This window comes from Brachionichthys hirsutus, chromosome 10 (assembly GCF_040956055.1).
Source record: "Brachionichthys hirsutus isolate HB-005 chromosome 10, CSIRO-AGI_Bhir_v1, whole genome shotgun sequence".
Classification (NCBI taxonomy): domain Eukaryota; kingdom Metazoa; phylum Chordata; class Actinopteri; order Lophiiformes; family Brachionichthyidae; genus Brachionichthys; species Brachionichthys hirsutus.
The window spans coordinates 1,629,522-1,756,349 of record NC_090906.1 but is presented as its reverse complement, the minus strand read 5'-3'; the positions used below and the strand labels follow the sequence as shown (position 1 = coordinate 1,756,349).

The 126,828-nt window shown below is 45.8% G+C and overlaps 17 protein-coding genes across 18 annotated transcripts; 10 read left to right on the top strand and 7 right to left on the bottom strand.

Moving 5' to 3' along the window:
- The first annotated feature begins 1,607 nt into the window (after window positions 1-1,607).
- Window positions 1,608-14,733, top strand: nup98 (nucleoporin 98 and 96 precursor). Its single transcript, XM_068744068.1, has 34 exons — window positions 1,608-1,686; window positions 2,395-2,490; window positions 2,771-2,956; window positions 3,300-3,439; window positions 3,646-3,753; window positions 4,150-4,333; window positions 4,432-4,595; window positions 4,917-5,054; window positions 5,273-5,405; window positions 5,510-5,602; window positions 6,286-6,420; window positions 6,501-6,631; window positions 6,703-6,890; window positions 6,972-7,098; window positions 7,236-7,415; window positions 7,508-7,607; window positions 7,686-7,799; window positions 7,878-8,016; window positions 8,102-8,279; window positions 8,371-8,532; window positions 9,401-9,628; window positions 9,714-9,843; window positions 9,923-10,137; window positions 10,220-10,404; window positions 10,529-10,797; window positions 10,866-11,141; window positions 11,708-11,865; window positions 11,958-12,098; window positions 12,180-12,316; window positions 12,430-12,651; window positions 12,736-12,977; window positions 13,053-13,207; window positions 13,286-13,397; window positions 13,476-14,733. The coding sequence occupies exons 1-34, from the start codon at window positions 1,608-1,610 to the stop codon at window positions 13,673-13,675; spliced, it is 5,445 nt and encodes a 1,814-aa protein (XP_068600169.1). The 3' UTR covers window positions 13,676-14,733.
- Window positions 14,734-14,836: 103 nt separating this feature from the next.
- On the bottom strand, window positions 14,837-16,211 carry rnasekb (ribonuclease, RNase K b). The gene is made up of 3 exons (XM_068744761.1): window positions 16,019-16,211; window positions 15,315-15,397; window positions 14,837-15,210 (listed from the first exon to the last, which is right to left on the bottom strand). The coding sequence occupies exons 1-3, from the start codon at window positions 16,094-16,096 to the stop codon at window positions 15,066-15,068; spliced, it is 306 nt and encodes a 101-aa protein (XP_068600862.1). The 5' UTR covers window positions 16,097-16,211; the 3' UTR covers window positions 14,837-15,065.
- A 126-nt stretch (window positions 16,212-16,337) lies between these two features.
- On the top strand, window positions 16,338-19,390 carry bacc1 (BPTF associated chromatin complex component 1). The gene is made up of 6 exons (XM_068744463.1): window positions 16,338-16,609; window positions 17,038-17,132; window positions 17,434-17,535; window positions 18,432-18,661; window positions 18,750-18,848; window positions 18,934-19,390. The coding sequence occupies exons 1-6, from the start codon at window positions 16,589-16,591 to the stop codon at window positions 18,996-18,998; spliced, it is 612 nt and encodes a 203-aa protein (XP_068600564.1). The 5' UTR covers window positions 16,338-16,588; the 3' UTR covers window positions 18,999-19,390.
- Window positions 19,391-23,305: 3,915 nt separating this feature from the next.
- Window positions 23,306-26,392, bottom strand: LOC137900840 (P2R1A-PPP2R2A-interacting phosphatase regulator 1). Its single transcript, XM_068744984.1, has 9 exons — window positions 26,292-26,392; window positions 25,709-25,793; window positions 25,566-25,622; window positions 24,341-24,387; window positions 24,073-24,130; window positions 23,902-23,966; window positions 23,765-23,820; window positions 23,506-23,590; window positions 23,306-23,414 (listed from the first exon to the last, which is right to left on the bottom strand). The coding sequence occupies exons 1-9, from the start codon at window positions 26,390-26,392 to the stop codon at window positions 23,306-23,308; spliced, it is 663 nt and encodes a 220-aa protein (XP_068601085.1).
- Window positions 26,393-28,091: 1,699 nt separating this feature from the next.
- Window positions 28,092-35,778, top strand: LOC137900556 (uncharacterized). Of its 2 annotated transcripts, none has more exons than XM_068744663.1 (7): window positions 28,092-28,230; window positions 28,756-28,952; window positions 29,852-29,952; window positions 31,870-31,951; window positions 32,317-32,467; window positions 32,575-32,692; window positions 34,402-35,778. In XM_068744663.1, the coding sequence occupies exons 2-7, from the start codon at window positions 28,764-28,766 to the stop codon at window positions 34,517-34,519; spliced, it is 759 nt and encodes a 252-aa protein (XP_068600764.1). In that variant the 5' UTR covers window positions 28,092-28,230; window positions 28,756-28,763; the 3' UTR covers window positions 34,520-35,778. The 2 variants fall into 2 exon arrangements, with proteins under 2 accessions (XP_068600764.1, XP_068600763.1); XM_068744662.1 differs by having other exon boundaries at window positions 33,171-35,778.
- Window positions 35,779-38,787: 3,009 nt separating this feature from the next.
- LOC137900601 (P2Y purinoceptor 3-like) lies at window positions 38,788-41,801 on the top strand. The gene is made up of 2 exons (XM_068744717.1): window positions 38,788-39,242; window positions 39,681-41,801. The coding sequence occupies exons 1-2, from the start codon at window positions 38,788-38,790 to the stop codon at window positions 40,594-40,596; spliced, it is 1,371 nt and encodes a 456-aa protein (XP_068600818.1). The 3' UTR covers window positions 40,597-41,801.
- A 1,062-nt stretch (window positions 41,802-42,863) lies between these two features.
- LOC137900173 (uncharacterized) lies at window positions 42,864-45,535 on the bottom strand. The gene is made up of 8 exons (XM_068744234.1): window positions 45,333-45,535; window positions 45,119-45,257; window positions 44,874-45,016; window positions 44,549-44,601; window positions 44,167-44,291; window positions 43,761-43,868; window positions 43,432-43,641; window positions 42,864-43,178 (listed from the first exon to the last, which is right to left on the bottom strand). Exons 1-8 carry the CDS (start codon window positions 45,533-45,535, stop codon window positions 42,864-42,866), a joined length of 1,296 nt encoding a protein of 431 aa, XP_068600335.1.
- Window positions 45,536-47,717: 2,182 nt separating this feature from the next.
- On the bottom strand, window positions 47,718-51,552 carry med31 (mediator complex subunit 31). The gene is made up of 4 exons (XM_068744749.1): window positions 51,409-51,552; window positions 49,923-49,997; window positions 49,705-49,801; window positions 47,718-48,671 (listed from the first exon to the last, which is right to left on the bottom strand). The coding sequence occupies exons 1-4, from the start codon at window positions 51,416-51,418 to the stop codon at window positions 48,464-48,466; spliced, it is 390 nt and encodes a 129-aa protein (XP_068600850.1). The 5' UTR covers window positions 51,419-51,552; the 3' UTR covers window positions 47,718-48,463.
- Window positions 51,553-56,102: 4,550 nt separating this feature from the next.
- Window positions 56,103-65,151, bottom strand: LOC137899965 (Na(+)/citrate cotransporter-like). Its single transcript, XM_068744000.1, has 12 exons — window positions 65,044-65,151; window positions 63,270-63,398; window positions 62,830-62,966; window positions 62,130-62,353; window positions 61,468-61,609; window positions 59,998-60,120; window positions 59,599-59,805; window positions 57,163-57,266; window positions 56,952-57,073; window positions 56,630-56,791; window positions 56,302-56,439; window positions 56,103-56,231 (listed from the first exon to the last, which is right to left on the bottom strand). The coding sequence occupies exons 1-12, from the start codon at window positions 65,149-65,151 to the stop codon at window positions 56,103-56,105; spliced, it is 1,725 nt and encodes a 574-aa protein (XP_068600101.1).
- A 2,210-nt stretch (window positions 65,152-67,361) lies between these two features.
- serpinf2a (serpin peptidase inhibitor, clade F (alpha-2 antiplasmin, pigment epithelium derived factor), member 2a) lies at window positions 67,362-70,948 on the top strand. Its single transcript, XM_068744233.1, has 8 exons — window positions 67,362-67,418; window positions 67,489-67,717; window positions 67,983-68,126; window positions 68,222-68,264; window positions 68,917-69,062; window positions 69,762-69,904; window positions 70,003-70,201; window positions 70,512-70,948. The coding sequence occupies exons 1-8, from the start codon at window positions 67,365-67,367 to the stop codon at window positions 70,946-70,948; spliced, it is 1,395 nt and encodes a 464-aa protein (XP_068600334.1). The 5' UTR covers window positions 67,362-67,364.
- A 1,723-nt stretch (window positions 70,949-72,671) lies between these two features.
- Window positions 72,672-76,336, top strand: serpinf1 (serpin peptidase inhibitor, clade F (alpha-2 antiplasmin, pigment epithelium derived factor), member 1). Its single transcript, XM_068744862.1, has 8 exons — window positions 72,672-72,748; window positions 74,127-74,187; window positions 74,314-74,515; window positions 74,589-74,744; window positions 74,997-75,200; window positions 75,271-75,410; window positions 75,498-75,708; window positions 75,843-76,336. Exons 2-8 carry the CDS (start codon window positions 74,128-74,130, stop codon window positions 76,094-76,096), a joined length of 1,227 nt encoding a protein of 408 aa, XP_068600963.1. The 5' UTR covers window positions 72,672-72,748; window position 74,127; the 3' UTR covers window positions 76,097-76,336.
- A 2,534-nt stretch (window positions 76,337-78,870) lies between these two features.
- On the bottom strand, window positions 78,871-87,975 carry slco2b1 (solute carrier organic anion transporter family, member 2B1). Its single transcript, XM_068744232.1, has 14 exons — window positions 87,895-87,975; window positions 85,734-85,871; window positions 85,449-85,611; window positions 85,145-85,369; window positions 83,927-84,025; window positions 82,923-83,053; window positions 82,083-82,170; window positions 81,704-81,868; window positions 81,440-81,629; window positions 81,210-81,351; window positions 80,381-80,541; window positions 79,769-79,833; window positions 79,505-79,625; window positions 78,871-79,387 (listed from the first exon to the last, which is right to left on the bottom strand). The coding sequence occupies exons 1-14, from the start codon at window positions 87,973-87,975 to the stop codon at window positions 79,237-79,239; spliced, it is 1,920 nt and encodes a 639-aa protein (XP_068600333.1). The 3' UTR covers window positions 78,871-79,236.
- A 6,350-nt stretch (window positions 87,976-94,325) lies between these two features.
- On the top strand, window positions 94,326-96,383 carry LOC137900169 (olfactory receptor 2K2-like; the record flags this gene model as incomplete). The annotated part of the gene is made up of 3 exons (XM_068744231.1): window positions 94,326-94,729; window positions 95,005-95,231; window positions 95,995-96,383. Coding segments are annotated over 3 exons (1,020 nt in total), but the record flags the coding sequence as incomplete, so codon positions are not given.
- Window positions 96,384-102,844: 6,461 nt separating this feature from the next.
- Window positions 102,845-104,678, top strand: LOC137900168 (olfactory receptor 2K2-like; the record flags this gene model as incomplete). Its single annotated transcript, XM_068744230.1, has 3 exons — window positions 102,845-103,248; window positions 103,865-104,091; window positions 104,299-104,678. Coding segments are annotated over 3 exons (1,011 nt in total), but the record flags the coding sequence as incomplete, so codon positions are not given.
- Window positions 104,679-107,244: 2,566 nt separating this feature from the next.
- LOC137900167 (olfactory receptor 2K2-like) lies at window positions 107,245-108,911 on the top strand (the record flags this gene model as incomplete). Its single annotated transcript, XM_068744229.1, has 3 exons — window positions 107,245-107,648; window positions 108,116-108,342; window positions 108,544-108,911. Coding segments are annotated over 3 exons (999 nt in total), but the record flags the coding sequence as incomplete, so codon positions are not given.
- Window positions 108,912-113,360: 4,449 nt separating this feature from the next.
- Window positions 113,361-114,795, top strand: LOC137900166 (olfactory receptor 2K2-like; the record flags this gene model as incomplete). The annotated part of the gene is made up of 3 exons (XM_068744228.1): window positions 113,361-113,761; window positions 114,049-114,275; window positions 114,440-114,795. Coding segments are annotated over 3 exons (984 nt in total), but the record flags the coding sequence as incomplete, so codon positions are not given.
- Window positions 114,796-118,513: 3,718 nt separating this feature from the next.
- LOC137900093 (neuronal acetylcholine receptor subunit alpha-10-like) lies at window positions 118,514-122,758 on the bottom strand. Its single transcript, XM_068744146.1, has 6 exons — window positions 122,710-122,758; window positions 120,423-120,568; window positions 120,098-120,252; window positions 119,771-120,017; window positions 119,398-119,683; window positions 118,514-119,217 (listed from the first exon to the last, which is right to left on the bottom strand). The coding sequence occupies exons 1-6, from the start codon at window positions 122,756-122,758 to the stop codon at window positions 118,514-118,516; spliced, it is 1,587 nt and encodes a 528-aa protein (XP_068600247.1).
- Between the last annotated feature and the right edge of the window lie 4,070 nt (window positions 122,759-126,828).

Below are 126,828 nucleotides of genomic sequence, written 5' to 3'. Positions count from 1 at the left end.
CATCATCAACCATCTGTCTCTCCTGGTAGACAGTTTGACACGTGGATTGTTGCCACCATGCTGTTGATTTATGTTGTTTTTGTGTTTTGATGAGTGTTGCTAATCTTTTCAAAGAGAAACAGAATAGAAACTGACAATTTCATCTGTAGGGTTAGGGTGAGAAAGAAAGCTTTATTTATGTCATTGTTACACTGCAAGCACACAATTAGATATTTATTTACACCCTAATACAACGAGCCGCTTGAAACAAACAATAAGTGTTATACTTATTTGATCTGCATTACTTTAAGACTATCCTCATTTTTTAGAGTTTGTATTTTTACTGGTTCAATAAAAAAAGAAAATCGCCTCACTTCCGGTATTTCATTGTGACGTGTACAGACGTCGAGTAGCGGTAGCTTCTTTGATACAGTGACACAGGTTTAGGTAATATATATTTATATATATATAATATATATTTAAAAGAGAGAGAGAGAGAGATAAATTATAAATAAATTATTACAGCGTTTTTTTTAAAAAAAGATTTTTTTTTCCAAAAAGAAAGAAAATGGTTGGCTGATAAACCGTTTGAAACGTGACGTACGTGTTATTTTTACGTAAGCGGAGTTTACGTACTGCTGGTTCATTTTTCCCTCTTCGCTGACAAAGCTGCGCTCGTATTGAGACGAAGATACTTTCACCGGTTTTACATTTTGGGGTTCCGTAGCTTAAACGTTGTATGAGGACGGCCGCCACACAATCCGAACATCTATAACATTCTTGTTGAAGGTACATATTTATAGTTACAACTTTTTTTCGTGTCATGCATTTGTTTTGCTAACGGTGACTACGTAGCTAGCTACGTAGCTAGCTGAAGCTCTAACTAGCTAACATTAGCTTGACGCAGGTAACTGGCAACCTCGTAGCTAATAACCGCGTAACTCCCAATGAACGCTATTAATGTGCGTTTTTCTTGATGTAAAAGCTTGCGATGCCTTTTAGTCTCGAAGAGTCGACGTGCGTTGTCTTTATTTGTGTCTTTAACCATGGCGCTAACGACGGCGTGTTAGCTGACGCGGAAACTCATGCTGAACGCATGCTAAAGCTAGCTGTATCAAACTTACGCGTGTTTATTTGTGTTTCTAAATGGCGCGAAGTGGATATATTGCTTTCCTAACCTTTCTAACAATGATTAGCATTAACGACAACATTAGGACATGAGACGGCCCTGTTTACTGCACGTTAGTTTAGGTCATTTGACCACCATGCTAGTGTAGTTTTCTGCGGTATCGTTACACTAAAACGTCGTTACTTTATTTGGGAAGTGCTTTGCTGAAATGTCGACCTCGTTCGGGAAACGACACGTAGCTGTACCCTTCAGAGCTTCGTCATAGCTAAAGCAGTCGTGTTTGGCATGTGTAACTTTTTGTTAGTCACTAAAACCAAACAACCTCCTTTAAACTTATTTCTGAATTAGGGTGTAAATATCGGTGTCTGGAAGCTAAGCTTTAAATGCTCTGTTTTCTATTTTTTTCTAGTTTCACACAGTTTTGGAGTGCTGCTGCGGAAGATTCGCCGAGGAGAGGTTGCTTTTCACGAGTGCTATCCTGTCCTGCTAGCAGGGCAAGATGTTCAACAAGTCGTTCGGCACCCCCTTCGGTGGAGGGACCGGGGCCTTCGGCACGGCATCGACCTTCGGACAGCAGAGTGAGTTGTTTAACTCGAATAAACTCCAGGATTCACGCTGTTTTTGTAGATCAAACGAGCGATTTTCTCCTCCTCCGTCTGCTGGATATTGACAGGTTGTGAGTAAACAAACACTATTAGTGACAAAAACAATCGTTGCAGATACAACTAGAAAACGACAATCAGAGATTGCAGACCCTCGCCTCCAAAAGACTATTGGATCTTGTGAGACAGTAAACCGGATCAGAGGGGCCAAACCTGCTCTAGCTTGCAGCTCTGGAACGTACTACAAGACTCCTTCTGGACTCTTTTTCCCATCATGCCATTCGTTTCCCTCCCTCTTAAAGTGGCAGTTTACAGCAGAGGCACGATTCCAGATGTAAAAATAATTCGAGAATCTGGATCCAGATCCGGATCAACGCCATTCTCGGGGAGGACCGAGCCACGGACAGAACCTTGCTTGTGTAAATTTTTCAAGTCGATTGGGTTACTAGTTTTTGAGTTATGCGCTCGGACAGACAAACAAACGCACCCAATTGCAATACCCTCGCCTCCGCTTCGGCGAGGGTAAATACACAGAGGTGTATATCGGTGTGTTTGGAAAAGTATGTACAGTATGAGGGAAACTTCAAACAAACATCTGAAATTTCTACAATATAGAAACCTTTGGGTGGTAATCCTTGTTCTTGTTCTGACATGTCATTAACTTTATGTCATCTAATGCTGCAGATGCAGGTTTTGGGGCGACGGGGGCCTTTGGGACGTCTGCTTTCGGGACCACCACCAATGCCGGAGGCTTGTTTGGTACCGCACAGAATAAACCTGGTTTGTCAGCTTCGCTCTATTTCGATTTTTGCCTGATCATTTCGTTTCTATTTATTTGGGAGTTGAGCCATCCGGCCATTCTCACCAAGTTCAAACCTGCGGCGTTTTAGATTTGTTTTGTTTGTCCGTCCGTCTGTTAGCAACATAACTCAAATGTTGGTGTGAAATGTGTGATGATCCAGAAGAGATCCTGGATTTTGGCTCAGTTTGAAATTTTCAGTAACAATGCAGGCGACGGAGATTCAAAATGTTCTCATATCTGTCCCGTTCTTTCCTTCAGGCGGTCTGTTTGGAGCCAGCACATTCAGCCAGCCGGCGGCCTCCTCCACCACTACCGGCTTCGGTTTCGGTTCAACAACTGGCGCATCAACGAGCCTATTTGGCAACACTGGCGCCGGCACCACCGGAGGACTGTTCTCCCAGCCCAGCAATGCTTTTGCTGCCAACAAACCCACCAGTTTTGGGAGTAAGAGGCGTCCTCATGTCATTATTCTTACCGTACAGTTTGTACATTTATTAGGGTCTGAAAGGTGTTTGTATTCTGGAAAAACGACCGTCAAGACACTTGTCTCGGTCACGTGGAACTTTAGTGAAAACATGAAGCCCCCAAACTCCAGAAAATGAGTTTAAAAACAAGCTTCAGAAGAGGAGCCTACGACCTCCAAGAAGAATAAAGCTTCTAACGAACGATACCAGAGGGACTTTGTTCCCTCCGTACGCTAACTGAAATGTTCTTAATGTCATGCGTCATCTTCGTGCTCGACGTGTGTCTAGAGCTGCAATAACGCACACGCACGTTTCCCCTCCAGACTTCGGAACCAGTACCAGCAGCGGAGGCTTATTCGGGTCAACCAACACGGCCGCCAACCCTTTCGGTGGAACAACCTCCCTGTTCGGAGGCTCTGGGTTCTCGGCTGCACAGCAGCCCGGAACGACCGTCAAATTCAACGTGAGTCGAAACGAATGCAGGATGTGAGGTGCGGTGTCTCGCACTCCGTGCACAAGAGTAGGGATTTGAAAAATATAAAACGTTGGACAAGAAGTAGTGGACACGATGAGCCAAAGAAGCTTTTGGCTCTGTGTCAGACAGAAAGAATGATCTGAATGCTCGTAGTTTTTGCATTTTAAACATCGTTTTTTTTTTTACTCCTACAGCCTCCGACAGGAACTGACACGATGGTGAAAGCGGGCGTGACCACCAGCATCAACACCAAACACCAGTGCATCACGGCCATGAAGGAGTACGAAAACAAATCGTTAGAGGTGAGTTTGAAAGCTGAGCCTTCGCTTCTCGGGACCGGAAGGTTGGTGCACTTTCCCGCTTTGGGAAGAGAGTCCGTTCGCTCTGCATTTCAAAGAACCCGCAGCTTTGAAAAGCGATTTAGTTTAGCTTTTTGCTCGAGGACTGAGACGCTGTTCGTGTCCGGTAATCGTTGTGACATTAAGTCAAGTTTAAAAGGAGCGTAAATCTGCAGAACGAGAGGAAACGCACGAAAACCAAATCCTGTGGAAAATGCCTTGTTTCCATTTCTGTATTATTCATTCTTTGGCAGCTCATGAATGGATCAGCGAACGCCGTTCTGTAAGAGAACTGGACTCGTGTTAGATTGTGTACTTTGAGTTTAACTCTTTCCGTTGTTTCCGTGCCCCCCCCTGCAGGAACTGAGACTGGAGGACTACCAGGCGGGCAGGAAGGGCCCGGCCAACCCGATGGCCGCAGGGACGGGCAGCTTGTTTGGAGCGACTGCAGCCGCACCGAGCGCCCCCGCCGGCCTGTTTGGCGCCGCCGCTCCCAACGCCGGCTTTTCCTTTGGCCCGAACAAAAGCACTTTTGGAGCAGCGAGTAAGTTCTGACGACAGCAGCGGCTTCTCGTTCGTCCGAGTCGCACAGAGACCGTCGGACGCCGAGTTGTGATGTAAAAATGCTCGTCCTCTTCCCAGCCGCCGTCACCGGCGCTTTCGGCGCGACCACCGGCGGCCTGTTCGGTCAGCCGGCCCAACAGCCGAGCGGCAGCCTCTTCAAGCCCTTCGGCCAGCCGGCCACCACGCAGAGCGCCGGCTTCTCCTTCGGCAACACCAGCACCATGGCCAACACCAGCAGCATGGTGAGGGAGCGCTCGCATCCAGCGTCAGGGGAGGCGCGGACGCCATGTTTTATGTCGCTGTGCTGTTTGAAGTTACCGTTAGGAACATCAAAGGATACGCAAGAACGGAGGCAAACCAACGATGATTTTAAACGGCTTCGGGTCGATTCGGTCACACTGCAGATAGTGTGTGTGTGTGTGTGTGTGTGTTCTCGTCTAACCCGTCGGCTTCGTTGTTAACCCTTCGGGTGCTTAAGCGGAATGGATGCAACTGTTCCTCAAAGTTCCTGCTCCTGAGTTCTGAAGACGTTTATTTCCCGCCGGTCCTCTCCTCCGACGCAGGGATTGTTCGGGAGCACGGCGGCGGCTCAGCCCAGCGGCTTGTTCGGCCCGACTCAGACGAGCACCGCCACCGGCTTCGGAACAGGACCCGGACTTTTCGGTCAACCCAGCGCCGGGTTTGGAAATGTTGGCGCTCCGGTATGAACAGGAGGACAGAATTATTACCCAGATAAACCGTGTTTCCTGTTCATCGAACGCATTATTCTGCCTTTCTGAGCATGTCATCGTCCTGAAGGTCCGACTGAAGCGCTGTCTGTGTGTGTGTCTGTGTGTGTGTGTGTGTGTGTGTGTGTGTGTGTGTGTGTGTGTGTGTGTGTGTGTGTGTGTGTGTGTGTGTGTGTTGTCTGGCACCGCAGAATTTATTTTGTAACAAGACGACTGGCTTCGGCGCCGCCACCACCAGCGCCACGTCCTTCGGCGGCGGCACCGGGCTCTTTGGCAACAAGCCGGCCCTCACTCTGGGGGCTGGGACCAACACCTCCGCCTTCGGTAAGTCTCCCGGCGTTCCGGAACGAGCCCGGGAAAAGGAAATGGTTTTCCGAAAAACTCACTTCACAAAAACCTTTTTGCTTTTGTCTTTTTACCTGGGAAAGGTTTCGGTGCAGCTGCTGCCGGGGGGAGTCTGTTTGGAAACAAGCCCGTAACGGGGGGGCTGGGGGCCGGACTGGGAACCGCCTTCGGAGCAGGTAGCGGCCCGATTGGCACCGTGTTTAAACGTTAGCAGGCATCACTTTATGAACTAGAAAATGACAATCAGAGATTGCAGACCCTCGCCTCCAATAGACTATTGGATCTTGTGAGACAGTAAACAGGGCTTCCGGATCAGAGGGGCCAAACCTGCTCTAGCTTGCAGCTCTGGAACGTACTACAAGACTCCTTCTGGACTCTTTTTCCCATCATGCCATTCGTGTCCCTCCCTCTTAAAGTGGCAGTTTACAGCGCAGGCACGATTCCAGATATAAAAATAATTATAGAATCTGGATCCAGATCCGGATCAACGCCATTCTCGGGGAGGACCGAGCCACAGACAGAACCTTGCTTGTGTAAAATTTTCACATTGATTGGATTCCTAGTTTTTGAGTTATGCGCTCGGACAGACAGACAAACAAGCAAACAGACAGACAGACAAACAGACCCAATTGCAATAGCCTCGCCTCCGCTTCGGCGAGGGTAATTACAGGAGTGATCCGATGTATTTAGGATGATGACGGTTATTAGTACAGTGTCCCGGTTGGCGCACGATGGGAAGCCCAAAAGAATAAATCAGAACCAGTTTGTTTATTGCTCGTCGTGAAACGGGTCCGGGGTTCTCCGTCTTCGGCGCCGTTAGACCGAGACTAGATGAAGAGTCTCGCCCGTCTGTGTTCAGCAGTCGGCGCCGGGCAGCCATCGCTGTTTGGGAACAACCAGAGCAAACTGGGCGCCGCGCTGGGAACGTTCGGGACGCCGGCTTTCAGCAGCGGAACCAACGCCCTGGGCTTCGGAGCGGCGCAGCAACCTGTTGGTGAGTGGATCGATCGGAACCGCTCGGACCATTAGCGGTGAAGCAGACTCTGAATAACGGTTTCCTGCGCGTCCCCCCAGCCCTCACTGATCCCGGCGCCGCGGCCGCCCAGCAGGCCGTGCTCCAGCAGCAGCTCAGTATCTTGGCGTACTCTCCGTACGGCGATTCGCCGCTGTTCAGGAACCAGCTGTCCGACCCCAAGAAGGAGGAGGTGAGGAAAGCGGCGGCCGCCGTTTGGGCTTCATTTAAACTGTATTTATCGCCATTTATATGATCTGACAGCGTTTGAAGCCAACCAATCCAACGGCTCAGAAAGCTCTGACCACTCCCACTCACTACAAGCTGACGCCGCGCCCCGCGACCAGGCTCCGCCCCAAAGCGCTGTCGTCATCGGGGGCCTCCAAGTCGCAGCTTTTCGATGGCCTGGATGATGACGAGCCCTCCCTGACCAACGGCGCCTTCATACCCAGGTAACGGACCGGTCGCCATGGCAGCGAGGTCGTCTGCCGGCGCTTCAATAAAAAAAACAAAAACGTGTGCGTTGTCGACAGGAAGAGCATCAAGAAACTCGTTCTGAAGAACCTGAACAGCAGCCAGTACAGCAGTCCAATCAGCAAGGAGACGGACGACCTGGCCTCCCCCGCAGAGTACCCCCAGAACGGACACGGGTGTGTAGACGTGCTGCACGCCGTCCGTCCGTCCTCGGAGCCGATCCCAGCTCGGCATCAATCGCAGGATTCTTGTTTTGATTGACTCGCCGACATTGTTCCTGATCAATCGAACGCTCCGTTTTCAAATTCTGCAGTCACTTGGAGGAAGAGGAGGAGCTGAGGGAGGCCCCGCCCCCCTGCGGCCGGCCAGACGACGACCCCGAGATCACTCAGTTTTACGTCAACCCCATTGCCAAACCCGTCCCGCACGGCCGCGGCCAGGCCAACCTGCAGGACACCATCATCGACCTGAACATGCACAAAGCAGCCCGGAACGGCCTGGAGGTCGGTGGCCGCCGTTTCCTGATGAAAGGTCCGATGAAAACGAGCCGCCGCCGCGTGAACGCCGATTTGTTGCTTCTCTTGTGTTGCTGCAGCTGAGCAGCGAGGACGTGTCGGCGTCTCTCGGGGAGGAGTCTCTGCAGGAGGAAAGGGAGGAGCCGCAGCTGGAGGCCCGGCGGTCTCCTCACCCAGCAGGTCCGAAGCACTTACGGTTTTATTTTCATAGCGAGGCATCACTTCCTGTTTAACCCGACGCGCGTTTCTGCTCCTCAGGCGTCGTTCTGAACCGCGCGGGCTACTACACCATCCCCTCCATGGCGGATCTGGCTGGCATGGCGGAGGACGACGGCGTGTGTGTCGTGGAGAACTTCTCCGTGGGCAGGAAAGGTAGCTCCTCCTCCCTGATGATGATGATGATGATGATGCGTGAGAGCGACTCCAGCTTCCGACCGCCGCTCTGTTCAGGTTACGGCTCCATCTTCTTCCCCGGTGAGGTGAACGTGACGGGACTGAACCTGGACGATGTCGTCCACTTCAGGCGCAAAGAGGTCATTGTGTACCCGGACGACAAAAGCAAGCCGCCGGAGGGGGAGGGGCTTAACAGGTGAAGCCCCGGACGCGCGTTGTATTCGAGGGCACGGTGTCGCCCGGTTCTAAATCGCTCGTTGCGTTCCTGTCCCCGGTCGCAGGCAGGCGGAGGTGACCCTGGATGGCGTCTGGCCTTACGACAAGACGACCTGCGCTCAGGTCCGGAGCCCGGAGCGCCTCGCCGAGATGAACTACGAGGGCCGGCTGGAGCGGGCCTCCCGCAGACAAGGAGCCCGCTTCCTGGAGTACCGGCCCGAGACCGGGTCCTGGGTGTTCGAGGTCACTTCCTGTTTCTTGCTGCTTCGCCGTTCTCTTTGTTGTTGTTGTTGTTGTTGTTTTTACTACGACTGACTCCTCCTTCCTCCCTCAGGTGGCCCACTTCTCCAAATATGGCCTGCAGGACTCTGACGAGGAGGAGGAGGACGTCCCGCTGAAGACCGACCCCAAGAAGATCAAGACGATGTCCCTCCCTCCCGCCAGACCGCATCAGCAGCCCCCGCCCTCCCAGCAGCAGGTGGCGCCGCAGGCTCAGGTAGCGCAGCCTGCCACCAGCAACACTCCTCACCTTCCTCATCCTCACTGTCACGCCTGAGCTCACGAAGGTTTCTGTTTCTGCAGCTGATCTGCTTTTTAAAACCGTTAGACTCTATTTCCTCGTTTTCACACGCCGTGCAGCATTTTAAGCCTCGCTGACGTTACTGGGATCAATATGATCAGGAATATTTAGTGCTTCTATTTTCAGGGCCGAGAGGTTCCACGTTTGAGGACCAAATCCAGAAAGTTATTTGTGGTGCAAGAAGGGCGAACATGAAGGGTGGAAAGGTTAGGGGGCTCGATACGACACCGGGGGGAACCTTTAAGGTTCCACCTGAGGAGCAGGTCGTTCTTGGGTTCAGACGGGACGGCGTTCCCCGCATCCCGCCGGGCCTGAAGAGAGGCAGAACCCTCGCCTTAAGTTGTCCAAGCAGAATTTCACTTCTGCATGGATCTGAGATTGTTAGAAATGAAGGCAGCCGGGATTATTGATTATTGATTATTGAGGATCGTTCTATTGGTGGTTCTGTTGTGTTCTGACCCAAAACCTAGAAGGAGCGACCGGATTGATGTTTTCTGCTTGACGGGAGTTTAGTCTTTGATGTTTACATTTTTATTATTTACAACATTTCATAGACAAAGTTTTCCGCTTTGATTGAAAGGACTAATAAAGTTGCTGAAGGTCATTTTTTTTTTCCTGTTGTGTGAAGATCAGCAACAGAAAAGACGTTTTTAGTTTCACTTAAACATCAAAGAGCTCTTTAACTGGATCTCAGTTAAAATGGCGGCCGCCTGATTACCGCCAGGCGTGATCGAGTCCGCCGTTAAACCCGCTGATCGTCCCTCGCTCTCGTGTGCGTCTTCAGTCCGCCGTTGTCATGGAGCTTGCGGGCGGCGTGGAGGAGCTGGACAGCGACATGGCCGACATCACCCAGAGCTTCCCGGCAGAAAGCATGCAGACGGGAGAGGAGGGCGGCGACCTGCCGGCGCCGGAGGCCGACCCGCTCGGGGGCGTGGCCTCTGCGGAGCTCGACGGCGTCTCCGCCACCAGCCACATTCCGTCCTCGCTGGGGATCAACCCGCACACCCTGCAGGTAGAGCCGCCGTCCCCGCCCGGGCAGGGAGTCCTCGCCGCCGCCGCCGCCGCCGGCCTGACGATCCCTCAAACGTGTTTTACAGATCATGAAGGCGTCGTTGTTTGCCGACGAGGAGGAGGAGCGCGATGCGTTCAGGGACCACGCGGCGACGAAGGCTTCTGAAGCTCCGTCCCCCGGCTTCGTCCTGGCGGGCGGTCGTGGCCGGCGCTCCGGTAGGAAACGCGAGCCCCTTGTCGACTTCCTGTTTGCCGTCTGCGAGCAGACGTGAATCAAACGCACCTCCCTCTGCAGTGGGCGGTCTCCTCCAGGCCCGGTTCAGCTCCGCCCTCCTGCCGGATTCGCCCCGCCCTCCTCCTCCTCTGTATCGGACGTCTCCGGCGCCCGCCGAGCCTCCTCGCTCGGCCTTCCTGCTTCCCGCTCAGCCCCCCGAGCCGTCCATCAGGACGGTGGGCGTCCGGCGCCTGCTCGGGCCCGTCCCCCTCAAGCAGTCGGTCACTTTGGGGAAGGTCGGTCAGCCGCGGCGTCACGTTTGAGACTGAGGCTAAAACCCGCTTCCTTAAACTCCCCGCTCTCTGTCGTGTCCTTCAGGGGGGCTTGCTGATGGACGCCGGTCTGTTCGCCGGCCGCTCTTTTCGGGTGGGGTGGGGTCCCGGCTGGACGCTGGCGCACTGCGGCAGCCGTCTGAGCGTCCTGTCGGGCGCGCCGCCCGAGCGCCAGGAGCTAACGGCCAAAACTGACTTCAACTTCCTGCCCAAACCTGCCAGGAGCAAACCGTAAGTCGGACCCGGCCGCGGTTTGTGTCGGCGCCGCCTCCTTCCCGGCCTTCGTCACGCGGTTCTCAGACGAGCAAACGGGAACGCCGACGGCCTGCTAGCGTTGTGGCATGTTCTCCTGCAGGCTGCGAGAGACTCCCTATAAGGTGGTGCTGGAGCAGCTGGTGGGTCTGGAGCCCCCAGCTGTGGCGTCCAGCCAGGAGGAAGAGGAAGAGGAGGAGGAGAGCCAGGCAGTGCTTCAACGCCCCCTGGAGATCTGCTTGAAGCACAGCACCGTGGACACCCCCGACGGCGCCGCGTGCCCGCTCATCCGACCGCGGCCCGGCGTGGAGGCGCTGCACGAGTACGCCGTCTGGATCAGCCGACTGAGCGAGGGGCGGGGCCACGCGGAGCGTAAGAGGAATCCTCTTTGATCCTTTTAACAGAGAAAAGGCGTTTCACTGTTTGTTTATTTGCCGCAGCGCTCCTGCGCCACTGGGCCGAGGTCTGGACCCTGTGCGAGGCCTTGTGGGGCCGTTTGGGCCCCGCCCACCAGGAGCCGGACGGCGAGACTCCCAGTGAGTACGATCAGCAGCTGGAGAGGAGGCGGGCCTTCTCCGCCTGGTTGTCCCGCGGGGCCGCCTCCAGGGTGACGGAGGAGGTGGCGTTGGCCGGGAAGGCCGGCCACACGGACGCCGTCTTCAGCTGCCTGACGGGGAACCGGATCGGCGAAGCGTGTCGGCTGGCGCAGCAGGAAGGTGAGCTTCACGCCGCGGGTGACGTCACGGCCGAGACTAGATCCACTCAATGTTCATTTACCGCTTTGTCGTACGTCGAGTCATAAATTCTTTATCAAATTCCGTGGTCCCCAACTTTGGAACTCTTTAGACAAGTCGTTAAAACTATTATCTACGTACACAATGTTTAAGTCTAATTTGGTGAAGTATATTCTGTCCAGGCATGTATAGTACTTTGAAATGAATTTGTAGTTTGTATGATCTTTGTTCTCGTTGTTTTTTTGTTTGTTTTGATTTTGGGTTTTATTTTACTTTATTTTATTTTTTTGTTTGCTGGGTTTTTTCCGTGCATCTTTTTCTTTTTAGCTTTTACTTAACTTCCTTTTTTTTTGTTTTATATATATATTGATTGATTTTGTTTAGTTAATTTGAACTTGAGGGGAGGATTTTTATATAAGCCCTTTCGGCTTCTTTTCCTCTCCTGCACTGTTATTTGCCTTCGTAATGTTTTGTTTATGTTTATTGTTGTGCATATGAATAAAATGAAATGACGCGTCCGGCGCCGCTAACCTGCGCTCCGTCCCCAGGGGACCACCGTCTGTCCCTCCTGCTGTCTCAGGCTGCCGGGTCTCAGTACAGCCGGGACCTGCTGGCCCTTCAGCTCGCCGACTGGAACCAGATGCAGACCGACCGCTACCTGCCCGAGGAGCGGCTGCGCATCTTCGCCTTGCTCGCCGGGAAGCCCGTACGGTGGCGTCTGATTGGCTCGCCGACACATTCGCAGCGTTCGCTTGAGAACGGTAACGAAACGTTCGCTGTCACTTCCTGTCCCTGCAGGTGTGGCAGTCGTCCGACTCGGTGGTCAACGTTTGCGCCGGGCTGGACTGGAAGCGCTGCGTGGGCGTGCACCTCTGGTTCGTGTTGCCGCCGACCGCCTCGGTGGCCGACGCCCTCGCCAAATACGAGTCCGCCTTCCAGGTGAGCCTCGCGCCGCCGCCGCTACGGCCCGCGTTGCTTCTGGCGCCGCTGACGCCGTCTGTGATTCTGCCTGTTCCCCAGTGCTCGTCTGCGGGAGAGAAGTACGCCTGCGCTCCCCGTCCTCCGTACATGGAGGCGGAGCCGGAGGAGGACGAAGAGGCGTGTAAACGACCACTGCACGACCTTTGCTTCCACCTGCTGAAGCTGTACGGCGACAGGTAAACCAGCCGACCGGCCGGGTGTTGTTGATCGACCGGGTGTTGTCGGCGACGACGACCGACCGGGTGTTGATCCGCTGATCCCGTCTGACGGTCGCGTGGCGTTCCTGCAGACGCTACAGCCTGCAGCAGCTGCTGGAGCCTCTGACCGTCACCTGGCGGCGCCTGGACTACCGCCTGAGCTGGCACCTGTGGGGCGTCCTGCAGGCGCTGCACTACGCCCACCTGAGCGCCGCGCGGCAGGGACTCCTCCACGCCAGCTACGCCGCTCAGCTGGAGAGCGCCGGCCTGTGGCACATGGCCGTCTTCGTCCTGCTGCACATCGCCGACCACGCGTAATGTCAAAGCGAGGCGCGGGACGGACGCTGGGCGGTGCGTGAGCGTCGCTCCATCTTCCTCTTCTTCCTCTTCTTCTTCAGGCAGCGGGAGCGAGCCGTGAGGGAGCTGCTGGCCCTCCACTGCCCCCTGCAGGAGACGGACGAGTCGGCCCGGAGGGAACGCTTCCTCACCGAGCGGCTGCTCGTCCCGCAGGGATGGATCCACGAGGCCAAGGCCACCCGGGCCCGTCGTCACGGCGACAGGCACCAGGAGGCCCTGCACCTGTACCGGGCCGGCTACTGGAACCAGTGCCACCGACTGCTGATCCAGCATCTGGCCTCAGGTCGCGACTCGTTCTTAAGTATCGATTCCACCGGAAACGATACATGAAAGCAACTTTGTTGTTGTTTATCCGTAGACTGCGTCGTCAACGACAACCACGACTACCTCCTGGACTTCCTGGAGGGGCTGGCGCTCCCCGAACGCAGCGCCGCCATTCAGGACTGGGACACGGCGGGGCGGGTCTACCTGGACTACATCAGAGTCATAAAGACCCTGCAGGACATCCAGCAGGTGGCGCCGCCGCCGCTGTCTCGGAGACCACCGTCGGTGCGGTGGCTCCTGACCTCTGACCTCTGTCTTCACTCCCAGACGGAGAGCACGAGTTACAAGCTGGAGCGCCTCTACACCGACGTCACGTCGCTCTGCAGCCGAATCGAGCTGCTGCCCTGCAGCACCGCCAGAGACCGCCTCGCCCAATCAGGTGAGGGCGCCGCTTCCGTCATCGCCTCCGGCTGAACGCAGCCCGGTTTCGTCTTTTTATTTTACTCCTTCCTCGCAGAGATGGCCAAACGCGTGGCCAACATCCTGCGCGTGGTGATGAGTCTGCAGCAGGGCGACGCGGCGCCCGACGCCCTCGGCGTCCCGCTCGCCCGGCTGGCGCCGCACATCGCCCGCCTGCCCATGCCGGAGGATTACACGCTGGACGAGCTGCGAGGCCTGACGCAGTCGTATCTCCAGCAGCTCGTCGTCAGCCAATGAGAGCGCGGCGGGGGCAGTGTTTACATGTTGGGACCTCGTGGCGGCCTGGAGTTTGAAAGGACGCCGTTAAAGCGGCTTGCTGGCGGCCTCGGAGCGAGGCGAGGAGTTTGAGCTTCTTCAGCGCCGTCGGTTTGTAGGAAACGGACGCAGAGCTTCAGCGTGTGTGTGTGTGTGTGTGTGTGTGTGTGTGTGTGAAACGGCGCCATCAAGCCACCGGGACCAGTAAGCTTTACATTGGACATCAAATTTGGACATTTTGGTTTAACTTTTCGACGCATCAGGGTCAGAACCGCGATCGGACTCGTCGCTCGGGTGCAACTATGTGGTTTCACCAAATTTTAATTGTCCCAAAATCAAGGGAAGTAAAAGAAATAGACGCCGGTGGGTGGCGCCGCTGAGATGTGCCGATGGTTGGAGGTTTCTGGTTCCACAAAACGTTTCTGAAGCTTCACAGCGGACCCGGAGACCCGGGTCCCGATCCGGTTCTCCACGTTCTCGTTCCTCCCTGAAGCTGTGGAACCACACAAATGTTTCGTGGACTAAAAACCTCCACCAGGAGGCGGCCGAGGAACGACGTCAGCTCGGATGACATCAGGATTACCGAGCCCAGAGCAGCCGCAGCGTTCCATATAGAATCTGTGTGTACGATCCAGCGCATTGTCGGCCTATTTCATGTTTAAGAACCCGAGTCTGAGTTCTGTTCATTTAGAAACCGCTCGTTTCTGCTTCGTGTGAATCCAGTCGAGTAACTTTAACCCTACAAGAAGCTCTGGAAGATAATCGTCAGACGTGACGCGTTGTTTTGTTTCGTTTCTTCAGATTTTGATTTTATTGCGAGTTGAACAGCTCGCCGTCGTGTGACTAAAGACAATGTTCCTAAAGCGACGTCGCTCCAGCGGGTGCGCCGACGGCTCCGTTAAAAACATGCAAAGTGTAAAATGCTGAACGGTCTATTTTTGTAGGTTTCTTTGTCTGGTTGGTTTCGATGCGAATCAGACGCTGTGTTTCCTGACAATTTTGTTGATATTTTTAAAATAAAGATTAAGTAGTTTCAAAAATACGTTTTCATTTTTAATTTCAGAATTTAGTTCTGCGAGCCACGAAAGTGCGTGAAGCTGCGTCCTCGACGGTCGTCTGAGAAATGAGAAGCGGAACTTCTGAAACTGTCGACTTCAGATCAAACGTTTAATGTCGGAATCAAAGGAAATTCTTCTGACATGCAGGCGTTTCAACTGAACCGACATTTGGTCGCTTTAATGAGGAATGGTGCACGTTTCATCAAACATCACAGAGGAAGAACGTTTCAAACGGTAAAATAAATACTTCAGGCTCCGACGACGCCCAGCTCGCCCTGATCTGCCGGCTGATGGGTCGTCACGGCAACGGTCGCTTATGTCACCATGTACTCCTGCCGCTTGTTGAGCCGCACCTGGCAGAGCGACACGGCGCCCACCGCCACATAGATGGCGGCGGCGATGAAACAGTTGATGCCCACCTGGTTGTAGAGACCGTAGACGGTCTGAGGAGGGTTCTGACTGCAGGGGAGAGGAAGAAGACGCAGCAACGGTCAGTTCGCCCGCCGGGTGGTTCTGGATCACAGCCCCCCCCCCCCCACCATCCTCAAACGTCTCTGACTCACTCCTTACGAATGTCCTCTTCGGTGAACGGGACGTCCTCGATCAACACGGCTGACTTTGCGCTGAAGAAGATTCCCAACATTCCCTGGAAGAAAGCAACAGAGGGTCTGTAGCACGGAGGGTCAAAGGTCACGTTGAGCAGCTTGCAGTCAGGTGGGGGTCAAAACATTGAGTGAATAATCGTGAGGATCTTTCATCATTTAGACATCGTGGTCGGGAAGTTACCTTTAACATCTGTGACGTAATTGTTCTGATTTACGCAACCTATTTAAGGAAAACCTGACTTCCTGTTTTCAAACGTCACGTGACGGAGACAGAAATAAGGCACCTGACTCGAACGGTGATTTCTGTTCCTAAATTTAACCTCCTCGGATTGTTACCAGATAATGTTCACGCGTTGGCATTTGTCTCATTAAGCCGATGACTTAATTATGACGAATCCGATATTCCTTCCATTTCCCACGGCCCTGAACGCCGCGGCTTCACCAGCTGCTAAACCGTTCATTACACAAACCCGAATGTTCCAGATAATCAGCCAATCTAACGTAGTCTAACGTTGGGAGGGGCGATAAATAAAATAATATATATATATAACGTGGCCTGAATTCAACTATGTGAAACGCCAGTGTCCGCGAGAGGTTTGCTAGCTAACATAAAAATAATTCCAGGAAGTAGTCGGGTCCCCAATTCGAGCTCCACATCTTACCAGCATGATGACGCCCCAGATGCTAATCACTATCCCGCACGCGGCCACCTTCGGCCCGCAGAACAGAAGCGAAGCCATTTTTTGATCAATCAGGATTTTACTTTTGATTCAGAAAAATGTGACACAACCCATCGATGGAGGACGAGTCAGCTGATTCCCATCACTCGGCTTTACTCGGTGAAGGCCGGAAACGGTCGCGTTACGCAGAGCAGCGGCCAATTAAAACGATCCACGTCACAACCCCGCCTTTTCATTTGAGACTGACCAATGGCGGTCGTTTTTCAGAGTCGCTCAACATTTCCTTTATCCCGTCCACCATTGTTGTACTATATTAATAATATTTTCCTCTGAATATGTAGAAATGATCCCGAACTGATTCTTGCTATATTATTGATACGAATCTTCCATCGTGTTGTTTTTTAATCTTTCCGCCGGTTGTATGGAAGCCCGCTAATGCGAGAGAGCTAGCCAACCTCTCGGGAGCTAAGTTCAGCTAGCAGCTAGCTGCTCTTTTATTGTTTTGATTGAACAGCGGCTTTTAAAGTGAAGAACCTCGGCTTCCTCGAAGAGATGACGTCCGCCTCTGCGAAGGTTCGTTATCTGCCTCGTTATACTGCTGCGGACTCGTCCGAGCTGGGACTGTGCGCATTAAAGCGAGTCTGAACTAGATGAGGTGACGCAGCCGTAGACAGAATTCCCTTCAGAAATCTAATGATTTAATACATTTATTTGTGGCATTAACACATATTAAGATGAAAAGTGCTTGTCTTTTCCCCCTTTAATGAATGCAATCTAACGGTGAATTCGGCATGCACTTAAGGCCTTGAATATGTGACCTTAAGATAGAAATCCAAACTTATCTGGTCGTTTTCAACAGTCATAAGTGTTGAAGATGGTTGATTAGCAAGGCAGCAGTAGATGAATCCTGCAGACTTCCGATATTTAAGTTGTTTAATATTCTTCTTATTTATCTATCCATTTTTATTGACTGAAACAATGCTAAATCGTCTTCACTGCAGGTGGGGGAGATCTTCTCAGCAGCAGGAGCTGCCTTCAGCAAGTTGGGGGAGTTGACCATGCAGCTGCACCCGGTATCGGACTCCAGCCCTGCGGGGTGAGCAAAACACACATGCATTGTGTGATATTAGCATACACGAACTAACTGGGATTATTTTTATATAAGGTTAAAAGTCACATCACTTTGTCAGTAAAATATATACTATAAAAACTACGATTAAGCTTTGATAGGAAGCAGGAGATGTTCTCCAGATGAGTCATGGTGGCCACTGTTTAAAGTAGGATCCAGATATGAATCCTAATCTGGGTCTCAGAGGCAGTCATTGATCTTTAAGTGCAGTCAGAGACTCAAATAGATGCAGACAGCGTCTCTATGTGATGCGTGTCTCTGTCCTCAGAGCCAAATGGACGGAGACCGAGATCGAGATGTTGCGTTTGGCAGTGCGGCGATTTGGAGACGACCTGAACAACATTAGCACTGTGATCAAAGAGCGAACTGTGTAAGTACGCCTTTCATCAATTCAATTCAGTTTTATTCCTCTAGATAACAGAAAGTCACCTCGAGGCACTTTACAGGAGGGAGAGAGAGGGACAAACAGAGGGAGAGCGAGCACAAGACTACAGGGAAGAGAGAGAGAGAGAGAGAGATTACTGATATATATTTATAACATGAATAATCAGAGTGAGAGGGAGGAGCTCAGTGTGTCATGATGTTAAGCCACCAGTGCTGGCCTATGAGAGCATATTGATTATTGTATTGATTAACTATAAGCTTTGTTAAAAAGAAAAGTCTTTAGTCTACTCTGGAACATAGAGATGGTGTCTGTCTCATGAACCAATCAGGGAGCTGATTCCACAATAAATCTGCTTTTGGAAATATTTTGATATATATATACACACACACAGTAATACCTTGACGTACGAGTATAATTCGTTCCTGGACTGAGCTCGTAACTCTAATCGCTCGCATGTCAAATACATTTTTCACTTAGAAAATAACAGAATTTCTTTTTATCTGTTCCGGCTGTCTAAAAGCTACGGTGGCCCAGAAGGGCAAAACACAACAACAAATGGAAGTGTTCAGAGTCTGGATGCTGACAGCCGCCAGCTGGAACTTTCTCTGTTTATTAAGCGTCTATGAACCGTTATCGATGCTTCTGTTCAGGAAGAGCAGCGCATGGACTTCATTTATAAGTCAAGACAAGACGATATCGTTTGTTTTTAATTACATCTGCTTTTTTTGTGTGAAGAATGCTGACGTTAGATTGTTAATATAACCGGTTAACTGCTGAAAAACAAATCTGACTGTGATGAAGTCGGTGCCATGAACCTCACCGCACGTCGCCGGGGACAACCTGCTTTCGATCGACCAGATTGACTCGTTCTTCCCCTGCAGGGCTCAGATCAAGAGCACGGTGAAGAGAAAGTTGTACGAGGACAGCAGAGTCCCCATTTCCTCTGAATCCCCAAAGAAGCCTGTCAAGAAAGCCCCCGTTGCCATGACGCCGACGCCTGCCCCTGCTGCCCCTCCGATGATCGCCGTACCGACCTCTCAGGTCGGCGTGCCAATGAGGATGCAGAGCAGCCCCTCTCTGGCCCCTCCCATCAAGAAGCAGAAGGCCGCAGGTGAGAACGGACGGGAGGCGACTTCCGGGCGGATCAAATGGCAACGTGATGCAGAAAACACTCACCCTCCTCTTCCTCCTCCCCGTAGACGTGACGCTCAGCGCGTTGAACGACTCGGACGTGAACAGCGACCTGGTGGACATCGAAGGTCTCAGCGACGCCTCCAAGAAACTCAACTTTGACCAAGGTGAATGTCTCAGAGAGACTTTAAACGCGCATCACACCGTTGCACTTCATCCAGAGACGCCGTTTCCTGTTTCCTGTTTCCTCAGAGAGCCTGAACCTGGACTCCAGCCTCATCATGAACGCCACTGACCTCCCCCTGCTCTCCCGCTGACCCTTGACCTTCCATCTGTTAGCATTCTGACATTTTTCTGCATTGGTGTGTTCATTCCTGAGCTCAAAGGAAGAAAAGCAAAATAGTTAGTTTGAAATTCATAACAGTTTTTTTTTTTTTTTAAGTGTAGTTTGGAATGATGAACGGCAGGAAGAGCTTTTTAGTCCTCGGGTTCATCTTTGCTAGAAATAGAAATCAGACGGAAAGAGTCCAAAAAGGACTGAAGGAACATTTCAGGAAAAAAAAGAAATCAGGAATAATAACAATAAACTTCAAACCTGTCATCAGGAGGAAAACACTTTTTTGTTCATCTGATCTGCAGACCAGTGATGGAACCCGTCTCTGGTCATGTGACCTGAGGAATAATAAACAGACAGTGATGTTAGAACGAACTTCCTGCTTCTCATTCAGAGTGACAAAAAAAAAAAACATTCTATGGAGCTCAAATCGGCATTTCTGGTTTCATCTGTAGCTCCTGGAGGGTTGTACCATTAAGCGGGGGGGGGGTTAGTCAATCAGGTTATTAAATAGAACAGTTTGCGTCTCGCCATTTCCTTTTTTCTGCCCTTTTAACACGTCTTTGCTTCGCCTCCCATCGTTTACACTTTAACCTTCATTTTTTAATTGATCCTTGACTGTTTTGACAAGTCGGTCTAAAATTACACGAATATGCTTCTACTACGTGAATACATAGACACAAATATATAATTATTTCCCATAAACTGTTAAAATCCATTTTGTTTGGGGTCAGCAAATGTTGTTTACGTCGCAAGGCATTCTGGGTGTGACGTCAAACGCGAAATAGGTTCGTAAATTGATGGGAAAATTAAGAAAACCACAGAGATAGGACCAATGTGTGAAAAAACCGAAGCATGTAGGCGTTTAAAAGACAGTATTTTGAATAAAAACGACATTTTCTGATACTCTTATTGATAGTTTTCATACACAATATATATATATATATATAGTTGGTAGACTAATTGTCCTCAGAAGTCCTTTTACCAGATCAGGAGGGAACGAACGCTTGAATATAGACTTTTATTTTACAGTTGCATAAAAATACATCAACTCTTTTGTCATATGTAGAGAATCTGTCCAAAAAGAAAAGAAAAGAGGAAAACAATATTTACAGTTTGAAAATACCTGTGAATGTTTCTCGAAAGGTGACTTTACTTCCCTTTAATAATCACCAATAAAACTCTTTAGCAGCCCTTTCAATATCTCGTTCAGGCAGCTTCTAACCTTTCCCGAAATCAATAAACACAATGTTCTCCAACAGAGTTTCACTGTCACAGGGAAAACACACACAAAAGAAAATTTGGATTTTTGCTTCCCTAATCTATAAAGTGCTTAAAGTTTTCAAACTGATGCAGCTTGAAAACAGGAAATAAACAGGACAATTCTACGATTTTAGACATTTGGGGTAAAAAGGTTCAGGAAAACCTTCCAGGATGTTTTTAGCACAAAGTAACTTTTACCTCATTCTGGAGAGTAATTATTACCTTTTAAAGTTTTTATGCTCATTAAAAGTCTGCATAGAAATAATAGTTTTGGTAAGTAACAAATACAAAACGAATATTTCCCAACGGACATTTTAATCTCCTGTTCCTGAACTGAATATTCTGACGCAGTAATCCATGCGATCGATCACATGACTTCAGGTGGCGCCGCGCAGACTCCACCCACTGATGACGTCAGATGCAAGCAGGTGGAAGAACTGGAAATGGCCTCCAACAGGAATTTATCATTTTGTTTAAGTCTGATCTCCTGTAGCGAATAGAGCTGTTGGATGCGGCGAACTACGGGTCACAGGAAGGGTCGAAATCGGAGACCGTTTGTTCTGAAATAATCGCTTCAGTGCTGGAAATGTCGATTGATCACGCATCGACCAATTGCTGACGGGACAAACAGAAGAAAACCAAATCCCCCCTCAGCGTCGGGTCGACATCCTTTTCCAGAAGGAATGGATAATAAATGTTTCAAGGGGAAAAAGACGGAAGGAAATAACCCAGAGCGGACGCGCTAATCAATACTTGAGAACTCGGAACCCGGTCCCGAAACAGAAAACCAGATTCTGCCGCCGTTCTTGTGGCAGATTGTGCAAAGACAAAACACGACAAACAGGAAATGAAGCTGCAGCACTTGTCTGTGGCGGCGGGTTGTTCACACCCGAGACGCCCGTCCTGCTCGGAACCGTCTAAAGGCTTCAAAGTTTCCGTAATCGTGGAACAAACACTGGAATGGAATAAAACTACCCGACAGCGTGCTTAAACCCGAAGCATGACCTTGACCTTTGGCTTCTTTTGGGTTCTCTGCTGAATCGAGGGTTATCTTTCAGCAACCTTTATATCGTTTTCGGGGGTGCGTTCACACCCAACACACAAACACACACACACACACACACCTCTAAAGTCAGCGTCACAGAAGCCGCGACGAGCCCAGAAACAGAGCAGATCAAAGCATCAAAGTGTTCCACAAAGGACGAGCTTCCAATAATCGCGTCAAAGAAAAAGAAATTAAAGAGTTGACCCGAAACTGTGCAAAGTACAGGGGGGGGGGCATAAAGACGCCTGGATAAAAGGGTCTCATGGAGACTCTGTACAAACATCTCACAGGCGGAAGGTCAGGCGATTGGAAAACATGGCACTTCAAAATATTCTTGTCTGTGGAAAACGAACTCGAGCGCCGCTCCTCCGGCGACGACGCGCTCAGGCACGACGATACGAAACCGTACAATACTGTGCAAAAGTGGGACGCAGAACTGCAGCTACTTTCTGCAAACCCCAAGACTATCATGACCTTTGACCCCCGCCCCCGATGACACGCCGCTCTGAAGTCAGTTCATGGCCGATTACTGTAAAACGTGTGACTGTCGGAAATCCGCTCGGCTGCTTTAACGGCGATGTGCAACCCTGGTGATGAAGAGGATGGTGTCTAATGGAGCCCCCCCCCCCCCTCTAGTGTCGCGTGAGCAGCCGACGAGCGCGCATTTAAACATTAACCCATTCAATGCCATTGACGTCTAAAGACGTCCGTTAGGTTGGAAGTTGAATTCTGCCTCTCTTCAACGGTCCAAGTCCAGAACGAAAGACGGTCGGAACGCAACTGATGAAAGACGAGAGTTTAATCTTTCATCCGGTCGGGTCGCAGTTTGCATAGTCGTAGTAAAGAATCTTCAAAATGAGCTGAAGCCGGCATTGAATGAGTTAATTAATGCCCAACTCCAAGATCACTGTAAAAAAAAAAAAAGATTGAAAAACACACGTTTTTGGCCTGATCTGAGAAACCCTGTCTCGTTTTTAAACCGGACGTACGTCGACATGGAGGGAAGGTTGGGCGGGGCCTCTTTTAACCCTAACCCGCCCTCTGAGAGGCCGGCGAGCGCTCGCCGTCCCGCGGCGGCGGGCCGAGCAACCATGATGCTAAAGCAGAACGACCACCCAGAATATGTGACGCCACCTGAGGGAAAATGGCGTGCTTTTAAAATCTCGAGGGAATAATCAGGGAATTCTTAAAGAAAAAAAAAAAGTTAAAACCGATTGGTCCTGGTCGCCCCAAAAATAAAATCAATCCGACGCAGCTGGTTTCAAGTAGAAAGAGTGAAGTCGGTCGGACAGGAAGCTGGCGGCTCCTTCGGGAGCGTCGCCGTCGCTTCGTACAATCACACACGATCGCTATTTACAGATAGATACACTATTAACAAGCAGCTCTTTGGCCGTCTGCTCAACGGGTCGGCCCGGAACGCCGTCGCCCTCCGGTGGAACCTCCGAAACCTCCAGCGTCAAACGTTCGGAGCGTTCGCCTCCGTGGGTTCGTTTCCATCACGCATCACCGGATACTCGAGTTGAATCATTTCTCTGATGGCGGGCGCCGTCTGACGCACGCCGAGCGTGGAACCCCGGCGCCTCCAGAACCGTTGATCCGATGCCTCACATGGAGACAGGGGGGGGGGATCCGTAACTCGACACCTCCAGCTTTAGAGGTGGCTGATGTCCCGACGACGACTCCGGGAGCTGATGGGAGGAGACGTGAAGGACAGACGGCGATTCGGGAGGCGTCCCACGTCCACAGGCCCGAAACGCACGCAGACGTTCCATTCCAGATTTAAGCCCCGCCTGCTCGTCAGTCACTTCCTGTCATTCTTCATCCAATCCGAGAGGAGGAAGAGGCGGGACGTTGATTGACACCGGCAGACGATTGGAACAGAAATAAGGTGCACATTTGGGTGGAGCTGCTGCTGGTGGGCGGCGCCCACAGTAGGGGGGGGTCGTGTCTGCGGGTGAGGACGCGGGGGGGGGGGGGGGGTTCTAGTGTCCTGGGTGTGGATGGGCGGTGAATGGAGGGGAGAGAGACAGAGCGCTGGACTGGGGAATGACGCCTCCTGCTGGGGGGGAGTCTGTCGTTGCCTGAGAGACACTGAGGGGGGGGGGGCATAAAAAATGAGATTATTCATCCTTACTACAATTTCATTCGACTGTGACTGATGTGTCTTCCAGGTGATCTTCACCTGACTGGACAGCCGCTGTGGTTGGCTGGGTCGGTTACCCCGGCAACAAACAGCTTCTTTGGGGGTCCGTCAGACTCCACCCCTCCTGATAGAACAAACAGGTTCACGATGCAGTTCTGACCGAGGCTCGCTGTGTGTGTGAAGCAGCAGCAGCTGAATCCAGCCAGCGATGCGTTCAGGGCTCACTTTTGAAAATCAGACACCGCAGCTTTAAGTCTGGACCGACCTGAGGCCGGACGCGGCCCGCCTCCATGCTCACCTTTCCTCTTGAGGGCAGTCAGCGCGGGCCATCTCACCGTGGCGCTGACCAGCGGTCTGTCGGGTGATGAGCACACATGAGAGAACAGAAGGTTCCACACGCAGAACAGAAAGCTGGAACCGCGTCCCGTTCGGTACCTGAACCTCCTGGTGGGACTCGGGGAGGAGTTGGGCGTGGCGCCGCTGTCCTGCGGTGGACACCACTGAAGGGGGGAGGAGTGAACAGACAGTCAGGCGGAGCCTCTGAGGAACCTGAAACTGGTGCAATCTGTGATCTGAACACTTCATTACCCATGAGCCTTTGCTCACCAGTGACGCGTGGTCGTGCCACTGGCTCGCAGAGGGAGCTGGGGTCAGACTGGAAGCACTGGGAGAGACACGGGAACAGTGGGATTCAGCTCAGGCCTCCGTTCGGGACAGTTTCCTGCTCTCTGCTCTGGCTGCCATTAGCGGTCTCCTAGCGCTAATGGGCTAGCTTACTGAAAGAGAGTCTGCCGCCGCGCGACGGCGTTCGCATCTTTCACTTAGCGAAGCATCTTCATCCAATCACACGGCCTCATTTACACCTGTGCTGTACCTTAGTCTCTGCAGACTCCCTCTGAGCGCCGTTTCCATGCTCTCGTCCTGCGCGGAGCACAAACAGCCGTCGTTACAGACACGTTTAATCCCATTTACTGACTGACTGAGACAGTGGTTCTCAAATGGTGGGGCGCGACCCCCTAAGGGTTCGCGGTGCGATATCAGGGGGGGCGCCTGTGAGCGCGGAGAACATGCTTTTTTTGCCGTACTAGATTAAAGTGTAATTGCACATCCACACCAGTAGTTGGCAGTGGCGCCCTGATTGTCAGAGTGCGCGCAGGGAGTATTATCTCTATGGTGTTTTTGCAGAAGAAGAGAAGTTATAAACAAACCCTCAAGAGACAGAACAGAGAGAGACGGAGATGATAAAACAAAGGAAGGTCAGTCGAAAGCCAAGACGAGGAAATATGACGTAGCGTACGTAGCGCTTAGCTTCACCGTGACTCCGGTGCTAAAAGAAAATCAGCACAATTGGTTTTTCATTTTGGTTTTGTAGGTTAAAGTGTTTTATATTTTGTGTTCCTGAGTTAGTGTTGCTGGTCGATTTTAATTTATTATTATTTATTGATGTTATTTAATTTAATTTATTATTTAATTATAAAAATTGTAGTTTAAGGATAAAAAAATTATTTCAGGCAAACTGATGCACTTCAAATATTTTCTGTTGCAGACAAAAAAAAAATGGTAATAAAGTTATTCTTTGTTGTAAGTTGATCTATATTTCTTTCTTTTTCATATCTTTATGGATAATAAGGATACAAGAGTGTTTTTTTGGGGGGGGGGGGGGGGGGTCGCAAAATGTTTTTCCTTCCTCGGGGGGTCGTAACAGAAAATAATTGAGAAGCACTGGACCAAGACAACAAACATCTAAACATCACCCCGACGACAGACCCAAGAATCTCTGAGCATCATCTGAACAGCGGGATCTGGAGTCAGTCTGAAAGTCTAACCTGGATTAAGTCTGAGATAGATTCACATTTAAAGCTTTGATCATGACTAAATTAAATCGAATCTGTATTCCGTCTGATTCTGATCCAATTTTACAAGTTTGATCAAGAATAATCTGCTCTAATCTGCTTCCTGATCTGATCAAACCTTACAACACGAGCCAATCTGGATTTACTCTAAACACATCTCGCTTCATTTTCTTCCTCTCCAAACACAAACAAGCCCGTTGCCTAGGCGATGACTGGTCGAGGAGAGCGATCTATTTCTGTTCTCACCTGCCTCTTCTGGTCGAGTCTGTCTCCAGTCAGGGAGAAAGGAGAGAGAGAAACAAGCTGAAGGAGGAGAAGAAAAAAGAGAGAGTCGACGTGAGACTCCCCCCCAAACAGCCAATCAGGGCGACCGTTGTTCACACACCAACCTGTGAGGGGCAGCTGGGGTTGATGGACACGCTGCTGCGTCTGTAGCGAGCCGAGGAGGCGGGACTGAAGACCGTCATTCCGTCACTGAGAAAGACATCAACAGGTTTATAGAGATAAAGTACGAGAGACACCTGGAAGACACAGTGAGACGTTATTTGGACGATGAAAGTTGTTTCCTTTCAGATTCGTGACTGAATCACGTGAATCAGGTGAAAAGACAAACTATTGGAACAGATTGCAGAGCAGTTACACAACAGATCTCTGCTTGATTTACAATATCAATCGATACGATACTGAAATCTTGATAGTGAATTAAAATCACCTCAAGCACCGACTTGATTTATACCACCGTTTCCTGATATGTGATTTCAGAATAAGAATTAATTAGAATGTATGTTATGTATTATAACAGGCAAAATAAATGTATTATCACATGCCGTATTAATTAGTGGTCATCTTTGCATTATGTAATGACCTTTAATATTTAATAAACTGCGTTTATGGCGATAAGCAAGGCAAACGCAAATTTAAGATTTAAAAAAAAGCGTTTTGTTCAGCGCATTTGGATGTAGTACCACTGACCTGACACTCGTAATCATGGGGGCGCTGTTTGATCTACGGAGCGCGCCGCCTCCTGCAACACCAGCTGCGCATGCGCACTGGTCCACTTCCATCCTTTCCATAACTTAGTCCGCAGTCCCGGTGAAGGCAGCGCCGACAGCCGGCTTCCGACGTCCGGATGGCGGCGTATGGTTCCACTCAAGCCCGGTGGAAGCCCGACCCGCAGGCCTCACGAGGAGCAAAACCCAAAGCCGCCAGTTCAGAGGGCTGAACAGCAAAGATGTCTCCTCTACCGCATGTTCCTCACAAAAACACAGAATCCCTGAATGACTGCAGCTCGATCCGGCATTTATGACCCGCCGCTTCCCGCTCGGGTCCAACGCAAATCGAATGGCTTCGTAAAGGCGAGATAATAAAAAAAAAAAAAGCGAATTACGCATAAAAACACTGCAGAGAAAGTTTCGTCGGTGGCGATCGATCGAAGTTACTCGCCTGTTCCGGCTTCACGGCGAAACTTAATTCGAGTCCGCGCAGGTGACGCGACTTTTCGGATTAGCTGTTGAGCTAACTTGGTTTGCAGCGAAAAAGCCCGATCGGAGATCGGAGATCCGCTATGCAGCCGGACGGAGGGGTCGAGCCCGGCCTGGCCGCACAGCCGTCGGGGACAGTCGGACACTAAGTGTCCGCAGACGCCGGCCGGACCTCCAGAAGAGCCGAAAACCCGCTGAAAATTAACAGTTTGAAAGATTTTTTAGAACATAGCCATTCACCAAATAAAGGTAGTTCGCTGCCTGTGAAAACGGCGCCGCTGTCTGGCCGTCTGGGGAACTGCAGCCTCGTGACGCGAGGAGCGAGAAGGTGAAGCAGCAGCGTGGAAAGTTCAGGCTTATTATCCTGCGCGTTTCTCGTGCCGTTAATTGTTTTAAATGTCTTAAATTAGTTGAGTCACATTTTGTAAGTTATTATTTTTAATATCTCAAGGTAATGCCAAATTAATCCCACTTCATTTATACATTTGAATGTGCATTGAATTAAAAACATACTTTAAACCAGCTGATGAAACCAAAGAAGTTAAAATGGATATAGAAACAAAAAAGACATATAACAAAAGCAAAATCTAATAAGAGCAAAATAGGAATCTGCGCGTTATTAATTTCACTCTACAATAATAAAATAAATGTGAATAGTTGATTTTGTTTTAAACGGACTGATTTAAGTACAACAAATATAATTTAGTAATTTGACGTGGACATATAATGTTCCGTGTAAACAAGGTCAGAAACTCAGCAGGAAGATCACAACGTCTAACAGAAGCGTAAACAAGTAAACAAGCTGATGTGTGTTGTTGTTGTGACGCTAAACTGCGCCGTTCCATCGGAATGACAAACGCGCTCCATCTGCTTTGAGTCGTCATCGCCGAAAAATGGTGAAACATGACACCGGGAGCTTCGGCTTTTAACCCCTTCACTGCCCCCGTGATCGTCCATCCATCCAACCAATAATTGACTATCAATCCGCAATAAAGGGAAATGGGTGAAAACTTGACTGCACATAAATGTAATTAATTCCTTTTTAGGTAATCCAGTAATCCATCTGACAATCCAACGCACCAACTACACCTTTATAGATTAAGCTGTGGAATAACTTCTCAAATGATGGACAACATACATGTCGAGTCAGTTTTATAAAAGTATAAAACATGAAAATGATAAAGTGGGGGAAGCTCTTTGACTCCCTCCCTCTTTGAGGGGGGAGGAACGGGGAGGAAGGAGGAGACGCGGAGGGCCTGCCCTCCTTCAGACGGAGTCAAAGTGCTGTGGAGTCACTTTTTTTTTTTTTTTGGACCAACTTTCCTTCGTGTTAGAATAAACCGCGCGTCGCTTCTCGGCGCGGCTGCAGCGACCCGCCGGGTGACGCGGCGCGGCATGCCGCGGGGATCCGCGCCGCGTGGACGTGACTGGTACGTGGGCCGAACCCTCCGAGGTCTCCCCGCTGCGGGTAAACAAGCTCCACGGACCGGAGAGAGAGAGAGAGAGAGAGCTTCATTCCAGCTCTGACTTTATTCCGCAGGACACGCTCCCCGCAAACGATGAGAGCCGAACCATAAACTAAAACGCGTCGTTTATAACAAGTGTAATAACAACAGGGTACGGGTTGATGTTGATGTTTGAACAATAATAATACTGTAACGTCGGTGCTTTTAAAAGAGTCGTTATTATAATGTAAACGAAGCTTACTGCATAATCATCTAAACTTTATACGTACCAGAGCCGGTGCTAGCGATAAAGTGGCCCTGGGGCACCCCAAACTAGTTATTATTATCATTATTATTATAATTATTATTACACTTTCCTCATCAAAACAAATCGATAGCTACGATTGATTTTCCTGAGTTCACCATACTTTTTTTTCATTTAATCCACAGTAACAAAGTTGTTTTTGTTGCTCTGGATGAACGTGTGACTTTAAGGGTTTGGTTTTGTAGAGCGGAGGATGGAGGACGAGAAAGAGACCGCCGAGGAGAAGGAGGAGGAGGAGGAGGAAGAGAAGGAGCCTCGTCACATCGCCGTGGCAGAGACCTCTGCGGAATACCCAAACCTTCCCATCATGCACTGGGAGGATTTAAGCCAATGGATATCAGAGTTGGAGAAGCAGGAACAGGAGAGGAGGGAGAGGTCAAAGGTCAGCCATGAAGCATATAGTGGTGGTTTTTACTGGAGCGTTAGCAATGAAGGGCTACTAGTTCTCATAAGACTACATTTCCCATGAGGCTGTGTTCTCGACCCGCTGCTTATTTCTCGCCTCAGATTTGGGCTTTCTCTTCTTACATTTTACAATAAGTAAAATAGGGTGGCGCAGCGGGAAGCACGGAGGTACCGGGTTCGAATCCTATCTGTGAGGAGCTTGCATGTTCTGCCCGTCTCTGCGTGGGTTCTCTCAAGGTTCTCAAGGTTCTCCGGTTTATTTGTCGGGCTTGACTCAAACTTGTTGCCAGGCAACCTTAACATGCTTCATTCTTTCCAACGTGAGCCATTCAGGCCGTCCGGGGAAAATACACTAGCATTTTTGTCACGTTGCAGTATATTTAGAAGGGAAGGAAAATACTGCAGCGTCTTCTTTAAATACTGTGCAGTAACCAGTTTAAAGAAGTATTTGGAGAAGGGGGCAAAAAGGGGGGGGGAAACACACATCAGGAGTATTCGTGATATCGAGTTGTATCTTGGCTCCAGTGCTCTTTTGGTCACGTTTGCCCCAGTCTGATAGCACGAAGGGACGAGAACACATCTGTGGTGGTTTTAAATCCAAACAACGGGTAAATCCCGCTGTGGGCGGAGCTAAGCCGACCTCACGTTACACAAACGCTCTGTGAAATGCATCTTCTCTTCTGCGGCTCCGGCTGGGGATGAATCTAACTGCTGCTCAAGGGAACTTCTGGCAGAGCTCAAGCATTTTTCTTATTCCTTCAGACGACAAACATTTTAGTCGCACAAAAACACAGAATTCCCTGCAGAAGCTGTCAAAAGTCCAAACAGCTGTTGTCTCACGATGGGGTCTGCGCATGTCTTCCTGTTTTCTTTCAGAGGGTCACAGCGGTGAGGCTGGAGGAGGGTCAGGGGGGCGTGTGGAGAGGCGTGTGGGAGGAAGAGGAGGAAGACTACAGGCGGTGTCGAATGACACAGAGGTAAAGCCGAGCCGTAGATTCATTAAGTTCAGCTCCAGAATGTCTTCGTTTGAGGTCAAACACTCAAAGTTCTGTCAGAACATTTGAGCGTTTGACCTCAAACGATCTCGAGCTGCGTGGCTACTAGTCTACTGACAGCTTGTCCCCTGAGGGGTCGCCACAGCAACCCAACCTTCTCCACTTCACCCTGTCCTTTGCATCGTCCTCCCCAACACCAGCCACTCTCATGTCCTCCCTCACTACGTCCATGTATCTTCTCCTGGGTCGTCCTCTAGTCCTGTTCCCTGCAGTTCCATCCTCAGCATCCTTCTACCGACATAGTCCCCGTCTCTCCTCTGGACATGTCCAAACCATCAAAGTCTGGTCTCTCTGACCTTGTCTCCAAAACGTCTAACCTTCACTGTCCCTCTTATTGTCTCATTTCTAATCCTGTCCAACCTGGTCACTCCCAAGGAGAACCTCAGCATCTTCATCTCCTCCACTTCTAGCTCCGCCTCCTGTCTTTTCCTCAGAGCCACTGTCTCTAAGCCGTCCATCATGGCCATCCTCACCACTGTCTCTAAGCCGTCCATCATGACTGTCCTCACCACTGTCTCTAAGCCGTCCATCATGGCTGTCCTCACCACTGTCTCTAAGCCGTCCATCATGGCTGTCCTCACCACTGTCTTGTAGACCTTTCCCTTCCTCCTCTCTGACTCTCTCCTATCACAGAGCACACCTGATACTTTCCTCCCCCCGTTCCAGCCTGCCTGCACACCATTCTTCACCTCCTTTCCACATTCTCTCCATCACTCTGCTCTGTTGACCCGAGCTACCTGAAGTCCTCGACCTTCTTTACGTCTATTCCTTGTAGCTTCACTGTCCCCCCTGGGACCTTCTTTTTTACACACATGTACTCTCTTTTACTCATGCTCACATTCATTCCTCTCTTTTCTAGAGCAGACCTTCACTTCTCTAGATTCTCCTCTACCTGCTCCCTGCTCTCACTGCAGATCACAATGTCATCTGCAAACATCATGTTCCAAAGAGCTTCCTGTCTCACCTCATCTGTTAGTCTATCCATCACTGTGGCAAACAAAAAGGGGCTCAGATCTGATCCCTGCTGCACACTTCACTGCTGTCGTACAACTGTCATACATGTCCTGAACTACTCTGACATACTTCACTCCAGACCTCCTCATGCAGTACCGCAGTACCTCTCTGGGCACCCTGTCATAGGCTTTCTCTCGATCTACAAAGACACAATGCAGCTCCTTCTGACCTTCCCTGTACTTCTCCATTGCTAGCCTCAATGCTAACATTGCGTCTGTGGTACCGGTACTCATCCTCAGCATAAAGCCATGTTGCTGCTCACAAATACTTACTTCTGTCTTTAGTCTAGCCTCAACCACCTTTTCCCATAACTTAATCGTATGACTTATTCTCTTTATCCCCCTATAGTTTCCACAACTCTCTATGTCTCCCTTCTAAACAAGTTAAAAAGCTCGAAGAAGCAGAATCAGCTTTATGGACCAAAGAATCTCACTGGGGTTTTGGATCGCAGTAAAAAGTACTCACGAGACATTACACTTAAAATGTCCTAAAAATGAGAGAAAGCATTTCGTTAGATGCAAAATCAGTCTTCAGCATGTTTCAAGAAGACCAACTGTGAAGCACCTTTAAGATGAGGTTCAGAAGAACGTTTTATGTCACTGTAGTTTCGGATGCTCACGTATGTAAACGTGTATTTTTAATTCAAGGGATGTTGAACCCATGTCCTCTGGATTCCCGCGGACATCGTCCCATTGGACGTCTTCATGACCCGGAGCTTTCTATAAAGCAACAGCTCCCATTCTGCATCGTAGCTTCGTGCATCCCAGTGAAAACAGCACAACGTCAGAACAATCGCACACAATCAGGATGTTTGTCTGTTTACAGGTTTCACCACCGCAGAAACCTGCAGCTGTGCTTCATCAACAACAGCGACAGCGATGAGGAAGAGGAAGGGAGCAAGAAAAAGGTCGTTTTCAGTCGTCAGTGCGTCGTTGATTATTGCTGCCTGAGATAACAATGTGAAAAACACTAATAATCCAGTCCAAATTACAATCCCAGGCTTGGGCGTCTTGTGTCGTTCCACCAGTACGTGCAACTGGATCTGCATCAGGATCCAGATCAGATTAGGTTCGGTTCCAGAGCTGTATGAACAGAAAGAAGTTGTGTCCAGATAAAAACAGATTTGATTTTCATGGATCACCGCAGAACATACAACAGAAGATTGACAGAAGTGACGCTATTTTGTTTCACATTAGGCGAATCCAAGTGAAGTGACATCACTGGTGATGATCAGTCGATTTCAAACACTGAACACTGACCTCGCATTACCAGGTTGCCATGGCAATGGGTAGAAACGGCGGCCACGGGCTGAAACAAGAAGTGGCCAGCGCTCTGAGGACGCTGAGAGACAAACTGCTGGCCGAACAGAAGGAGAAGGAGGTGAACGGAAAGAAGGAGGGATGGGAAGGAATCGCTGTTAGAGGTGAAGATCCAGTGTTTAGAAAAAGAAGAAAGAAATGTTGTCAACAAAAAGTGTGTGTCTGTGTGTGTCTGTGTGTGTGTGTGTGTGTGTCTGTGTGTGTTGGATAGCAACTGGCCGGCAGCAGTGCCGTTGCCAAGCGGAAACATCTGGAGCGGTGGGAGCTGCAGGAGTTTCCAGTGCAGCAGCTCAGCAGCTTGAGAGCATCACTTCAAAAGGACGTGCACGGTACACACACACACACACACACTCACACACACACACACACACGCTCTAAAGATGATCTTTTCCCAGAGGATGACCACCGCTGCAATAACCCGTGACTCAAACCGTACCGATAATTCAGTTCACATTTTATTTTACCTTATTCTTTGTCCTCGAGCCGACTGCGCAGACCTCTGCTCCATCTACTCTGATATTCATTCAACCTTACTCCAAAGGAAATCATGTCTTTCTTAATTGAGCTGCTGTCCGGCTTTGGGTTCTGATCCCGCCACATACAGATGTGGGCGTGTTTTGATTGGCCTATTGCTGTTAGGGTTAGAAAATGTAGACGTATTCCACTGAGCACCTTGTTTTTTGCCTTAAACCACACAAGCGGATCAGGAAGTGAGTCAGAACCCGTTTCTTCATGATCTCATTTGGTACCAAAGTGGCTCCTTTGCTTCGTCTCCTACCTCATTCTGCCTCTCGCCTTTGGTTCCAGCGCTGAGCTCCGAGCTGGTGGCCCAGCTGCTGGTACGAGACCAGCTGAGGACGAGGCAGGACGCCATGCTGCTGGACGTCCAGGACCTGACCTAATGGTGTGCGGTCCACTCCGGGACCAGGTCGGGCTGCTCCCTTAAAGGAGCCTTCGGATCGGCTCGTTTGTGGCACGTGACAAATCCCCAGCATTCATGAGAGCGAAGAAGAAGTTCAACCGTTTCACTGAAAACGGATTCAAGCAGAAACCCGAACAGTTCTACGGCACGGCTCCGCCCATGAGAAACTAACTTCAGCCAGCTTTTTGAGTTCAGTTTTCCTTAGGAAATGAGAAGCGCTAACCTGTAAACCGCAGATCCACCCAGGAACAAAGACGCCGGCGGGTTTCTGGAAGCCAAACCCAGACCCGGGGAAGCTTCGGACCAGCCGGACGACGGAGCCTGTAAAACTACAAAAAGAAAAAACAAACTACACGACCCTTGTTCCTTTTATTTTTTTTATTTCTTCAGTGTATTCGACCTTCCAGCTGTCAACCTGTCGATCCGCTCGGGGTCTGTGTCGGAAAGTTTGGGTCCAGTTTCCAGGGTCCAAGACGAGGGATTGGGTCGTGATTGGACGGGGAACAGAACAGAAACCAAAGCGTCCTTCTCTGGGGACGCCATCAAACACACAAAGGATTAGCATCGGCTCAGCTATCGGTGGTTGGACCAGTCTGCCCCCAGAGGCAGGAAGTCGATGAGTCTTACTGGGGCATTTGAGATCCAGCCTGGCCGTGAGTCCAACGCTTCTGATCGGATCGTTGCCTTGGTCGCGATGGAGTTGATGCTGCGGGTGAAGCAGCTGGACTTTTGACTGGGGGGGGCGCGTAAAGTTGGAGACACGGCGGATATGAAGGGGACAAAAAGTCAGCGAATCGGCAGCGGCGTGGGAAGAATTCCCACTGCGTTGCTACAGAGAGGGATGCTGGGAAAACGTCAGCCTGGATAAGGAAAGGAAACTGGATGAATGGAAAATGGTTCCAAAAAGCACACGGACCCCAAAGGAAATCGGGATTCGTCCCGTCCGCTGACGTAGTGAATGAGAGAGGAGACAATCACCGAGCAACAATCAGGGTTTACTGGGACAAGGTGGAATTTTAAAGACCCTTAAAACGTATTTCTCTCCAGCGAGTTTCTCACTGTGAACGACAGGATGTGGGCGCAGCCAAATTGATCAGCGTAGTTCTGTGTTTGCAGGATTGTGTGGATCAGACCCGATGAGGCTCCTTCTCTGTTACGCTTCCTAATCAATGACGGAACGTTCCTGTCTCAGACGTCACGCTTTGATCTTCTTAACGCCAGAGATAGAAGGTAAAACAGGGCAGCAGGTTGACTCAGCACTTTTGCCACCACATACGTTCATTTGGGGAGAAACCTAAACTGAATCCAACCTTTTGTGGAGTCTGATTTTATATCGATGACTCATTTAGAGGTCGTTGGTGTCTTTCTGTTCGACTCGCCGCAGAGGGTTCGGGTTACTTCCTCCATCTCAGTGGGAAATAATAAGCAAATGAAGTTTCCTGTCGATGTAGACGTTTAACGCATTTACACATGAGCGATCCTAACTTATTTAAGTGTGTTTACTTTTATATGTGTCACTAAAATAAGGGAACATTACCAGAACATGTTCCCAGACAGTCCTCTGAGCACTAAAGAGAGCTAGAAGAAGGACACTCAGTAGAACGGCTAGCTCGGCCAAGGGGCGAAGCAGCGCTACACTATTAGCCCCGCCTCTCCACAAGGTGTCAATAATATAAGGGAATACTCCCTTAATGTCGGGAAATGTATGTGATGGTGCAAAGGAAACTGCAGATATGTGTATTGGTGTATTTTGCCACCTAGAGTGCTTTCTGTTGTCTAAATGTCCAACTTTTTTTTCAGGATGTGAAGTTTTACTGTAGTTTGTCTTTGGTCTCCACAGTAACTGATGATATTAGACGATTTAAACTATGGTTTTATAGTTGTAATAAATATATTTCTATAAAGCAACAGCATCCAGTGCCTTACAAATATAGGTTTTAGTATTATTAATAATATGTTTTTTTCAATAGCCTTTCACATTGATCTGTGATGTTATTGATGGAAGGTAATGTACTGCAAAGTACGTCTTTGTTACCCTTTGGGTAACAGTGTATATATTTAAAGTCACACTGAAATGTCATTTTAAGAATGTCAAAGTAACAAAACTTATACTTCGCGAATAACCGTTGAGGATGATGCGTAAAATATTGTGGCTCATTTACTGTCCTGAATTTGTGAACAAATTGTTTGTTTTTTTAATTTCAGTGTGATTTTACAGTATTCAGAGATGTATTTTAAAATGTAAGTAAAATGAATTACAAAATGTATTTTTGTAAGCGTAAACATGAATTCTTCATTCTATGTCTTGTCTGTAACAGGTTCCGGCAGCCGCTTTATTTCCTCGGTGACGCGCTGTGAAAATATTCTACGACAATTAAAGGTCTTTAAAAAAAGCATTTAAAACTACCGGTACACAAAAAAAACATGAAATAGTACTGAGTACAGTACATGACGACAAGTGGTCGCTCTGTGGTGAAATAAATAACTGCATTTTTGTGCTGCTGCATTGCTTCGCCGTTGTAACATTTCTGCAGCGGGGTCGTTGCAATGCGACATTTGACAGCTGCGTGTCACACACAGCGTGTTGGTAGGGCGGGATGCGACCTCATAACCACACGTTGCATGAGCTCAGCTCGGAGACGCCGACTGTTAACAGCTCAACGAAGAGTCGCTTTAAAGAGTTCAGTGTGCTCAAGAAGTTGGGGAATGTTCTCGACAAATCCCGAAGTCGTTGGCAACCGTTCGAGGGCAACACGTGCCCGACATGCATGCAAAGTAGAAATACAAGAATCAAGTACAAGTACCTTGAATTTGCACTTTGCATCGGTACGAGGTGTGAACACAATGAGGCGTTAATAATAGAAACCAGTATCATCTGCAAATGCTTGCTAGCAAAGTTTGTTATGCTGAGTCAGCAAGCTAAAGAAAAGCTTTTAGATGATACGAGTCGGTGGGTTTAGCCCGAATCCGCTAGCATTGTAGCTACCAGAGCTCCGACTGCGATTAAAACGCATCAAATCTGCTGTCTTAGTCGTACAACGAGAAGGTTCTGTTTATTTGTAGCAGCTGTCTGATTTCTCATAATGCCAGCGTGATTTGATGCCGTAAACCTTCCCTGTATTTATTCATGCCGCTGCTGCCTGCCTGCTGCTTGGCCGATGGCTGCGTTGCCACGTTTTACAACAGTCACACATCGTCACATGATGAAACACACTCTCCGGCTGTGTGTTCACTGTCAAGGGGACAAACGCAGTATTTACCCAGAGAATCAGAGCTGAGGATGATGATGATGAGGAGGATGGAGGGAACCGAGCCGAGGAGGAGGAGGAGGAGGAGCTGATGTGTTCTCTGTCTCTGTCCTCTAATTAAAGCCTCAGATAATAAAGTGGTCGAGGGAAGACGAGACAACCAAAGCTTCGGCAGCTCCTCTGGAGGAAAAGGTCAGTGGTTGATTACCTTTAACATGCAGCTTTAGTTTCACACTGAAGATACAAATATCGGTGATTCAAAAAAGTCAGTGATAGAATCATGGTAAATCCAACATTACTGTAGCACAAGATCATTCACAAATCGACCGATTTCTTTTGTGCCGGGGGGGAGGTCACAAGGACTAAAACATTTCTGGCTTTTCGTTGGAAATTATTTGAAAACGGAGCTACAATTGGAGGTTTAGCCTCTTGTTGTAGAAAAACCTTCATTTCCTCATGTGCTTTTTGAATATTTCATTTTCATTTGCTAAAAGCCGGTGTGTCCTACCAAACAGCTTGGAGCTGTTCTGTGAGCACCTCCTCCTCCTCCTCCTCTGCAGTCCCTGTATTGGGTTTCATTCCTGCAGTTCTGACTGAATGAATGCTGATCAATTATTTACAGGGAAGCTGAAGGTCAGCGAAGGAACCCCCCCACCCCCCCCGGAGAGAGCCTTCATCCCCTAAACGGATCCGGACGAGGAGGAAGGTAGGAGCAATCTCCCTCTGATCCAGACCGCGCTGAAATACTGGCCTCTTATTGGCTGAAAGCAGCAACTAAAAGTCAGATTTTATTTAAGCTTTACCGGTAAAATGTTTCCAATTGGTTTGACATAACGGAGGTGAAACAATCGGCACAAATCAAACTAACGTCGTTCTTTGATCCCAGACAATAGAAGCACAGAAATGACTGATTGATTATGCCATCGGTCATTAATTGACTATTTTACTTACCAAGTAGTCTGAGTCATTTTTACTGCGGAACTGTCAGTCGTCTTATCTTTGGTTGTTGCGTTCCAGATTGCAAGTCCTGCAAGTCCAAAAAGAATCTCTTCAAATCTCGATTGATCATTTATCCGCTGCCTAATCGATCAACCTCTGAAAGAATGAGGCACGCGTGCCGGTATTAAATGATCAGGTCCTCTATTGATCATGTTCAAAATGAAGCTAACATTTAGCTAATGGGACATCAAATATGCAATTAAATCTTTACGTCTCTGTCACTCAGACTTGTAAAAACAGATTGTCCTTTCGGTTGGGAAGCAGCAAATAGAAACGATCGTCAGATTCCCTACTTGCAGGATTTTTTTTATTTGAGTCTCTTTCAGAGTGAAAGCAGAGGAGTTCGGCTGCCGTGTGAATGCAGTCTGTACCTTATTTTTTCAGAGAGGTTTTCTCTACCAGTATCAGTTTTAAGATCCCTTTTCTCTTCCTTGCTGGAGGAAATTCTCATCGATGAATAAGCATCTCAACAGCAGCTTGGAGGAAGGCGATCACACGGGATGTGATGTCACATCCGTTGGACGTCAGGTAGCTCGATCCTCCTGCAGGGGTGAACAAGAATGATTTCACTGCAATGGATGATTTGGTTTTACAAATCAACGGCCATGCTAGCATGCTAGCAGCTCAGTGAGCCACACAATAACGGTTTAAGGAGTGCCTGTAATTTCCGTCATAGTACAGAAGGAGTGTATCATGTAATGTATATAACATGCTGTTGCTTGAGGATTGACTCTGCGTATAAATAAAGGTCATTTGAAACAGTTTCTCCTCCGTCGTAACAGTAACAGGTAGCGTGACGCCGCTGCTGCGTTGACGCCCCGAACGCGCGACGGCTCAGACACCGGCAGTCACCGTTGTTCCCAAACCTGAGCTTGAATTTAAACCCTGACCCAAACGGCTCAATAACTTGCACAGGCCCGCTCACCCATCGTGCGGAGAGGCCAAATGAACGGAGAGAGTTTTTCCGGAAAGTTTAGTTAATAATTGAGGGGCTAATTGAGCGAAACGTGGTCTTCATCAGCAAAACAGGGGCGGCACATTCTGAACAAGCTTTTCCGAAGTAATGACTGCATGTTTTCTTCCTCATTTGTCACAGAAACTCCGTGTTCAGGCCCGAGACAAGGATCAGTCAGTTGTTGAGAGACAGACAGACACAGACACAGACAGACAGACAGATAGACAGACAGATAGATGGATGGATGATGACTCCAGAGGAACCTCAACCAACCCAGCTCTGCCTGAAATAGCCTTCATCATGGGATTGAGTCAAGCCTCCAACCACGTCGTTTTGGTGGCTGCTCCGGTAACGCGGAATCATTCGAACACATCTGGCACCTTTCCAACGTCGCTTCTCCCTCCGCCGTCCTGCAGCATCGATGAATCCTACAAGTACGTCTTCCTGCCAGTCTGCTACTCCCTGACCTTCCTCTTCAGCCTCGCGCTCAACTCGGTGGTGTTGCTCCGCTCCTGCCGGCGCCGGGGCGGCTGCTGTGTCGGCGGCAGCCGCCGCTGCAACACCTCCCTGATATACATGGTGAACCTCGCCACGACCGACCTGATGTACGGCCTGTCGCTGCCCTTCCTGGTGGCGAGCTACGTGCTGAGGGACCGCTGGGTGTTCGGGGACTTCATGTGCCGCCTCGTCCGGTTCCTCTTTTACTTCAACCTTTACTGCTCCATCTTCTTCCTCACCTGCATCTCTGTGCACAGGTAGGGTGCTCCGAAACACACTATCCCAAATGAATAGTCACCAAGGAATGCTTTTTTGCCTGCTTGTATGAAGTATGTAGCTTAAAACAGTCAAGTTTCCTTTCAAAGGTCATAAAAACCTCCCCGAATGTGTAGAAAATCTACCAAACAATGAAAATGATGCATCCATTCAGCTCCTACTGTTTGTTTATTAGCAGGATTGCACATAAACTATTTGATTTGATTAAACTTCATTGGTGGACGTGGATCACCATTTTGAATTGATCCAGATTACGCACTTGATAAACTACGTGACAGTTTTTCGCTAACCCTTAGTGTCACTACTTGATGTACGAACCTCCTGCGTTCCATCCTGGGTTTTTTTCTTATTTTTATTTCTCAAATAAAAACAAGGACAAGGTTCGGGATTCAAACTCACCCCTAGTTGTCCATCTACAGGTACCTGGGGATCTGCCATCCAATGAGGACCATCACGCTGGAGAGCAAACGACTGGTGAAGGGAACCTGTGCGTTGGTGTGGGTGGTAGTCTTTGCGCTCACCTGCCCCATCTTCAGGTTCGCACAGACAGGATATGTCAGACGAGGAGGCGGGGGGGTTGTCGAGCCTGAAGGAGGAAGGGAAAGCCTGAACAGTACCGGATCTCTGCTGGAGGACCACCAGGGATACACAAATTGCTGGGATGATGCCATCGATAAGGAATTTGCTGACTATGTCCCATATGGGATAGTCCTCCACCTGTTGGGCTTCTTTGTGCCCTTTGTGATTATCGCCTGGTGCTACTCTCAGGTAGTCAGGACGATATTTCAGAGCCTCCGTTCTCCTCCCAGGTCCATAGAAGATGGCGAGGATGGTTCAGTGGGAGACGGCGCAACAGAAGGAACCAGGGACAGAGAGAGAACCTCGGTCTCCATCTCTGGATCACAGTACTCGCACTATATCCGGCGGCGAAGGAAATCAATCAAAACCATCATAACCATTACGCTGTTGTTTGCGCTGTGTTTCCTGCCTTTCCACGTGACCCGGACACTGTTTCTGCTCCTGAGGCGGGGGCAGCTCGGCGGCTGCAATGTCATGAAGGCCGTCTCCATCTGCTATAAGGTCACCCGGCCCCTGGCATCCTGCAATGCCTGGCTCAACGCCCTCCTCTACTTCCTGACCGGGGATAAGGGCGCCCCTTGCTGCTGGCCAGCAGAAAACACCGTCCGCAGAGATCGCAGGAACAGTTCCCTCTGGTGGCCGCTGAAAATACTGCAAAAAGATGGCCTGGGCGAGGAAGGCCAAGAGGTGGCCGAGAAGGTCCAAAGGATTGTGCACGCGGAAAATGAGTCCAAGTCTTCACGGGTCATCGTCTAGAAGGTTTTAGTTCTAGAAGAATGACGCAGCGATGCAGGTTCCAGAAAATCTACAACAATAAATGTGAGGTAATACACGTATCCATCCGCGACGGCTCTGATTAGTCGTTGGTCGATGGTTTCATTAATACAAAGGAGGTAAAGGAGGAGGCAAGACGTCATGTTCTAAAGCGAGGAAAGCACATCGCTTTATTATTCATCTTGAGGAGTAATCCTCAAATAATCTCATTATCATTACGAAATAATATATACAGTACATTAATCCCAAACCCCTTGTTTTTAATTTTGTTTGAATTTACCGGTATATTATTGCATATATTTTTTTATTCTTGTTTTTTTATTTCCCCTTCTCATTCTTTCCTTCCTTTTGAACGTATATATTTGTGTTAGTGATATTATATCCCTCACTGTTAGATTTCCCTCTATTTTATTCTCTGAAGATGTGAATTTGTTGTGTAATGATGAAGGGTGAGATCTGTACTGTGAGTTTGTCTTTGATCATGTTATGTTAATAAAGTAATAATTTAAAAAAAGGATGCAGTTCACATGAAGACCAAAGAGTGTTGGGGGACAAGTTGAGATGTCTGGAGGAACAAGGATTAGAGTTAAAAGAAATCCTTAGTGAGGTTGTTGCAGCAACAGTGACTGACGTTAAAAATAAATTGTCCCATTGAATTAATGCCTTGAAATTAAAAGAGATTTCATTCTCCCAAGAAACACTGTTTAATTTGCTGCTTAATTCAACGTCCGTGTTGGATGTAGATACTCGAAATATTTGAGAGCATCCTGTGGTGGACTGTCCTCCCACAATGCGAAGGAAACTGCAGACTGAAATAAACATTCACGTCTTTCCACAGGAGGCGCAAGAATCTTAAAGGAAAATTACACCAATTTTATAAAGAGTCCAAGTCGAGATGGAACCAGTGTGCCCAGTTACGCATCAACAGCATACTAATCGTGCCATTTACCCCGTGCTGGAAAAAAGTAACATTCACTGAATCAGCTATTAAAATGTGATGCTTTAAAAAAAGAAGCCTTGCATTTTCAATGTCAGTGGATTTGTACAACCGTACAATCAATCTGCATATTCCTGCTCCAAGTGGACTATTACAGTTTTAGAGCTCAGGGCAGTCCGTCTGTCAGACATAACGTTTTTGACCTGCCTGTTTTTGACCTTCCGTGTCGCAATATGTGAATTAAAGTCTGTCGAGATCAGCTCTCTTTGTCTTCGGCTTCGTTCATGGTTAACTTGTGAATCCGGTCTGTACCAGAAGCGATTAGTCAGCTGAAGGAACACAGTTGGGCCTCTGACACTGCTGATCAGGGGCTATGAAACACAGAAAGAGGCAACTGATCCAACCTAATCTGGTGATGAACTCTTTAAATCATCACATTAAATACTGTCAATATTTCTATAGTGTTCGGGAGAGGGTTTTTTTAAGGTTCTACATTTGAGTGTAATTCAAAATTTCAAGTTATATAATAATACATTTTATTTAATCTCATTTTTTCTGCACTAAAACTGATCAAATGCATGCCTTTGAAGATCACTATAAGCCTACGTCCATGCTAGCAGCTGTGAGTCTGCACATAGCCACACTGGTGCTAAATGCTAACATATGGAACACATACATAGCTAACAATTAGCAGCTAATAATCAGTCATGTATATGATTACATAAAATACACTTCATTGCTAAGATTCCATTGGTATCCTTATTTTAATTTTGATTTATTCTTCTGATTTCTATTTCTATTCCCAACTTGACGCTCCACGATGCTGCTGGAGCCGAGCAGCTCTCTACCATGTTAGCAATGGCGTTAAGATTCTGACGTTTAGCAGGTATTATCTTTACCCTGCTCATTGCCTTGGGTTTAGCATGTAAACACGCTAATATTTGCTCATTTGCATTAAGCATGATGCTTATTAAATTCAAACCAGCCGACATCGTTAGCAAAATTAAGAATGCTAATCATTACCGTTATGCTGAGTCACAGTAAAACTTTAGTACGCTAGCATCTAGCATATTAATTAGTACACGATTAATTTCAGGCTCATTGGCATAATAATAGTTTCACAGGCATCTGAACTTGAACTTTGACCCGCTCTTGCTGCTCGCTGGAGAGCAGGACGATCACAGGGTCTATCATGAGGGGAACATGAATGCGTCAATCACGCATGGTCCCGGTCGGTGCTAGCGCTTCAGAGGTAGAGACATTTGAAGTTGAAGCAGCGCTCCAGGGAGGCGCATCAAAAACTTTCACGGATCTATTTGTTGATCGCCTCCCACTGTGTGTCGCTGGTCAGCTTGTAGTTGGTCATTCGGTAGCGCTGGGGGTGGATCCTCCGCTGCCGCCACACCTCCGTGTATAGACTCTGAACGACGGGCGGCAGCAGCGGGAAGCCTGCGGCGCGAGCTAGCATCTGGCAGTAGCCCCACTGATCCCGTTGGATGTTCAGCAGGTGGCTCTGCTTTACTCCCGAATCCAACTTCTCCTGCAGCTCTCGCCGCACCTCCTCCTCCATCTGGGCCGCCGACGGTAGAGGGACCGACCCGTCCAACACAGCCAGGGCGAACTGGACCTGCAGAGAGGAAGGAGGGCGTCATTGACTACTGATTGATGTTAGCGTATCAATAACAGAAAAAACTTGCTGTTGCTGTTTCTTTTTCTTGATGCTCTTATTTTGACACCAGTGATGGATGATAGTTATTATTAGTTATGCTTCACCTTACGACCTCTTTAGCTCCGCCCATGTTTTTAACCCACTCTGATTACTGGTCTGAATGAGGAAAAAAAAAATGGAATGCTTATAATTTAAAGACATTTCATCTGACCTGACAGTGGAAGTGGGGGAAGGGGCAGATTAGCTTGGTGATGCCGATGAAGAAGAGCGAGGGGAAGGCTGGAGGGACCATGTAGCGGTACAGCGGGGACATCCAATGGTTCCGGATCTCCAGACCCAACTGGGCCGCATCCAGGAATGGATACTTGAAGTTGTACCCGGTGCAGAACAACAGGACGTCCGCCGTGGACACAGAGCCGTCCTGAAACAGGAAGTTGTCGTACGAACATGGCAATCAGTCTAATTTGCATGTACAGGAAGTAGGAGTGGCCTATTGAAGCTAGCGGTCTCTTGCATGTTGCAATAGGGACAAGAGGTCACCTCGAAGCGAAGGCTGCCATCCTCCTCGACTGCCGCCACCGAGGTGGACTGTTGGATCCCGGGAGGGAGAGGGATGGTGAAACAAGGCTGACGGTGACCCAGAGTCACCTGCAGGGAAGGAAAAGGAAAGAAAAGCGGACTGACTGGTTTTAAGAAGGCCTGGTTGATGTACATTCAGGCTTTAAGTGCTGCCGCTGTTCAGATTAATGGAATGGAATGCTTTTATTGTGATGACAATGACAATAAAAGCATTCCATTTCCATTTTGACCAATAACATATTAAGACAGACTAACCACCTTGTGTCTGCATGGAACTCTACTGTAGCAGGAAGCAAACAAGCAAGAACAACAACAGAAACTCAGAACTTGATGAGTGTCAGGCAGAGCTGCAGCGACTGTTTGATACCTGAGCTCCAACTTTGGCCAGTTCGAAGGAAATGTCCAGTCCCGAGGCTTTGGCTCCCAGAACCACCACCGACTGACCCGAGAACGGTTCCGCATACTTATACGAATGACTGTGGAGCACCTTTCCTGCAGGCAGACAGACGACGGGCGTCGGTGTCACCTCCAGTACAAAGGTTAGCATAAAGCGTGCTACCCTAGCTTAGCGTAGAGACTGGAAGAGCAAGGAAGCCGTGAAAAAAAGCCCTATTTCTGATTTACATACTGATAATTATCAATGTTTCACTTAAAAATCATCCTAAATGATCAATTAACCAACGTTATAGTTCGAGACTGAATAACATTAGCAACATAACGCCAGTTTAAGAAAAACCCGTGGACTGTACCTTTAAAGTTCTTGATCCCAGGTATGTCGGGTATATGAGGGTCTGAGTAGTGCCTTAAAAACACAAAATTCAGAGCATTTAAATAAAAACTAAAAGTTAAAAACTCAGTGTAACAAACAAAAATATATTAATCTTGAAGCTGAACTAAAGCAACTTTAACAGGAAGTATGACCAGACAGGATAAGCCGTGAACCCAAGTCCTCAGGAAGTCCTAACTGAACAGCGCCCTCTGCCTGTGGAGGAAGGCAGTCTCTGAAGAAGAGTCGTCTACCCTTCAGTATAGAATCAGTCACATGACAGGAAGCATCAATCAATCGTTTCATACCCCGAGCACACAAACACGCCGTCGAAGGTCTCGGTTTTCTGACAACCTGACGAATCAGATGACGTCACTTCCCACGTTGTCCTCACCTTGTCCCCCTCCGTTGTCTCGACAACAGGCGTAACCCTTTCCACCACCGTGTTGAACTGAGACATAGAGAGAGAGAGAGAGAAAGAAATGACATCGTTCTCCTCCACTGATGGGATGGAAACGACACCGGGCAGGGGAGGAGTCGCAGGACGACTTACCCTAATGTGAGGCCATATGTTGTGGCTGTGGCAGTACCTGTCCAGGTACCTCTGCACCTCCTGATGGGGCAGGAAACTGTCCAGCTCAGGGTCAAATGGGAAATCAGGGAACATCATCACCTCCTTCGGCAGGTTGGTCCTGTCAGGATAGTAGGACTATTCAGAACTTCTGCGACGTTCATTTTCCAAGACACACACACTTCCTGCGACGTACTTGAGGTCTCTGTACATGCTGCTGTGAATCGGATGTCCGTTGTCGTACGTCCCGACGCGTTCATCGTAGCACCAGGTACCGCCGACGTTGTCGGTGAGCTCGAAGACAACCGGCAGAGCGAAGCTATTCGGGCGGGACAGGATGTGTCTGGCAGCGCAGAGTCCCGCCGCCCCAGCACCGATCACCACGACCCGCTGCAGCATCGTCAAAGTCCTGGCAGGAAGTCAAATTGACTGCTGAGATAGGCTCCAGCTTGGCCAGCAACCCGGTGCCGGACAAAGCGGTTGGAAAATGAATGAATGAATGAATGAATGAATGGTTGAAATTCATGTCGAAATGAAATACCTCTATTTATTTTTAAAAAATCAGCAGAAGAAGAAAGAGGAGAAAAGGAGAAGAAGGAGGCGAGGTTGGAGGCAGAGAAGAAAACAATATGTGTTCAAAACGCTTCCCTCCACTTTGACACAGGAAGTGACAGAAAGACACGAACCTCATGAGAAACGCCGACCTAAGCAAACACAAGACGTTTGTTTAGAGCAGCTCTGGACTTTCGAGCCCAAGAACACGTGACCGTTGTGTGAAATGACGCCTCGACTGCGTAGCCGGAAGGGGAGAGGCTTATTACAAACCCACGAACACAGACATCGAATGACACAGACTGGCTGCAGCAGGAGTTCAAGCCAGCCATGCATCTTGGAAGTTGTAGTCGGCGTTGAAGATGGCAGAGGCTAAGCCTGTTTAGGATTCTGTAAAGAAGTCTTTCGGACTACAGTGCTTTGCCATCAACTGCTATAATTACAAGAATGAGAATGTCTCCATGTCGTATGATCTACACTATGCTCGAGGTCAAAGTGCTTTCCTTTATAACTTGGTGGTTTGTGTGCAGTTTTTGTAAAAATGTTGCAGAGATTTATCTGCCAAAAACATAAAGCGTTCACTTCCAGTTATTTGTGATTTGTGTGAATTTACATCCAAGGAAAGCGAAACAAACCTTTGTCTGTTTGATTTGCTGCATGATCTAGTGATACAGATCGCCAATAGATTTTCTAAACACACCAAATGACTCGCTGGCGGATTCTATGACCATGAAGATCAGAGTCGAGGAAGTGACGGAGATTAGTAGCAACAAGAAAATAAAAGCACGCATGAAGTGCCAGTTCTTATGAAACGCAAATAAAAATACAATATATTTCCTTCTATATTATATTTTTATATATTGTATTTTAAACTGTTAGATTTTTTTAATGTGATGTGATACTTGTTAAATCCGTGGCTGCGCACTGAAAATCTTTAAGGCTCGGAGTATTTCTGATTATCTGGTAAAAAAATAAAATATTTTAAGTTTATTTTTAAAATATGCGTAGCTAAAGTTCAAGTGTGTTTTCTCGTGATATTTAATGTTCTAAATTGATTGTTTTTCTGCATTAACATCAAACAACAAGATTATAAATTGATATGAGAGTCTTCCTGCAGACCGACTTGAAATAACCTTTTTTTTTTTTAAAACACAAAAGGCACCAACAAGAAAGACTAACCCCAAATGTCCCTGGGATCAATACAAGTATTTATCAGAACCGGAACTGAAGTCGTAGAAGTGGACCTGAGCATCCTGACCGAATTCCTGCAGGAGGAGTTTCGATTTGTCTTTCTGTGTTCTCGACGGGTTCAGTATTTCATATTAACCGTGTATTTAGTCATTTAGATATTGTGTTGGACTAATCAAGGATCAAAGAGTTCCTGATCGGTCCCGAGAGGCGGATCTGCGGTTAGTTAATAATATTAACCCCCAGACGGACGTGACGTTCATCAATAAATAAATAAATACAGATATCCGTTCTTACCGTTTTGCCCCGTCGGTTCTCTTCCGCTCTGGTTCGCCGACCAGGTCGCAGCGGGAGTCAGTCCGTCTCAGTCCCGTTAGATTTATAAAAGAGCTGCCGGTGGAGTAAAGACAAAACAGACACAAACAACTTCCGCCTGGATTCCTTCAGAATAAAAGAGCCTCAGGCGTTTAAATAATAAAACGATTCAATCATAAACATCTCACAGAAAATTGTGAATGAAAATAGCGAAATATACATTTAAATATAAATTTATTGTAATGTTCTAAAAATCGGCCAATGATCAATCAGGTTTGTGTTTCTTAATTTTGTGTACAATAATAATAAATAAAAAAAGGGATTAGCCCAGTTCTTCGGGTTCACTTCATAAAGTTTTCCTGCTAAATGAACGATGTTCCCTTAAAGTCGAGTAAAAACCGTCTCGGTACTTTATGCCCGGCTAGCTGCTGATCATCATCGTGCAGTTCCGTCATGAAAACTCTCGATGCTGGTTCCTGTTCCTGTAAATGGAACATCGTTCATCACATACCCGAAAGAAAAGGAAATGTAAAAGCTTAAACGTCAGACGTTTATTAAACATGAAAGTAGATTTAGGCAAAATCCAGTAATGCGAGTTCAATCTTTCCTCAGCTTGATATTCTGCAGCTCGGAACCCTCAAACGTTTTACATCCTCAACAGACGTGCTAGAAGATTCAAACGAGTCACACAACACGAAAAGCATCACGGGACGAAAGAGGTCCAGTTTGTGACCTAAAAGCTGGGAGACGACATCCGTCGCCTCACGGCAGGAAGGTTGTGGGTTTGAGTCCCGGCTTGGGGCGGTTGTGTGAGCCGTGCCGTTGCGGTTCCCTCCTGGCCCAAACACATGTAGAGCAGGTGAAACGGATTCTAAATGACTGTAATAGTTCAGTTTGGGCAGGAAGTCACATGTCGTACCCTGATGATGTCACCGTTTCAAGAATGAGTAGCTCTGCCTGACAACCGAAAACTTTTCCACAGCGACTCTGAGCCGCCGCGTGTCAATAATTAACTCCCATATAAGGGCCCAGACTGATAAAGCATTTGGCGTCTGACCCATTGATTAGCCTGTTTCTGCTGACCTGCGCTGCGCTAACACGGATACCGACAGCGCTGCAAAAACACCACAATCAATACAAGCTGATCGTAAACCTTTCAAGCACAGCACAGGGTGAAAAACATGTCGCTCTCATACAGTGTTCAAAAAGTCCAGCCTGGCCCGCGAGCCTCTGGGAGCAGTCCTCCTCCTCCTCCGACCGCTGGTGACATCATCACTTGGCGACGGGGTTGCCGTGCGGCGGCGGCTGCTGCGGCTGCTGCTCGGCCAGCGCCTGCTGCAGCCGGGTCCGCTTCCTGGAGTAGTGCTGCCAGTGCAGCAGCTGCTGCTCGTCGATGAACTTGGCGCACTGAGCGTTGACCAGCTCCTTCCGGAAGTGTTCGTACTGCAGCAGCTCCAGCATGTGCAGGCAGTGAGGATACCTGGGGGGGGGGGGGGGGAATGCAATTTAGCGCTCGTCCTGCGGTACCAGGCGGTCACAGAGTCTGTCCACGTACAGAAATGTCTCGACATACGAGTACAACTCGCTCCTGGACCGAGCTCGGATGTCATTTTTCCCATATAAAATAACTGAAAACTATTTAATCCGTTTTGGCCGTTTAAAAACACTTGGATCAATGCTAATAATGGAATTATTTTAATTTGCTATATATATATATATATATACAAACACACACAATATAATAAATAATATACCGTTTTATGGTAATATAAAATATGGTTTTATGAGTTTTACCTTGAAGACAGACGTAGCGGCTAACAGCGGTGTATAGTGAGAGGGGGGGGGGGGGGGGAGTAATTGTACCTTCCACAAAGAAAGCAAGTAGGAAGGATGGCAGTGAGAAGAAGAGACGCATGATGATGATGATGATGATGGAGATTAAATTATCGATCAACGTGACCGCGGTGTCCGTAAGTGATGGGACACGCCAGTACGAGCGGAGAACATCGACGATCCTCAAACCGAAGGACGCCATCGGGAACACGAAGCCTTCCGGAGGCAGGACTAGTACGTCTAAGTTCAGGTAAGAGTACGTGTAAAGTACAATTAGTACTGTATTAAGTGTTACGTTGTGTCCCCTCCGCCGCCATTCGTCTGTCTCGAAGCTAAAACTCGCAATAAAACCACATTTAATTTATATTACAGTAATATATCATGCATTATATCATTGTGCGTGTATCTATACAGCAATTTAAAAAGTTACTCGCGTTGATTTCAGCATTTTTAGACGCCAGAGTTACGAGCTCAGTCCAGGAACGAGTTATTATTACTAAAAGCTCCTCATCAGCATTGATCCTGATAAGAATGCAGGTGAAATATTATCCTGGTGCATTCAGCGAATGTAAAGTTCTAGTAACACGTCCTCTCTGAAGCGTCCTTTGTCCTGCTGGATCTGGAGACCAGCGGAGTGAGAAAAGAACAGCGTGCAGTGAAAGAGGTTCCGAGTGTCCTACTTGAGGAACCTGGCGTATTCGGGCTCCTTCCAGTACAGCAGGTACTTCAGGTAGTTGATGAAGGGTCTCTCCTTCAGGACGCCCCTCTGAGCCAGAACTGGAGACACAAACAGACATTTGAAAATGCTTTTCAGAAGTGCGTAAAACGCTGCTTTAGTGACGCAGACGGTTCGACCCGACACGCCGTCCACGCCGGTTTAAAATGTCGCCCGACTCACAGTTCAGGTAGTTGGGGTTAGCCAGACACTGGACGAACTCCAGCTCCGACTGGAAACGGTTCCTCGCCTGCTCCTCTGCACAGAAACACAGCGACATTCAGCAACGACACAAAGTAACAAATAAACAGCGTATTGTTTACGAGCTTTATTGTTTACGATATAAAACCACGAAGAACGTCTGCTTAGAAACGTAGCGGAGCCTTTTAACGCATTTGTGTAGAAACTGAAACCTTTAAAGTGAAGCTAGCAAGCTAATCCTATCTTTTTGTGTTTATTAACTTTACTAACAAAATCTGACATTACATAGTCTCCAAAACAACAACACCAAATTGCAAAGAGAGAAATGGCAAATTGAGTATGTTAAATAAAAAAAATAAATGTTAAACTATTTCAATATCACTTGATTTTTTTTAGGCGTATTGATGTATACAAGAACAGAAAATACAAAAACAGAACAAGCCAGGGTGTGAATTTATCATTAATATTATAACAAATAACATTACTTTAGTACAAATTGTTTACAGTCTTTTGATTAAACGAGTCGTTTAGGATCTTCATGTAAAAGAGTGTCACTCTAAAAGTGGGTAAATGTTGGTCTCTGCTATGTTTGCATTTGTGAAGATAAACATTTTGATAGAACTAATAAATGAATACTAATATATCTTTATGTTTGCCGCAAATGCAGAAAACATAATTTCCCCACTTAAGAATAAAGTCTTCGTGTACATTTCTGTTTATGAAGCTGCAAAAGTCCTTCCAGAAGGCGCTGAACTGTTCCACAAAAGGAGCAACTAACTTCAACATAAAGTGGTTACCAGGATGATAAATACTTACGGATGATTTCAAATGACACATATTTCTTTCATCTTGTTCGTTAAGAGATTTAACAACCCCCCCCCCCCAAAAAAAATATCACTTACTAATTGGTTCCAATATGATACAACATGAGGAATAGATATAGATTATTTCTGAAACAACGCACGGATATTCTTATCACAGTTTTCGTTATGAGATAAACAGATTTGTCCTATTTCAGAGTTGAATACATTTGTGAGGATCAGAGAGCTGTAATGTCCAGCATTATAAGAACACCTGAGGGGATCGCATCCAAACGGGAAGCATACTGTTCAGCTGTAATTGGAAATCAATAGGCAAGAATTCTGAATGTCATCAATTGTTCAATGCTATTAAAAAGTTGACCGACCAATACAATCCGTTTCTCTACCCAATCGTCAAAATATAAACATTTGTTTTTATACAAGACGCTGTTATTATTCCAAATGATGTATTTATGTGATGAAAAATTATAAATTAGGGATTATGCTAATAAGACTTGTTCGTGGAACGATGATAGTTTATCTAAATTGTTGTAATTACATTCTAAAATACAATTTAAGACAGCCAACCTAGAAATATGTGGTGAGTTATTACGTTTCAAGCTAGTCCTAGCAACTAATGTAGTTCGCCTTTAAAGCACGTCACAAACCTGTTTCCATGACGCCGGCTAGAGAAAGACGAGCCCCTGAAAACAACAATTCTTATCTAAATGAAAATACTAAATGTTCTAATAAAAAACGGAGAACAAAAGCCCTTTTTTAACCATTGGTTTTTGTTGCTTTTAAATCATCCCCAAGCCGTAGTTGCCAGAAACGAGTCCTGTGTTTCCGACATTTACGTCGCTTTACGGCTGCCGCTATTGAGATTGTGGCCACCAGGGGGAGGCATTTAACAAAATAAAACAGAATCAGAACGAGTTCAAGCGTTCTAAAAAGATGAAAACCCTCCATACTTAGTTACTTCAATTGATATAACGTATACTTTTCTATGTTGCTTGGTAAATTCTCATTATTGTGATTTTTCACTTGATACATATAATTATTTAGGTGCAATAATTTAAAACTGTATTCATTGATTTTTATTTTCCTCTTGTTAAATAGTATAAACAAACTTCGAAATGATTTAGGTTTGTATTTTATATGTATGTTGGCGTTTTATTTAACCAGGTAAGTTCATTTAGAATGAATTCTGTTTTGCAACTTGGACCTAAGTTGCATGTTTTTAGTTGTGGGAGGAAGCCGGAGAACCCGGAGAACTCGCAGAGAACCCACTCAGACACGGGGAGAACATGCAAACTCCTCACAGAAATCACGCAAGTCGGACTTGAACTTGCTATTGACTTTGTCAACGTGCTACCCATTGACTTCATTTTTAAATATGGTATTCTTAAATTTCATTGTAGGATGTGTTTTTCTTCAACAACACCTTTGATGTGTGGAGTTCTTCACTTTATATAGAACATTACGCAGTGTATATAAACATGAATTATATATTTTATACATATACAGTATGCAGTGTTGTGAAAGTAACTAAAGTAACTAGTAACTTAAAGTAATAATATTACTTTTTACCAGTAACAAGTAGTGTAACTTGCAAATTATTATGAAAAGACTTCCCAATAAATTGACCAATGGAGAAGTGAGGCCTGTGACCTGCAGGGAAGGTTCCATCGTAGAGCAACCTTTCACGATATTGTGGAGTTTGTTGAGAGGCAGGTTAAGATCGCAAGTGACCCTGTCTTTGGGGATATTCAAGATTCGCCTGTAACTGGAAGAAAAGAGGCTAGAACTGTAACATCCTGGTCTGATACAAACCCTCGAGGTAGTAGTTTTCCCATCACTGTAGCACCTGTTGAAAGGAAAGTGGAGTCTGTGAACAAAAAAGAAAAGAACTTGCCTGAAAGGGCGTGCTTGTATTGTGGGGCTGGACATAGTTTGGATGTTTGCCTTTTGTTGGATAAAAGAACGCAGGAGGAAAAGATGTCTTTTTTGAAGGAAAACAGGATGTGTTTTGGCTGTCTGTGCATTGGGCACATGAGCAGAGACTGCAGAAAACGTTTGATGTGTAGAATAGGCAATCTGAAACACCCCACATTGTTGCATGTCCAGTCCAAAACAAAGCAAACACGTTCTACGCAGACTAATGGTGGCTACGAAGGGGCCAGAAAAGGCCTGTTCAGTCCAGTGGCTTAACTGGGGCCGGCAAACGGGACTGCGCTCTGTCTATCCTGCATGTGCAGGTGAAGAGCAAGAGAGGACATGAGACTCTGGCCACTAATGGGTTCTTGGATCCGGGAAGTACTGCTTCGTTTTGCACTGAACGTCTCATGAACCGGCTTAACCTCCCCGGAAGGAAGACCGAGATTCTCCTCAAAACAATGGGGCAAGAGGAAGTTGTGGACAGCGACATGTTGGTGGATTTGGAAGTAGCTGCCTTGGAATCCAACCACGTTTGTGATTTTGCCTGAGATCTTCACACAGAAGAGCACGCCTGTCCACCGGTGGTTATATTCCGCAAGCGAAAGACCTCCAACGCTGGCCACATCTGAGGCACGTACAGATACCTGAGGTCAACGCGGATGTGGATCTGCTTCTTGGCACCAACGTACCTCAGGCGCTGGAGCCCTGGGAGGTGGTCCGTGGAGTGAATGGAGGCCCTTACGCTACCAAGACCATCCTGGGATGGACGGTGAATGGTATTAATGGTGAATGGCATTATCATAAACGCAGGACCGCAGGATAAGCAGGATACACCAGACGTGGTGATGAAACATCGAAAGATTGCATTGGCACAACGAGCTATTTAGCGACAATCAATACAACAGCAGAAAAGTAAGTCCTCGAGCCGTTCTAACTGCGATCTGGAGCAAATAAATATGTCAAGGCCTGTGCAACGTACTGCGTGCGCGTCTTCAATGTTTTAACCCCCTCGACTTAGCCCACCGTGGCGTTTGGGTTCATTTTGATTTATACGCCACAACACTTAGAAAAGAAAAGTAAAAAAACAGTAAAAACAAGCGGTGAATTTGTGGACATGGGGCTTTGAAAGGGTGGGTTTGAGAAACTTGCAACCCCCCCTGCAGCCCTGAAGAGCTTCGGTGGAGCCAAACCTGGGCCAGCAGGTCAACCTGAGATTAAATTCTGAAAAATTCATAGGTCAGGGCAGAGAATATGAGATCTGCCTTCCTCTTAGCTACAAGGCTGTTCACTGACTATAACTATTCAGCTATTTCAGAGAGGAATATATGGAGAGGGGAATTCACAGAGCTGTCAATAAGCAGTGTCAGAGCTATAGGTTTAATGCAAAGCTGTTGCTCCTCAAACTATCAAAAAACAAGAAAACAAACACACAAAATATAATAATAATAAAAAAATGTTTTATTTAAAGGCGCCTTTGTCAGCACAAGGACACACACACACACACACAACAATAACATATATAGAATAAGAAATAGAAATGAATAAGAAATAAATTCAGAAAGCTATATAGTTGGATTCACCATCTCTTTTTAATGGATAACTTTAGCCATCTTTGCCTCTTCTAAGAGATAGCGTTTCTCCAGCTGGAGCCGGGAACAATCATCGGCCGATGATTTGAGAGCAGCACGGAGGTTAGCGATCCCTTTGCTGTATCGCTCAAACTCTGCTTGCTTGGCCGCCTGCAGCCTTTCTACAGCCTCCTTATTCTGCTGCTCCCGTCTCATGTGCTCGTGCTTGAGCTTCTGGTGCGCCATATGCAGCACCTGGACATCAAAACTTTTCACCTTCTCTGGCTCTCCTAAGAGAGCGCATTTCTCCTGCTGGAGCCGGTTAAGATCATCGTCCGAGGATTTAAGAGCAGCACGGAGTTTAGCGATCCCTTTGCGGTATCTCTGAAACTCTGCTTCCTTGGCCGCCTGCAGCCTTTCCACAGCCTCAGTATTGTGGTTCTCCTGTCTCCTGAAATCTTGCTGGAGCTCCGTCAGCGCTGCCTTGACGACGGTCACCTCTTGAGACAGCTTCACCTGATGATGATGAACATGATGAATATATTTATGAGATAGAATGTTAAGTACAAGTACAGTCAAACAGTAGCATGTATTACAGTACACGTACAGTCAAACTGGACTACACTGTACAGTGTAGAGCTGGTCCACAGTTCCACGGCCAGGACGAAAACCACATTGCTCCTCCTGAATCCGAGGTTCGACTATCCGGCGGACCCTCCCCTCCAGTACCCCTGAATAGACCTTACCGGGGAGGCTGAGGAGTGTGATCCCTGGAAAAACCGCTGCTATTTTTAATTTTTTTACATCATATAGATTATTGCATAAAATACATGACACATATTACATTCTTTCAGTATATCAGTTATTTTACATAAATGTACAGGCGAAAAACGCTTTCTTCAGATCAGAGTACAGTAGTCCCTCGATATAATGCGGTTCATCTTCCGCGACTTCGCTGCTTCGCGGAGTTTTAATTAAATTTTTCAGATTTTATTTTTTGCACTTGAACGCGCCTTGAAACGGTGCAAGGACGAAGAGGCGCGGTCGGAGTTGCTATTAATAACTTGTGTCATTAAAATTAAATTTGTTATTCCTAAAAGCTATCATGTTTATTTGTTAAGCGTTTGTTTTATAGCGCTCTTATTCTCTGTGTAAAAAGAGGCTTTTATTTTGTAGGAGCATAAACGTTACGTCCCTTATGGGTATCGTTTCTTCCTGTTGATACATGTAGCCGCGCTGCTGTGCTAAGCTATCCAGTAAAGCAGCATGAGAGGCTAAAGACAGCACGAGTAGAATATTTGTTCTTCTGCACTCCAAGCTGCTCTTTCCTCGACCTGCACGCCTTAACATTATTAACAGGAAAACGTTTACTGTACGTACTATATATTTTTATTTCTCAAACAAATGTTTAGTTTTGAAAACAGGTTTTGATCTTTGGTTTCATTCTATAATACTGAAACAATCTATTTAGATGAATGCCTGACTGTTAAAAGTGTATAAAGTGTGTGGTGAGGGGTTTTACAGCCATAAAACATTTATGTACATGTATAATAATTGTAAAAAAAATAAAGACTACATTGCGGATTTCACTTATTGCGGGTTGTTTTTGGAACCTAACCCCCACGGAAAATGAGGGACTACTGTATATGGACTCCTCTTTTTTGGAGGGGCGGGGCATCGACCAGGTGAGCATAACCCCTCCCACTCTTGATAGATTTGGGAACAGGAATCAGTGTTTGGCATCAAACGGCCTCTCTGCGGGAAACCAGCTCCGCATCAGCAGCGAGGAGGTCCAAACATCAAGATGTTCCTGGTGGCTCAGAAGCAGAACCGGAAGCCCGTGGAGGTGGCGGCTCCTACACGGGCCCGGTGGCGTTGGCCCATGAAGGGAACGAGTCCAGGTGGAACATGACGCGACCCCAGCTGTTGATGGCCAGAGTGATGCAGCCGATCCCAATGATGTTCATGACCATGCCTGCTTTAACCTGCAGGGGGGCGGGCAGGTTATTTTAATATTATGGATCAGGATCATATCTGAATATAAGAGGGACTCACCATGTCGGAGACTTTGAGGAAACCATAGGAGAAGACTATGGCGTTGGGGGGCGTGGCAACCGGCAGCATGAAGGCCAAGGAGCAGCTGAGGGTGCAGGGAATCATCACGTACAGAGGGTTTAAGCTAATGGACCTGGACTGTGGTCGGGCAGAAAGACAGCCGGACTTCAGCTTAGGTCAATAACTTTGACAATAAGAACAAATCAGATGTCATGTTTACGTTTATTATTGACTTTGTCTGTTAAAACCAGAGCCTAAAAAAAATGAAGCCCATCCTGCTCTGACGCCGGAGCTTTGATTTGCATCTGTGAACTGTGCATTTGAATACCATGGAGGCCAGAATCGGCAGGAAGAGTGTTGCCGTGGTGATGTTGCTGGCACACTCAGTGAAGGTGGCGATGAGGAGGCAGAGGACAATGGCGATGGCGAAGGGTGGGATGGACTGGAGCGGCAACATCTGAGTGCCCAGCCAGTGGGACAGGCCAGACACCTGACAAAAATACGTTTGAATCATTCCTTCACAAATATCAACAATCAATGTGCTTTCAATCACAACAAAACTGAAAAAAATATTTTTTTTTAAATGTAAATGATTGTTTTAAGACGACATGAAAGCAGGACTTCCTTGGTGCAGGTTGAAAGATACACACCTGGCTGCCTTTGGCCAAAGCGAAGCCTCCTCCCAGCAGGAGAATGATGCTCCAGGGCATCTTCCTGTGAGTCACCTCCCAGGTGAGCAGGGGAGGCGCAGGGCCCCGTGACGCTCGCAACTCTGTTGAGCAAAAGAGAAATCGAGATCAAGTACGCAGAACTGGGCGTGGCCTGTGGGCGTGGCCTCTGTTTGCGTGTTACGTGCGTCACCTGTGTCAGAGCGCCTCCACAAGCAGAGGAAGTGCGGCGGCTCGGACGGAAGAACAAACAATAAAACGGCCACGAAGAGAGCGACGGTCGCGTCGGAGACATGCCTGCAGAGAGGAAGAGGAGGGGCGTCACCGATGTAGCAAGGCTTGTTAGCTCGCCAGGAGGAATGCATGAGGTTACGGAAAGAGGCTGCCCCCCCCCCCCCCATTGCAGAGATTCTTTAACTTAATTCCATTTGTGACTGATTTCTATGTAACTGGATGAAGGGTCGGCCTTGGCCGAGGGCTACGCGCTCCTTCTGCTAGCTAGCTCCTGCGGACCGGGCTACGCCTGCAGCGTAAACGTTCACCGAGCCCCAGCCAGGTTAAAAGACACGCTTGTGACATTGCATGTTGGTCTTGCATCATGGTAGATCAACAGATTACTGCCCGTGAACTTTAGAAAGAAGCCAAATCAAATCATCCTTATCTTTTAGCGTCCGGCCGTTATTGACTCCACATGAAGTAACTCCGGCCTCGCCGTTCATGAATGAGATTTCAGACCCACCTTTTGTGCTTTTTGGGTGGGTTTTTTGACCTTTACAATGTTTTTTTTCGGTTACATGTATGCTTTACTCCATGTAACCAGTATACGCGGCTTCATCTCTGGACAGATAAACAACGAGCTGGAGAGTCATCAAGGCCACTTCCTGTCTTAGTACTTCCAGTTCGCTGGCATCAGCTGAAGTTTGTTCAGTTGCACATTTGAGCTTCACAACATCTGTAATCAGGAAACATGTTGAAATCGAATCCCGCTCACAAACACCTCCTCAGTCTAATGGGTCAGGAGAACAGGCGTCCGTGACCTGGCTGCCTTTAACAGTTTGTTTTTCAGGATTAGCGGCGAGAAGCAGCAACTGAGCGGGATGCTTGTCTCAGCTAATTCGTCTTCATCGGTCAAACGAAAACCGGAAACAAGAGCTGGACATGAATTTGTGTTAGTATTGACTATCGATATGTAATTACATGCCAAGTGAGCAGACTCTGCTGAATCTGGCAATCATTGGTCGAGTATGCGGTCTGGAGAATCAGAGGCAAAACATGGTCAGTTACGGCACCAAAGAAGAAGAGGAGGAGGTCTGGCCTTTGCTGAGCTGCAGGAGGTTCAAATGTTCTTCTGCCTATTTTCATAAAATTTAACAAGCTGTAAACTTTAAGTCTGACTCAGCATCTTTGGATTATTTGACTGACTGTTCGGAGGATATACTCAAAGAGTTCTGGAAAAATTGTGATGAAACGTGAGGAACAATCGACTTGAATTTGATCCAGAACTTTTAGGTTTGGTCCTCTAAGCGTGCTCCATACTTACATGTTTTAGATGTGCAGCAAAATGTTCTTGAAGCGATGAATAAAACTTCACGGACGTTCTGAGGTCCTTCAGATCTCGATGACATGAACATTAATAAGTCCGAGCTTTTCGCTAACGGGGCGTTCTTCTTAAAGGGAGCCATAAAATATTTTACAATCACCGAGGTAAGGTCTGTCTGAGCCCAAGGGGGTTCACCCCATCCTCAACCAGATCCAGTTTTCTCCACACACACACACACACACACACACACACACACACACACACACTGCGACAGATATTCATGGAGGAGTTTCTGTTTCGGAAGAACTCCAAGCAGCAGTTTAGAGGCTCGTTTTGTGCAATGATTGAGACTCTACAAAGACTCTACTGAGTTTCACACACATTCCCAGCTGGTGTTTCTCATTCATCAGGATGACATTAGAGTGTTTTGAATGTATTTCAAGGAGAAAGTCTCTTCTGGAAAGTGGAAAAATAGCCACTGGAGGCTGACCCATATAAAAACCATATATAATTGTGACATAACAGATACAGCTAAAATGAATTTTAAATGAAACAGAAACTTCCTGTCTGACTCTATACCATTGCATAAGTGAAGAGCATTAAGGGTCAGGCAGGAGGCTACGGTCCATCCGGACCAGAACCTCCCGCCACAAGCACAGCTTCTTCCCCTCGGCTGTAAGACTCATGAACAATTCATTTTCTGTCCCGGACTCTTGAACATTTTATAACCGATAACTTGCACTGTTCTCTTTGCACTGCGGGAGTACGCTAGTTTTACTGCTGCTAATACACATCTGTGTATCCACTCCTGCTGCTGCTGTTTTGTGATGTGTCTGTACTTATGTTTTTTGTACCTTAGCCATTACTGTTACATGTAGCACGACTTTACTGAGAAAACTTCCTAGTCTGTGAACCCTCATTGACAATAAACACCTTCTGATTCTGATTCTGAATATAAATATGAGTGAAGTTTTTAAAGTTTAAAAGTTTAAAGTCCGTTTGTCATTGTTTAATGAACGATATTTATTTATAATTGCGGGGGTTTTTTTTGTACAAATGTGTAATGTACAATGTAATGCAGGGACTCACTTTGGCTTGAAGACATTGGTGGCCCAGCCATTCATGAAACCAGGGTCTTTTGTGAACCACAGCGCCACCAACAGGACGAAGAGCACCAGAACGCTAACCTCCGCGAAACTCATCTGTCCCAAACGGCGATACTCCTCCTTGATTATTTTGTATGCAGCTTGCTCCTTCTCCGACTGGACCGCCCGGCAACCCCAAGTTCTCCGCAGGCTGAAACAAGCGACATCATACTTTGGACTATACTCTTGATGCAGACTCAGTTTACAGGCAAACATTCTCCTCCAATCAACACCTATTATTTCATGCTTTTATTTGTTTGAACAATCCTTGCATAAGGAGACAGCGAACAGACTGCAGCACACAGGAAGGATTCAAATCCGCGTTTTGTTTAAATTGACTCACTTGCAGCCGATGTAGAGGAACTGCAGCCAGAACCAAGCCAGGATCAACATGAGGACCATGGTGGGGAAAGCAAACGCAAACCAGGAGGCAAAGTTTATCACACCACCATTGTCAGGGAAAAGTCTGCGAGACAGGAAGTTGTAAAGAATGACAAGCTTTCGCAATAAAAACAGAATTTAAATGCCTTAAACTGCAGTAAAGGTTGTGACTGCTACGGAAGTTTGATTTCAACACATAGAATGCAGATTGTTTTGTGTTAAACACAAAAGACTCATAGGCGCTGGGGCAAGTTTGGGAAATGTGTGTTTCTACTTTACACAAAATGCTGATTGCAGTCCAACCAAGCACCACCACCACCTGGATGACATTTCCCAACGTATAAGGTGTCTTCAATAAAATGTAAAATGATCAGTGCACAACACAAAGTGAGCAAGTCCCAAGAAGGGCGGTGGTTGATGTTCAGTTGCTGGTCACGTCCAAGACCTTTGGCTGAGAGACAAGGTTCATGACCTGAGTAAAAGCAAAGACAAGTCCCTCATCGCTTCTTAGCCTCATCACTCTGGTTCCTAAACTTAACCAAAGTTCCATCCATCCATCCATCCTCTTATAGACGAGACAACCTCAATCGTCTTGTTGACAGCAGCTTTGACGTTTATCAAAGAATGCTGTGTGGGGGGGACTTCCCAGGACAGCTGAGAGACAGTCTCCTCCCGAACCAATGGTTCCGTCTCGTGAACTGCATGTGATTTCATTTGTGCATTTTTTGGGGGGCTGTTATTTCAGCTGTATTTTCATTCACACAATGATTTCAGTGAATGAACTTTAGGAAAAACTATTGTGGTCATAAATAATCATGAGTCATCTTCAAATTAAGGACTTTTTAGAGCCTATATGTGTGTCCGAGGTCTTCCCTGAGGCCTCCTCCTGGTGGGACATGCCCGGAACACCTCCCCAGGGAGGTGACCAAGAGGCATCCGAAATAGATGCCCCAGTTAGCCCTACTCGATGTGGAGGAGCAGCGGCTCTACGTCGTGGTCCTCCCCGGTGACTGAGCTATTCACCCTGTCTCGAAGGGTGAGCCCAGTCACCTTACAGAAGAAAACGAATTTCAACCGCTTGTATCCGGGATCTTGTCCTTTCGGTTATGACCCAGAGCTCATGAACATAGACGAGAGTAGGAGCTTAGATTCACTGGTAAATTAAGAGCTTGGTCTCTCCACGACAGACCGATACAACGACAGCCGCTGCACTGATCCGTCTGCCGTCTGTCCGACCTGCCCTCACTGGTGAACAAGACCCCAAGACCCTTGAACTCCTCCGCTTGATGCAAAAACTCCCTCCACCGACCCGGAGAGGGCAGGCCACTTTTTCCCCGGTCTAGAACCACAGCCTCGGATTAGGAGGTACTAATCCTTTGATCTCCAAAGTGCCATTTCATGGAAGGATGCAATGGAGTCCAGTCGCACTTACCCGGTCATCTGTCCATTCAGAATCAAGTTGGGTCCAGTTCCAGTCAGAGTAGCGATGCCACCGATGCTGGCAGAGTAGCAAACACACAGCAGGAGTCCTTTACCCATCCTCTTCTTCTCCTCCTCTTCCTTTCTCAGCTCCTCTGGCTCGATCTGAAAGCAGGATTTCTCCATGGACACAACCGCTACCCCAGACAGATTGTAGAGTCATGAGCGTTCTGATTGGAGTACTGATTATCTTCCAAATGTTTCTTTGTGAGATTGATAGATGAACTCACCATGGCCGCCGTTCTCTGACGGAGGTTTGTCTTGTGCTGTTTGTCCATCCATCTCACCGTCTGACAACACATTGCCCTCGCTTTCCTGAGGGTTGCTCGTGTTTCCTGTCTTGCATGGCGTTAAGTTTGCCCCGTTCATGCCTGAGAGGAAATGGTCAGAAGTTCTCTTTAAGTCTGCTTACTTTCCCTTTTCAACTCAAAGGACCTCCCTTCCTCCATTGTTGGATGTAATTCTTTGGAATACTGGGCTGGGTTTTCTTTTTTTTTTCTTTTCTTTCCTATACCTTGTCTGCATTTGTGCTCAACAATGACAACGTACATAACGTCAGTCACTGTTAGAGTTCTATGAGTTCTGGGCTGGGTTTTCTAAAGTAGGATGTCTGACCTATATGTGGGTCCAGCAGACCCGTTTGTTGGACGCTGTTGGTTTTCTCCTGTTTTTCCTGATGGAGAACAACACTCTGGCTCTCGGAAAAAGGTCCAGAGGCCGCGCCATCGTTGAGCTGATCCAGGATGGCCTGGACAATCGGGACCATCATGGCAGTGGTGGCGGTGTTGCTGATCCACATGGACAGGAAGGCCGTCACTCCCATGAATCCCATCATCAACCTGGGAAACAAGGGAACCACTGATGAATGAACTTTTTCAACCGCCTGGGAAAATAAGAGAACTTCGTGCAAAGAATACGTCAAATGTTAGCATTGATGACTTATATTAGCTTATTCTCCTAGACCTCTAGGAATCCTGATGGGAGCAGAGAAAGGTGACACAATGTAAGAACTTCGCCGGACTGTTGGAACTGGTTGGTGAAAGGACCAAACAAAGTCAGGACGTTGGCCCAGGAGACCACGGTCCATGTCCTGTCTGAAGTCTTTATGCAATGTAGCCTTTAACCCAACTAAAACCAAGAAGACTTGGTGCCTGAAGCGAACCAGAAACTGTTATATTAGGAGTCGGCGCCACCCTCAAGACAAACTTCACATATTTAGTTCCACAAGCGGTGAGGATTCCAAACTTGTCTACTACTCTTAGACTAAGATAACACCGGCTTGTGTGTCATCGGTGCGGGACGGTGGGTGACTTACAGGGTGGGTCGAACCCCGACCAGCAACAGAACCTTCAGCGCAATGCGCTTGTGGAGGTTCCAGTGCTCCACGGCCACGGCCACCATCAACCCCCCGACAAACAGCATGTTGGTGTCCTTCAGGTACTGCATACACACCTGAACAAAAAAAACATGAAAGCCACAAATGCAAAATGTAGATTCTGGACAGCGTGCAACTGTGCAAAGCGGCAAAAGCGTGCGACGAAAGAGACGATGACTCCTGTTGTTGGTAATTCCTTTTGGATGATCTTTACCGAGGACAGTCCCGCAGTAAGAGTCTCATACCGCCACAGACGCCGGAGACAACCAAGTATTTCTGACACATTGTTGAATCGGGCTGAAATACTTGTTCAACGTAAAGAATGTGTCCTGTAGCAGTCGTAGCAAAGTCAGTGTGTAGTTCTGTGTGTGCAGACGTACGTCTTCGGACTTCATGATGCCGAGGACGGGGAACAAGACGGCCGGCAGCAGCGCCGTCACCGCCAGCGGCAGCACCTCGGTGCACCAGTACACCGCCATGAGCGCTATGACGTAAGCGCAGGCCGCCTCCTGCACACGCACATAGACACACATTGAACCAACGCAAACAGACTGAGGAGCTTTTGCCTCTTAAACACCCCTGATTCAATCCACTTCAAATATGGCAATGAACTGGGTTTGAACAAAGAACCAAGAGGTTCTGACCCTTCAGGGTTCTGTCTCAGCAGGACGGAAAGCAAAGCTGTTATTCTAGAAGACAGAAGACATGTTGACAGAGACTCATGCTGTAATCTCAAACATCCGTCCATCCATCCATCCATCATTTATTTCTGATCTGTTAAACGTATTTTCTCTCTATATTGAATGGCATCATGTATTCATCCATGATTTTTTTTTTGCTGCTGTTTGACTGGTCATCATGACTCAAAAAAACCCCCTGCTGGGCAGATTCCACAAAACTTGGGATGGGGTCGGGAAGAAAGCAAAGGATTCTGTTTTCCGATTCCTTTTAATAATTTAGCAAATTTTTTTTATTTATTTTTGTTAAAATGAACCTGATGATCGACGTGCAGCTGTGTAAATGTTAAATAGATCAGAACACACAAGGGATGGATTCCAGGGAATACTGCGCGTTTTTTTATACTCCACTGCAGTAGTGTAATATAATATATTGTTATCAAGCAATAAGCTGCAAACATCATCTTTTTTATTTCTGACATTAATGCTTTGACTTTGGCTCATTTTATTTTTTATACATTTCCTTTTGTAGTTTCACCTGATTAAGTTTCTGAACGTAATACTTTTGCATGTATTCCTACACAGCAATATTTCTTCCAGCACAAAGTGTGACTCTGGTGTGTTCATTGACGGGACGTTTTCTATTTCAGTGGACTTTTAAACTGTTCATCAATCAATGACCAACAGTGTTTAGCTGAGCTGCCACCCGTCCCAGCAAGTCAAGACCACAGCAGTACCAGACCCAGTTCTACAAACCATCGGACCAGTTTAAACACTTTAAAACCTGAACCGTGAAATAATTGCCAGAAAAAAAGAAATTGGTGGGAAAAAAAGAAAAGAAAAGAAAATTTGTACATATGAGTTTTAATTTGTATAATTTTTTTCTAAATGTGGATTTTTTTGCATGCAAAATGAAGATACAGGTGCATGTGTCTGTTTGTGTATATCAAAGTTTTTATGGAAACAATATCAGACATGATGTAGAAGTCTCAAAATCCTGAAAGTGTATTTAACAAACCATCGGACCAGTATAACCAGCGAATGGAGCGTTTCAAACTGGTGAGTTAGTGCTGACTCCAGTTTCTGCTTCTGTTCGAGCTGGTTAAACTCTTAGACTGAACTGGTCCATCAGTAAACCGGTTTGTTACACTGGTTACAACTACTTCATCTTTTTTTTTTTTTTTATGTGTGACTGCTTGTATTGCATAAACGACCCATTTAAACTGGTAACTGTGGGTAAACTGGTCAGCTGATTTTCGTTGTCCACAAAGTGGTACGTTTAACTGGTTAAAGCTTAAGTTGTCTGAACTGGTCAGTGCTCTGTAACCAGGCTACGTACACTGTTAGCTGTTAAACTGGTTACTACCCAGCTGGTTAGGGTTAGTCAGCTGTTAATGTTCGGGAACTTGAACTAGTCAGCGGTTGAGTTTAATGATGAGTAAACCGGTTATTTCAACTGGCGGTTCACTGGTCTCACCTTGGTGCTGAAGGCGAGCGGCAGCAGGAGGAACGGGCTGCAGACGAGGATGACGATGCCCTTCATCCTCCAGACCTGCTGCAGGATTCTACGAGAAAGAACCGACATGAGTGGTGATGAAGATGAAGATAAGGATGATGATGATGACTGTCAGAGAGCAAATTTATCAATGAGGCTCCTGTCCCTCCGCTGCCCACCCTCCATCCATGCTGATCTCCTCCTCCCCCTGCCCTCTCTCTCTCTCTAACACATTTGTGATGCATTTCACAGTTGGCAGAATAAATATGAACTTTCTGTGTGTCTGCACACACACACATGCAGCTTCTGTGCAGACGAAGCCCCCAGCAGAGTAAACACAGCGGAGGAAACCGGACGCCAGCCTGAACTCACACCCCCCCATTTGAGAATCGCTGCTTTACAGCCAAATGAGACGAGGTTGATCCTCTGCTGCCACCTTGGGGACACATGTGGGCGTGCAATTTCAGTTCTCTGTGCAACCGGCATTTCTGTAAGGTTGGAAAAAGGTTTTGCCTTTTAACAACGAGAATCCCAGTGAAATGCTAAACCTCAAACCAGTGGGCGTACTGGTTCCTTATTCAAAGTGGAATTTCATCAACAGCTGGACACCAGAATGGACGCAGTAATCAAACACCTCTTATAGAAGCAGGGACCAATCACAAGCACACATTTCTGTTTGGACAGAAGACGTCCTCCTGCCATTGAGCTGAACATAGGACTCAGATCCAGAGGGGGAAACCAGGAGAATTTAAGGTGAACAGAGGTTGGACCCTGCTGGTTACAAAGGTGCATTGTGGGGGCGTTCAGCTGGAGCCAGGCGGTCAGTACAAGATAAATACTCGCCCACACTGTCGCCTGGTCAAGGCAAACACCAAAGGAACATTCATCCTGAGGCGACGTGCGGATGCTGACTTTCTAGCAGTAAAACTACAATAATAATTCTCTGGTCATGCACAGTTTTGTCATCATTGTCATGTTGCTATGAGGCACATTCAAACGTATGCACGAGAATAATGCAGATTCAACCCTCCATAAAACCACTGTCATAAAAATGGAGTATTTTTAGGGTCTATTTAATCTACCACTAGGAATAAATTAGTTCATCAAAAATACCGGATGAATTTTATGACCCCCTAATCCACCCAAACCTTTGCAGAAGTCTATTTCTTTTGCATTCTTGACCACATGGCGATCGGTCCAGGGTTGATTATTAACCAGCCAATGCAGCAGCTGTTGATTCACCACGCCATCCAGCCCGGAGTAGGTTGCTCACATCCATCCGTAACGTCTTTGAATCATCTCGACCCGCTTGTTACTTTACTTTTACCTCCAGGGAACACTCAGGCCAGGTGAGTTTGGACCTTTGCGTCCCCTTTTTTTTCCCTCGGTTCTGCTTTTGGAGAGAAATTTGCTTTGAAAATTATCTCTACTTCACACAATGAGATGTTTTTGAATTGAGAAGAGAAGCAGAACCCGAGATTGAAGTTGATAGATTTAAACCGTTCATTGTATTCTGTGCTTGCGTGTTCAGAGTATTCAGATCAGCCCCCCCCCCCCCCCCCCCCCTAAAATAAGTTTCTGAAACAGTAACCTTTAATCTGCTGGTAAACACAGCAGCGAGTCTGAACTGACTGATGATAAAAAAAACCAACAGCTTTATTCAGATACTCGTGATTGAAATGTCTCGGTAACTAAATAGACGTCCATGAAAGACCCTCTTGATCCTGAGAGGATGAATCCGAAACCACCAATCACTTCAGCTCATCCATGAAGCTGAGGCAGATATCCAAGGCTAATATTCATGCTAATATAAGCCTCAACAATATGTTCTCAAATGCTTGTTTATGTTTTATATTTACATTTTATTCAGTTCGATATGTTGTCTTTTTTTTTTTCTCTAATTCTGTATGACTGTAAAGTGAAAGTCATTCAGGATGAGCTTCATTCATTAAACGAAGGTGTTGTAACTGCAGAAATTAAACCAAAGCTATTAAAGCAGCCAGAAAAACGATTAGAATAAAACCGTGCACCGTTTTAAAGTAATCTTAATGGACTTAAATAGTAAATTATACGTATCTTTACACATCTGTTTGTGCTGCATGCTAAAGGATGACTGGTTATTGGTGATCAATCATCCAATCAGAATCTGTTTTTGAATTGGATTTCAGATCAAATAAAACTAACTTAAGAATGTTGTTTATGTTAGACTGAAGAACAACACACACACACACACACACACACACACACACACCTACACACACTGTCTCTGATGGTGCGTCTGCTTTGCAGGTTGTTGTTTGGAGATGAAGCTGTGTCTCCTCCTCTCCGCTCTTTTCCTCTGCTGTTTGGGGCAGGCGGTAAGAACCTCATTGTTCCTCTGGACGACCTCATTCAGTTTAATCAGTTTGACCCGCCTCCTCTCTTCAGGAGGAGCCCAGTCCAGGAGGCCCTGATGCATCTGGTCCTGTCGATGAAGAGGAGGCGGACGACTGCGGAGGGAAGAAGTCATTTAGTCCTGAGGAGCGAAGGTCGATAGGGGGCGCCGTAGAGCAACTGGGTTTACAGCTGCTGGGAAAGCTTCCCGTTGGTCCGCAGCAGCCGAATGTCGTCCTATCGCCTCTCAGCTTGGCTTACGCCCTCGCCCACCTCACCCTAGGTCTTTCAGTTTCATTCCATTTTTTAAAATAACCTGCTGCCATGGCAACCTTTCCTAATCCTTCATCTGCACAACAAGGAGATGTTTCCGATGCCTTGGGTTCGTCAACGATGAAGCACATCAAAACGTCCCCCCCCCCCACTTTGATTTAAGGGATCCCTCTGAAGTTAAAGACAGGACAGATTGTCCTAAGAGCATGCTAACGTGCTAATGCACACTTTTAAACACCTTGAGATACGAATTTAGATTTTGATTGGTTCCTCAGGCGCTCGCAACGAGACGGAGAAGCTGCTGCTCCGGAGCCTTCACGCCGACCATCTGCCTTGTTACCATCACATACTGGGAGGCCTTCTACCTCATTTTAGAAACACATCCCTGGAGGTGGCGACACGCATGTACCTGAGACCAGGTTTCCACCGGCGAGCCTTAAACCGATGATGGTTTTTACAAACTTTGCAAGAAGAATTATTTCATCCATTCTTTTGTTTTTCATTTTCTCTCCAGGATTTGAAGTGAAGTTGTCTTTCCTCAAAGACTCTCTGGCTAGGTATCGACTACAGTCACACCTTATACAGAGTCACGAGTAATACTATTACTGCACTTTCGGCTTGTCCCCTGAGGGGTTGCTACAGCAAATCAATGTTCTCCACTTCACCCTGTCCTTTGCATCGTCCTCCCCAACACCAGCCACTCTCATGTCCTCCCTCACTACGTCCATGTATCTTCTCCTGGGTCGTCCTCTAGCCCTGTTCCCTGCAGTTCCATTCTCAGCATCCTTCTACTGATATAGTCCCTGTCTCTCCTCTTGACATGTCCAAACCATCAAAGTCTGGTCTCTCTGACCTTGTCTCCAAAACGTCTAACCTTCACCGTCCCTTTTATTGTCTCATTTCTAATCCTGTCCAACCTGGTCACTCCCAAGGAGAACCTCAGCATCTTCATCTCCTCCACTTCTAGCTCCGCCTCCTGTCTTTTCCTCAGAGCCACTGTCTCTAAACCGTCCATCATGGCTGTCCTCACCACTGTCTCTAAGACGTCCATCATGGCTGTCCTCACCACTGTCTTGTAGACCTTTCCCATCCTCCTCGCTGACTCTCTCCTATCACAGAGCACACCTGATACTTTCCTCTCTTGCCACCCTGTCATAGGCTTTCTCTAGATCTACAAAGACAGTGTAAAAAAAACAGTTTCCTCCTCAGGTACCAATCACAGCCTGTCCCTCTCGTCTCTGTGGAGGAGGTCAACCAATGGGTGGAGAACGCCACTAATGGCCACATCCCAAACTTCCTGGAGAGTATTCCACATGATGTGGTGCTAATGCTGATGAACGCCATGTACTTCAAAGGTGAACAACCGTGCGGCATCTTCTTTCCCTACTGAAGAGTCCAGTTCAGCTGGTGCCACTTTTATCAGCATTTCAGTTTAGGATATGACGCAGATTGAAGCAGATCGTTCTGCTGTCGCCCACATGGCAACCTTTCCACTAGTAAACATATACTAGTAAACATACTTCTTTGCCAAGCAAGCTTTCCCCTGCCCAGCTGGAGCGTTCTCATGAGTCACTAGCTTTGGATTCACATCAGCAGGTTTAATCGTAGCCGAAGGCGCCTTGTCTTCAAGCGATTGGGCGATGGTGGTTGAGAGGGTCGTCCTACGATCGAGAGGTTGGCGGATAGATTCCCGGCTCAGGCACATGTGTGCACTGTCATTTTGTCCTTAGGCAAGACACTTCACCCGCATTGCCTGGGCGCCTGCGCACGCGGCGACCAGCAGCAGACTACAGTTAGACTGTAACTGCTGTAAACCTAATTGCCCTCCAAGGAGCAAAATCAATGCAAAGTATTTAGTATTAGTATTTAGTAACCTTTACGGTGGTGAAGTGTCCCAACAGTGACTCGGAATTACTTGATTACAGTCCGGTGGTCACAAGGCAAAGCAAAAGGAAAACACAATCAGAAAACTCTATATGGACTGCCCTAATAAGACCAGACCAGGCATTTCTATTTGAGTCTAGGTTGTCACGATTCCTTCTTTCTCCGTTCAGGTGAATGGCAGACACGATTCAACCCCCAGGGGACCTCTAAGGGCGTCTTCTACCTGGACCTCCAGAACTCCGTGTCAGTGGACATGATGAAATCGGCCCAGTACCCTCTCCGCCTGATGGGAGATCCTGACCTGGAAGCACAGGTAACCCCATGTTAACATGGGGAACATCTGTGGAGAAATATTGTCCACCATCATCTAATGACGCAGCAGGACTAAAACAGTCACTCTCTCTCATACAGGTTGCCAGTTTTGCCTTTAAGGGAAACACCAGCTTCTTAGTTGTCATGCCAGACAGAGGAAACGTGTCATCAGTGCTGCCCAGACTGAACATCTCTGACCTTTACAGACGCCTACCTCAAGAGAAGCTAATGCAGGTCAGCCTACCCAAGGTGAAGCTGCAGTTTCACAAGGAGCTCCAGGAACCTCTGACCAGCATGGGTGAGCGACAGAGAAGACAGGGAGGAAGCTGAACCTTTAGCGGATGACGGCACGCTGAGTAAAGGCAACAGTTTACTGACGATGCCTTATAATTAAGCCCGCCAGAGTTTTTGGTGCTTAGATTACTTAGGGCGGTTCTGATAACTCCGCTGGACAGCCACATCTGAGCACAAGTTACCCGATGGAACGAGAAATACACCACCACGAGAGAATGAATTTGTCGGCTGACACTTGCTGTGTGCTTCTTACTGTACTGTACTGTTTTGTGGTCATTCAGTCTGAAACAAGGAAGTCTGTTTCTCTCTTTCAGGCCTCGGCTCTCTGTTTTCAGGCCCGGATCTATCAGCGATATCAGACTTCCCTCTGGTGGTGAGCAGCGTCCGCCACGCCAGCACCATAGAACTCAGCGAGGAAGGCGTGGAGGCATCCGCCACCACTGTCGTCACCGCCATGCGCTCTGTCTCTCTGTTCTCCGTCAACTCTCCCTTCATCTTTGCCCTCGTCGACGACGCCTCCCTGACCCCCCTCTTCCTGGGCGTCGTCACCAACCCCGCCCCCAACAACGACCAGATGGTCAATGATGAGCCCAACGGCAACAACAGCATGAGTGACCAGCCTGGGCTGTCGAGCAGCGATGACGGCAGGTCCTGCAGCAAGCTAGAAGCAGCAGAGGGGACCTCCGCGCCGTCATGTAGCGCCCCTGCTGGTGAGGAGGAGCAACCGCAGCATGGCCCGAACCCGATATAAAAAGGATACGAAAACAAATGACTGCCTGCTTGAAATGATAAGTTTCAAGGAAGAAATTGACCTGATTGAAGATCCTTTGTCGGCTTTTGTTAGAAGAGAACACTGATTCTGCTGCAAGGCCCCGCCCCTCAACATAGAAATGTGCAGGTGCACAATTATAGTTATCAGCAATAAGTTCTACGTGACGGAGTCGATGCTCATATGAGGAGCTCTCATTGTCCAGGATATTAAATTTGTCAGAGAGAAAACACGGGACTTTAAAATAAAAGCAGTTCAAGCAGGTTGTCCATTCGTAAGTCTGCTTTGCAATGCGGTCATTTCAGTTTGGTATTCAGTCCCACAAAATAAAAGCATGACACAAAAAGAGCATTTTTTGCTGTTGAAAGCATTAAAATAAAATAAAACTACTCTGATTGGTTTTCATCAGTTAGCTTGCAGAAAGAAAATGGAGTGTTTAACAAAAGTGTTTTTTTTCCAGACTTGGGATTCTGCCTTTGATAAAATAAAATACAAATGGAATGTGATTGGCTCTCAGCAGAGTTAATATCTACACCCAGGTAATCGTGGTTATTTAGCTTTCTTAGTTTCTGTCCCGTCTCATGGACGTAGTGAGGGAGGACATGGGGAGGACGATGCGAAGGACAGGGTGACGTGCTGAACATTGATTTGCTGTGGCGACCCCTGATGGAACAAACTGAAAGTACAGTAGTAGTTTATGTTTATGTCCTGTCTCTCCAAAAGATTTAACGGCTATCAGTTCAGCAGTTTTTGTATTATCAGGGAAAATATTGACACATTTTCAGGATTTTTTTCCCCTGGATTTGGCTCTTCATCCGATTTAGTGAAACTTGACAGAGCCATGCTCCATAAGTTTATCGGCGCTCGACTCTTCGACTGAGTTGTTGTTGTGTAACTAAGGAAAAGCTAAAAGCCAAACACCTTTTGACCAACATATCCACATGAATTTCCCTTTGACATGTTCCAATTAGAATCTGAACTGATAAAACAGCCGCGGTTCTGGTAGTGCTCAAAGTTCACCAGCGAGGCACCACCAAGCCACGCTCAGACTCCGCCTCATCCCTGTGGTTAGGGTTGACAAATCCCCCCCCCCCCAACACTAGTCCCCTGGGGCCTTTTGAAGCTTCCTATGTGGTTCCAGGTTCCTTGAAATATTTGGGGTTGGGGCTTTTAGCACATGGGGTTCTAGGCATTCTTTAGACACGTTCCAAAGGACCACTGGGTGGCGTGAAGAGGTTTCATTCTGCTGGGATTCCAGGGATAAATATTCTGGTGAATTCTGTCGTTCTAAGGAGAACATGCCATCGCTTTGATGAGGTTCAGAGATAAATGTGGTTTATGTTTGTGTGTGTGTGGTTTAAGACTTTATCTAGAATAAAAATCAGTGTTTAAACAGCTGTAGGGTCGACCTGGCAGGGTTATCAGAATGCATGAGGGGACAAACGAGGACAAGCCTCTGGGATGTCCTCTTTTTGACACGCAGTATTAAAAATGTTCCCGAGATTGATGCGAGCAATAAAGATCGTTTTTTCCCTCAAACCGCAGCAGCTTCTCCTCTTTTCGCACAAAAACAGCCTTCTGGATTTTTAGGATTCTCTCTCTGCGAGTTTTCTTTTCTTTTTTTTTCTGTTGCGCCGGCGCGCCCCCGGCGTTCTGCTGGCCGCAGCGGAGACGCGCACCGCAGTGGGCGCCCGTCCAGGAGGCGTTATCGGGTCGAGGACCCCGTCTGGTCTGCGGAGAGACAGAGTCCGGGAGACGTGGACAGGACAGGACAGAGGACAGGTGAGTGCTTCTTTACGCGCTTTGACGCTCGTTGCGCTCTCGCCAATAGAAGTCAGAAAGCTGTCAGTGCGTTCGACGTGGGAGCTGCGCTGCTGCTCAGGCTGCATGTTTGAGCGAAATGATTCCATTAATGGATTCATGGACACATGAAGGGATGTTTGATGAGCCTGCAGAGGATTCAGACACGACGTGAATGTTTTCTGATGATAGAAACTTTCCAACTTTTCCATTTCAGCTCTGAGCCAAGAAACACAATCACGGCTGGAGCGCGTCCAACTTTATGCAACCGTTTACTTTAGTTTTGATCTTAATATTAATGCAAAATTAAATCCGGGATGAGGGATCAGGAGCGCTGCAGGATTTATAACCCCAGTGGCCAGTGCCATGAGGGTTCCTTCAGTTCCGTGGAATAATTCAGGGATCATGACCTCCTGGACTTAAAACAAACCCAGTGTGACGTCAGACAGTTGACGAGCAGCCAATGAGAAAACAGTTCCTGCAGCAGATATCGTGCCTGCTGTGTCAAGCAGCAGGCAAGATTCCATCCATCCTCTTAGCGATGAGGTCAAAAGTAAAGTAAACATGGCCATCATTATAATTACCAGGTTTTTTCTATATTTGTTTATGTCTTAATATAATTTACTCTATCTTTATACCCTGACTTTTTTCTTGACCGGCTGCATCCATATGAAAACAACAACAACAACAACAAAAACCTAGTCAGAATTAAACAGAACAAAAGTATTTTGTGTTGCATGTTAGTTTACCGGACCAACCTAAAATATTATTCCTGATTCATTCAGTTATTTACGCTTTTCAGTTGATTTCATCGTAGCCTTTCAGAAAATTCACAAAAATCTGAACACATATTGATGGAGGAATATAATAATCCACTAAAACTAAGAAAGTGACTGTATTCCACTCTATAGTCCACTTCTATCAGTCTCCTCGTCCATATATGTATTTAAACTATGGTAAATATTGCCTTTTGGATATAATCTATTCTGGATTTTCAATCAGCCATGTCCCCCCCCCCCCCTCCCTCTGTGTGTGTGAAAGAGACCTTTCTCCTCTTCTTGTTTGAGACATAATCAATACCAGATCAATGTGTGCAGATTCACCAGGCTGATGATGTAATATTCCACACTCTCTTCCACGTTGCTAGATATTAAATTTTAACAGGAGTCAGCAAGGGAGGAATAAATAGGAGAGAACGAAGGAAGGAAAAGGTCCAAGAAAGAAAGTTTTATTTTCAAAGTAAAATAGGAAACAGAAATACACCACACAGTTAAAGATGCACACACACACACACACACACACACACACGCTGTTGCGTCTTTTAGAGGACCTCTTTCTCAGATTGGTTCCTGTCTTCCAGGATGAAGGGAACAACTTTCCTGCTGGTGTTTGGACTCGTCCTGAGTTTCTCTCAGGCTCAGGTATTCCCATCTCCAGGTTTTCACCAGAGCCTCCTCTGAACGTGTTTCCATCTGTCTCACATTGCCGGTTGCCCTGGGAAACGGTTGACAATGTCGGCACTTCTTCTGACTGTCCTTTTTGATCAGCTCCAGTCGGAGCCGGAGGGCGAGGAGGCGGGAGGAGAGGAGGAACCGGTGGAGCTCTTCACCACTCCTCAGACTAAGATGGGCGCCGCCACCTCCGACTTTGGCTACAACCTGTTCCGGGCTCTGGCGAGCCGCGAAGCTACAGCCAACATCTTCCTGGCCCCCATCAGCGTGTCTGCAGTGATGACGCAGATCGCTATGGGTGACGACACAAACGCACCAAATCCACACTAGTGTTTTGACTTTGACTTTACAACGTCCACCCTTTCCTCCAGGGGGGTCTGAGAACGCTCAGAGACAGTTGTTCCGGGCTCTGAGGTACCACACCCTGCAGGACCCACAGATCCACAACACCCTCAAAGACCTGCTGACCTCGGTCAGGGCCCCCGGCAAAGGCCTGAGCGCCACGGCACGCCTCTACTTGGCACGACGTGAGTTCACATAGGGGAGTGGAAAAATGGAAAAATATGTATTGTCCACCCTCAGAGATCCGTCAGACGTCTTTTTCGGGATTTCCTTTTGAATTCTTTGGGACGAAAGCTTCTACAGGTGCCTTGAATGTTGCTGGAATCTTTTTCTAACCCTCTGATTAGATTTGTTAATTAAATGTCCATAAATCCCCCCCATTTAATTTGAGCGTGATGTTAATTTGTGAAGTGACTGATTGCGCTGTCTGGGATCAGGACTTAAACTGAAGCAGGACTTCCTGGGTCTCGTGGAGCAGCAGTATGGCATTCGACCCAAAGTCTTACAGGGAGGACCCAGAGACACAAATGAAATCAACCAGTGGGTGTCTCAGCAGACCGGCGGGAAAGTCCAGCGCTTCTTGACCAAGGCCCTCCTCAGAACCCCCGGCGTGAACGCCGTGAGCGCCGCCTACTTTAAAGGTATGACCTTTGATCGCAGGAAAGCTCCCAGGCTGGCGCATCGGTTTTAAAGTCTGCCTGACGTAAACAGGGAGGTGGGTGACTCGGTTCAGCCAGAGTGGAGTGATGGAGGACTTCCAGGTGGATGGCGGTTCACCGGTCCGTACTCCCATGTTGCAGCAGGATAACTATCCTGTGAAGATGGGCATCGACTCAGATTTGAGCTGCACGGTGACTATGAAACCCAAAATTGCACCACGAGTGGCTGAACACTCGGTCCAGATTTCACTGGCCCATAATGCCTAACTTTCCTTCCAGATTGCCCAGATCCAGATGCAGGATTCTGTCAGCATGTTCATCTTCCTGCCCGATGAGGTGACCTCCAACATGACGCTGCTGGAGGAGAGCCTGAGTGCCGAGTTTGTTCAGGACCTCTCCATGACGCTCCTTCCTGCCCAGATGTCCCTCGCTCTGCCGGTACTGAAGCTCAGCTACTCCAAGGACCTGCTGCCGCTGCTCGGTGACCTTGGTGAGCCCAACTAGCAAAGAGCTCGGATGCGAGTAACGTCTGCATTCACATCCATTTCAGAAACCTGCGGGCCCTGAAAGCAGCTGGAACATCTGTTACCCGTTCTAACTTTGCTCCTCCTGCTCGCCCTGCAGGTCTCTCTGATTGGCTTGCGAACACTGACCTGGAGAAGATCTCCTTAAAGCCTGCTAAGCTCAATAGCGTCAATCACAAGGTTGTCATGGAGATGGCGCCAGAGGGGAACCAGTACCCCATCAGCACCTCGACATCAAACCGCCCCCTGCCCTACCGAGTGAACCGTCCCTTCCTCTTCTTAATCCGGGATGAAGCATCAGGAGCGCTGCTCTTCATTGGCAGGGTGGTCAACCCCACTGGCCTGACAAAGTAACACACACACACATACACACACACCTACACACCTACACACACACACACACACACACACACCAAGTTCTAGGCGATTCGGGGATTGGCAGATACTTTGCTCGTACGGGATTCTTTTACTTTTCATGTTGAAACACATTAATCTCACAGGACACACATCTACGCTGACGATATTCTGAGTTAACAAAGGATTGTTTTGTCAAAGAAATTAAATTCTGTCACGTGTAAAAAAAAATGAAATAAAAAATGAAACAAACTTTTCTTGCATCCGTGTTGTATTTTCTGACAAGCAGATGTAGTAAAGATGAAAATCACTGCAGGAGTTTGTTTGAAGGATTACACATAAAACATTTGATTATTTTTCTTGGCCTGAGTGTGTTCGGCATGTTCCAAGGAAGAACCCACTAAAGATTAACCCTTTAATGTCCTCACCAAGAAAAAAGAAATTACATTTTTTTATTTCCTTGGGGCACTAATAACAATAATCCCAAAAACATGTGTGACCAGACCTTACATTTTTTGAAAAATTGAACTCTACCAAACCGTTGAGCTATGTTCAATCATGATTGAAGAGCATTTTGAAGTACTGAAATGGTGTCTTCAGTTTACAGCATCAGGAGTCTCAACGCTTGGCTCAGTAACCTGTAACTCATCAACATCCTCGTACTTCCAGATTCTTCTGGCCTGGGTTTGGCTTGGAGGTGAACTGGAGTCAGCGCTGTCCTCTATTAAATTAGATTTATTACACCTAAAATATGTGAATGTTGGAGCGGCTGTAGATAAAAGGGCAGAAAGATATGTGAAAGGAAGTTATAATCGTCTGTTAATTAGACCTTCAACTTCAATCTGATTAGATGGAAAACGTGAAAAGAAGTGAACTCAAACTTCTGCTCCTTCAGGACGGGGGACTCGAATCACTTTTCCTTGAGATTCTTGGTGTTGTCTCGGAATGACGTGTGTTGGCAGGTCGACACAGACGCCACAACGGTTTTTCATACTTCTACACAAAATGAGGCCAGTGTACCTCTGAGTGGGAGGCTGGCTTTTGCGTGCTCCTGTGAGTTTTGAGCGCACATGTGGTCTCGATTTTCCACACAGTCAGAGATTCCTGAGGTTTCGGTCCCAGGAGGAAACAAGCTGGCCATCCTCCGTTCCACAGAAATGCACACTTTAATCTTCTTTGTGTCCTCAGGATTAAACAATAATAAAAGAAATGCTGACGCCAGACTGGTTCTGTGCCACACAGAACCGAAGAAACACAGAGATGACTCTCGACCCAAAAGACCAGAACCACAGAGTTCTGAGCACCAGGTAGTTGAAGGGTGAGGTCAGGTTTGTGTGATTGTGTGTGTGTGTGTGTGTGTGTGTCAGCTTCTAAGACTCCTGGCTCGCTGTTGTCCATTGCTGCATTTTGCCTTCCAGCTTTTTAAACTGGGAGTGGGCGGCAGACTGGTGTGGTTTTGCTGCAGCATGGCAAAGGGCTGGGAAGGTCCACATTTTGAGTTCTGATGACGACTTCATCAGAACTCAAAACAACCACGTGGTGACACTGATGCTGATGACATTCCTGTTCTTTTATGGAAACTCAATGAGGCTGTAAAGTTCATGTGGTGTGGTGGAGTCATGTGACCTACCTGTGCGACTCTTTCATTGAACAGCTCTGAGCGGGAGTCCAACAGGAAACAGGAGAGTGACTGCTGTCATTGAGCAGTTTATTCTGATCGCAGGTACAGAGCCAGTCTCAGACAGATAAAGTTCATGTGGGAACTCAGTCTGTGTGAGCCCGGAACAAAGGACGCACAGAACAGTTCTCTTGTTTCCGCCCCGTTCCGTGGGATGGACAGCACCCATCTCTGTGTCGTGCCAGAAGATCTGTAATGTTTTGTTCAATGTGGGGAAGCTGGATTTCAGACCCGACTGAAAGTTCTGAAGAAGTTCAAAAACAAGCGTCTAATTCCTGCGTACCTGAAACTTGAGATGAACCAGGGCGTTCCACCGCGGCACACGGAGATAAGTGGCTGAACTTGGCAGCGCTTCCTTTTGCTAACATTTTGGTGGGAGGCTACCATTAGTGCTGGCAGCTAAATCCCACCAGGCGTACTGGGAAAGGCGTCATTTTATGCTGCTCTCTGGGGCCAAGTGAGATCTGGAGCTCAATGTATGGATGAACTATCAGGATGGGTTGGACACGTCGTTCATGGAGACGTCCAGCAGCACAGAACCAAACTGTTATACTCTGTGTGACATGCTGATCATGAATGTGTCCCTGATAGAGTCATTTGACTTCACGCAGGAAGAGGAGGAACGCTCTGGTCCCTGAACTGGAACGCGGGTCACGTGATCCTGCCACCGCAGACTGAGGCGGAGCAGAAGGTCACATGTTCAGACCTGCAGCCGAAAACGAGTGGAGGTGTTTGTGCTGCAACTGTCACGGAGCTGACCAAGCTGTCACAGCACCCATGAAGTGAAAGCTGCTGCCTGGGCTCGTCTGTTAGCATATTGTGCAATAAACTGTCAAAAATCACTTTAGAACAAGGATTCATATGTTAAACGCATCTAGACACAGACATACCCGCAAAAACTAGCCCATGGCTTCAGTTTTTGGAGGTGTTTCTTTGTTTTAATATAATATTGGCTAACTAATAGCATGTTAGCATTAGTTTTAGCGCCTTACAGAGAAGCATTTGGAGGCCTCCAGCTTCAGATACGAACGGTACGTCTGTGAGTATTTTAGTTCAAAGTAATGAAAAATATCAAAATATAAAGAAAAAAAGCCTTTATTGATATCGCCTGTCTGTATTTCATAGATCTGCGTCCCCTGCGCCGCCTTCAGCAGCAGCAAAGTTGTTAAACGTCTTAGCTTTATGGAAAGTTCCAACCTGGCATCTTTACATCACAGTATTTATACACTTAAGCTCCACCCATGTTGGCTGTACTGAGACAAACATCCCAGCAGAGCTCAGGCCGAGTGTAGAAACACTCCACAGTAAACTCAGTGGCTCACAGCTTTGGTAGGAGAAAGCAGCTTCCCAGCATCGGATCAAACTCCCTGAACTCCTTCTCTCCGCCTCCATCGCCATTTCTTCTTCTAGTGATTCTTCACGTCTCAATACTCGTCTTTTTTTGTTCTGTGGAAGAAACAGTCTACCAGGTTTTCCCCTCCGTCACCAGTTCGTACGCTCCTTTGCTCCCCGGCTGCGGTTCTTCCCGCCTGGTTCTCCTGTGCAGAACCACGAGTGTCAGTACGAAGCACAACAGACCCCCGAACGCGAAGGCCACCTGCAAACCCAGAAACCTGCACAAAAAACACACAGGAGGTGAAGAACAGGAGCAGGAGGAGGAGGTGATGAGCGGGAGCAGAGGAGCATGCGTGGCCCGTGAAGCAGCCGCTCCTGCGGTCGCTCTGACTGACCTGCGTCTGAACTGGTCCAGGTTGTAATACAGGCAGGAAGTCTGCTTGCTGCACTTCCTGCCCCACAGGAGGCAGGTGGTGTCGATGACGGTGCCGTACAGCACCGGGCCGGGCATGAAGGCTGCGCCCACCGGCGGAAACGCCAAGGGAGCCGAGACAAAAACCGATCAGTGGAAATTATACGGATCAATAAAACCTCTTCCCAGATGATGGCCCAACGTGCCGGGCTAAGGGTTCTGGTAAAGGTGCGACTGATGGACTCACCCAGCACTCTGAACAGCATGTACTGAATGCCGACTGCGAAGGACTTGTCCTCCGTGGGGACCGTCCTGCAGCGGAGACACAAACATGAATCACAAGAGAAGCCATCTCATTCCATTAAGTTCAAACTGTCAAACCGGGCCGTTCAGCGTTTGCACTCTGGCTGTGTTTGGTGTCGTTGACCCGGCCCGTCTCGCTGTCCCGTAGGACACACCAGAGAGACGGGAGCAGAGCTCGAAACGATAAACTCATCATGTATAAGCAAGTAGCTGGAGAAGGCGATGCTGCATCTCACACAAAGGAGGGAATGAATGAGTGAATGAATGAATGAATGCACGGGCCCCCCAGAGTTCTAGCAAGATCCTGGGAATGAGTATGTGGTAATCAAGTCCAAAAGCTTCCCTGAATGCAAAAGCAAAGTTACCATCCAGCCCCCCCCCACACACAATTTTGCACAGCGCTTTCACAACCGCTTGGAATCTATTTTTAATGTTTTGCAGCTGGACTCTGGAAACTGCGAAGATTTTCTCTTTCAGAACTTATCAGAACATTCCCTCTCATAGAAACATGCAGATAACAGAACGATTCGCCATTTACAGATCTGTCTATTCCTACCTGAGTATCATCATGAAGGAGGGGGTCTGTGAGAGGGGGGCGATGAAGCTGGTGATGCCCAGCAGGGCCATGAAGGGGAGGAGGAGGTGGGAGCACCCACTGCCACAGGTACCAGGGGAGGCGTGGCCGAGGCCGCCCACGCACCCACAACCAGTGTAGTTCTACAGAGACATACAGGAAGTCATACATGGAAAGCAGTCGCTAGCATGTGCTGCTAGTTAGCCTCTGCAGCTAGCTCGCATCTGCTTTTCTGAATCTCTTCATTTACTGAAAGTCTGATTTTTATTTTTTATTTTTTTATGTCTCCAAGAAATCAACAGGTGAAAACCGAATTAGTTTCTGTGAGTTCCAAAGGACCGATGGATGGAAAGAGAAAGTGAGATTTGATGCAGCCGAACAAAAGTCAACCAAACACGATGTCACTTCCTGTACATCGGACTCAGTTCTCATGAGGATTGATTTCTGTGTTTACCATCGTCACGTTACTATCAACGTGAAAACAAGGTAGCAAGGTCAGATTTCTGTTGTCTGAGGACTCGATCACTCGATCACAAATTCAAACAGAGGTTGTTGTTAGATATTTTCTCCTACAGAAATCATGATTCATGTGGTCCCGGAGCTTTGTTCTGCATTTCTTTCACATTAATCTGTTTCTACAGATCCAGGTTGGTTGAATTGGAAAATAAAATCAAAGATGTGATGTCATCGAGTTGAACAAGAACCCTGAAGGGAATATCAAATTTAAACCAGATCACATGCAAGTGAAAGTGAATCTGTGCTTTCCCTGATTTGTTCTTTCTATATGTATCAGAATGTGCGCTTCTCTTACTGTGGTGACATTTGTATCTGTCTCCATGGCGATACAGCCAGCGTGGCAGGGAGACCTGAACTCTACTCCATCCGATCCGCAGACCGGGTTGAAGGCCTCCTCGGGGCAGCGACAGCCGGCGCTACACGACAAGCCGTCCGAGCTGAGGACACACAGCAAAGCGCTCATTTTCCTCTTCGTGGTGGAATCATTTCCCAGTTAGTGACGGAATGAGCCGACGTCCAGCGAACCTGTCCGGGAACACGCCAGCAACGCTCTGGGTTGGGCAGCCGATGAACAGCAGCGGCACGACGGAGAACATGCACAGGAAGATGGCGGCGGTGCACAACCTGCTGGCGCCGCTGACGGAGAGATTCAGCCTCCGCATCAGAACCCCACCCAGGACAATACCCAGCACCGCCAGCGGAATGCAGACGGCTCCTGGGAGATGGGGGGGGGGACTCTTGTCACAGCTTTTGTGAGTGAAAGCAACAACCGTTTGCTCCCGGACTCACCGATCATCATGCTGGACACGGAGACGGTCTGGCTGAACTGCCGCTCTATGAACTTGGCCATGAAGGTGGCGAGGCCAGCCAGCAGCGCCGCCAGGTTGACCTGGGCCAGAACCACCAGCAGGTAGACGGGGCTCTGCAGCGTTCTCCGAGCGATGCGAGGGAAGCCTGAACGACAGCAGAGGGGAGGATGAGTCCCGATGGATGGAGACATTTACTTTCCCGAATCGCCCAGCATTATGGGATATCGCAAAACCTGGATCGGAGCAGTCTCCTATGGAAGCAGCTGTTAAGTGCTGACGATAAATTACTCGCGTCCCAGTGACCCCTGCCGATGACCTCTAGTTGCCGCAGATGCAGCTTTATCAGACAGGAAACTTACTTTTGAGGAACTGAAGGCGGGAGAGTTCCCGGAGGGGATCCGTCTGCTGCTGGCAGTCTGGCGTGGACTCAGCATCGTCTGTGTCGTCCTGGACAAATATGGAAGCAGAAGCTCATCATGGACTTACTGCACATTTCAACACCGCTCCATCAGCAGTTGCTGCTTTTAGGAAGCCGCAGAATGCGAGAGAGGTTCGCATTTTAGTGCTTTATGGGACGCTTTAGATAAGAAATCAGGCCTGGAGGCGCAGCTTTCCATTTATTGGCTGAAATATGTGCAAACCTTTGGGATGAACCGGGAAAACGTCAAAGATGAACCCGCTACTAATAAATACCAGTAAAGGTTTTTATTTATTGTGAATCAACTGGATATTCATCTTTAATGATTTAAACGTCTTTGTGCTTTAATGTCATTAAACTCACTGTCCTGTTTTCATTCACAGATTTTCTTTTCTTTTATCTTCACATGTCAAACAGAAAATCAAACAGGTGTGGTTCCATTGTATAACTGTAGTCCGTAGTATACTAGTATAGTAGTATGGTTGTATATTCTGCTATACAATACACAAAGAGTAATGATCGGTCAACAGCTTCACAGAGGCGAACACGTGTGTGTCCCGTCCCGTCCTCGCATCAATGCAGTAGTGACGATAGAGAGATTAGATTATTAGACTAATCAGCCTCTAAAGAACCTTTTCCCTTCTTGATCGTGTTTCTGCTCCTGTTTGACCTCATCTGATCGCTATCGAGCGATCGGAGTGTGATGACAGTCTGTTTAAACTTTAAAGTAACTGGACTCTGTAGAATTCACAGACACCGGCCGTTTGGTGTGTTTGCTCACCTCTTTTGACATATTTCTGGGGAAGAAGAAGTACGGCAAGGCCGTGATGAAAAGCAGGCAGGATGCCACTAGGAACCCGAGCCACCAAGCGCCGACCCATCGCAGGTCCCGAGAGTTCAACTTGATCTGATCTGGAAAAAAACGAGTCGGGAAATGACAAAACCATCCAATCATTCATACCCAACACGTGCACGCCATGCAGGCGTTAACCACCACCGTGCATGTTCAGCTGGATATCAGCCATTCTCACCAGCCACCATCCTGCAGCAGCCGGAACATGTGTGCTCTATCCCTGTCAGCAATGTGTAACTGTGTTAACACTTAAAGACCGGATTCTACCCAGAATAAAGAGGCTCATGCATGACATGATTTGTGCTGCCATTTGAAGATGGTTCCACCTCTGATGGATCTCTCCTCCTTTTCAAGGTCACCCTTCAATTTATCACCAAAAGAATTCCAGCTCATAAAAGCATTGCCTCACTAAACATACAATTTAGAGATGCATGCATAAACACATGCAAAAGTCACATGCCTGCGCACCCACCCACCCACACACTGTGTCTTCACCTTTCCCCTCCATTGACACGCCCCACATAGTATCAGGAAACACGCTATTGTTTAGACACACCTCTGAGAAGCACGGCGCCGCAGCGATTTAAGAGGCATTACAGTACACATGCTGAGCATCAGCAATATTCATACAGAAGCTTGCGTTTATCTGAGAACAAAAACAACGACCGGTAATCTGTCTGATGGCGCCTGCAGGACCAGGTAAACGCTGAGACCAGCAGGCGAACGCTGATGACTCGGAACGTTATCACATCCAAGCTAGCGTCGGTTCCCCGAATGCCTGCCGAGGGGAACAGCTTGGCGATCTTTAACCCCGTCAGTTACCGAGGAAACGACACACAGTGCATTCGTCGCTCACAAACAGGCGGTAAACGTCCAACTATAAGACACATTCCAGCTGGGGCTCATCAGTTGACCGACTGGTGTCCCCTCACCTTTGGGCATCTTGTCAAAGTCGACATAAAAGCGTAGCATGAGTGAGCCGGTGATGAAGCTGAAGGCCGGGCCGAAGGAGGTCACAGCGAGAAGGATGCCTGAAAAACAGCACCAAGAAAAACCCTCATGAGACCAAAGCCAGACGTCCACCTTCTGCCCACGGGAGTGACCTTGCATGTTATATACAATGCTCCTTGGGGGAGTCATTCAGATTTTGATCCTTCAGAACAGGAAGTCATAAAAATGAGAAAGAAACTAAAGTCTCACAGGGAACGATTGGTATCAGTATTCAGATCGGGTTCATGTTCAGGCTCGTCAGATAGTTCCCACAGAGGCTGAGGCTGTGTAAATTCCTCTCGTAGGGTTTTATAAGCAGCGTATACACGGGACCTTGTATACGGGAGGTAAACGGGAGGTAAACGGGAAGTAAGCGGGAGGTAAACGGGAAGTAAACGGGAGGTAAAAGGGAAGTAAACGGGAAGTAAACGGGAGGTAAACGGGAGGTAAACGGGAAGTAAACGGGAGGTAAACGGGAAGTAAACGGGAAGTAAACGGGAGGTAAACGGGAAGTAAACGGGAGGTAAACGGGAGGTAAATGGGAAGTAAACGGGAAGTAAACGGGAGGTAAACGGGAGGTAAACGGGAAGTAAACGGGAGGTAAACGGGAAGTAAACGGGAGGTAAACGGGAAGTAAACGGGAAGTAAACGGAAAGTAAACGGGAGGTAAATGGGAGGTAAACGGGAGGTAAACGGGAATAAACGGGAGGTAAACGGGAAGTAAATGGGAGGTAAACGGGAGGTAAACGGGAAGTAAACGGGAGGTAAACGGGAATAAACGGGAGGTAAACGGGGGTAAACGGGAGGAAAACGGGAGGTAAACGGGAGGTAAACGGGAAGTAAACGGGAGGTAAACGGGAAGTAAACGGGAGTTGTTTGAGTAGCGTTAGGAACAAACTCCATGCCAAAAACACACTTTCACCTTTTCTGTCTGTGCAGAAGCTCAGCTATCTGATGCATGGCGATGCGTCTTGGTAGAAGAGTCAGCACGACTTAATATTGGATCATGCAACGCCTGCTCCAAAGTTATTTTTCAGTTGATTTTGCCAAGGTGAATTGTATCTATATTTTTTGTCCTGGAGGAAATCATTTGATCCTCCGTGTTAATGCCGACCTTTCTGCCTGGATCAAACCTGCCTCTGTGTGTCCTCAACTCGTACCAAGGTAAAGCGGAGAGTTTTTCTTGCTGGCGTAATCGTCGATGAAGGAGATACCAAAGGGCTGGATGGGAACGGAGCCAATACCCAGCAGCAGCTGACCTAGGAGCAGCAGCGGGTACACCACCTGCTGGGCGGGGCTCTCCTGCAGGGTGCAGCTCTGATTGGAGGATGTGGCAGTGAAGCTCCTCTCTGATTGGCAAAGGCCTGAGCTGTTGTCGCTGGGGGCTGTCAGAAGAATGTGAGCGATATGGCTGACCGCATCTCACCTCGTGGGTCAACGATGCAAGTGTGTGTTGGATCTCACAGCGGATGCGGTCGGTGTAGTTGTACTGCCCGCTCAGGAAATGCGGCATCGCCATCAGAAGCGAGGCCAAGCAGGCCAGCAGAGCTCCTCCTCCGATGAACCGCGGCCGGTGGACCCGGCTCCCGAAGAAACTAACAAAGACTATGAGGACCGTGTTTCCCACCTGGACGGGCAAATAAAAGCCTGATTTGAGATTTCAGCAGAAGGAGATGGGCGAGTGCTTCGAGGTTCTCAAATGGTAGCACTATGACGTAGATGCATGCTTAGTTTCCACGCTGCACCGACCTCGTTGAAAGCTGCCAGGAGGCCCGACCGGCGGCTGGAGAGGCCGTAGCGTCTCTCAATGGTGGAGATGGAGCTCTTCATGTAGCCTGACACCAAGAGCTGCGCCAGCTGCAGCAGGCTGTGGCAGAACACGAAGAACTGCAGAAGAAGAAGGCCAGAGGAGTGGGTGGGGAGAAAAAGGTGGATGATTTTGATTTTGGACATAAAAGGGGGATTTATGGATTGTAAAAAGAAATAATAATAATATAATAATATGCTTTATTTATAATGCACCTTTCTAGAAATAAAATTCACAAAGTGCTTTTATAGACAAGAACCAAAACACTACAAAACAGTAAGTAAACTTAATGTGCATCGGTGATAAATAACTTTTTTTTAAACAACAGTGGCGTCAAGTGACACTAATGAGATGAGGTGCCCAGTTTAAAAGCAAGAACCATAAAATAATATAATCAATGTGAAAAAAATAAAAAAATAAAACGACACCTGCCTGTCAGAATCCCCAATTTGACGTCTATCTAGAAGTGTAGGTGACGCATGCTCAGTAGAAGGTATAGAAGTACGTACATAGTTTCTGATTTGCAGAAACCTGAGAGAATTACTCCTGGGTAGTTTATACATTTCCTGTAACTGTCCAAATGAAGCTGGGGTACTGTACACCTTTCGGATAAAGGTCACCTATAGTGTGTATACCACAATCCCTCCATTTTAGAAATCCCTTATCAAGCTGGAATGGAAGAGGGGGCAGTTGAGTTATCCAACCATTTTGCTATTATTTTGATATTGACGGCCCAAAAGTAAAGACAAAACTCTGGAAGAGCGAGACCACCAACTTCTTTAAGAGTTTTATCCAGGCAATAAGTTTAACCCCTAAATTACATTTGTCTAAAACAGCAAATAAATGGGAGGATTCCATTTAACCAAACTCGTTTTCGGCACGTGCATAATATAAGAGATGATGCAACCCCAAAGATACACATTAAGGGTTACCCACGATGAGCATGGGAAGTTTCTGGGGTGTATTTGTGATTGATATCTGATAAAGTAGTAAATCAGAACGAGGTAAGTAGAAACAAAGAAAACAAACCAAAGTGAAACAGGATTTATGCTGAAAGACCTGCAGAGAGGAAATGTTTGCATGTTGGGATGTCAGAGAACAATTCCTGGATGGACTTCAGGAAGAGAGGCTTGCTATCCTCCCTCATCGTCCTCTGGGACGCCCGTTCATAGCCGTCACATGTGGTGTAATGAGCCAATCAGAGCCAAGCCCCCCCCCCCATGACCCTGCGAAGGACAACGGCAGGATGAAGTGATAGATCGCTGACATGATGAGAAATGCTTACAGCTGTCTTTAAACCGTACTCGAGTGCTGAACAACAACGGACACACAAAGAGGGCAATTAAAATGATTGCATCAGATATTACAAATGCTGCGTTCATGACAGCACAGAAATACCAGCGCCGACTCTGTATGAAGGCAGTCGGGTTGGACTGTTTCGCTGTCCGAGTAATTACACAATATGACTAATTTTATTGTACAGTTGTTCAACTGTGCTACTGGATACCTCAATTTTGTTTGGGTTCAATAAAGTATCTTTGGTTTCATTGAGAAGCTCATCGATACTCGGAGCCCCGGATTGGCTGACTTTATCTCTAAATCGGTCAAGTTTAACTTATTGTTAACTTATTATTTAAATATATTGTCTCGTTTCAAGCATTAAGACTTTCTAACAGAAGTTGAGCTCATGGGTGAGTTTTTATTTATTTTGGTTCTGAACTGTGAGGTTAAACCGACCCGGGTCAAAGGGCACAATACACCTCCAATAGGATCGTATGGAGCAAGACGTCCCAGGCAGACCTGACTACACTCCTGCTCTGCAGATACCTGGCTGACTCCACCCACTGCCATCAGTTTACTGCTTGTTTTGCCTGGTCTTAGATTTGGATTCTTGCCTCTTTGTCAGATTGGTTTGGTCTCCTTCACCGTGGTGCCTTCATTCCTTCTCATACTAAATTATTATTGAACTGCATTGGACTCCTGTGTTTCTGTTCCTCTGCACGTGAAGCACGACAAAGGCAGAACTCCCTCTCCCAGGAAGGAAAAGGTCGGTCTGCCTGATCGATTCTAGTTCGAACCCATCGGAGTCAGGCAGAAGCAAACCTTAATGCTGTTGAAGAGACTCCGGCGCTGGGCAGGAAGTCGGGTTTTGGATGAGTTCATGCTGACGATGTTTTCCCCCATGATTCAAGATTGCAGATCAGAACAGCACCTGTAAACATCCGCAGGTTAAACCCATGCTGATATCCACTCACTTGTTCATACAGCAACCATCTAGTGACACTGGAGGGGAGCATTTACTGCAGACACCCAATGTTATGAAACAGTGTTAAAAAAGAAAAAAGTGAAGCGAAAAAGTGAAGAAACTCAACTTCCGCATGGTAACATATATTTAAGGCCCCACCAGACCACCATTGAGTTGATTATCAACTCCACTTGTCATCCTTCTGGATTTTTCTGTTATTTTCAATTTCAGTGGCAGCATTGATTTTCATCTCCTTTGAGTGAGCTGCTGGATCTGCCTAAAATCTCAAAATCTCTCTGTGAGATAATAAAACAAACACAAAGGTGAGAGAATTTTCTAAAATATGTTAAATAACTTTTAGAGAATCCTCTAGTGGCCACCAAGGGAACTACATTAATGTCAGTGGTTTATGAATAAGTATAGATAATTATCTCCACCAAGGAGGCTATGTTTGTTTGTTTGTTTGTTAGCAGGATGATGGAAAAACTGCTGGAAAGATTTTGATAATAAATCAAATAAAATAAAGAAGATGGGTCTTGGCCTAATATAGAGCCCATAAAATTTTGATAATGAGCCGGTCTGGATACAAAAACAGCCAGATTTTCCCATTTACTTAAAATCGAGGTAAACAAAAATAAAAAATAACATCTTGTAAAATATGCATTTAACTCACTCACCAAAAATCCCAGTCATAAAGGGGTCCGATATGCACTATCATGAAAGATGATGATCAGATCCAGAATGACGTTCCGAAAAAGAAAAAAACATTTAACATTAAAAACATCATTTACGGATTCAAAAATCAGTTAAAATACACATCAACTCAATTTTTGCTTATCAAATGTGCTGTTTCATATTAATTTACGGCAGAGATATTTTATTAAGGTGCAAACAAAATGATGCTATAGAAAGGCAAAATGGGGGGGAGCCCCACTTGAGTACAAATAACTCAAGAGCTGTAATGAAGTACTAGAACTACTTCTCACCTACTGCAGACGTCATTCCTGCAAGCATCAACAGTCAGAGCAGCAGAACTGAATTTGTAAGAAAGTTAAAGAACCACGCCCCCACCCCCAGTTTTCACAAGATCCAACCTATGAGGTCCCAGTAAGAAGCCCGAAGGGTCCCAGACAGGAGTGATTGATTCAGACTCACCCAGAAAGCAGCGTTTCACCACTCCGATCTTCTCTCGTAGCGTTCTCAACCGAGCATCCAGCCTCGCCAGCAGCAGCCCAACAGCCGAGGAAGCAGAGAGGAAATGGAATTTGAACCCTCGGTGTTGGAGGCAGGACTTGGAAGTATGAAGCAGAAAGAGAAAGTAGAAGGAGGGACAGCAGCTGGAACGTTTTCAGACATTTACAATCTTCAGTGTCAGATGCAGCAGTTTCAGGAAGGGACTCATTTAAGTGAATTTTAAGTTTGGAGCTTTAAAAGCTTGTTGTCAACGCCACCAGATTAATCCTAAAGGTTTTTCATTACGTCAGTGGGATTACAGGAAAATTACTGCACACATATATGTACTGTATGCGTTTGTATTTAACGAAAATAAAACAATTCATTCATTCAATCAAATAAATGAATAAATAATTACAAAAAATTTAATTACATTAAAAAAACTATCAACTGGACTTGTTTAAAGGACCATATTATACTATTTTTTTCCACAAGTTAATGCAGTTCCCAGACACTTATATGGAATATCTGACAGTCTTTGGTCAAATTTGCAAACAGATGCTGCAGGACATGCGTCCCTCATTTCTGTCTCAAACAGCTCCGTCAGAAAAGCCTCTGAAAACAAAAACTGTACTTGATTACCGAACTACACAGGATTGACTGGTTTTATTTGGCTGTTTTTGGGGTTGATAATGACCCAGTTTTTCATAATATGGGACCTTTAAGGTTGCTTGAAGACATTTCCCTTCTCATTAAGATGCTTCTTTATTTCACTTCAGAACTGACTCAACCAACCTTAAACAAAGTGCAGTTGATTCTTATTTATGTATTTATTTTGCTTTTCTTGATTTTTGTGTTTAGGGAGAATAAAGTTACACAACAATACTACAGTTCATTACAACGGGGGTGAACTTCTGTGGAAATGTTAAGAAATGTTCACAAAAAATGGCAGAACATTAATCATGAACTGTGAAGAGCCTGACGAGGCTGATGCCATTTCTCTGTATTCTCAGCTGCCCCCCTCCCCACGCATTAGTTTCATCAGCGTGTGTTTGCTGCCACTTCAGTCGCTAACGAACGTTGGAGTTTCTGAAACAAAACAGATCATTAATTGGTTCCACTGGGAACGGATTAGAACAAAACATTTATCAACAGTTTCTCATTGGTAAATATCCCAAAGGGAGAAGCACTACCGGTAATAGATGTTTATCAGGGAGCAGATGACGACACCGGTTACAGGCGCTAATGAAGGCTCCAGGGATCCACAGCAAAACATCAGACTGCTGATGCTCCCTCATCGAAGTGGAAAGTCACTAAGAGAACAGCGGGGTGCGGTCAAAACTTTGAACAGACCATCAGACAAACAGGATGATCGTCAGCAGGCCCAAAACCGCATCCAGGATCAACATTGTGGACGCTAGTGCTCAATGCTAACGCAGTTAACAGCAAACACGTGGCCCAGCTGAGGCTGAGGTGAACGTCATAACTTCTACAGACTGGTCATAAATCAAAAACACTGAAACAATAAATGTCTGACGACGACGACTTTCTGATTTATCCTGAAGGGAGCATGAATGCGGAAGAATAACAGAAGAATATTCAATAATAGCAGGAATCATCAAGCATGAAGCGCTTTCCCTTCCGCTTTGTTCATGTTTTGCTAAACTAGGTTAAAACATGTCGTGGACCCTTCTGTGCTCGACACCTACCGGTAGATGAAAATGATTCACTTGGGACAATTATAAATGAAATTAGAATATTGTGAGGATCTGATCATGCACATTCTCCTGTGGGTCGTGCAATGATGGGCCGAGAGACATCTGCAGGCCAGAGTCTCGGAAGACCTCCTTTTCCAACACCCCCCGAATGCCTTAAGGGTCTCCTTAATTCAATTATCCTGCTGGACACTGAGATTTCTGGGACCTGCAAGGCCTCCATGGCACTCACGCAATCCACACACATACCTGGGAAGAGACAGAGAAAGAGACTTCAACAGTGACTCAGGGAAACATGCTACGCACGTCGGTACAATGCGCTCCTCATTGTAGCTGATCAATGAGTGTCTGTGTACTCATCCAGATTGTCTGTAGCAGCCCTAAATATGTCCCAGTCTGTCGTATCCAAACACGAGCAGAGCTCCTCAACAGCCTCACTAGTCCAGATCTTGTGTGTGCTTGCTACAGGTTTAGCAAGCTTCAGTCACTGTCTCTATGCTGGGATAATAATAATGCGTTGGTCTTATATAGCGCTTTTCTGGGCACCCAAAGACGCTTAACATTGTGCATTATTCATTCACTCCATACTTGGTGGTGGTAAGCCACTATTGTAGCCACAGCTGCCCTGGGGCAGACTGACAGGAGGATGAGGTGGATGACCACGTGGTCTGATAGTCCGAGAGCGGCACAAGGCAGAGCGCAATAGGCCCCGCTCACCATCGTGTAACAGTGGTCCGATGTGTTCTCCTCTCTGGTGGGGCATTTAATAGACTGACTGTATTTAGGAAGTTCCTAGCTCAGATTTGCTTTGTTAAAATCTCCAATGATAATAATAAGGGAATCAGGGAAAGTCCGTTCCAAACGCAAAATCTTTTCCGTGAGTGCACGTTGATCCTGTGCTTGTATTCACTGCGAGCTGACCTGTGAATGGGTTGTGTCTGGGAAATTTGGAAATCAATTAAATATATCTTTAGGAGAAAGTCCTAAGTAGCCGTTGTCGTTATTACATCTTTTTTCCAGATCTGCCACTTGCAGCGATCTGGTACTCGCCACACTGGCTCCACAAAAATATGGAGTGTGGACTGGTGGCTGGAGAGGAGCCAGAGCCAGTCTACCTCCACGGCACTGCAGAGGTGTGCGAGTAAGAGCCCATTGTGCTTATTTTGCTTAGGGCCCCCAAATAACCTGGGCCGGCCCTAAGCAGCAGTATGGCATTATGCCGAGGAAGAGTATCACAGACACAATGTTTGCATTGAGGCTAGCAATGAAGAAGTACAGGGAAGGTCAGAAGGCACTGCATTGTGTCTTTGTAGATCTCGAGAAAGCCTCTGAAAGGGTGGTCAGAGAGGAACTGTGGTACCGGATGAGGAAGTCTGGAGTGAAGTATGTCAGAGTAGTTCAGGACATGTATGACAGTTGTACGACAGCAGTGAAGTGTGCAGTAGGAGTAACAGGGGAGTTTAGTGTAGAGGTGGGATTGCACCAGGGATCAGATCTGAGCCCCTTTTTGTTTACCACGGTGATGGATAGATTAACAGATGAGGTGAGACAGGAAGCTCCTTGGAACATGATGTTTGCATATGACATTGTAATCTGCACGGAGAGCAGGGAACAGGTAGAGGAGAATTTAGAGAAGTGGAGGTCTGCTCGAGAAAAGAGAGGAATGAGTACCTCGGGTCAACAGTGCAGAGTGATGGAGAGAATGTGGAAAGGAAGTGAAGAATCGTGTGCAGGCGGGCTGGAACGGCTGGAGGAAAGTATCAGGTGTGCTCTGTGATAGGAGAGTGTCAGCGAGGATGAAAGGAACGACAGTGGTGAGGACAGCCATGATGGACGGCTTAGAGACAGTGGCTCTTAGGAAAAGACAGGAGGCGGAGCTACCAGCAGGTAGAACTGTATCCAGCAGGTAGAACTGTATCGGCAGATCTCCGGACTGAGTACTGTATATTTGGATTAAGCTAAATTTTCATTTCGACCGAATATTGGATCTATTGTGTCTCCAGCGGGTTGTTGGCAGCGCGATTTATTTGCTGCAGTCGAAGCCCACTCATCGAATTCTGTCTCAATGTTGCACTGTAATTGTACTGTGTTGACAATGACAAATAAAGCTTTTCATTCCATTCCATTTCCATAGAAGTGGCAGAGATGAAGATGCTGAGGTTCTCTTTTGGGAATGACCCGGTTGGATATGATTGGAAATGAGAAAATAAAAGGGACAGTGAAGGTTATACATTTTGGAGATACAGTCAAACTTCGATAGTTTGGACATGTCCAGAGGAGAGACAGGGACTATATCGGTAGAAGGATGCTGAGGATGGAACTGCAGGGAACAGGACTAGAGGATGACCCAGGAGAAGATACAGGGACATAGTGAGGGAGGACATGAGAGTGGGTGGTGTTGGGGAGGACGATGCAAAGGACAGGGTGAAGTGGAGAACATTTATTTGTTGTGGTGACACCTAACGGGACAAGCTGAAAATACGGTAGTAGTCGTAGTGAGGTGCTCGGTGGAGGTCTGCGCTCTTCTCAGATGATTTGTTCCAAAAAAAAAGTGACATCTCAGGATCTGAGAGCCCGACCCCCACTGTCTTTACCATATATGTAAGGCAGAGTAAGGTGTCTAACATTTTTCTAAGGAAATGCAAAAAAATAAAATTCCTATCTATATCCCGCATTAAGTTTTTAATGGTGACAAAACCGGACTTTTTTGGAAGAAAATGTTCAGCATCAAATTCTTTTGGCTGCCCAACGTTTTAGGTTGAGAACAGATTAAAAGAACGGATTAAATCCGTAAACTGAGGTTCCACTGTAGTTGTTTTTAGTTGCTGGTCTGTCCTAAAAAGATGGTGACAAGGTGCAATGTATTCAGGTAGGAAGAGGATATAAACACAACCAGGAGGATTCTGTGGAGTAACTGTTGTGTTCAGAAGTCAAACTCTGTTGTGGAAATAAGGACATATTCCACAGAGATCTCACTTTGAAATCAGTCAAACTTTCAGTCCCATGTTGGTTTGTACCGCAGAGGGCGTTGATGTTGACTGTGGGGACGGATTAGAGTGACTGATGGGCACTCTAAAGACAAAATGAAGTCATTAAAAGTGAACACACTCTCCTCAACAAGTCAGACCATCATTGTTCTGTGGAGCAGACAGAACAGGATGCTCTGGTCTCTTCAGAAGAGTCTTTATCATGTTGTGATCATTAGAACTCACCTTTAATTCTCATCTCTATATATTTATGTGATGAAATGTTGAATTGCTCTGAGACGTCTCTTCATTCAGTAGCTGCTGCATGTTTTACTGCAGGCTGAACTGTTGTTTCCTTCACTTTGATGCATTTAACTCATTAGAGATCTAAAGTGATGATCATACCTGATGTCTGAAACATTTCCTGTCTGACTTGTTATCAACAGAAAGGTTCTGCTTTTCATGGAGAACATCACAAGGCTGACTCCTCTCAAACAGCCTATTGTGTTTGAGCTGGAGGGATTCGACGTTCCACCAGGATACGGATCTCTGTTCTTTATCCTGGCTCTGTTTGACTTCATTGTAGTGCTGCTGGAGAATGGTGTGGTGGCATTTGTCATCATCATAGACAAGAACCTCCACAGACCCATGTTTGTAATGATCTGTCAACTAGTGGCCTGTGATCTACTTGGGACCACAGCAGCGCTGCCTCGCCTCATGATGCACTTCCTGATGGGGCAGAAAAAGATTGCCTACGCCTCAGCCCTCGCCCAGGCCTTCACTCTTCACACATACGGTGCTGCAGTCCAGACGATCCAGGGGGTGATGGCGTATGACAGGTATGGAAACACGTAAAGAGAATTAGTCCCACATTCATAATGCATCATGAATGATGGCAGACTGACCCAGAAATATCTATAATTTAAAGGGAAATTCCTACACATGTGCGCTAATAGGCAGCACCGCAATGCCACGGTTTGCAAATATGAACATGGAAGGTGTATCCTGCCTCTTAACCGTAGTCAGCTGGAATAGGCTCCAGCAGACCGGTGACTCAGAAGGTGGATAAGCGGCTGAAGATGGATGGTTTCTTTGTCTTTCTTTCTCTCTGCAGGTATGTTGCTGTGTGTGAACCACTCAGGTATTCCACCATCATGACATCAGCTCGGCTGCACACCTCCTGCGCCCTGGCCTGGATTGTCGCTCTGGTGTTGATTGGCGTGCTCTTTGCCTTCCACATTAACGTCCCGCTGTGTGGAACTATCATCAAAGACATCTTTGGCAGTAACCGTTCGATCCTGAGGCTGGCCTGCAGTCCCAACCCCATAAGTAATATCTATGGTCAGTGCATTTGTTTAGAATTAAGCTGCAGACATGATGTTTGTTGATTAATTTCATCTAATATCAGCAAATCTTTTGTCAATTAACTTTCTGATCTTTACAGCAATCACTGACCTCTTCCTGTGAAATAGGCACGACAGAATGAATGAATGCTTTATTTTTTGAACAATCTAGTAACAAGAAAGTAAATAGAAAAACAAACAAACCGAAAACACTGACAATAGTCAAAATAATAATAACAAAGTCAAAATAAAAATAATACGAACCCAACATGTCCCTAACCCTACCCCTTCTCAACTACTTATTAACCGTATCCCCAACATACATATAATACATATCTACAAAAAACAGAAAACAAATAGAGTAAAGAAACATATGCATTTTTTTAAATAGAAAATAATTAGAAAATTAACCACATATATCTACAAAATAGAAAATAAAGTAAATAAACATATATATATATACACACAAAAACTCCCCCCTCAATTTATAACAGGCAACTCTAGTAAAGAATACATCTTTAATATTTCCCAGAAGTTGATTTTTTATTGCTTTGAGTTGTGGTGTTTGAAAATGAACCAGGTCAGTGAATTTTAGTAGTTTCAATTTTAAGAATAGTGAATTTGTGTGATCTCTATAACCGGCATTATAAATTATTCTTATAGCTCTTTTCTGCAGTTTATATAGTGATAGCAGAATGAGGTGAAGGTTTACATGAAAACTCACTGAATGGATAATTGTCATCTTTTTAATGTTCTTCTAGGGCTGACGATGACTTGGTGTTTGAGTACCAGCGTCTTCCTGATCATTGCGTTTTCATACTTCAGAATTCTTCATGCTTCTGGAAAACAAAGCAGAATTGACAGCAACATCTGCAACCGCATTAACAGTAAGGCCTTTAGGACGTGTGTACCACACATTGTTGTCTATGTACTCTACCAAATAGCATCAGCCGCCATCGTTGTGAGTCATAGGATCCCTTCACTCTCCCATAATATGAAGAAGTTCTTCAGCATCATGTTCATCATCCTTCCACCAGCCATAAACCCGATCATCTATGGACTGGTCAACAAAGAGCTACGCACTAGCATCGTTAAGAATTTTAGGAAACAATTCAAAATTAAAGCCGCAAGCGGCGTCAGTAGTATTTAGCTTGTAGATTAGAATCTGTACTTGTAGTCAAATAATGAAATTGTGGTTGCTTTCACACTGCCACTGTTTGTACTGTGACTTTGTCTTTACTCTTAAAGTAAAAAAAACAAAAAAAAAACTTCCTCCGGTAGAGGAAGTACAGCGTTGCACTCCAAGCTGCTCTGCAGGGGAAGCTCAGTTACTAAAAACACAAATTGGTTAAATATGTACCGCTGCGTGTAGATTTCATTGACTAAGTATGCGTTATAATACTTTAATCTTTTGTTCAGAATCAGCTACTTATAACCGGTAACTGATACGACTTATCCCCGCAGCGCCACAGCGCTTTAACACAGTCAAGCGCTGAGCGTAGAGTGGATTGTTCCACTGTGCGAAACTGGACGATCATTGGATAAATGTTAGCCTTTGTCCCGCCCTTCAGCGTCTCTGGGGTATGATGCTCTGTCTGCGGCGGAATCCAATGTTGATTGACAGTGAAATAAGTGAATCAGCGATCCTGAAGCATAAAACACCCAAGCAAATTTTTCATTCCGTTCTTCTGAACTGACCCGGAGACTTTACCGATCCCCAGCGACGTTGTCTTTGCTGCAAATATGATAAAATAGTCAAAATTTGCAAGTGAAATTGTGTAAACCAAGCAAGCAAATGAAGCATAACTTTACCCAGCTGATTCAGCAATTTACAAAGGTAAGCACCACTTCTAGAACCATCATAGATCTAATCCTGGCATCGGACAAATCTAGAACAAAAACAGTGGTGTCATCAAGTGCAATTTAAGTGATCACAACATGATCTTCTGCACTCGTAAAATTCATAGACCTGCAGCTCATTGTCACACCACAATCAACTGCAGAACCATGAAGCATTACTCCCCAGAAGCTCTACCAACAGTACTGGAGGAAACTGATTTTAAATCTGCATTTCTGTCTGTAATCGATAAGATAGCACCCGTAACAGCTGTTCGGGTCAGAGCCCGTACAGAACCTTGGATGAAGGGGGAAATATTGAATGCCATCAAGCTCAGAAACAAATATTACTGTAGAAGCCAAATGCATGATGGAATGCGTTTCCAGTGTTGTGCATGGTGTGGCGCTGTGGCCAGAAAGCGATATATAAGGCAGGGCCAATCAGGCGGTACACAGGTGTTGACCCGGAAGGGCATACAGGTTTTGACCGCTGTGGCGGGATTGGTTTGCCCAGATGCGCATGTTTTATTGATTATACTTTTGTTGTGTTTTGTAATAAATGAGGATCATTTTACCTTCTTAAACCGCTTCTGGACTCTCCCTGTTTGGACACGGAGAGACGAAACACGACTTAGCCGCTGGAGTGCGTCTAACCGAGCACTGCCGGCAACACCACAATAGCCCAGCATTGGGCTGGCTATTATAATTACTCTGAGTACAGAAAAAACAACAATGAGGAACTACTTGAAAAAAGCAGAAAACTCCACAATGTGGTGAACAAAATGATAAAAAAAATGCCAAAGAGAATTTCTTAAATGAGAACATTGAGGCAAACAAAAGCAACCCACAAAAACTGTGGGAGGCCCGAAAACAATTAGGCTGCAGCAATAGACTCCAAACAAAAACCAGTAATATCTGCATTAACTCAAGTGGTTCGCTCCAGACCAACAGGTTGGTGGTAGCTAATTGTTTTAACAGCTTTTTCACCACTATTGCCCCCTGTTGGTCAGCAAACTCCCCCCGCATTCAGGTCTGTACGGTTCTGACCACATCCAAACTCACTATGAGAAGCTAGGTGCTAAAAGGACACTTTCTCTTTCACACCTGTAAATACTGTTGATTTACAGTACAGTACACTAAAAAAACTAATTGCCCTTCAACCTAACAAGGCCACAGGTCTTGACAACATCCCAACCGGTTCCTCAGAGACGCAGCTGTCTCTATCGCTCCCGTAGTAACCCATCTGATAAATTTATCCATCAATCAGTGCCACGTCCCACAGGAATTCAAGACAGCGCGGGTTATCCCATCCATTTCCAACCGCTTATTCCATCATCGGGTCGCGGGCCAAGCTAGAGCCAATCCCAGCAGTCAATGGGCGAGAGGCGGGGGACTCCCTGGACAAGCCGCCAGTCCATCGCAGGGCAACACAGAGACAGACAATCAGCCACACACACACTCACACCTACGGGCAATTCAGTGTCACCAATCAGCCTAGGCTGCATGTTTTTGGCGGTGGGAGGAAGCCGGAGAACCTGGAGAGAACCCACGCAGACACGGGGAGAACACGCAAAATCCACACAGAACGGCCACAAGTCGGAGACGAACCTGCGACCATCTTGCTATGAGGCAACAGTGCTTACCACCGCACCACCGGGCCGCCCGCGGGTTATCCCTCTATATAAAAAAGGAAACAAATTAGAACCTGGCAACTACCGCCCTGTCTCCATCCTTTGCTCCATCTCAAAGGTTATGGAGAGAATAATCCAGGATCAAATCAACAGCTACCTCGCCGAGCATAGACTGCTCTTTGAATTCCAATCGGGCTTCAGAACAGTGATGGGCAGTCAGGGGAGGCAAGTGAGGCACAGCCTCACCTGTCATCATATAAAATCATATAAAAATCATGTATTTGTATTATTAAAAATAATATAAAAATCATATAATATATAATATAACATCAGTGATATTATATTATATATTTTATCATTTTTTTCATTTTTAATAATACAATTAGTGCGTCACGTATTCTTGTGCTCAGCGGCATTAAAATACTGCAGAATGAGGCCATGTGTAATACTGTCTCCAGCCGATAGGAGACCAGTGAGTGATTCAGCGCACTCATCAGCTAATCCGCTCGTTCTAGACGGGCTTGTAAACACGGAAGCGCTGGCTGTCTGCATGTCTGGACGTCAAGCAAGAACCCGTGTTTTCTGCTTTTCTTGCCTTCTTTTCTAAACTTCTGAAGATGTCTGGACTCGGATGGGATATTGCGACATGAAGAATTTACCGAGAAGTCTCCAAACACGAGCAGCGACCGCGCGTATTCAAAGTCAAATTGCGCTAGAAACTTTTGAGACGTCCCGGATAGACCTGGCTTTGGACGGACAGCGGAGACTTAACATCAGCGTACACAAAGCTAAGGAAAAGGAGAACCGAGAGATGTTATTATATTTATATATTATATTGCACTGTTGCTGCTTCTGGCCGTTTCTGGGACCGATTCGAGCAGAACCGCGGCGGACTGGGCCTGACAGAGAGTCCATTAGATGGGAACGAGTGTTCTGTAACGTTCTGGAGAACATAAGCTGTCAAATGAAGCCCAGCTTTTCCTCCATCGCTGACATATCTCTGCCGTTCCGTTCCGTTCCGCTCTCTCCCCCTCTCTCTCTCTTGGCGCACGCCCCAGCTGGACACAGACACACACACACCCCCTCATCCACACACATCAGTTAAACTTTAACTGATCAACACGCATCCACACACATTCAACGCTGCACGCACAGTGATACGCAGAGTTGAATAATTTCATGTCATATAATTTCATTAAATCTCTTGTAAATACGCAGATTATGTGTGGTCTCCCCTTTTTGTCATAAACTGATGAGCCAGGTTTGTGACAATATGTAAAAAATTCTGGTACGACTTTTTAAACAAAACACGTTAAATGTTGACAATCAAATGATGAATAAACTGTATGTTCATTTATTTGTAAATCTGACTGTGCCTCACCAGACACGAACCTCACCGCACGTCACTGCTTCAGAACATCCCACTCCACTGACACATGCCTCATATATCTGACCGACTACGTCAAGCGTGACGTTTACTCGGGCAAATACTGCGGCATGGTCATGCTGGACCTCCAGAAGGCCTTTGACACCGTCAACCATTTGATTCTATTGAATAAACTAAGGGTGATTGGTTTTGATAGCACATCAGTAAACTGGATGAAATCGTACTGTTAGGGTTTTCCTCAACCCTCCCCGGTTCTTCTTCTCCGTGTGGGTGCGTGGTCAATAAAGAGGATTTGGGTCATGATTAAGATATTTATATAACATGCAGATCAATACAAGTTGGTTCAGATATCAGCGCTGAGGTTCGATCCTGCTCCGTGTGTGAGTCTCAGGTCCGAACAAAGGGCCGCCCTCTGCGTCCGCGTCTTTCAATGTCCATGAGTCCGGCCCCCTCCAGGTGGGGGTCCCGCCCCAGCCAATCTAAGCCCATGTTTATCTGTGTTGTGTGACATCACTGTTGTGATGCGTTCAATTGAAATCAGTCATTACAATAACAAACTAAATGTGGTGCGTTCCTAGTGGTGCCGGCATGTAATTACTTTGTGGAATCCCATCTAAATACGGAAATTCCCTACACTGCCAAAATGCATTTGGCCCAGTTGACCACAAATTGTTATTGTATAAATATAAGTCGTATAATATTTGAGGACTGACCAACGATTAGTTACGAGGCTATTTAGTAGACAGACATCAGTATGTGCAAATTAACAATGTTCATTCTAACATTTTGAATGAAACACATGGGGTGCCACAGGGCTTATTTCTTGGACCCGGGCTGGTTATTTTTTACATAAATAATTTAGGTTCAAGCTCGAAAGTGTATTCTTATCACGGGCCAATGCAGGTAATATCCCAAAAGCACGACAGTAGCAGGGAAATCCAGAAACAGAGCTTTATTGTTCGTTACCGGCGAGTCAGTCCAAACCAGCAGACAAATCCAGATATGGGCAGGCAATGAGGCAGAGGTCACAAACCGGGTAATCCAAATAGACAGGCAGATAGATCCAAAGGTGCAGGCAAAGAGATTGAATCCAGGAGTCACAGGACAGCAATTTGGAACGCTTAAAGGCAGGAAACATCTCTAACAATCTGGCAAAGGTGTGGTGTCCGAGTTGGGTATATGTGGAGTCAGGGCTGATGAGTGATGAGCTGCAGGTGAACATAGGAAAACAGGTGACCGGAATCGGATTATTGCAGACGGATCTGAGAAGACAGGGGAAGTTAGTGTGGAAAGGACACAGGCCCGCCTCAAGCTGTGATAATACTGTTTGCTGATGATACAACAATATTCCGTAGTGGAGAAGATGTAGGACAAGTTCTACATGCTGTAGAGAAAGACCTGCAAAAAATTAAGAAAGGCTGGATATAAATAAACTGCATAATATTTGGAAACCGATCTCCAAACTTATATAGAAAGATAAAAAAGAAAAGAAAAAAGAAAGAGAGTCTATTTTTAAATGATGTGGAAATTGAAACAGTGCTTGACAATACATTTGTAGTGTTAATAAAATATGTTGAATATTTTAAAATAATCGTGAATTAAGAAATTAAAAGGTGTCAGGCAAATTAGGAGGAAACTATGTGAACATTGTTTCAGCATTTTGCTGCTTAAATTTATTTTCCAGACCATTTTATGCAAAATCCGGGGTGCAGGTATCGCCGGAGCCTATCCCAACAGTCTATGGGCGAGAAGCATGGTACACACATAGACAATGACTCGAACACACACTCACCCACGGACAATTTAGTGATGAATATATATATATGTATATATATATATATATGATGAATATATTTATTAGATAGAATGTTAGGGTACAAGCACAGTCACACAGTAGCATGTATTACAGTACAAATACAGTCAGACATCCTGTCTAAGAGGAGCATTTCAAAAAAGCCCTTGCGGTCTTGTTTCCGTTGAAAGTCCTTAGTACATAAATCATCGACATTTAACAATACCAATAAAACTACTATTAAATTAGTGTAACCAATTCACCTAAGCAGCATGGTTTTGGTGGTGAGAAGATGCTGGAGAACCTGAAGAACACACGCAGACACGGAGAAAACATAAACTGGATTTGAACCTGTGAACTTCTTGCTGTGAGGCAAGGCAACAGTGCTACCCACTGTGCCACCGTGCTGCACCCAGCGCATTATTAACAATGCATTCAGGTGAGAAGAGGACACACAGGAGGATTCTGTGGGGTAACGATTATGTTCAAAATTTCCATGACTCTGTTGTGGAAATAAGGACATATTCCACAGAGATCTCACTTTGAAATCACAGTCAAACTTTCAGTCCCATGTTGGTTTGTACCGCAGAGGGCGGTGATGTTGACTGTGGGGACGGATCAGAGTGACTGATGGACATTCTAAAGACAAAATGAAGTCATTAAAAGTGAACACACTCTCCTCAACAAGTCAGACCATCATTGTTCTGTGGAGGAGACAGAACAGGATGCTCTGGTCTCTTCAGAAGAGTGTTTATCATGTTGTGATCATTAGAACTCACCTTTAATTCTCATCTCTCTATATTTATGTGATGAAATGTTGAATTGCTCTGAGACGTCTCTTCATTCAGTAGCTGCTGCATGTTTTACTGCAGGCTGAACTGTTGTTTCCTTCACTTTGATGCATTTAACTCAGAGATCTAAAGTGATGATCATACCTGATGTCTGAAACATTTCCTGTCTGACTTGTTATCGACAGAAAGGTTCTGCTTTTCATGGAGAACATCACAAGGCTGACTCCTCTCAAACAGCCTATTGTGTTTGAGCTGGAGGGATTCGACGTTCCACCAGGATACGGATCTCTGTTCTTTATCCTGGCTCTGTTTGACTTCATTGTAGTGCTGCTGGGGAATGGTGTGGTGGCATTGGTCATCATCATGGACAAGAAACTCCACAGGCCCATGTTTGTAATGATCTGTCACCTGGTGGCCTGTGATCTACTTGGGGGCACAGCTGTGCTGCCTCGCCTCATGATGCACTTCCTGACGGGGCAGAAAAAGATTGCCTACGCCCCAGCCCTCGCCCAGGCCTTCTCTGTTCACACATACGGTGCTGCAGTCCAGACGATCCAGGGTGTGATGGCCTATGACAGGTATGGAAACACATCAACGCATCTAGAAAATGAGTTTTACATTCATGTAATTCATCTGATGTCACGAATGATGACAGACTGACTCAGAAATATATATTCATCCCGTTTTAACAGAATGCAATTACCGGAGCTTTCAGCTGTTTGCTGTCATGTGATGTCAAGGATTTGTTTCTGGGCCTTGAAACGGGACGTTGGAAGAATATTTTTCTCTTTGTGCTCTATTTGGTCATTTTGAGTCGGCGAGGAGGATAGAGAAGATACTGATTCATATCTATGGTTAAAAATGCATTAAACCTGCTACAATTTTTCATTCGCCACGGTTTGCAAATCTGAACATGGAAAGCCTAGAAATATAAAATCCCCTTCCATCAGCCTGCCCTTTGTCTTTCATTGATTTTACAGCCAGCAACTTTGTGTTTTGAATACATTTGGAAACACAGAGCTGAGCACATGCAAAATACATGCCTGACAGAGAAAACTAATGACGGTTTTCATGCAGGGTGTATCCTGCCTCTTAACCGTAGTCAGCTGGAATAGGCTCCAGCAGACCCGTGACTCAGAAGGTGGATAAGAGGCTAAAGATGGATGGTTTCTTTGTCTTTCTTTCTCTCTGCAGGTATGTTGCTGTGTGTGAACCACTCAGGTATTCCACCATCATGACATCAGCTCGGCTGCACACCTCCTGCGCCCTGGCCTGGATCGTCGCTCTGGTGTTGATTGGCGTGCTCTTTGCCTTCCACATAAACGTCCCGCTGTGTGGAACTATCATCAAAGACATCTACTGCAGTAACCGTGCAATCCTGATGCTGGCCTGCAGTCCCACCCCCATAAGTAATATCTATGGTCAGTGCATTTGTTTAGAATTAAGCTGCAGACATGAAGTTTGTTGTTTAATACCTTCTAATATCAGTAAATATTCTACCAATTAACTTTCTGATCTTTTCAGCAATCACTGACCTCTTCCTGTGAAATAAGCAGGACAGAATGACGTGAAGGTTTACATGAAAACTCGCTGAATGGATAATTGTCATCTTTTTAATGTTCTTCTAGGGCTGACGATGACTTGGTGTTTGAGTACCAGCGTCTTCCTGATCATTGCTTTTTCATACTTCAGAATTCTTCATGCTTCTGGAAAACAAAGCAGAATTGACAGCAACATCTGCAACCGCATCAACAGTAAGGCCTTTAGGACGTGTGTACCACACATTGTTGCCTATGTGCTCTACCAAATAGCAACAGTCACCATCATTGTGAGTATAAGGTTCCCTTTACTCTCCCAAAATATCAAGAAGTTCTTCAGCATCCTGTTCATCATCCTTCCACCAGCCATCAACCCGATCATCTATGGACTGGTCAGCAAAGAGCTACGCACTAGCATCGTTAAGAATTTTAGGAAACAAGTCAAAATAAGAGTTTTTTCCTTGTCATGATTCTGATCATACATCTCTATCAATGAGTAAGGTTCATGTGCTGCTTGTTTGTAGTCCACTTTAATTCTAAAAGATGCTTAATGTCATGTTGGCTTTTACATTCCTAAGCAAAATTGCTGTCTTTTTACTATCCCCATATGTGGATGTGCAGAAACAAATGAAAATTCTGTAGTATGCATGTCAAACAATTTCATTTTTCGGATAGCAAAAAATATTTTGCAATCAAAGGCATGAACTGTATAATCTTTATTGTGGAAAATATTTGTTGTATTAAACAGCCTCTTGGTCTTTATTGTTCTCCTCTAAATTTGCAACCAATTTTCCATCATGATCTTTATGACAACTGTAAATTGTTGTTGATAGATTTTTCCTTAACTCTCACCGGTTCTTTTTATCCGATTCAGAGTTGTGTAATCAATGAAGAGAATATTTGTAAAGTTTAAACATATAATCAAACAATTCAGGAGGAATTGGTGAGGAAATTTCAGCACTGAGGTGGTATACAAGTCCTTTCTGAGTTGTCATGGCCACAAATCAAAACCGAGGATGCCATGGCTCTGCAGGAATATAGTCACTTCCTCCGCAGCTGCTGCAACACTATGGAAAATGTGCAGTATCTATATGACCTGGACACACCATCTAATATGCAGAACATTATAAAGGCATTACGGCATCTTTCCCTTAGTGACACAATGCAGACATCTACCACCATATTGAAAAAGGAAATCTCCATTTTCCTCAGTGCATCAGTCAGTTCCTCATCAGGAGCCTCATAGGAGAACTGTCTCTTCTGCTTAAGAACAGCTTCAACATTCATCTCCTCACACATTTCTTTGGCAGATGCTTGTGCAGAAGCAAATCCAGTGTCTCTGTGGTTGGTAAGAGAGGCTTCAGTTTTCTTCAGGAGATCAATTGCAACATCCATCTGCATTGTCTCAGACTGCAATAACTTGTTGACATGCTGAATTTCTGTCAGGATGTCATCCCGTATCACAGTACAGACAGAGAAACGGTATGATGCAACCTCTTCAGCTAAAGACTGTGCCTCAATTTTTATCACCAGATCTGTGGTGTGGTCTCTCACTTCCAAAAGTGCATCTCTGACTTTTGCAGCCTGGTATCTCACAGCCTGTACACTGTTGATCCGACTTTCCCACCTAGTATCTGACCAGGATTTCAGTGTTGTGTGGACATGTGTTTTTAAGATGGACCATCTCTGAGTGGAGGCAGAAAATAGTGTGAAAAGCTTCTGCAGGTAGCCAAAGTAACCACTGGCACCTGCAGAGCTTTTTGCCGCATCAGCTACCACCAGATTTACTGTGTGCACTGCGTGGCACAAATAAAGCTCTTGGATTTATTTCAATAAGTCTGGCTTGGGCTCCCTTCCTCTTCCCTTTCATATTTGCACCATTATCATAAGACTGCCCTCTACAGTATTCAAAGGAGATGTTGAGCTCTTTCAAATTATAACTATTATTAGTTTATTATTTTCACATGCGGTATATATATAAATATATAAAAAAAACAAATTCAAGGCTTGGAGTGGCGCCCCCTCCAGCCGGTGGCGCCCTAGGCGACCGCCTATGTCGCCTATGCCTAGAGCCGGCTCTGCTACTGACGCAACCTCTCTCATAAAACGTGAAAGCAATAGAGCTTACGCCATGTCAGCTGCATGGGGTTATAATTACCCCTTTTTGCCGGGAGAGGGGGGCGTTTGACCTCAACCACACTTGACACTTTCTATATCATGCATCAAGTTTTTAATTGTGACAAAACCAGACTTTTTTTTGGAAGTCAATGTTCAGCAAAACTTACATAACCCAAGATGTAAGTTAATGGCTGGCCACAAACCAACGAAGGAGCGGCTAATACTCTTATCGTTTAAATGGGACAAATTGTTCTCAACCCAAAACGTTTGGCAACCAAAACAGAGTCAAAGAACGGATTAAATCCGTAAACTGAGGTTCCACTGTAGTTGTTTTTAGTTGCTGGTCTGTCCTAAAAAGATGGTGACAAGGTGCAGTGTATTCAGGTAGGAAGAGGATATAAACACAACCAGGAGGATTCTTTGGAGTAACTGTTGTGTTCAGAAGTCAAGCTCTGTTGTGGAAATAAGGACATATTCCACAGAGATCTCACTTTGAAATCACAGTCAAACTTTCAGTCCCATGTTGGTTTGTACCGCAGAGGGCGGTGATGTTGACTGTGGGGATGGATCAGAGTGACTGATGGGCACTCTAAAGACAAAATGAAGTCATTAAAAGTGAACACACTCTCCTCAACAAGTCAGACCATCATTGTTCTGTGGAGGAGACAGAACAGGATGCTCTGGTCTCTTCAGAAGAGTCTTTATCATGTTGTGATCATTAGAACTCACCTTTAATTCTCATCTCTCTATATTTATGTAATGAAATGTTGAATTGCTCTGAGACGTCTCTTCATTCAGTAGCTGCTGCATGTTTTACTGCAGGCTGAACTGTTGTTTCCTTCACTTTGATGCATTTAACTCATTAGAGATCTAAAGTGATGATCATACCTGATGTCTGAAACATTTCCTGTCTGACTTGTTATCGACAGAAAGGTTCTGCTTTTCATGGAGAACATCACAAGGCTGACTCCTCTCAAACAGCCTATTGTGTTTGAGCTGGAGGGATTCGACGTTCCACCAGGATACGGATCTCTGTTCTTCATCCTGGCTCTGTTTAACTTCATTGTAGTGCTGCTGGGGAATGGTGTGGTGGCATTGGTCATCATCATGGACAAGAAACTCCACAGACCCATGTTTGTAATGATCTGTCACCTGGTGGCCTGTGATCTACTTGGGGGCACAGCTGTGCTGCCTCGCCTCATGATGCACTTCCTGATGGGGCAGAAAAAGATCGCCTACGCCCCAGCCCTCGCCCAGGCCTTCTCTGTTCACACATACGGTGCTGCAATGCAGACGATCCAGGGTGTGATGGCCTATGACAGGTATGGAAACACATCAACGCATCTAGAAAATTAGTTTTACATTCGTGCAAAATTATTCTTTCCTCACAATTTACAAACCATGCGTTAACAGGAGTTTTAATTTGTTTGCTGGGTCTTGAAATGAATGACAGAAGAAAATTTGTTGACTGTCATTGCACTCGGCCGCTTTTGAAGTTGAATCTAGGATACAAAAAGTACTTACATTTTTACATTATTTGCATTTATTTTTTAATTGCTTTTGATCCTTGATTTTGTGAAGCCAAATGTGCACATAAAAAACAATAAAATAAAAGGAAAACATTATCTACTAACATGGGAGCTCATTTCATTTAAAAATCTTCGATTTGTCTGGCCATCTATTGTCATTGATTATACAGCCAATAGCCGCATGATGAATAATAAAAGAGCTGAGGTCAAACAAAAAAACATGCTGATATGTTCTTTTGTCTTTCTTTCTCTCTCTGCAGGTATGTTGCTGTGTGTGAACCACTCAGGTATTCCTCCATCATGACATCAGCTCGGCTGCACACCTCCTGCGCCCTGGCCTGGATCGTCGCTCTGGTGTTGATTGGCGTGCTCTTTGCCTTCCACATAAACGTCCCGCTGTGTGGAACTACCATCAAACACATCTACTGCAGTAACCGTCCGATCCTGAGACTGGCCTGCAGTCCCACCCCCATAAGTAATATCTATGGTCAGTGCATTTGTTTAGAATTAAGCTGCAGACATGAAGTTTGTTGTTTAATATCATCTAACATCAGCAAATATTCTTTCAATTAAAATTCTGATCATTACAGCAATCTGTGACTTCTACCAGTGTACTTCCAGAGATGGAATGTTTTCATGAAACATTACTGAAAAGATAACTGATTCTTTTTTTTTAATGCTTTTCTAGGTATGACGATGAGTTGGTGTTTGAGTACCAGTGTCTTCCTGATCGTTGCTTTTTCATACATCAGAATCCTTCATACTTCGGTAAAACAAAGCAGAGTCAACAGCAGCATCAACGGCAGCGTCAACAATAAGGCCTTTAGGACGTGTGCACCACAGGTTGCTGTTTACGTGATCTACCAAGTAGCAGCACTGGTCATGGTTTTGAGTCATAGGTTCCCTTCACTCTCCCAAAACATCAAGAAATTCCTCAGCATTATGTTCTTCATCGTTCCATCAACCATCAACCCTATGATATATGGACTGGTCAGCAAAGAGCTGCGCACTAGCATCGTCCAGCAATTTAGGAAAAAAAACAGCCATAAAAAATGACTTGTCATCATCGTTGCATTTCTGATCACTTATAGAAAACATGTGTCGCTAACAAAATGTTATTTAGAGTTTCTATTAAACTATTGTTAGATGTGAAGTGGAAAATATTCTGTTTTTCCTGCTTTTTTATTTATAAAACAAATTACTGTTGCTCCACCACCAATTACAGGCACTCCATGCTTCACATTTGATCAACATGCTGCAGCTTTACTGGTTACAGTTTTGTTTTATTTTGTAGTTCACAAAGGAATTATGTAAGTTCTATTTGCCATGTAACTTTCAACATTTGCCCACATTTATTTGACCCCCCCACCCCCCTCCTTGTCATGTTTGTGCTTTTTTCCTTGTGTGATTTCTTGCTTCCATGCCCTGCCTCGATGTGTTGCATGATTTCCTGTGTTCTGTGTCTGACCTCTTTCCCTCTCGTTGCCACACCTGCTCTGTCTGTCACACCTGCTCCTCATTCCCTTCGTCACCGTGCCTGATATTTGACCTCGCCTTTTGCCTAACGAGTTGAATACCTTTGCCAGTGCGGGCTATTTTCTGTGTACCGAACTCTTTTATGGATTAAACCATTCTGTTGCTCTACTGTCAGTCTGTGCTTCTGCATTATGAATCCATATCATCCTGTTCAGCATTCTTGACACTCCTATAGGTGTATATAGGTCCTGTTTGCAAAACGCTGTTTTCGCTTAATATTTTAAAAGAAATCTGCATTCACGGGACACTGTGAAGAAACAAGAATGATCTGGAACAGTGGTATGTAATTTAGGGCTGTAGTTGTTGCACGAGAACGCAGTAATGATTCAGAAAATCTGCTCTGGAGTGTGATGAAACTCTACATTCTGCAATATAAATAAAAATGGACTGTCTTTAAAAAAGTGTTCTGTCCATATTTGTGATAAATCTTTGAACCATGACAATACTGACACACGGACAGATAATCATTACTTAGAGCTTGAAACCTTCCGTCTGGTTGATATAGAATGAATTATGGCATATATGTCAAACTCAAGGCCCGGGGGCCAATGTGGCCCGCCACGTCATTTTTTGTGGCCCGCAAGAGCTTTGTGCAGACATTTGTTTTTGTAAAATGCTGAAAAGAAAAAGTGAATCAGAGTTGAAGTGTATTTGTAACTGATTTCTTATCTGTAAATTGGGTTTGAATGTTAAAATTAAATATTTGTTGCTGACTCCGCTCTGGATCCGACCGAGATGATATTCAGTTATGAGATCGAGGCACCCACCCTTCATAACTGCGTTAAATTCCCTAAATATCGATCAATAATCAATGGAGATATTGAAGAACAAATTACAGACAGACGCCGGCGATTACATAACCTCGGCGGATATTTTTTACAGCAGTAAGGTATCGATATATTTTTAGAACTATGCAATTGCATATGTAATATTTATAATTTAAGTATGTAGTAGTAAATACAGTTATTTAACTGGCCCTTTGAGGGCAACCATAATGCTGATGTGGCCCTCGGAGAAAATGAGTTTGACACCCCTGATTTATGGTGTATGATAATTCTAGAAGTATATATCGTGATAGGATTCATCTTTCAATGTCAATCATCTTTACAGTTTTGTAAAAGTAGCAGAGTGTTAGAGTTCCTCCAAACCATCTTCCGGTTCTTTAATCACCTTCGTAGGTGTGTAGTCAATGAAGAGAATATAGGTAACGTTTAAACATTTATATAAACAACAGATCAGTTCAATTGGTTCAGGAATCAGCTCTGAGGTTCGAGCATGGTTCTTGTGAAAGCTCCATGCGGCGAACGAAACATCGTCCTTCTCGTTTCTTTGTCCATCAACAAGTCCATCCCCTGAAGTTGGGGCTTCGTCCCATCTAATCTTAAACCCCTGTTGATCAGTATCATATGTGTTGTCACTAATGAGACGTTCGTGAACATCTGTATAGTAATACAAAAATAAATGTTGTGCCTTCCTAGTGTAGTGTCAGCATGTGATCATTTTGTGGATTTCCATCTAATATGGAAATTCCCTACAAGAGTAATGGAAGAAAAAATCGGCTTGTATCGAAATATCGACAGAAACGCTGGTTTGCATTTTACGCATGAAAGCCTTCATCAGCATTTTACATGACATGTTGGCAATTAGTCACGTGATCAAATGGACCGCCAAGTGCTCACATGAATATTGATGCCGCGACAGGTCTTACAATTCAGGTTGTCAGTGCACACGGGCAAAACACATTTTGTTTCGATTTAATGTGTGACTCAGTTTATATGTTGATCTCATATAATTATATACTTTTATTCTTCCACTTTAATGGCTTTTATAATTTCCTTTTTTGCCTCTGCACTGAGAATTTAAATATTGAGTTGCTCTCAGATGGAGGTGTGGTGAGGTCTTTGTAATGTAACTCCGTCATTAAGGTCTGACATAACATACTCTGAACAGCAATACAGAATCAGAAAAATACGCACCACTTGGCTTGCATTAATTGACTTTGTAGAAAAAAATGAATTACAATGCACTTTTTTTTGACTGCCAAAAAGCATTTGGCCCAGTTGACCACAAATTGTTATTGTATAAATATAAGTCGTATAATATTTGAGGACTGACCAACGATTAGTTACGAGGCTATTTAGTAGACAGACATCAGTATGTGCAAATTAACAATGTCCATTCTAACATTTTGGATGAAACACATGGACCCGGGCTGGTTATTTTTTACATAAATAATTTAGGTTCAATCTCGAAAGTGTATTCTTATCACGGGCCAATGCAGGTAATATCCCAAAAGCACGACAGTAGCAGGGAAATCCAGAAACAGAGCTTTATTGTTCGTTACCGGGGAGTCAGTCCAAACCAGCAGACAAATCCAGATATGGGCAGGCAATGAGGCAGAGGTCACAAACCGGGTAATCCAAATAGACAGGCAGATAGATCCAAAGGTGCAGGCAAAGAGATTGAATCCAGGAGTCACGGGAGAGCAATTTGGAACACTTAAAGGCAGGAAACATCTCTAACAATCTGGCAAAGGTGTGGTGTCTGAATTGGGTATATGTGGAGTCAGGGCTGATGAGTGATGAGCTGCAGGTGAACATAGGAAAACAGGTGACCGGAATCAGATTATTGCAGACGGATCTGAGAAGACAGGGGAAGTTAGTGTGGAAAGGACACATTTATTTCCAACCTTTCTTCATTTTTTGCAGGTCTTTCTCTACAGCATGTAGAACTATCATCAGCAAACAGTATTATCAAGCTGTGATAATACTGTTTGCTGATGATGCAACAATATTCCGTAGTGGAGAAGATGTAGGACAAGTTCTACATGCTGTAGGGAAAGACCTGCAAAAAATGAAGAAAGGCTGGATATAAATAAACTGCATAATATTTGGAAACCGATCTCCAAACTTACATAGAAAGATAAAAAAGAAAAGAAAAAAGAAAGATAGTCTATTTTTAAATGATGTGAAAATTGAAACAGTGCTTGACAATACATTTGTAGTGGTAATAAAATATGTTGAATATTTTAAAATAATCGTGAATTAAGAAATTAAAACGTGTCAGGCAAATTAGGAGGAAACTATGTGAACATTGTTTCAACATTTTGCTGCTCAAATTTATTTTCCAGACCATTTTATGCAAAATCCGGGGCGCAGGTATTGCCGGAGCCTATCCCAACAGTCTATGGGCGAGAAGCATGGTACACACATAGACAATGACTCAAACACACACTCACACCCACGGACAATTTAGTGCAACCAATTCACCTAAGCAGCATGGTTTTGGTGGTGAGAAGATGCTGGAGAACCTGAAGAACACACGCAGCCACAGCGAGAACATACAAACTGGATTTGAACCTGTGAACTTCTTGCTGTGAGGCAAGGCAACAGTGCTACCCACTGTGCCACCGTGCTGCACCCAGTGCATTATTAACAATGAATTCAGGTGAGAAGAGGACACACAGGAGGATTCTGTGGGGTAACGATTATGTTCAAAAGTTCCATGACTCTGTTGTGGAAATAAGGACATATTCCACAGAGATCTCACTTTGAAATCACAGTCAAACTTTCAGTCCCATGTTGGTTTGTACCGCAGAGGGTGGTGATGTTGACTGTGGGGACGGATCAGAGTGACAGATGGACACTCTAAAGACAAAATGAAGTCATTAAAAGTGAACACACTCTCCTCAACAAGTCAGAGCATCATTGTTCTGTGGAGGAGACAGAACAGGATGCTCTGGTCTCTTCAGAAGAGTGTTTATCATGTTGTGATCATTAGAACTCACCTTTAATTCTCATCTCTCTATATTTATGTAATGAAATGTTGAATTGCTCTGAGACGTCTCTTCATTCGCATGTTTTACTGCAGGCTGAACTGTTGTTTCCTTCACTTTGATGCATTTAACTCATTAGAGATCTAAAGTGATGATCATACCTGATGTCTGAAACATTTCCTGTCTGACTTGTTATTGACAGAAAGGTTCTGCTTTTCATGGAGAACATCACAAGGCTGACTCCTCTCAAACAGCCTATTGTTTTTGAGCTGGAGGGATTCGACGTTCCACCAGGATACGGATCACTGTTCTTTATCCTGGCTCTGTTTAACTTCATTGTAGTGCTGCTGGGGAATGGTGTGGTGGCATTGGTCATCATCATGGACAAGAAACTCCACAGGCCCATGTTTGTAATGATCTGTCATCTGGTGGCCTGTGATCTACTTGGGGGCACAGCTGTGCTGCCTCGCCTCATGATGCACTTCCTGACGGGGCAGAAAAAGATCGCCTACGCCTCAGCCCTCGCCCAGGCCTTCTCTGTTCACACATACGGTGCTGCAGTCCAGACGATCCAGGGTGTGATGGCCTATGACAGGTATGGAAACACATCCTCATTTTGTCCACTTAATGTCAGGATTGGTGGCAGATTGCCCTGGAGACCCAGACTCATTACAGGAGATTTCAGCTGCTTGCAGTTAAACAGTATTTTATTATTAAAATGAGTTACATTAGATTATTTACTGTATTTCACAGGTTTTCCCTGACCGCTAATCTGTGTCTAACGCACTTTCTAACGCATAAAAGATAGCCGAGGTCCTGCAAAATACATGTTTGTCGGGAAAACAATAATGATGGTTTCTTTGTCTTTCTTTCTCTCTGCAGGTATGTTGCTGTGTGTGAACCACTCAGGTATTCCTCCATCATGACATCAGCTCGGCTGCACACCTCCTGCACCCTGGCCTGGATCGTCTCTCTGGTGTTGAATGGCGTGCTCTTTGCCTTCCACATTAACGTCCCGCTGTGTGGAACTATCATCAAACACATCTACTGCAGTAACCGTCCGATCCTGAGGCTGGCCTGCAGTCCCACCCCCATAAGTAATATCTATGGTCAGTGCATTTGTTTAGAATTAAGCTGCAGACATGAAGTTTGTTGCTTATCATCTATTATCATCATTGATTTCTTCGTGATAATTATACAGGGTAGAATGAGGTGGAAGGTTTACACGAATTAAATTGTGATTTCTTTTTTGTATAATTTAATGTTCTTCTAGGCCTGGTGATGACGTGGATTTGTAGTACCAGTGTCTTCCTGATCATTGCTTTTTCATACTTCAAAATCCTTCATGCTTCTGTGAAACAACGCAGAGGTGACAGCAACATCAACAATAAGGCCTTTAGGACGTGTGCACCACAGGTTGCTGTTTATGTGATCAACCAAGTAACAACTCTGGTCATGGTTTTGAGTCATAGGTTCCCTTCACTCTCCCAAAATATCAAGAAATTCCTCAGCATCCTGTTCATCATTGTTCCACCAGCCATCAACCCAATCATCTATGGACTGGTCAGCAAAGAGCTCCGCACTAGCATCGTTAAGAATTTTATCAAACAATGCAGCCATAAAAAATGACTGATCATCATCGTTGCATTTCTGATCACTTATAGAAAACATGTGTCGTTAACAAAATGTTATTTAGGGTTTCTCTTACAGTGACAGTTTAAACTTTATCATTGTATTTATGATACCTTTGTGAAAACAGATCTCGGTAAAGAACATTAGTCCTCGTCGCAGTAGTGCATTAAGTGTCTTATTCAACAGCCAGAGTTTGTGACAGTTGTTTTTATGGACATTTAATTTAAGTTGCTGATCTTGGCTGTCTTTGGTCCATAGATTATTTATGCGCCACCTGTGGAAATTATCCATTCATTCATTGTGCATCATGTGATTATATTGTTTAGACTTTTTGAGCAGAGTGTTCATTTTCAATGACTTTATTTTGTCTTCTGAGGCACACTGGTCCCTCCCCACAGTTAACATCACCACCGTCTGTGATTCAAACCCAACACGGGGCTGAAAGTTTCAATCATGACTGGTTGGGAATATGCCAACATTTTGGATGCGGTGGCTCCTGTACTTAATGCTTTTATCTGCGTTTTTCAGAACATCCTCTTCTCACAAAACAGCTCACTGCAGGTCATGGCCATCATGATAAGAATGACCAGCAACAAAAAAAAACCTTTGACAATAGCAACATTGGCACTGCGGAGGCAACTGGGACGCACGGTGATGAAACTGGTGGGCCATCAGGGGACAGAAGCGTCACATTGTTTTCAGCAGATATGCAACGGTTGATCATTGTCATGGCAGCTCTACCTTGGTTTCAGTTCCTGAAACACATCAGCAAGCATAAATGTTGTATGCATAAAGTACAGAACAATAAAGTCAATACCATGTCTTTGTACTGCAGAAACTGCAATATGATTTACCCAGCATCCAAACTGATCTGTAATCAGGATTGTAGCACGATAGCCATCCGAGTACTTTTCGCAAGGTGAGAGGGAAGACTTAAAAATGAGCTTCATCAGGCTACGCATTGGGGGGGCTTGGCCCAACAGAGATGACCAGACAGGGACAAACCGGCCAGCTTTCACCATGAATGATCCCGTTTTGCTTCCAAGAACTGTGTGGCCCTCCAACTAGTAAAGGAGAGTTGAGTTGCATAAATATACTGGTTCTATGGAGATTACTTGGGATGTGTGTCCGCAGTAATGGGTTCTAATGAGTGTCCTGGAGGCCTCAGGGGTCCCAGATGTCGCTGTGACCAGAAGGATAATAGAATTAAAGGCTGCAACAAGGCATTCAGGGGACGATGGACAGGACCCTCCTCTCGATTCTCTGTCTCTTCTCACGCTCTCGTCTTTATGAATAAATATATCTCCACATGTATTTTGTCCTGAATAATTGTTTATTTCACTTCCCTTTGTTCCAGATGCTCACATATGATCAGTAATATTATATATTGAATATTATCAATATTATCCAATAGCAAACTGGAAAAACAACAATTCCTCATCGACCCATTTACATTCCCATGTAGCCAAATACCATGTGCCAAAAGCACCTGAACAAAGATGTGCTTTATCGTGGAAATGTCAGAGGTCAAATAAAAGCTTGTGCAGCTTTCAAATGAACTTTCAAGTTCACATTTTCTCTGTGGACAAAAGGCAGAGGCCGATTGTGCATCAACGGTGAAGCGAGTCTCTGTGGAGCTGAGGCTTTCATTGTCTCCTGTGGTTAGCGCTATCCTCACATCTCCGATAAACACCCATCTTTACTCCCAGAGGCCTAATTAAACATCGGAACCTGTTTGTAAGTGATAAGTTAGGCGGCAGCTTTGGTTGCTGTAGCAACTGGAAGGTGCAGTGATGTAAACTCAGGGTCCTCTCCTGGCCACTGAGAGTTCATGGATGATTTTAGTTTAGTTTTTGCAGCTATTACTGTCTGTTGGCTGACTTCCTCACCTTCAAGTTAAAACTCAAACCCCACCTGTTTAAAATGGCTTTTAATGTCTAATTTGATCTAATTTATCTTCAGGTCTCTATTCGTTGTCTCTATTGCCTTTTTGTTTTTAACTTATGCACCTTCTGCGAAGCGACTTTGAGTACCTAGAAAAGCGCTATACAAGTAAAATGTATTATCATTATCACTATCATTGAACATTATCTAGAAAATAAGAGGTAATGTGATGCAGGGGATTGCGGAGGAGGAGGAGGAGGAGGAGCAGGAGGAGTTGGCTGTCTTTTAAGGCCCGTCAGGTCCATCTGCTGCTCATCTTCTGCTGCTGCAGGACAGTCTTCCTCCTCCATCCCATCAGACACACAGCATGAAAACAGAACCTTATCTGTGGTTTTCATCATTTTATACTAAAAGTCATGTCTGCATATTGACAGGGAATTTAACTTTCAACCTTGGACGTTCTGGTGTCAGGTTTAGTCTATGTGGACTGTGTACAATATTCCTATTGTGAAAAGCTGCATTTTAAGGAGAAGCTGAATTGTACCCCCCCCATCAGAACGCAGTCCGACAACATGAGCTTCATTATGGGGGAATTAATATTACTGTATATAAATATTTCTTCATCATCATGTTAAAATTGAATAAACTGAGAATTTGGACCCTGTCCTGCCTCAACATTTAATTAATCGGGGGTACATACAGTATGTATGCTATGAAGTATCCACAGACGTCAGTAAACAAAGATGTCTTTATTATATTCCACACACACTGACAGGAGGTGTGACACGCACACACCTGAATGAATTTGGCATATCCTCTTTTTAATAGTACAAACACTGTAAAGGATTTTTTTTTTTTACATTAGGAAACTATTTTAGATTCAGGAATATAATTTTTTTTTCTCACTATGATTTTGTGAGTCTCCCTTAATTCACAATAGATTTATTGATCTGATTGAGAATATAAGAATTGTTTTTTGGGAATTGTCACTAAAACAGGCAGCACTTACATTTCCACACGCAATCATCCAACAAGGTGAAAAGCAAGTTGGTGTTTAAATTCAAGACCATTTCTCCAGTAAATTCTTTCTGTGATTTGATGACAAAAAGTGTTTATGTGCGCCAACGTTTTGTTCATGCAGTGAGTCACACAACGCGTGTCTGTGAATAAAAAGTAAAAGTAGACATTCATCATTTTATCAGAGGAAACAATTTCAAGACCCACAACCAACTGGAACATTTCCTTCTTTCCTTCCTAACTTCCTTCCTTCTCCACTATTTGGCCGAATGATGTTTTAAATCTATAAATGAAAATGGAAAATTTACAACCAACAAATTTAATTAAATTCATGGCTTATGTGATTAACCATGACAACGATTATGATGCTTGAAATCATTTGTCAGATTTCAGTATCTTGCACTTATGTAGTGCAGTAAAAGATCATTTTAATTTGCATAAAAGCTAATCAAAATAATTCTTAGTTGCAGTACCAGATATTATTTTGGATAAAAACCTTCCATGCTGTTGTAAGATATATTAGAATATAACCTTTTTTAAGTTTAATAAAACTAAACATTGAAACTCAGAGTCATCGTGAATGAGATTATTGCAGATCCTGAACAGGAACAGAAGGAAGTAAGTCTGACTTTAAAAAAAAAGACTGAATTCATATGATTTATCTAAAAACATTTCATTGTAAATTTATAGTAATTATCTGGCTGCAGATACTCCTGCATCTGTGATCAAATCAATCACTGTGCACTTAAGTAAAAAGATAATGGATTTTAATAATGGATTCATCTGGGCACTACTACCTCTTGCTATAACATCTTCAGATGGCTTTTCCCAGGATGAGGATGATCATGATGAAAACCATGATGAAGAACAACCACATGAAGAAGCGATCCATGACCTTGGCGACCTTCCTCCACTCGCCAATTCGCAGCTGTGTGCTTCTCTGGTCGTGGTACGAGTTGGCAATGTACTCAATGTTCCTGTGCAGTCCCGCTTTCATCGAGATCTCCCTCCGGCTCTCCTTCACTTCAGCTCCAACGCCTTGCTTTTCCTCTTCTCCTCCTCCTCCAACAGCGCCGTTGGACTCCCCGAGCTCTGCTTCATGCCTTCCAGCGGCTCCTCCTTCCTCTGCGTGGTCGATGGACACGAAAGGATCCTCTGTGCAGTCCATGTGAATGGACGACTCTCTCTTCAGGGACTCCCCATCGCCGTCCTCCTGCAACCTCCTGCCCCACGCCTGCCCGTTCACGTCCCAGTTGGTCCCTTTGGCGTTGCTGCCATTGCATGACAGGGCTTCAGACTCCTCCTGTGACAGAGGTCGTTTACTGGACGGTGTCCCGCCAAGGCAGTTCTCACCGACCTCGTGGACACAACAGATGCGGGCAAGGTAGGTGAGAATGAAGCGCTTGGCCCACACTGGGACAGGACGAGCTTCTGGACCGCAGTGATGAATGTTCATGATGAAGATGGTGAGCGCTGTTGACATCGTGACCATCATCATGGTAGCAATGTAGTATTTTCCTGTTGAAAAGAGGAGCCAATATGAATTAAAAACTCATATGGTCAAGCAAAAATGCCACTTGTTGAGTGATTGGTGGAGAACTGGTGACACGAGAGACCTGGTTCTCCCATCCTGATTGAATCGATCACAAGCAGTGAATGCAACCCGGGATGCATTGATCGAGAGCGGCATGCTCTTACCTATGAGAGGAACGCTCTCAGAGGGAGGCATGCTCTCAGCCACCAGTAGCTGAAACACCGTGAGGGCCAGCAGCACAGTGACGCCCAGAGAGACCTTTTCGCCAGAGTCAGCCGGCAGGTAGAACCCCAGCGGAGACAGAAAAGAGATCATCATGCAGGGGAGGATGAGGTTGAAGATGTAGAAGGAGGCACGTCTCTTCAGGTGGAGGGTGAATGTGATGTCCGGGTATGGGTCTGAGCAGCATCCATACAGGATGACGTTCTTCTTTGCTGGCATACCGAGAACCTGCTCAGAAAGAAAGAAAAAAAGATTTCATTTTGTCAAAGAATTCGATTCAGGAATTGTTTTTTCTGACACGAGGTGGACACTCGCCTCCCACTCCACGTTGGGGATAAAGTCAGCCAGGTCGGCGCTGTCCAAGGCATTGGATAGGTCCATCTGGTTGCCGTTGTGAGTCCAGGAGCCGAAGGTTAGATGACATTCCTGCACATCGAATGGGAAGAAGGCCACATCCACAGAGCAGGAGCTTTTTGTGATGGCTGGCTGGTCCCACATGACCTGACCATCGTTTCGAAGGACTACGTTGGTTTCCATGGAGCTGGAAAACTGGTCGTCTGCGCTATGTTGAACAAAAGCAAAGGAATCTCAGTGACAGCGGGGAGAGGGAGGAAGAGCCGGCGTGAGATGGGCCACACTTACCTGTTATACAAGACAATATCAGGTCTCCATACATAGCTGCTCGGGATCCGGATGGCATCCAAGCCATCATAGTCCTCCTTCTTCCAGGTGAGGTAGGAGTCCATCCATACCTGCCGGACCCACAGGTAGGTAGTCAGGATCTGGTTCCGCTCATCCTGGTCAGTGGACAGATACGCACCGGTCCATCTTAAGCCTCATTTACGCGAAATTTTATATTTTAAAAATGAGCTGTGTTCACTTTATCCATATTAGTGACTATTATTAAAGCAGCACTGCCCTCTAGTGGTTGCATTCATAGACGTAGACATGTAGCTATGATGATTACCATGTCGATGATCTGGGAGAGGGTGATCTGCAGCGTGACGTTGATGATGTGGTCAGTGTCCTCCACCGGCCGCAGGGCGTTGGTGTAGTTGGAGAACAGGTCGGTCATTAGCTTCTGAGCGTAGCGACCATGAGCAGCCAAGTAGCCTGGGGAACAGAACCCGCTAGCTATGTGAACTGGAAACGTCCAGCCATTCATTGTCTTGTCATCTACAGCCGCTTTTCCGCCATGCCGGCTCACGGGAGTTGCTGGAGCCTCTCCCAGCTTGCTATGGGCGAGAGGCAGGGCACTCCTCGGACGCGTCGCCAGCGCATCGCGGGGCCACACAGAAACAGACAGCCATTCACGCACACACTCACACACTATGGACAATTTAGAGTAAATTCACCCAAATCGCATGTTTTTCGAGGTGGAAGGAAACCGGAGAACCCCGAGAAATCAACGCAGACACAGAGAGAAAATACAATCTCTGCACATGTTTTGTACATTACTTTGAAGGCACGGTATAGAAAGACACATTTATTTTCTCGGCCTCTTTCCTCTGTGCCGTCTTTGCTAATCCTAAAAGGTCTCACAGCTCCACCGGCACATCCTACAGTCCGATAAATTAAAACTACACATGGAGACCACCATTTCCCAGTTCAATTAACCTGGTGATCCCCGCTGGTTCTTAATAAATCACTCATCTCACGAGTGATGATGATGGAATGGACCGGAAGGACGATGGTCTGGGTCGAGTGTCTGGAATGGTGCATGATTATCACAAACAATGGCCGTTCATAGTGCTTCATCTCGTTCGCTGTGGGCAGAAACCTTAATCTGTTGAAGAATGACGCTAGTTTGTTTTAAGCAAACCTGCCCTTTAAATAAAAATCAAGCATTTGCATATTTATGAAACCCACGAGTAACATAAAATGCAGAGGAGGGCTGTATCTGAACTGGGGCCGATGAGGAAGAAGCCCAAGTTAACCAAGACATCCATAATGCATTGCATCATCATTGTGGATGATTTATGTACGAAGGACTTTCAACGGAAACAAGCCCGCTAGGGCTTTTTTGAAATGCTCCTCTTAGACAGGATGTTTGACGTTATTTGTACTGTAATACATGCTACTGTGTGACTGTACTTGTACTCTAACATTCTATCTAATAAATATATTCATCATCATCATTATCAAGAAGACATGGTGGTGGACACAAAGACAGTCAGAGACCAAACGCAGGTTCAGCCGCTGCAGGACAGAACATTTGAACTCATAAACAAGTTAGATAATGTTGCTAGTCCTGTAACCATATAAGTAACACTTGAGTTGAGTGAGCTGGTTCTGAAATATGTTAACATTAAGGTGATGGACTCCCCATCAGCTGCAACAAATCATCCGTAGACAGCGGCGGAACGTCCTGGAAGGACACGCCGAAGAACTTGGCCGACTTCATCAAACATTTCTCTGCTGCTGCTGCTCAGACACAAAAAAGGAAGTGTTCAAGACAGTTAGTTCAATGACACGGAGGAAGCATCATCCCACTCCAGCAGAACTGTGGGGGGATGTAGAGTTGGACCGTGCCATTGTACTAAAATGGGCATGTGGACGTGAAGAAGAAATGAAGAGGAGAATCATCTGAAACACATCACAGTAATATCCTGAAACAGTCTACTTCTTATCCGTGTGGTCGCAGGGGGTGGAGCCTATTCCATCTGACGCTGGGTGAGAGGCGGGGTTGCCATCTCATAGAACCCACAGAAAGACAGGAAACCACACGTTTTGGATTAAGGTCCAATCACTTCATGCTGACTGTTGCTGCTCGGCAGATGTGTGAACCTTTGCACTTGAGTGATTCTGTTGGCCCGTCACAATAAAAGCATGACGCTCCCATCAGCTTCACATCCGTCGGTCCCTGACCTCCACCTCTGGGCTGAGAGCTTCTCTGGCCTCCTGTGCTTATCACACAGAGACACATGAACCCTGGAGGCCCCGTCGGTTTCACTCATCACCACAAAGAAGAATAATGAACACAGCTCACAGATAAAAGAGATTTATGCGGTTTGGACATTCCATTCGTTGAAGAACTCTATAATTATTAAAGCTTCTTTTCTGATGACAGAAAATTTAATATCTTGGTCTGACAAAGTAAGAAATTATCCTGAACAATAAAAAAAAAAAATACAATAAACGGAATGATTAATAAGGAAATAAATGTTTCTACAACCTTTTCAACATAAATTCTCACCAGACTGAGTACTGACTCACCATTTACCTCTAAAGTCACAGAAGATGAAGATGCTCACCTGGGAGGAAGAAGAGAAGCAGGATCGATCCGCTGCAGAGAAGCTTCATCCCGCCCTGATGTTATTGATCCGATTTGATAGCAATATGAAGATGGCAGATCAGCAGCATCTGACCGCTGAGCAGAGAAAAGGAAAGACTGAGAGGAAAGAAGGGAGAGAGGGACAGAAGGAGCGGGAGAGTGAGGGAGGGAGAAAGACAACGGCTGATGATGGGGGTCAGTATGAGGGGTCATTCATGCCACACAGGATGCAGAAGATTTTTTAAGATCATTTGTTCCAGCAAACGCACTGCACTGTGAAAATACTATAAAAATACTCTTCCTGCTCAGAAACCAGTGTAAAGTAAAAATGTCCCCATAAATGCTTCACTGATAGATCTCATAATTTCTGATTAATATTCATTCATTCATCTTCTTAACCGCTTTGTCCGTTGCCGGGTAGCAGGTTGGGCTGGAGCCGAATTACTGCTCACATTATAACTACTTTACGGGTCATGAACCAAAGCGTGTTTCATATTCAAGCAGCACTTACATTTGATTTTTCTTCCACACAAGTGGATAATTGATAGCATTGTGGTTAACGATGTTTGTAGCACCATTATAGCACACATTTAATAAATACGGCTTTGCATTAAACTTTTACATTATGCAGATTAGAATAGCTTTTTTAACAGTTTTTAAAAACACGTCAGAGAACTTGTTCAGCAAGTAAATAATTCAGGGACAGGACGACCGCTCCTTTGTAACAAGAATCCTATCCCAGCAGTCAACGGGCGAGAGGCGGGGCTACACCCTGGACAAGCCACCAGTTCATCGCAGGGCGCGGAGAAACAATCTGAGACGATTCGGAACTCATTTTGGAAAAGATGGACTGGTTGTGGCGGGAAGGCTGCACCTTCATTCCATCTTCCTGCAACGAGATGCCACTCAGAGCTATGTTAAAAAATAATGAATTAAAAACTTTGACACGTGAGGTTTGAGCACAAAGAGAAGATTAACGGATTATCAGAAAAGAAATTACATCACAGTGATGAAGTCAACCAGTCGCGCCCCGAACACACTTTAATCCTCCCATTTGAGCCGCTTTGTTGAACTGAACTCACAAGTGTGAAATGTTGCTGCGAGAATATGGCGAATCATTTGTTGTAAATCGAGGAAAATAAAAAGAAACACTTTGCACCTTTCTTCCATTTGAAATGTTTTCATTTTGAAGAAGACTTTGTATCTTTAATTCCTATATTGTATCTCACATCACATCATAAATATACTTGTATACAGGAGTTTCATTGAATAATCTGGATTATTCTCAGTATATTCTGCCTCTCTGGTTTAGTTTGAACATAAACCACAAGTCAGACACTCGGATCAGAACAGAGGAGAAACGAACCCGTCATAAACTGACAGGAGTGCTTTATGATCCTCACAAACAGGCAGCCAGTGTAGCTATCTGAGAGCTGGACTGATGCAATCCACTCAAGCAAATTAGCAGACATCCTCCCAGATGGCTTCTTCTTTTCTCTCTCTTTTCAAACTACTTTTGTTGAGCGATACCGAAAGTGTCTGAAGGCTAATTGAGCTGGGATGCTGCTGTCCGCCTGGAAATTAAAGTAATAGCTAACTCTCAGCCAATGATGGACCAAGCCCGCCATCAGAAAGCATCTGTGGAGCCCAGTGACGTGCGGTGAGGTTCATGTCTGGTGAGGCACAGTCAGATTTACAAATAAATGAACCTACAGCTTGTTCATCATTTGATTGGCAACATTTAACGTGTTTTGTTTAAAGATTTGTACCAGCATTTTTTACATATTGTCACAAACCTGGCTTATCAGTTTATGACAAAAAGGGGAGACCACACATACTCTTCGTATTTACAAAAGATTTAATGAAATTATATGACATGAAATTATTCAACTCTGCGTATCAGTGTGCGTGCAGCGTTGAATGTGTGTGGATGCGTGTGTGTTGATCAGTTAAAGTTTAACTGATGTTTATGTGAGGGTCATGTTGCTGCACTCGTTAATGTGCCTTATTACGCACACCTGTTTCTGCCTCTCGCTCCAGGACCTGCGGCGTGCGGATTGGCTGCGGTCACCCCGGGCGCACCAGAGGCAGATTGAGCCAAATCGCCACCAGCCCTCATAAACCCTGCTCCGCCCGCTGTTCCCGGTCGGACTATTCTTCGGGTCTCGCCTTGTCCTTGCTGACCGCGGCTGATCCGTGTGCCCAGGTCGTGTGTAGCGGTTTCTTTTTTTTGTGACCGATTTTTATTAGAGCTGGCTTTTTGGTTTTTCTTTCTCGGCTGTGTTTTTTGTTATATAGATATCTTCGTTGGGCTCCAGCCACCCCGCCACCCTGTGTGCAGCTCCAGGATATTGTGTTTCCTGATGGACATATGCCAGTGAAATATGAAGTCGAAGCCAGTAAAATTTGACGAGGCTTCTCGGTAAATTTTTCGTGCCGCAATATCCCATCCGAGTCCAGACGTTATCAGTAGTTGAGACTGTTGGGACTGTTAAAGCTTGGCTCAGCCAAGGTCAGCCAGATTCAGAAAGATCCCGTTATTTTGAGGATCTGCAAAATAAACCACGGCACTCTATCTTTGTCTGACACAGTTTCTGTTCTATTTAACATCTAATCTAATTATTTGACTTCAGCTTTAGTTTCAAGCTTAAACGAACGTGTTTTGCAGTAAAGAGACATTTGAGGCTGCTTCCCTCCCGGTATTAGTGGGACTGTTAAAGCTTCTTTTCTGGTGACAGAAAATTTAAAGCTTGGCTGTTAAAGCCAAGCTTTAAATTGGCTTCCGGATCAGAGGCGCCAAACCTGCTCTAGCTTGCTGCTCCGGAACGGGGAAGGATACAACTACAACTGTATACAACACATATGAAACTAGTGTAGTGTGCACGCCAAATTTGAAGTCTCTAGCTCCAAAATTGAGGTCAGGATGGACTCCTGAAAAAGGCCGATTTTAGAACAAATATTAGTTCTCAGGTCCGGATTGTGATCCGGATCCGGCCGCAATTAGTGATGGTCATAGACCTTTAAGGAATACTTATGTGTGATTTTTTTCAGATCCATACCGCCATGCGTTTTGAAGAAATTAAGAAAAATGTCAAAAAGTGCTCTATCTCGCAATGTTAAAGAATCCTTTAAAAAATTATAGAATCTGGATCCAGATCCGGATCAACGCCATTCTCGGGGAGGACCGAGCCACGGACAGAACCTTGCTTGTGTAAAAATTTCAAGTCGATTGGGTTACTAGTTACTACTTTTTGAGTTATGCGCGGAGTTAGAGGATGTAAAGAGATAACTGAGTGTGAGTTCTTTCTGCTTTGTATGAAATACATCACTTTCTTGTTTTCATTCCTCTGTGAAGTCAACCAGACTTTTGACTATTGAGTAAAACCTGAACAAAAAGGACACAGTATATATATCTTGTACATTTCACAGTAATTTCAGGTTTGATAAACACACCACACGTCATTGACTATTTGTATTAATCGTATGTTCATATAATTTATGACAGATTATTTATTCACACTCAAAAGCAGGGTGTGATTATACCACATGTCCACCAGGGGGAAGCAGCGTCATGTTATTGTCTCATGTAAAGTTGTGCTTTGTGTACTTTTTCATTATTTGAATGTAATGTTTACATATTAAATTTTTCGAATGGCAATATTGTAGCTACTATAGTGATGCACCGTGTCATTAGTTATTCCTAATAATCGTCATGCCTAGTTTGAATCTTTAAAGCAAAGAAAAGAAAGGCAAGAAATAAAACATTGTAAAGTAAAAATACATTACCCTCTAAAATGTAGTGAATTATAAAGTAGTGTAAAATATCAAATAAAAGTAAGTGCATTAGAATGGTAATTTATTTGATGTACTGTCCCCTTACATTTTAGTATTGGCATTTAAAGAAATCTAAGGAATTAGTGTATGTATTTATATGTAATACAATTTGTACTATAATGTACATGTATTTTTGTTTTAGTTTGTTGTATGACTTAATTGGTTGAGAAGAATAAAATGAAATAAATAACTATGGGATATATAAAAGTGGACACATAAAATTTCCCGAAATAATTAAATAAATATACCACTGCGCCACAAGGTT

Coding starts and splice junctions, on each gene's coding strand:
- serpinf1 (XM_068744862.1), top strand. CDS start 74,128: ATGAAGGGAACAACTTTCCTGCTGGTGTTTGGACTCGTCCTGAGTTTC. Junction 74,516..74,588: donor GATGACGCAGATCGCTATGG/GTGACGACACAA, acceptor CCTTTCCTCCAG/GGGGGTCTGAGAACGCTCAG. Junction 75,411..75,497: donor ACTCAGATTTGAGCTGCACG/GTGACTATGAAA, acceptor CTTTCCTTCCAG/ATTGCCCAGATCCAGATGCA.
- bacc1 (XM_068744463.1), top strand. CDS start 16,589: ATGACGTCCGCCTCTGCGAAG. Junction 17,133..17,433: donor TCGGACTCCAGCCCTGCGGG/GTGAGCAAAACA, acceptor CTCTGTCCTCAG/AGCCAAATGGACGGAGACCG. Junction 18,662..18,749: donor CAAGAAGCAGAAGGCCGCAG/GTGAGAACGGAC, acceptor TCCTCCCCGTAG/ACGTGACGCTCAGCGCGTTG.
- LOC137900173 (XM_068744234.1), bottom strand. CDS start 45,535: ATGCTGCAGCGGGTCGTGGTGATCGGTGCTGGGGCGGCGGGACTCTGC. Junction 44,602..44,873: donor GGCGTGTTTGTGTGCTCGGG/GTATGAAACGAT, acceptor TGTGTTTTTAAG/GCACTACTCAGACCCTCATA. Junction 43,179..43,431: donor TCCCCCACTTCCACTGTCAG/GTCAGATGAAAT, acceptor TCCTCTCTGCAG/GTCCAGTTCGCCCTGGCTGT.
- LOC137900093 (XM_068744146.1), bottom strand. CDS start 122,758: ATGAAGCTTCTCTGCAGCGGATCGATCCTGCTTCTCTTCTTCCTCCCA. Junction 120,569..122,709: donor GCTTCTCTTCTTCCTCCCAG/GTGAGCATCTTC, acceptor TCTGTTCCCCAG/GCTACTTGGCTGCTCATGGT. Junction 120,253..120,422: donor TCTCCCAGATCATCGACATG/GTAATCATCATA, acceptor TCCACTGACCAG/GATGAGCGGAACCAGATCCT.
- LOC137900601 (XM_068744717.1), top strand. CDS start 38,788: ATGGGATTGAGTCAAGCCTCCAACCACGTCGTTTTGGTGGCTGCTCCG. Junction 39,243..39,680: donor ACCTGCATCTCTGTGCACAG/GTAGGGTGCTCC, acceptor GTCCATCTACAG/GTACCTGGGGATCTGCCATC.
- LOC137900556 (XM_068744662.1), top strand. CDS start 28,764: ATGGAGGACGAGAAAGAGACCGCCGAGGAGAAGGAGGAGGAGGAGGAG. Junction 32,468..32,574: donor GGAAGGAATCGCTGTTAGAG/GTGAAGATCCAG, acceptor TGTGTTGGATAG/CAACTGGCCGGCAGCAGTGC. Junction 32,693..33,170: donor ACTTCAAAAGGACGTGCACG/GTACACACACAC, acceptor CTTTGGTTCCAG/CGCTGAGCTCCGAGCTGGTG.
- LOC137899965 (XM_068744000.1), bottom strand. CDS start 65,151: ATGTCGGTTCTTTCTCGTAGAATCCTGCAGCAGGTCTGGAGGATGAAG. Junction 62,967..63,269: donor GCATCATGAAGTCCGAAGAC/GTACGTCTGCAC, acceptor TTTTTTGTTCAG/GTGTGTATGCAGTACCTGAA. Junction 59,806..59,997: donor TTCCTCTACATCGGCTGCAA/GTGAGTCAATTT, acceptor CGCTTGTTTCAG/CCTGCGGAGAACTTGGGGTT.
- slco2b1 (XM_068744232.1), bottom strand. CDS start 87,975: ATGGGGGAAAACATCGTCAGCATGAACTCATCCAAAACCCGACTTCCT. Junction 85,370..85,448: donor CTACACCGACCGCATCCGCT/GTGAGATCCAAC, acceptor TTCTTCTGACAG/CCCCCAGCGACAACAGCTCA. Junction 80,542..81,209: donor CAGATACAAATGTCACCACA/GTAAGAGAAGCG, acceptor ATGTCTCTGTAG/AACTACACTGGTTGTGGGTG.
- med31 (XM_068744749.1), bottom strand. Junction 49,802..49,922: donor TAACCCCAACTACCTGAACT/GTGAGTCGGGCG, acceptor TTGTGTCTCCAG/TTCTGGCTCAGAGGGGCGTC. Junction 48,672..49,704: donor GAATACGCCAGGTTCCTCAA/GTAGGACACTCG, acceptor CCCCCCCCCCAG/GTATCCTCACTGCCTGCACA.
- serpinf2a (XM_068744233.1), top strand. CDS start 67,365: ATGAAGCTGTGTCTCCTCCTCTCCGCTCTTTTCCTCTGCTGTTTGGGG. Junction 68,127..68,221: donor ACGCATGTACCTGAGACCAG/GTTTCCACCGGC, acceptor TTTTCTCTCCAG/GATTTGAAGTGAAGTTGTCT. Junction 70,202..70,511: donor GGAACCTCTGACCAGCATGG/GTGAGCGACAGA, acceptor TCTCTCTTTCAG/GCCTCGGCTCTCTGTTTTCA.
- LOC137900840 (XM_068744984.1), bottom strand. CDS start 26,392: ATGGAAAGGATGGAAGTGGACCAGTGCGCATGCGCAGCTGGTGTTGCA. Junction 24,388..25,565: donor GACTCGACCAGAAGAGGCAG/GTGAGAACAGAA, acceptor TGCTCCGCGCAG/GACGAGAGCATGGAAACGGC. Junction 24,131..24,340: donor GGGAGTCTGCAGAGACTAAG/GTACAGCACAGG, acceptor TGTCTCTCCCAG/TGCTTCCAGTCTGACCCCAG.
- nup98 (XM_068744068.1), top strand. CDS start 1,608: ATGTTCAACAAGTCGTTCGGCACCCCCTTCGGTGGAGGGACCGGGGCC. Junction 3,754..4,149: donor ACGAAAACAAATCGTTAGAG/GTGAGTTTGAAA, acceptor CCCCCCCTGCAG/GAACTGAGACTGGAGGACTA. Junction 8,533..9,400: donor AGGTGGCGCCGCAGGCTCAG/GTAGCGCAGCCT, acceptor GTGCGTCTTCAG/TCCGCCGTTGTCATGGAGCT.
- rnasekb (XM_068744761.1), bottom strand. CDS start 16,096: ATGGCTTCGCTTCTGTTCTGCGGGCCGAAGGTGGCCGCGTGCGGGATA. Junction 15,398..16,018: donor TCTGGGGCGTCATCATGCTG/GTAAGATGTGGA, acceptor GCTTTCTTCCAG/GGAATGTTGGGAATCTTCTT. Junction 15,211..15,314: donor GAAGAGGACATTCGTAAGGA/GTGAGTCAGAGA, acceptor TCTCCCCTGCAG/TCAGAACCCTCCTCAGACCG.